This window comes from Ylistrum balloti, unplaced genomic scaffold, assembly GCF_031769215.1.
Source record: "Ylistrum balloti isolate Yb309-2 unplaced genomic scaffold, AGI_CSIRO_Ybal_v1 Utg369928, whole genome shotgun sequence".
NCBI classification, from domain to species: domain Eukaryota; kingdom Metazoa; phylum Mollusca; class Bivalvia; order Pectinida; family Pectinidae; genus Ylistrum; species Ylistrum balloti.
Window position 1 is genome coordinate 185656 of NW_026782042.1, and position 144179 is coordinate 329834.

The window sequence follows — 144179 nt, forward strand, 5'->3', positions numbered from 1 at the left end:
CGTACCTCTTTGAAGAAGAGTTACACGTTTAAAAAGAATGTAAATCGCAATTTTTGAAATGGTGATTTTTATCAGTGTAATCAATATATTTACAGTTTGGTCAAGGGGCGTTAGCCTGGCAAAATCAAGGGTGCAGTAGGATACTCGTAACTAATACGATACAGCCCACAAACGTCATTCCAGTCTAACCTCAATTATTCGGAATACGAATAATTCAGAATCTTGCAATCCTGGGAAAGAAATGTAATGACATTTGGAAATTCAAGTTTATCAATAACGAAACATTACCGAAAAGAAATATTTTCGGTACACGAAATTTCGATTCACAAATGCGAGGTTGACCACCGAAAAGAACTCGTCAAGCCCACTGGCCGGCTAAACTAATCTGATTGATGATGACGTCATTTCACATCAACGTCATAACAGAGCTGCCGACCAGAATACAATTGATGCCAGACTTGGTGAAGAGTAGTCCTAAGAAAATGACATTATTTACATAAAAAAAAACTCAAAATATGTAATACGTTGTGACATGAAAATAAGATATCACGTGTTCTTTGGCTACGAATTTTACAACGCGTTCTGATTAATGACGTCACAAACATAATCTCAATGTTTGTTACATTTTCAATTATTTTGATATAATACATATGTGGCAGTTAAACGCAAATTAAAACGAGATAACGAATCCTCTTTAATGAACAAAAAATACTTTTAGGAAATTATGGTATACAAAGTCCAATAAATTAAGCAAGCAACACATAAAGAAACACACAAACATATGACTAGTTAGTTCATTTTTTTTTACAAATCGCTAGCCTCACGCACATCGACGTAAAAACTATATACATGTGATTCATTTGCGCTACACTCGAATCCAACTTTCGGTTTTCCTATCAATTTCCGGTTTCTCTTTCAGTCGTTGTTTCTATTAGTTCAACCTTTCACTCAACATCTATAAAACACTCAAATTTTCAACGCAACAAAACACACTTCTTAGTTTTTTTTCATGATTAATGTGTCACTATTGCACAATCTTTACTAATACATACAGTTATGAATATATATCTACAATATTTACATATTTTTTTGTCTGGGAGTTGTCTGGGAGTTGTCTGGGGAGTTGTCTGGGAGGTGAGCGGCGACAGTCACGTCTACAGTCCAAGGATTTATAATAACTAATAAAACATAAAATCAATACCTTTAACGATTGTAGAATGATGTAAATTGTTTCATCTAACGATGGATTTAACATGGATCCCGCCGATGTAGGCTTCTAACAAAAAATGGGATGTAAGTACAAAATTTCCTCTATCTCCTATAGATTTCAACATCAGATCTACCAACTGTGTACTTTGTCAATGTAAAAATTCCCATGACATCCGGTAAGGTTACCAGAACTTATGATATAAAAGAAATAGAAACTGGCTAGAAATTTAAGTAAACGTTTGTATTTCTGTATGAAAGTATGAAATCAAACGATAATGGATATGCTGTAAAAAAAACATATGGGGCTCAGTGTTTGTTCTTATTCTGACGTGTTTTAATCCGTTATCAGTGACACGTGGTTTCTTGGATAAATACAGCTAAGAAAATCTACTTACTTCACAGTTCTAGACATATGACTTTGTGGATTACGAGTACCCACAAAGCATCAAAATGAAAATAAATCCCCACGAAAATTAACGATTTAGAAGTATCGAGCGACCGTTTTGCTTAACACGGCACGTGTCCCTATAACCCGTTTAGCGCGCGTATGTAAACAAGTTTTATATTATCTACTAAAATTTTTGAAATCAAAAAATAAATAAAACATAGTATATAATAGCACTTCGGTGTGGTAGTTTACTTTTTATCTTAAATAAATCTTATTGAATGTTCTTTTAATGAGAGGATTACATCACAACATCAAAATTACAACACAAAATGGTCAAATAATAACACTATGTATTGTAACAATGTATTTTTGCAGAACACAAACACGGTTGTTAATAATTTAAAAGGTCGTGGAAATACGCTATATAGTACTGAGGCCAGACACAGCGATACACAGAAATAGAGACCTCTGTGTCTAGATCCTTACCGATCAGCTATATAGTACTGAGGCCAGACACAGCGATACACAGAAATAGAGACCTCTGTGTCTAGATCCTTACCGATCAGCTATATAGTACTGAGGCCAGACACAGCGATACACAGAAATAGAGACCTCTGTGTCTAGATCCTTACCGATCAGCTATATAGTACTGAGGCCAGACACAGAGATACACAGAAATAGAGACATTACCTCTGTGTCTAGATCCTTACCGATCAGCGATATATTAATTTAATGCTATTTTTCAGAACTGTTTAGTACTGAGTCGGTAGGTCATTTACATACACGTAAATCGATGACGTTTTTATGACCTCTGACACATGTGTGTCTACCCGGGTTTCTTAGGAATATATAAAATGGCGACGTAGCTCTTGCAGATAAAATTTGGTAAACATGCACTCATACAACTTTATTTATCCTCATTGGAATCAGATGCGTCTTGTAGAGGCTGACTGGCCTCATTTGTAAGCATTGGGGTTGATTCGGATTCATCGTCATTTTCTTCTTCTTCCTCTTCTTCAATAATGACATTTGTGTCGTGATCTATTGCCTCCCCTTGCTGGTGGCTTTTTTCGACAGGTGGCGTGTCTGTTGGGCCAACATCAGCGCCACTATCAGAATCGTCTAGGCGTGGTAAGGAACCGTTGTGGTCATTGATCAGCCCCTCTCGACTCTTCCTCAGCAACCCAAGTATTTCCTCATCTTTCGCGCCGAATTCGTCATCTGTCGTCTCGTCAATGAACCTGATTCTGTCCATTTGAGCTACAATAGTGAAGATACGGACATTCAGAACACTCTAACGGTTTATTGTAAATCTAGATATGCCAGACTATATTGTATATATAGTAATAGTCACTATATAGTTATTTACTTTACATGTATTGACTATATGACAGCCCCCTTTTTTTAGAAAGGTTTCAACCCGTTGCATTGCCTAGGCGCTATAAGTTAATCACGCATGTAGGCAAGTCTCATAGACAATGGGAAACAAGTTGATGACAGCAGAAGTGTAAAATGTTAAATTTAAAGGATTATACCAACTACTGATAAAAAAACTTTACACATAAAGTCGTTTTCTGGTTTTAGATTATGATTATAATGCTTCACCCACCAAGAGGGGGCTCCGGATCCTTGCTCTTCTTCTTTTTATCAGGAACAGCATATAAATCTTCGACGTGTTTTGGAATGATGTGCTCTTGTTTTACTGGTCTTCCGCTGGGTCTATGATGACGAGCTGTTTCCTTGTCGATATCGTCGTAGATATCGCTATGCTCCTCGTCTCTGTACTCTATGGCGATAGGGACGGGCGAGTTACTATTCCAAGATCCGTTCTTATCTACTTTCTGTTAACGAACAATAACATTTCAAATGTACATCTATTGTATTGCCTGAAAATCAATGACGAAATAGACTGATAATGTTTCTGAATACACAAGAAAATTTTCTGAATACATACAGGTAGTTAGACCAACGGTCAACCTGTCAACTCGTACCAAAGGGATCTGGCACACACACATTCGCGTCTGATACGGATAAATGGGTTGGAAATCAACAGGAACGTATGACTTCATCACCAGGTGTTATTTTCATCAAACATGTCAAGTTTTATATCCGTTCAATCTCGGTTAAAATATACAGTTATTGTCATGTTTTCAGGCGAATGCGATGATTTATCAACTAGAGATAATGATATTAACCGAGGCCGGAACTGAGAACTGTTTCTATATATCATTACATCTAAACCTATTAGAGGGGTGATTAGAATAATCACCGAATAGAAAAAAATGATAGTCGTATAATAACTAAGTTGTAAGCTCATCACACAACAACTGACAAAAGTGACTGATATCAGAGGTTGGTGGAGATGTAAGCCATTTTTTCCTACCTTCATCACTTGGAACTTCTCTCGCGACCGACGGCAACGAACGCTGACAATGAATCCGAGGATGAAGAAAACGAAGGCGGCTGCAACCGCCACAGCGATCACAACACCAATAGTCACCTTACTGGCGTCTTCTGTCTGTAAATACACAAACCCGAAGTCAATAACCAAGTCATAGAAACAAAGGAGCCAGGGACAAGAAACAGAAACATAGGGACCAGGGAACATGGAGGTCTGGGAACGAGTCACAGAAACAAAGGGACATATGGTGGTCAGGGAGCGAGTTATAGAAACAACGAGGTCTGGGAACGAGTCACAGAAACAAAGGGACATATGGTGGTCAGGGAGCAAGTTATAGAAACAGTAAAGTTTGAGAACGAGTCATAGAAACAAAGGAGCCAGGGACATGTCACAGAGACATAGGGGCCAGGTAACGAGTCACAGAAACAAAGGGACCTCAGGAGGTCAGGGAGCGAGTAATAGAAATAACGAGGTATGGGAACGAGTCACAGAAACAAAGGGACATATGGTGGTCAGGGAGCAAGTTATAGAAACAGTAAAGTATGAGTCAAGAAAATATGAAAACAAAAAGACCTGGTAACATGGAGATAAGGAGACGACTCATAGAAACTAACATGAAGGTCAAGGAACGAGTTAGGCGAAGAGTAGCACAAACTCCATGGCCCAGGATAAAGTGACAGAAATACGGAGAAATAGGGCGTATGGAAATAGAAAAGGGAGGCTAAAGGGGAATGAATCATTGAAACACGACAAGGGAAGGACTAACACCAGCTAAGGGAAGAATTAAACACACACAATAATCAAAGAGAATGGGGTAATAATTAATTTTAACAACGATTCCTTTAACAATTATTATATAGAATGACTGATTGACAACTGATCGATTATATTTATTGATCAGTTCAATGTTTAAAGTATCGGTTAACTTCCAGAAAGTAAAGATTCCCGAGGTAATGAGTATAGATGTACAACCCCGAGGATTACCTTGGGTTGACTTTGGGCTCCGATCTTTTGTTCAGCTGTAGGGACAGGCTTGTCTAGATTATTCTCTACGTGATGGTGATGAACTGTAAGACAGAAAATAACTACGGTTGACTATCGAAACTCTGATCACAGTTGTCTGCTTCTGTGAAGTGTTTTATATTGATATCTCAATTAACTCCCTTTATTTAGAATTTCGATCAAAGCATAAATTGTAAAGGAGTCTGTGATAACCTCTCTGAATATTGAATCGACAGCGATAAAACCTCTCTGAACATTGAATCGACAGTGATAAAACCTCTCTGAATATTGAATCGAAAGTAATGACCTCTCTGAACATTGAATCGAAAGTAATAACCTCTCTGAATATTGAATCGAAAGTAATGACCTCTCTGAATATTGAATCGAAAGTAATAACCTCTCTGAATATTGAATTTACAGTAATAACCTCTCTGAATATTGAATCGACAGTGATAACCTCTCTGAATATTGAATTTACAGTGATAACCTCTCTGAATATTGAATTTACAGTAATAACCTCTCTGAATATTGAATCGACAGTGATAACCTCTCTGAATATTGAATTTACAGTAATAACCTCTCTGAATATTGAAACGACAGTGATGACCTCTTTGAATATTGAATAGATTCTTGACATGATTTCTTAATATTGAGTCGATAGTGATAGGATCTCTGAATATTGAATTGACTGCGATAACCTTTCAAGCTCATAACAGTATTGGAGGAGTTTGACAACATGATTCAGGACTGGGTTGGATGTTACAAGCTCTACCATAATCAAAACGAATGTGACATTAGCCCTCGGTATTCTGTTTACTCTATCATCTAGTCTGCGTGAAATCATAAAAGTCAAGATTAAAATCCTGTCTTTACTAGTCCTAGTTTATACGCCATTATTATAGAACAAACAGCGTAGGTACAGTGTACCTCTATAAAGCCGGTATTATTGTTTCCTAGTAGAAACAACACAACAAGCCATCTAGTGGTGAAATCCTGACCTACACATCGAACAAGGTGGTTAGTTTAATGTGAAACATCTCTTATAAAAGCCTCCTACATAATTTGATATTTAATAGTAAAGTAAATGTAATTTATCAAACGTTTAACTCTGGTTTCCTCGCCGTCAACTGTCAAGGTAATTGTGGGAAAGTATTTCCTGTGCGACCTTGACCTATGTTCAAAGTGTTCTGGTAGAAACTAGGTGTCGCTGTCTGTCTGCGCCTGTGCACTAGATGCACTTGTACCGTGGAAACGGGGACCATGTCTTGATACCATGAAACATTCACGTGTGAATTATCACAATGCACGTGCATCTCTTTTGTTTCCGGTTCAATGACAGTAATCTTATCTGCTTCATTAACCGTAATTGGTTCCGATTCACTTGCGAATTCGTGTATACGACCGATCTCTGCATTAGGAGTATATACATCTGACTTTGTGTTATTGAGACCGCTGTACTATAGTACTTGAACCTGTCTACAACAACATGTGGGTATAATAGAACACCACGGCAACACGATTCACAGATGTGTCAGGAGTACTCTTCTTTACATTAGTAACACTAACCAGCCAGCTACAATGTCGGGTGTGGTCGATTGTTTAGGTCATCATTACTACCACCAGAACTGAATCTCTCGGAGTCGCGAGTTTCAACCTCCGGCCTCGCCTTTCATAATACAGTTTGGTCCTGATCGAGCAAGACACACCCAGGCTTCAGCTGTTCTGAACCCCGAGGCCTCCTAGACTGAGCAATAATCCCACCTTACCCTTTCCTCTGTATGCACAACTTTACAAAAACCCATATTCCCACAATCCCAACCCCAATTCCCGTCCAACCCCAGTCAACCTAACCCCGCCATATTGAAATCAATATATAGCCCCAAATCCGATACAAATTCAGACAGATCGACCTTAAATTCAGCTATCCATAGTTTTATAGAAACCCTTCTTCCACCAATAATAACCCGACCCCTCCTTCCGAAGCCACGTAAATATAACGCTATAATAACCAATTTTCCTACACGACCACACAATTCTTACGTCACCACCCTTCCCAAACAAACAACACACTCTCTTTACGAGATCAACTTTCCCATTCTTACAACATATATTTTACGTGGTCACCCTTCACATATAAACAACAATCTCTTTTTCTAACCCTCCCTTCTTTCCCTACCAACAAGCTCTTATTTGGTAGCCACCCTTCCATATAAACCTCTCGGTTTTATTTCAAAGCCAGCTTTCCCACATAACCATACTGCCTATCGGTTGCCCCACTTCCCACATAACCATGCTCTCATTTCGTTGCCCCACTTCCCACATAACCATGCTCTCATTTCGTTGTCACTCTTCCAACATAACCATGCTCTCATTTCGTTGCCACCCTTCTCATTCTCATATAACCCATTTTCTCTCTTTTAACCCCCTCCATTCCCATACAAACCACATATTCTCCATTGGTAGCCATTTCCCCCATACTACAAAGTCTTGCTTCGAAGCCATCCTTCCCACATCACATTACTCCCTTTTGGTGGCCACTATTTCCAGATAACCATGCACTTATTTTGTAGCCATTTACATATAACCACGCTCTCCTTTCATAGCTACCCTAGTCACTATTACCATATCGCCCGATCTTCCCTTTCGCGACCACGTTCTACTCCATTCCCGAAAGTCCCTTGTTGACAAAGCACTCGACTAAATTTATTTCCTAACCCATTCATCAAGGTTATAGAAAGAACATCGTGGTTCATTAATACTGACTGGTTAACAGGTGTTATCGCAGACTTCTCCATGTAACTGCAATGACGGACAGGCACAGTTATTGCTTGCCTAGTACTTAAGGACATGACTTTACGAGCAATGGGAGTGGTGCTGGGTGGTTTAGATTGAGTCACTGCACGTTTGGTATATTTCGAAATTCTATTTATCGAACTTTTTAAGTCACATGGCAGAGAAAATTGAGCCTCTTATCAAAATTATTGACTTCAATAAGCCATTCAGTCGTTTGTATATATTCTCTATCTGTGGTGAATTCCCCATTAGTTATGCGGTTATACTCATTATGTTTATGTCGAAGCGAGAGAAAGAGACTGGTATATAATAGTTGATTAAACAAAAGACATCTAAAAATCGTTATATTTTACTCTCTTTATAATCTCTCGATGTCAGCTCCGTTTGACTTTTGATACTAGATTGAACATTGCGACATATGTATGTTTTTATCACAACTTGAATTTTTATCGTTATTTTTACGATGTGACATTCTAAGTTTACCTTACAGTATCACCTTCGGTCTTGTGAGAACGTCTCCTAAACCCGTGCAGTAATGTGACAAAGTAATTTTCCTAAAACCGTGCAGTAATGTGACAATGTCGTAGAGAACGTCTCCTAAACCCGTGCAGTAATGTGACAAAGTAATTTACCTCGGATATCTTTGTGTCGTGGAGAACGTCTCCTAAAACCGTGCAGTAATGTGACAATGTCGTAGAGAACGTCTCCTAAACCCGTGCAGTAATGTGACAAAGTAATTTACCTCGGATATCTTTGTGTCGTGGAGAACGTCTCCTAAAACCGTGCAGTAATGTGACAATGTCGTAGAGAACGTCTCCTAAAACCGTGCAGTAATGTGACAAAGTAATTTACCTCGGTTATCTTTGTGTCGTGGAGCAGCAGTATACAGAACTTCGTACGGATCAGCACTTCCTTTAGTTGGTGTCAACTCAACTTCCGTTTCCGGCTTGATAAAAATACCTTCACCGATACGTATTAATCCAGCAGTTGTGACTACATTCTGCTTCGTTGTCATTTGAGCTAAATTTGGTTTAGTCGATTTACTTGATGAGGTTGAAATGGTCGTTGTCATTGGAATGAATTCGTCGGAGCCGGCATCGTCTGGTAGTTCCGTATCTCGTGTGGTTGTGGTTTGTAACTTCTGAGTAATATTTTTACCTATGCCCTCATTTGTGGTATCTTTCTGTGGGGACAAAGTTGTCGTAGAATCGGTTTCAATGTTTGGTTCCTCCTGTGCACCAATATTCAATTCTACTTCATCTCCGCTTCCTTCGTTTTCATCACCCTTTATTATATGTGATGCATTTAATATTTCGTCTGTATTATCTAATACAGGAGCTTGAAATTCAGCACCTAGATAAATTTCCTCGCCTCCGTCGGCTGATCCTTCTGCTTCCGGTATAACAAGAGTCTCCCTGTGTTCCGGTTCCGGAGGCGAAAAAACACCGGTTCCTATACAGCGCTCCTGAAAGGAAGGCAATATTGAGTCCTTCACTGACAGACAAGATTCGCACACGGTGTCGGTATGTTTACTACATGGTGTGATCACAAAGTACCCATCACTACACGTTGAACACAGGTTGCATTTTTCTTGGAGATTGAGACTAGAGGTGAAACTGTCTTCAGGACATGCAGCACATACGGTGTCGTGTTTATCGTTACATTTTAGGATAGCAAAATATCCAGATTTACACTTCCGGCAGTTTTGTTGGGAGTCTTCTTTCGTTTCCGGTTCATTGTCGCACAGAACCACAACCTGAAATAGAAAGAAAATAGTTATGTTGATATGTGTGTTTGAAATCAGTACTCGAATCTAGATAGCATATAACTAGAACATACCCACATGTGCACAATATTTTTCATTTGAATAAAATGCGTGTTATTCTTTTTTATCTGAGGGATAGCGAAATAATTTCCATTTCTTTAATTAAGTCTTTACAGAAATTGTCAATTTGCAGGCTTGCCGTGTATATTTGACGCAACAAGCTTGTCTGTGTTCAATATACAGAACGGGAAATATATTCCTGAACAGGCAGTATGTGGGTTTTAAAAATGATATGAAATGATATTGGTATGACCCCGCAGTCGACGCTATCTCATGCTTCCGATATGCGTGTCAAAGTTTCTATCTTCAGAATATGCCAACACGATATTTATTTATCAAAATAAAACTTTATTTTTCTTAAACTTTGCCATTTCTAATTATCTTGCTTAAAAAACTGATTAAAGAAACATGCAATGGAAGATCGTAATGAGGCGAGATCGCGAAAACATATTCATGATATTAATGTATAAACCATTTACCATCTTTTTTTCTAGCTATGAAAAAATAAACACATCCTACTCGTTTTCTTTCATTGTCGTTTGTGATCGATGTTAGGTCGGTAATGCTGTATGATGATATAGTGCAAACTAGCAATATACGTCAAAACTATTTCGACGTTGCCGACAATAGCATCAAGAACCATAACTCTTTATGGCAAAATTAGACTAAAGGATGGATGTATGCTGTTATATGACGCTATTATGAAGTAAAATAGATAAGATTTCTATATTGGTCCTGTTATATCATTCAATCAGTACGCGATAAAACTGTAAATGCTGACGCACATTAAATACTAGTTGGTGAAGTATTGATGGTGAAGTCACGGTATAAGAGAGGCTGTTGGGTGTACGGTACAGGCACACATCTGTTCTGTGTTAAGGACACGTTGTTTTGATGTTTTCAATCATTTGATCATACAACCTAATATCTTGAGGGGATTTCAACAATCTTCAAGGCGGAAGTGACGCGCCGTATAGCATGATGTGACGTCATGATAACTAGATGGAGATGGCGTTATCACTTTTCTTTAACATTGCTCCAAGCAGAAAATGTGCGTTAGTTGAGTCATGAACAACTGAACACGTTGGGTTAGTCGCTTGGTATATATTCTTTGTCAATTGATAACAATTTTATCAACACATGTGTCACATGACGAACAGAGTTTGTTTCCTATAAAAAGTTCATATTTCCCAGAGAAGTTTAATTAAATCTGCAAAAGACAAATTGTTAAGATATTAATAATTTTCTCAAAAACAGTACAAGAGAGGTATGATAGACACAGTGATCGAGGTGTCCCAACACACTCTCTGATCTCAGAATTAACACAATCGTCACTATGGTATATGTTTTATCATTTCATTTTCAAAGTAATTAATTTTTTCTTGTCTTTTTTTTTATCTTAAACGTGTCTAAAAGTACAGTTCCCCTTGTATTCTAAAACCATATAAATTCTCTGGAAACAACATTTGTCATGTGAGGGTTAGGCTGACTCACAGTAGGTGCTGTGCTGTCCTCCACAATACTGGATTGTTAAAACATACGTATTGCGTCGACGTCAAATGTTCTGTGTTTATTTTGGTGTTCATTACATATGCTGCTCTAACAACCTGACTAAGGAACACGATATGAGGTAATTTACGTGTCTCTCAGTTTGCCTGTCACTTGTACATGGGCTTTTTAAATAAACCCGCTGACTTATACCTTTAGGACAGAGACAGAGACATGTATCAAAGGAAACCTCCATGACATGGGCCTCTATAACATTGACCCATAACAGATAACAGACAAGAACCAGTAGCAACCGATAACCTCTTAACCTATAGTTCTATAACAGACACCGGAACCTGTAACACACGTTGACCCCTTGACCTATACCTCTATAACAGACACCGGAACCTGTAACACACGTTGACCCCTTGACCTATACCTCTATAACAGATACCGGAACCTGTAACACACAATGACCCCTTGACCTCTACCTCTATAACAGACTCAGGAACCTGTAACACACGTTGACCCCTTGACCTATACCTCTATAACAGACTTCGGAACCTGTAACACACGTTGACCCCTTGACCTATACCTCTTTAACAGACACCGGAACCTGTAACACACATTGACCCATTGACCTATACCTCTATAACAGATTTCGGAACCTGTAACACACGTTGACCCATTGACCTATACCTCTATAACAGACTTCGGAACCTGTAACACACATTGACCCTTTGACCTATACCTCTCTAACAGACACCGGAACCTGTAACAGACGTTGACCCTTTGACCTATAGTTCTATAACAGACTCCGGAACCTGTAACAAACGTTGACCCCTTTGACCTATACCTCTATAACAGACACCGGAACCTGTAACACACGATGACCCCTTGGCCTATACCTCTTTAACAGACACCGGAACCTGTAACACACGTTGACCCATTGACCTATACCTCTATAACAAGCATACAGACCTGTAACCAACATAGAGTTTTAAATGATCGATGCATGCCCATATGCTTGATTTATAGGTCCCTTTAACAGACTGGAATCTGCAATTACAGATTTAAATTTTGATAGACACCTTCAATTATAGATATATGTACCGAGACCAAAAGTACAAAAGGTAGCAGTAATGATAGTAACGGATTTTTTCATGATTTACGTTCTGAAGGAAAAAAATGACAAACACAACGACATTCCATATATATCATATTAATATATATTTATATATAAAGATGATCAACATTTATGAGAGTTGATAAATGTGTGAATGATGTATGTATATTCTATACATGTGTACGTCCGTATATATATATTTCACGATAAACATCTCCCATATAGCCTTAAACCTTTTCTACCCACACAAACTATCAAGGCTTCAAATTCTTATGATTTACTACTATACTGCACGAGTGTCAACATTGGTAAATAAAGTCATTGCATGACTGTCGTATTCTGTTTAAAAATCTAGGCGCAAAAATTAAATCGCCTTGTAGTCCGTAGTTTCCCGTTACGTGCATGTTACTGACATTGAAAACGACCTTCATTTGCGCGAGACTATGACGTAAATATACCAGACGAGGCCGTCTCTCGATAATGTATTCAGAATTTATTTAAATTGAGGTAATTTGCATAATAATACAGACATTAGCTAATAATAATCAAATTGTCAGCGTGTCAGTGATATCTTAATCTTCTATATAAGATGAACAATTAAAACATATATATTTGTTGATGTTTCTCATTTTTTATTTCTGTAATATCACAATCTAAAACCTGTAAAAACAACTTAATTTTCAATTAAGTCAACTTTCTACTTCATTCAGTCTAGTCGTTGTCAGTGAATATAGCTGCGAACGGTGTATCGATGTTTGCCCCAGTATCATACTTTTAGATTTTATACTTAATGACTAATGAGTAACACTAATCAAATAGTCTGTTCTGATACTGTAGTATCGTCACTGTATAAACCACGTAGACATGTGATCTACGGCGCTAACACGATCGGGTTCCACTAGCTATGTACAAATTGGTCAGTTTAAGATACAAGACCGAATGCTTCACCAATTTGATGTTGCAATATGAAAAGATGGAGTTTATTTGTTTCCCTGGATTCGCATGCATTATCTAGTAATCAAAGACCATCTGAATCAGCATCAGATCTTAGCAATACAGGTGTACAATGTAGTATTTGTACAATGTAACAATGAGATAGCATTAAAGCAAAGAAAAAAAATTGAACTACTGACACAAACCAAAAGCAGCTTCGAGATTTCAAACAAAACTAAAATGACAAAAGAAAACGACTTCGGGATTTCGATGTTAACTGATACTGAATAAAAAGGACTTCGAGATATCAAAGTTAAACCCTTCCAACACGGTGGTCACAGACACCTAACACAGTCGCAGGGCACGTAATGTAATATTGATAAAGGGGCAAAAGGGGTTATACAGTAAAGGGGAATGGCTCTTCCCACAATTCAATGCTTTTATAACCGGACAGTCCAAAAAACCTGTGGACAAGAAAATTTTCCATTTCCATCGCTCAAATGAAAAAAAATGAGCAATTTACTTTAGTGAACTGTTACTATTATAAATGTCGAAAGAACAGTAGGAAAAGGTCAGAGCTATTTTGTCGTAATATGTACTGACAGTGACAGTAGTGTCGGGCATACCGCATAAATATTAGGGTCGGTATATCTAGATAGCTCTATGTTATATGCGCAGTAAAGGCTCGTAAAACTGTAACGTACGACTACAAATAGCTTTATTGCACGAGATCATTTGTCTTCCCTTGTATATGCTTAGTAATTAATACCGTTAAACATCATATAATTATTTTTAAAATATGAATTACACACTGTATTTCACAAACGGCACGGATTATTCAGCCATGTAGGCGATCTAAGGAAATTCAAATGCACGCACGTGCGGCAGTCTTCTTCCAGTATGATGAAAACGAGATGTCATGTGAAATAAGTTGGCACAGGCAGACAAATTTAATGCCAGTGTTTGTATGTATCAGAATGATCTATCGTGTTTGCCATTTTCATAATCTTTAACTAAAGTCCTAACAACTTTGAGTGTTATTTACTTATCTACGTACTGTAACATATCGCCCAATTTAGATATTTCTGGTCAATTTCAACATTACATTCATATGTTATATAGAACATGTAACCATAAAGTCCGAAAATATGGGGGCAAATCACTTACTCAGATTGATTTTTTTCTCTGTTTTTCAAATACATATTCCCCAATGTCTTCGTCAAAAAACTTAGATTGTTTCCTTTGAAAGTGGTTGCACACATATACACCAAACGATATATAAGTATCGATATCAATATGTTTCCTATTCAAAGTGACAAGTCATTTGGAATCCTATCCCTTCAAATTCCGTTAAATATACACCCAGAATGGGATAATGTATATCTTTATGGGCGTCCCCGGTGTTAAAAAAACCTGTTAAACTTTCTAATGTAAAATGTCATCTCCTTAACAAAAGAAATCAGTTACAGATGTATATGGCCACTGTGTTACTTCATAACTGACTTGGATGACCTTCAGATTACAAAGGACGTTTGGCGGTTAAATCGATCTCAGAGTATGCTTTTTTTCCCCTGTCCATCTCTCCTCTACAACTCAATGAAATAATGGCTATGATAAAACAAAATGAATTATTTTAAACAGGTTCCTGTGAACATACTGCTAGTTGCTTTTAGCAATGTGTAATGGCACATATCTGAATGGGATAGCGCGTGTTCGAATTAATTAGTTTCTGTATTTACAAATCATTAAACATTTTATTATCTTTTTTTTAAATTCCAACGAAGCTGTATGGACTCTTTCCTGAATGAAATGAAGAAATGAACTAGACTAAGGATATTTTACTGATCAAAATTAAAGCTAATTTCCGATAAAGGTGTTTAACTCGTCTGGTCATCGGTGGGCTCGCACGCACACGTATATTCCGTGTGTACCGTAGGCCACACACAAAAACGTTATTGGTTCGCTGACTGTTGAGGTTGGACAGTTTTAACTGACCGGAACAGCAATTGTTTTAATCAGTAAGATAGGAGTTCCTTAACAGGACATTGACTCTTCAGCACATATTGTATTGGTCGAGTCCGGAATCCGTAAATAACGGTATCACGTCTTGTAAATTAGTTTCAAAACATGCTTGCTCATGATGCCGAACCATTTAGGATATCATGCAAAGGCATGTGTAATGTGATAGAGTTTTGTTCGCGTCCGAAATCTTACAAAATACCACGAACATGTAGATTTAGTTTCAAAGAAGATATTCCACAAGAGCTGATTTGGAATGCGATACCGGATTTTCTAAAGTGGGGTCTTGACCAATTTTGATTTAGAACCAAATTCAACTTATCTTCAAAAACAAACTCATTTATAACCACTGATAGCATCACCGATCTGAGGGGTGAAGATGAGTTCGCCATCTCCTGTCAGCAAATTGACTCACAATGTAGGATAATTTACCACCATTAGGATACCTAACAGACAATGTGCTCGTGATAAACAGGTGCTACATGCACGAGGATAATGACCGGTACTGACCACGATGAAGATGATATCAGACTTGTCCATCGTAAAGGCAAACCACACGATAACGTGAATAGCTATAATATGTTAATGTGTTAAGGGGAGATACATTTGGTTAAATTATGTCTCAGTTGTTGGCATTAGTGTTGTAGCTTTTAGTTTTCCATGTACTGTGGTGAAGTGCCGTATTGTATTTTTGCGTGATCTTGTGACGATGATCGCACTTGAATTAAATAATACCAAGTCACACTTAACAAACAATTAGATAACACCATGTCACACTTAACAAACAATTAGATAACACCAAGTCACACTTAAAAACAATTAGATAACACCATGTCACACTTAACAAACAATTAGATAACACCAAGTCACACTTAACAAACAATTATATAACACCATGTCACACTTAACAAACAATTAGATAACACCATGTCACACTTAACAAACAATTAGATAACACCAAGTCACACTTAACAAACAATTAGATAACACCATGTCACACTTAACAAACAATTAGATAACACCATGTCACACTTAACAAACAATTAGATAACACCAAGTCACACTTAACAAACAATTAGATAACACCATGTCACACTTAACAAACAATTAGATAACACCAAGTCACACTTAACAAACAATTAGATAGCACCATGTCACACTTAACAAACAATTAGATAACACCAAGTCACACTTAACAAACAATTATATAACACCATGTCACACTTAACAAACAATTAGATAACACCATGTCACACTTAACAAACAAGTAGGTAACACCATGTCACACTTAACAAACAATTAGATAACACCAAGTCACACTTAACAAACAAGTAGATAACACCATGTCACACTTAACAAACAATTAGATTACACCAAGTCACACTTAACAGTAAATGGGTGACTGTACCAGTGTTCTGTGTAATTGGCCTGAGTTAGTGATCAAGTGCCTGATGTTCCAATGTTATATACTAATAGTCGGAAAAAATAAGAAAGCTTACTGCTACCTCGTGAATAAGTATCTTATTTGCTGAGATTATTTCCGACAAATGTAGAAGACCAAAATAGGTTTAAGTTAACAGAGCTTTACTTCACAATAATTGCGAAATATATTGCGTGCAGTCGTAATAAACAGATTCTATTTAGTCTGTTTGCTTTGAATAAAATTGATACTATTAAATTTTTTTCGTTTTGAAGAACATACAGATGGTATATGTACTTTACATATGACTAAATTAAAATGCCATTTTCCGACGTCAAAACAAATACGACGATCTTAATAAAACCTTGGTGCATGACTGGCAATTTTCCCCCTTAACATGTTTAAAAATGGACTTCGGCGTTTTGTTTGGTTAGTTTTTGGTAAGAGAAACGAGTTTATTACAAGGCTCGGTATAAAATTGATATCTTATTAAATGCAATAGTATACATAGGCAGAATGCTATCGTTTCCTCCTCTGACCGGATATGTTGGGTGATTAATTACACGTGCTGAAAACCAGCACAACTATATACAGACACATGTATCAAAAGTTGGTGGATGAAAGACAGATAACATTTAAACTAAGAATCATTTTTAACAGAGTTGTAGTAGTGTGCTATTATTAAAGTGTGAGATATAAGGTACAAGGTGAACGTTTCCACGTACCCTTGATCTCTCTATGTATTATAAGGTAAGTTCGTAATTCAACAATTTGCACCATTCAGCCTGTAGCACAACCAAACTCGGTCCCAAACCAAACCTTCAGGTGTCCTTTATCTCTCATTAAACAACCAAAATCCCACACGACAATCCACAACCTAAATAATCATGTCTCTACTTTCACTATGTACTTCGTTACATGGGATACTGTATCGAGTAAAACGAGAGATCTACTTTCTGATATCGTAGATTGAATGAGCCTTAATACCTCTCAAAACTTTGACGGAGTCAACTGTCCGAATAACAATCAATGACTCAATTGACTCATTTTCAAAACGAGTCAACATTCCACGCTGCTACTACAAAAGCCTTCATTTGTAAATTCCTCACGTGACAATTTCAATAATGCAACATATAAGATATATGATTTACATTACGTGACATCAATGCAGACTTGAATGGTTATAGAGTCAACTAAACAACACAATGGTTCAGTAAAAACAGCTGTACAAATGGAGTCAAACCAATGGCTCCTTTAATTACACTGCCGACATGCACTTACAGCGACGAAGCTGTGACTCATTGACTGAGTGACCACATTAACATCTGACACATACTAGGCCTCAAACTTTGGCTATATAAATCGTCTGCTATCACGTGACATAACGATGGCTGTGTAACATTTCCGTACGAACAGAACATCTGACATGACATCTCAGAGGACGCTAAAAGGAATCTAACAGTTTTGTAAATAACTTCCTGTGTTTAAGTGACATTGAAGTGAATAAATTACTACTTGTACATATTCTGATGTATTGGACGTGCAGCGGGATGTGCATGTCTATCTGTTGGATCTGTTCTGTGGGGAGTCAACCTGTCAAATAAAATGACAGTGCATGGAAGGGTGTGTGTTTGGGGGGGGGGGGGGGGGGGTGGGAGGAGTGGAGGGGGTGGCACTGATAGAACCCTGACGGCTGAGGGACAAGTGTAGATGACAAGGAAATGGAGAGGGAAGAGCATAGGGGGTCTGTAACAATGATTCTAGGGATTAGGGTTTGTATGGTATACTACCAGCAGGTCCCTGTGGGGAACATGACCGAATGATATATCCATAACGGCGTGTTGAAAAATAAAAACAGAAAAACAAAAATGAAATACTACCTTTTCCTTTAAAGCTATATGTTATGTTGATCAGCTTCTTATTTCATCGGCTCTAGACATCATTCTTTAATGATATAGGTATATCGTCCTAGTTTACGAGTTTCGTTTAATATAAAACAAGATTAACGTTTTCAAAACATTTCGGTATTTGAGAAATCATCAAATTCTGGTGAGGTGTACTTTAAACTTTTCTCTTTTCTTACTTACAAAGTTATAGCAACTTCGCGAGACTGATTAAGGTTGTATGCTATCAATGACGTATATCAGATTTATCTCCCTTACTTTGTTAACCATCATTCTCTAGAATTTCTGCCAAGATTATTGAATTTCTAGTGTTAAATTGTGTTACATGTAAGTGAAATCAAAGATGAGTATGGAACATATCCACAGGTGTTGCTACTGTTCTTGAACAATTAAAAACACGGAAAATCCCTACTTCTTTAAAAATACGAAGAAAAAAAGAAAAAAAGTTGAAAGCACCTTGTAAAATGTCAATGATCCCGAAGAAAAACGACATACATGGAAAAAGCTCCATCGCTTTTAATAATTATTATTTCATTAAAAGACACCACCTGCACTGTCACTGGAAAAAATATCACGATGTTTTAATTCATGTACATTGTGACGTTTTCAAATTCATCATATTTTTGCAAGTTTATTGTTTTGAAAATATTCTTTTAATGGAGGGCTAACCAGCACCATAATGGTTAAGGAGCGTACGTACATTTATCTACATCCATACACTCGAGAAGATCAACGGATGTTTGCGCGTAAAACCTTTAGAGCTAATTTCTCACCCCGCCGTGCTCTCGACAGTCTAAGCATGAGCTATTATATTATCAAGTTTTTACACCAAATTGTTTCCATATGTGAAGATACATGATAGTTAAAGAAACATCCGGGCTTTATACTCGTAAACTGTATTTGAAACACTTAACAAAGTATAACACAGGCAGATAGTTCGTTTACAAGTACACCTTATATAGAAAGATGTGTAATGCGAATATTGTCTATGTCAGTCCCAGTAATGTTCGGGGTAGACAGGTTACGTCGGACGGATCAACACACACTGTGGAGACTCCATTAGGAATACCAAGGATGTGCCTTGCTCACATATATGTATATTTCATTTTATCTATATATATTTTAACATGATTTAGTCTTGAGCTGTATTGAATTATGACAATGTTGTGGGTTTTCGGCAGTTCTTATCTAAAATTACCTCTGACAATAACAGTACAGTGGAGTGAAGAAAGAGTTCCTCAAACTCAATTTCTAAAAGTTTGATTTCGTTGTCGGTTTCCTTACATTTTAGGGTGCGTTCGTTACGTTACATAACTGACGCGTTCGGTCCTTGGTAACGTTTGTACTCGCGTCTAAAGCGCGACAGATAAATTAGCCTACCTGGCTGATCTTTTGACCTTCACTCATGTACTTGTGTTAACAATCTACCCACTCATGAGACAGTGATATACGACAAAATCAAATCTTTAAAATGAGGTTTTTTAAAGAACAGTCTGAACTAAGTTATAATTACGGCATCAAATGCTATGTCACCTGAAAGCAGGGCCACCCAGCCTACACATAGACCTATGTAAAAGAAAGCATTTCAAAAGACAATTGAATTGAAGTCATAATGAAATAAAGGAATACACAGTAGTATATGCCTATTGCGAACAACAAACGACAAGTAACCACGACAGAAAAAAAACGTTCGTGTGGTAATCCGGAAAACTACACCCGTAAATTCCTGACATTTAAATTACTGTAAATAATGTCAAGGCTTAAGTATCAACTTTGACTTAAATGCGAAAAACGTGTTTGGACGAAGAATCCCCATGTAAGATACCCTTGAATTGTATTATTAAGGTTGTCTTGTCTAAGGGCGATTTCCCGATTTACTGTTTGTGATAGTAGAGTTGACATTCTCAACTCAGAATACACGAGGAAGAGGTTGGCAATCGATAATCTATATAAAACTTATCTCCTTTAATACCAAAGGGCCACATAGCATATATCTATCATGTGTAGTCAGTCTTTGTGTCGACCTTATTATAGTTTTATCTGAAGGGTCCACAAAGGATATCTTACTTCACCTGGCTTAAAAATGGTTCGCTGAAGTTAAACACATTTACAGAGATGAAATTGTTTTATCCAACCCGTGATTCCTTTTCGTTTATAATTTGAAAGAATTTTGCAAAATTCAAGATGTGTCAATCCTTAGTAACGCGACTGCAACGCACGCTTTGAGAATTTTTACCTAGAGTTGTCGTTCCTAACACTTACTCGGACAGCCGTTTTAATGACTTTTAAAGTAACAAACAAACATCCAATATGAAGATTAACACTTTAAACACTTATTCTCTGCTAGTTTCGAGTGACTAAGCTATTTGTATAAATTACATAAAAATATCTATATGTTGTAAATACATGTATGTGCAAAGTCCCTGTGATGTAGTATGAATAATAATCAAAACCTTGTGTACTATGCACACGCACATTCGCATATCAGATTTTAAAAATGTGTCAGTATTGAATATTTAATAAACCAATGGTGACACGTAAAACAGCCCCGCTGTAAAGTTTCTGCTGACTTTAACAAAGGATATTATACAGCGTGATATATTCAATTCCAATGGGAAACGCAATAATAATATAAATCCATATCTGTTTGGTGTATAAATATATTACCTGGACCCGTACTAGGTAACACTAGCACCACCAACACACATACATAATAGGATCACTAGTTCACGAACAATACAGGCTTTCTTTTCGGATGTATACATAATATATACATATAATACAATTTAATAGGAGGAAACAATTACAAGGTCTAGCCTGACAAAGTTGTGTATTCAAAAGACTTGTCCTAAAACAGGTGTTTATTATGTCAACTGTTTTTCCCCTGTGTAGTTACTGTATTAACCGACATTGAGCTGATTAAAAATATTTTGTGAATTGGGATATTACACAACTGAATGTTGGTCAGAGGATAAATACAAAATATACATTTGATATATATATTTGCCTATTTCACTTATTTATCTTATTCTGGAATTTTTTATTACCATCATGTTTTTCTTGTATTTCCTTATTTAAACCCCTACCTGGTTGAGATGTATGAACTATAGACTGAACCAGGCCATGTTCTGAGTGGCCACCTTGATGACAGAAATACCGCCAAACTGAACGCTTATCTTACTATTAGCCGGAAGAGTGTAATACAATTACCTAAAATACTATTTTTAACTAAGTTCAATGTTTGGCAAATAACACATTATATCAGTTTTATCTCTATATTCGTAATCTGAGAAAAGTCCGCATCAAATGATATAACAGTTGGTGTCATTTTTCAAAGTTACATTTCAAAGCCAACAATGCCCATGTTTGTTAGATTTGCGTAGGTCGAAGGGATATATTTTACAGGGGGTAACTTACTGCGCCAAACAACAATAGCCCATTTCCGGGTAGTGATGTGTGACCAGATCCCCTAGGTTGACGGACACGTCGTAAATGGTTACAGATTTGTCAATGTCAATGATACACAAATATAGATAGGAAGTAGACAAGTTAGACAGCCCGTTAAGATTGACCCACTAACCTTATCTATACAGATATGATAATGCAAAAAGTGTCTGGTCAATTCGTCATTAAAAAAAAGTTATGGGCGAAACGACCTTTATTACATTGTATTCTTGAGACATCTCGCCTATTTTGAGGTCTCGCCTGAACTACATACTCCGTACATTATACGGGTACTGGACGGACCTTATAGTTTAAATGGATATCAGCCAATCCTCAAGCGATGAAACACAATAAACAGTTACAGACTTCAGACAAACTATAATTTTGTGAGGTGACTACCATACAGTACAAGCTAACTCAATGCGACCTATTCGCGTGGACCTCGCACCTGAAAACATGCAGTTGGAACAGACAGATCATATTATAAAGGAGACTAGCTGTTTACTATTTAAGTGCAGCGACCGTGTATAATCAACTGTAGTGGCTTTGAGAAAGACATGTTGTTAAAATGATCACGTTTCCATACATGTAATAAAATACTGTACCAACTCGGGTTCACATCGGCGTCTTTACAAACACAACACACCTTGGCAGACTCACCTGTGACACAATTTACCTACATGCAAAGTATCACTTACTCTTTAGGACATATGAATTGAAGACATGATATATTTTTCACTTTGGTGGCACAAAAAACACTGATGGACATCTGTCATCCGGTTGTATAACAAGTAGATTCAGATTATAATCCTCATGACAGATTTTTAACATGCAATTTGAAGGACAGATTGCTCTGACTTTAAGGTTAAGGCTTTATGCTACTTTTGTGTGTGATAGAGCCTTAAAGACACCTTATTCTGACCTTGAGGTTAAGGTAATATGCTACCTGAATGTGACATAGAACCTTACAGACACTTTGCTCTGCCCTTGAGGTTACGGTAATATGGTACCTAACTGTGACATACAGCCTTAAAGACACCTTATTCTGACCTTGAGGTTAAGGTAATATGCTACCTAATTGTGACATACAGCCTTAAAGACACCTTACTCTGACCTTGAGGTTACGGTAATATGCTACCTGAATGTAACATACAGCCTTAAAGACACCTTACTCTGACCTTGAGGTTAAGGTTATGTGTTTACTTATTGTGACAAGGAGCTTTAAGGACACTTGGATGTGATATGTCATTGACGGGAACAAGCTACATGAAATACATTATCAGATACTATAGTTTAAACTTGGAGAGATAGATGGTCCACGCTACATCTTACTATGACGTTTTGAAATAAGGACAGGCGATTGATTGTTCAGATGAGCTGGGTACTCAACGACATTTGTCATATCACTGTGACGAGGAGATAGGACATCCTGACATTCTGTGTGTACCTCCTTTTAAAACTGTTCATTTAGAAGATGGATCGTAAGTGAGCTTCATTAATTAATCTGTGACGCGTTATTCAGATGAAGAAGAATGACGTACATGTTTAACATCTAACTTGTACTTGAGAATTACTATGTATAATTATATGTAATTACCAACGAGTCCTTTTTACATACGTACATACTACAGGTATATAGTGCCTACATCCATTACGCGGGAATGATTGACACACGGAAATCTATACCTGGCAGACGACATCTTCAGTGACAGCTTTCGTACTTTGTTAAAGGATCGCTGTTTTATACAACATGTGAACCTGTGAATTAATGAACGGCAATAAAAAGACCTTGATGAACTTTATCGCCCTCACAAGTTCCGTGTTTGGGTGTTCATTGAAGACATATGATGGTGTCATGTAAAAGGTTTAACATTCATTAGAAGACCAACGTTTTATCTCTCATTTGGCCAAAAAACATGACGGAGAAAATTGTCAAAACCTTGCCGTTGATTTTGACGACTTTAAAAACAGACCCACGCCCCTCCTCTCCCCCCTCCTCTTGTTTGAGTTACTTAACATCCGCTTTACTTCCTAATATATCAGTTACCTTTTGTGTTTGTTTGTGACTAGGTGAAATGAAACATTAGTGTCGAGTTTCTAAAATCCCATATGAAAGGGAAACGAATGTAAGTTTATGTTTATCACAGAAACTTTTAAAAATGATTCATAATCATATATTTTCCTGTTACTGATGCAACACTTAAAGACACGAAATTCCAAATATGTATCGCTTTCTTTTGTCACGTCAAAATACATACAGATAACGTTATTTAAGGTAAGACGTCACAATTGAACCAATATAAAACTTGAGCCAACCACAGTTTCGCTGGTTGTTACCATCACAGTGACCATAACACAATGAATGCTATTACATTGATGACATAGCAGTCACGTGACACAGATATTAACTTCAGTAAGCTTAATTGTTATTAAAATCCGAAACAGAATACGCATGTTTGAGGATTATCAGCGAGCAATGTGATATGGTTCTAATGTATAAGTAATTACTAAAGTCGGCATCCTCGAATCAACTGAAACTGTGACCAGAAAAAAATGGGTTTTAGCGATGATAAAGGACTGTAGTCAATCTTAATCCGGAAGTACAACCTCAGGTAAAATCTAACTACCAACCCAATTCAGGTGACGGATACGTAGCAGCCTTATATACGCGATCGCTACCTGGGTACACAAACATGATGATCATTATGACACCACACGGTTTGTTTATTATTATGGTCCCATCCCATTTGGATCCAAGTGACCGCTCCGGGGGTGAAACTGTACCAGTGTGCAGACCACCCAGTAGTGTTAAGACCGGCCTAAAAGATTCAAAATCTCGAAACACATAAGTCGCCTCCATTCCCTGCTATTGTGGACGATTAAGATAAATAAGGCATTTTGAGAATTTAAATTATATCAACAATCTGTCAATTGTGGGTTGGACTGGCCAGAGATTAGATCAAACACAGCGCGATACTAACTGAATACGTGCCGGTCAAATTAAAGCATTACCAAAGAAATAGTCGTTAAATTCCATGTATTGTATGAAATAAGGTAGTAACTAACCGTGTGAAAAACGGTAACTCAAACCTGCCTTTGGGAACTGATTAGCGTGGCAGACTTTTTCGTTTAAATATTACTTAAACAAGCGCGTGTTCGACGTGTCTCCTCATAACTCTTTATAGTGTGTTTTGTTTGCCAAGCAGATGAAACATATTCAGTGAGCTAGTATGGCGAGATCTGAGGTCGTAAATTAGATTAAGGACGTTTCATTCACAAGTGTAGTTTTAAGTCAATAAATCTGCCACAAATTTAAAAAGAAATAACGTCCATTTCACAATTCAATCACTTGGAAAAAGGAGAATTATTTTAATATTAAGAAGTATTGCATCAGATATTGCATACATTTATCTATCTTACATATAAATATTTTACATTCAAAGGAGTTTTTTTATGAAATCTCCTGAATATATTCTAAGTATATAGTATATTAACATAAAGTGTATCTATGATTCTGGGTATATGTTATATCTACATAGCTCAAGTTAAGTATATGTCAATACATGTATTTTATTCGACCTGGTTACTAAGTTTTTCCGGAAAGCCTTACAGACTATTTGTTTTCCGTCTATAACCCACGCCATGATTTGATTCTCCCGGTTATTTTTCCGTCATTATGTTAGTTTAATAATGGTTATGCAATCCGTTACTACCAAACACTGTTGTTATATTTCGTTACGATATACCCATCTGTTTCAATCAGCACTTGCTACACCAGTCCTTGATACAGTTAACCCTAAATACAACTTTCCATCTTAGTCACTAACCTTTGATACAGCCATCTGTGATGCAACCATTCTTCATTAAAACGATACATTTTTTCAATAAATTGTAAGAATTTCCTGTTCAACAGTCCGTTGTTATATCTAAACTGTCTATATCAATATAGTGCTATAATAATTCGATAATGTTCGATATTTGTTAGTAAATACAGTCTTTTCGTCATAAATACCCCGGTTCTTAGTTTGAGAAGTTTACATTACTTCCGTAGGACGGTATTTTTCATGTTCTCCGTGTAAACGATTTTCTCAACATGTTGATAATCTGTTTCACAACTAACCGACCGACTTTAGGCTATATCAATTGCAATCTTCATTACAGTTATAAATTACATAATACCAAAACACAACCATTCCTCCATTCTACCAACAATCCACACAATGTGTATTGTTTAAACTAGGCACATACCCTTGTAGTTATGTCACCCGTTACAGACAGGCCTAGATTACATATCTACCCCTGATCGCCGGCGTTATCAGCTTTTCTAATCAGTAATAGCCGAGATATCTAACACTTATGAAATGAAATATGTACGTGTGTTTAATGATGATTTTGTATTTTCAACTTTTCTATTAGTTTTATTAGTATAAATTCATCCTAAGTCTTATCTACTTCCGGCGTGTCGATCATTTCAAAAGGTCTAGATTGTCTGTCAATACATAAATGTACACGAACTGCTGACAATTGATTTAAACCGCGTGCCATTAAGAATCCACCATGCCCATTGATATAATACGAAACAGCACATTTAAAGTACAAGCATGTCAGCTTCGTTCGACACCATTCAACTCAAATAATGGCACACCGTCGGGGAGGTGTGTCACATACCCGTGACGTCATATTTCCTTCCACGGTGGGCTGTGTTCAGTAGTGGTGCGGGATTGTGGATAAAGTTTACTATCATAAACGTGAGAATGTTCCACAACATTAGTATGTATTACATAAACAGACGTCTGTGTTGGATATGACAAGGGGTTTTCCATTCCCGAAAAAATTCCATTTTACGTAATGATCTGTGAACGCCGATATCAAATAAAGGAAGTACTCGTACTATTTTTATCTATTTCCATGCTTCTCGAATTAAATAAGTCAGTAAACGGGGCGAAATATTACCAACCGGAAAGTATGTTTTTCCATGAGGAAGTCCCAACGTAATGAAACCATCGAATTCCTTCAATCTCGTATTGGTTCAGCTGATGTATATCTGCGTGTACATTTGAACAAAATTCCCAGAAACTTTGGACTTACAAAACAGTATTTGACGATAACAAAAATTATTTCGGTAATGGTTTCAATGTCAGTATTTTGAGCAAAATATCAATAAATTTCATAATAGTTTCAGTTTTAATTATATAAATTTTATTCACCTTAAGCATACGGCCATTTCATAACACGTGTTGTCATAAATTGTAGTAGATCCTAACATTGTCACGCTGTATATCTCTGAATATGTAAATGTCATACAAGCTGATGATTGCGTCATACTTGATTTACTGGAATTGTGAACAATGTCAGAGACGCTGATGACTTGTTATCAAGCTTAACATTGATTATGTTATGTGGGGTTACTCTAGTAAAGGTCAAACCACGGAAGACAATACACAACCATAATTATGTCATACAGAATTATTGTGATTCTAAACAAAGTTGTACATTGTTAGATTCCCTGTGGTACTGAATTACCATTTTCAGTTACTATACAAAATATTTTTTTATCATTTTCAAACAATATCTTATATTACAGGAATTCACGTTTTAATTAATGAAGCTGTTCATGTTGTACATAAATCCAGATTTTTTTCTGAATAATGTTGTTATTCGAGGGAAAATCTTTTAACATCATATGTATTTTTGTAAGAAAATAAATCAATAAAAATTTATTTTGATTTTGAAAAAAAAAGAAATCAATTACTTTCAATAATTAAGTATATCTGAGAAAGTTACTACAGTGTTGGCGGACTTACCGTAACTAAGGACAGGCAGAGAACAAACAGTAACTTTTTGATGTATTCCATTAGTATTAAGATAGAGAAATCACACAGGTAAGTAGCTGTTATGTGCAGACGATATCTCTGCGCGACTGTATAACTGCTGGTCACAGACTGTGCTGATATAGAATTCGGTTCACTATACACATTAAAGTTCAACCCAGAGTTCACTTCCGGTAATAACGTCACAAAAACCCAAACGTCGTCCGATTTTTAAATTTAAATACCCTTTGTGTGAGGAAGGGTGCGGGTTTATACTAGAATAGGATATGGAGAGGGGGTGGACACGGGTGACCCGTTTTACAAGGGCCGCTATAAACAGCCAGCCAATATCGACTGACAACACCGATTAAAGGGGGATTTTTAAAAACCTCATTCACAGAGTTTGAATCATGCTATCCCGAAACATTATATTTAATCAATTTAAATCGCGAAGTGTCAAATATATCGTTTTGATGTGATTATTTGTCAATAGTAAAACTGAAGTTACTTAGTAAGGGCACATTGAGATTTTAAAGCACGCGATAGGACAGATTAAATATTTGTTTGTAATAAATTTTCGATGTTAAAAAAACATGGCTTTAGTTTATGTACATGAATGGAAATACTTTTTTCGCCGAACCCCACACATGTTTTTAACATGTAATATCAAGGAGTTAAGTCGATCAAGTCAGAATAAAGCTGGGTATTTTCTGTTTTTTGTAAAAAGCCTTAATGAAATGTGATGAAACTATTTACTGACGATCACCATCACTCACTGAAACATTCTAATTATTTTGCACAAATAAGATAACGATATAATTGAATGAAGAATTCTACTTAAAAGTATTACTGAAATGATATTAAGAAATGAATGTGAAAACTTTGGTAGTTTTCCGGATGTCTCTTTCCAGTATGTACAATGTTTGGATCGCTGATAACAGCTGGCGATCACTGTACATTATAAATAGGATTGCCTTGTATCGTATAAGTAGAGTTACAGGGGTTAACTATGGGTCGCGTGATATTTTTGGTGTTTAACGAAGTGTCATGGTAAATGAGATTCATGCTTGGTTTTTTTTACGTTAATTCCTCTTGGCATCTTAGAACTGAGGTTTAAACTGAAATTTTGTATCGACTACGATATATCCCCGATTTGAACTAGAGGATTTTAGAATAAACTCAATAATTTTCATCATCAGAATCCTACAAACATTATCATGCTATATAATTGTAATGTTTGGTCATTTTGACTTCAATATGAAATATTCACGTCTTAAATCCTATGGTTGTAATATGCACATTTATTGGATTTAACTGGGGTAAAATACCCGAAATGATTTTTTTACGAAGAAAATTAAGATTTTTTTCTTTTGTATTACTTCGTACAATATTATATATATATATATATCTTGATATTGTTCTTCGTGCGTTTATTTTCTGTACTTTAGGAGTTGGTGTATGTATACAATATACGCACGTAAACTCTGTGTCTATTGTTTACTTTGTATGTAATTGAAATGATTCTTGTATGTATATGTGTTTACTATATAACTGTTCTTTATATTATATCGTTCCATATGGAAAACGCTTACTTCACGCGTTTATATTCTTAACTATAGGAGTTGTTGTATGTATACAATATACGTACGTAAACTCTGTGTCTACTGTTTACTTTATATCAATTTAGATGTTTCTTATGTGTATATGTGTGTACAAACGCACAATTATTTTCTGCAATGTCAATGTATGTTCTTTTTGTATAACTCTTCACACTTGGAGGAAATAAAAGAAATAATAGTAAATCAAGAAGGGAAATCACAGTTCTGTCAGATATAAGAATCAACAACACAGACATTTAAATGTTTGACATTTAATTACATCTCAAAATTTATAGAAACACACACTTTGTATGTCTCCCATTTTTCGATCTAATATTGTTTTCTGAAGTGCGATATAAGTACGAATTTACAAGACTTATCCCGTCGTGGTGGCTTTAAGGAAATACATTTATAACAAAATACACTTCTAATTGAAAAGGACACAGATTATAAACGATAGGTATTCTCTTCTAGAAAGATTAGAAGCAATTTTTCGGAAATCTGGTGAAATAATGATTGACCTCATTATTTAATGCTTTCGAAGACGATAACGTTAGAAATCGGCGATTAGAAAATGAAAAATAAAATAAATGAATAAACTGAAAATTCAAAATATAATAAGATTAAATGACAGGTGATTCCAAAATGAAATGAAATTCTTTTTCAATTTCAGAAATTATGCAAAACGATACAGACATGAAGCCGGTGTCGTTTTTTGGTGGTTGGTGGAGTTAGGAGTGGGAGTAGGGGATACAGAGGGAGAGATTTGAATATTTATGGCTTGAAATATAAACCGTCATGCAACCGTCAAACCGTGAAGTTAGTGGACATGATCTCAAAATCGAGGCGACAACGCTGCAGGAGTGATCTCCCTTCAAGTCAAGCAGCCTTCAGTACATGTTATAAACATGACATAACAAGCATTTCAAGGTTTTTGCAACCGACTGTAAAACAATTGAATATAATAAAAAATATGACTTCGGTTAAATTAAGTGAATAGATTCAAAATTAGTTACAAGTCTTTAATGAGCACTTGTATATCACACCATTGTTACTAAAATGGTTAAAAAGGTTTTGAAAATGAAGGACTTAGCTTGGTTACACCTTTTCACCGCTACCATTTTGTCTCACCGCTACCGTTTTGTCTCACCGCCACCATTTTGTCTCACCGCTACCGTTCTGTCTCACCGCTACCGTTTTGTCTCACCGCCACCATTTTGTCTCACCGCTACCGTTTTGTCTCACCGCCAACGTTTTGTCTCACCGCCACCGTTTTGTCTCACCGCTACCGTTTTGTCTCACCGACACCATTTTGTCTCACCGCCACCATTTTGTCTCACCGCAACCATTTTGTTTCACCGCCACCATTTTGTCTCACCGCTACCATTTTGTCTCACCGCCACCATTTTGTCCCACCGCAACCATTTTGTTTCACCGCCACCATTTTGTCTCATCGCTACCATTTTGTCTCACCTTTGTCTCACCGCAACCATTTTGTCTCACCGCTTTGTCTCACCGCCACAATTTTGTCTCACCGCAACCATTTTGTCTCACCGCCACCATTTTGTCTCACCGCTTGTACACCCACAAAAATCGGTATCCAGATCCATGTTATAACTAGTTCTGAGTGTAAAAAGGTCAACATTTATATACAAGACACTTAGGCCCGATATAATTGTAGTAATAATAAACGGTTCATACTTACTGACACACAAATCTTACAAAAAGTTGACTCTTGGTTGACAAATCTACAGTTTTATTCATCAATGACATCCTTCTTTAAGTAATAAAATTTATATATAATTGTATACGTTCTAAAAGGGTATAGCGGGGACATTGGCAATTCATTTGATAGAGTTTAGGAGATTTTAATATCACTACTATAATCAGTTAGCACGATTACACATTATTAAATGCCAGCTTTATAATTTGATAATTGTGTTAATACTCTTATAAGTCAGATCAGTTGCTCCCTAACCTCCAGTCCCACTGTCTATGGATTATCTTCCTTACTCTATCACATGGTCTTAAGTTAGAGCTTTAATATAGCTCAAGACGAGTCAGTATACAACGAAAGAAATGAATCGCTCTATATTGTTACAATACCATGATTATACTTTAATATATAATTATATTTATCCCTGATCCATGTATACGCCTTTTTCTGTAGATACAAAAATTTCGACTCCTCCTAACCCACAATCCAGTCCTCCCCTAGTTATAAGCCCAATTTATGTTATGTACTGGTCCTCGGTCTTATTGAAGGATGCATTTAAACATGTGTGATTTATTTAAGAGGATCATGACGTTAAAGGGAAGTGACCCGGCATAATAGGTGAATTTGGTTAGGACAATCTTTTTTTGTATTAATGAAGCGGACGTTTTAAGTGGAGGAGAGGATTTAAAGAGGAAATCAGGCTAAAAGCAGATACCAAGGCCCCAGGATAAAGGCTTATTTAGCATTCTTGTTAACATCTACGTTTGTGTGTGTATAAATAAAGCGATGTGTGCATGCCACAAAAACATCATGTACAGCTCCCTTTTGAGAAAGGTGAAAAAGTTGATAATGAAATGACTGATGAAGTCACCTGTTCAACCACTGATTATTCTCCAGATATCCCGTTCTTTCGAACCATAGGACCCCTGATTAATTTTTAGCTGATTAAACAATGGTGATTACATAAATATGCAATCGCTGTTTTCAAGTGTCTCTTGTTAAGTTAAACCAGAAAAAAAGTATACAAACAATTAGTAATAACTTTCATTCATATCAAAAATACTCAGTGATGATGAGATGTAATAAGTGTGCCTTAAAAACAGTTTTAATTATCATAAATATCGCAATACCATCTAGGCTCTCGAATGTTAACAACAGGCTGAAAAAAAAACTGGTAACAAATAAAAACAAAAATAATGAAACTTTTGCATTGTTGTATATAGCTTTACTAGACAGCGTTATGGTGTTATGTCAAAAATGTAAGTATCATTGTCGAACATCGGAAATACCTTCATCAATAAATGACTGAAAATATAAGTTATCAACAAAAAATGCTTTTCGATTAAGTGGCCAGTAGGCAAACAAAGGGAGAGAACCTATCACACCTTCAAAACATCAGTTATCTCCCCTACCGGAAGACGTCGTCTGCTCTTCAGTTGGAGTGAATGCTCGGTGATTTTGGCAGAAAAGCCCACGGATAACATTGATAACCTTTGTTTTTTCATTCTTAATCACAGATGTAAGTATTGATTGATAAAAGATATTTTTCTGGTGAGAGAAAATTCAATGAGATTCGCGTTTGGTAGAGAGAACAAGATATTTATGTTCTGGGCAGATTTTAAAAATCGTGTTATTTGACTTTCTCTTTCAGAAGGACAAAACAATGGCAAATTGTATGAAACATACACTACTTGTCTTGAACTTAATTTGTTTGGTAAGTAGAACATAATTCGTCGTTTATAATCAAACTTGTCGAGATCAATGTGAAATCTTCACTCGATTATCATTGAATAATGTCCGTGCACAGTCGGTAAGCCTACTACTGTAACAGGTCAGGAGGTCGATTTACTTTTAAAGTTATTTTCTAGTTGTAATTAATGGTAACATTTGGTTGATGATATTTCCGTCACACATTTCTGTCTATTGTTTTGTTAATGCTTTGTAGCTGTATAATTTTCCAAAAGATACCAACATTTCGTTTTTAAAACTCTAGATATATAATTCCATACTGAATACCGTTCGAATCAGAACAAAAAACTAAGCGTGTTTGATGAAGAGCTGGTACACAAGACTACTGAGGATCAGCTAATATACGCCCCCTCCAAATCAAGAGAACAATTAGAAGCACTATTAATATAATTCGTTATATGTGAAGTAATGCCAAGAACTTTGAGAAATATGAGGGAATTAGATCATTCGATTCAAGTATTCGTGCTTCTAACAAAAACTATAATTTCTTACGGTTGTGTGCACCATTTACCTCTAATTTCCATAATAATGTCCTGTCTGATGATGTCAACCTAACTTATCAGTTGGCAGGACTAGCAGTGTTGGGACTCGGTTTTTGGGTGATGTTGGAAGGCTCCAAGTACATCGCCCTATTGGAGGCCAGTCTTTTGTCCAAAGCGTCTTACATGCTGATTGCTGTGGGTGGACTTGTGTCGCTGATATCAATGGTTGGTTGCTGGGGAGCCATCACTGAAAACAAATGTCTTCTGGGAACTGTAAGTATATTCTTGGGAAACTATCATATGATGTGAATCTATCAACTATTGAATGGGCAGAAATGAAAAGATCATAACGAAAGTGATACCTAAAATATAAAGAATGAATTATATAATAACAGATAATGAAATAAATAAGCCATTGAATTGTAAAATCATTCCTATCTTTGCTTCACTCTGCCTACCCTATGTCACTTACATAATATTCTGCACTGAACTACATTCACCTGTTTATCATCTCATACAATGGGGAAATAAAGATCATCTTATCTTCATATCTAAACAACCATTTCGTGTAATGTAACAATCACTTTATATGATGAAGATGTTTTCAATGAAAACTATTAGATAAGGCATTACGGTGTTCCGTGGTAATACACTGGGCTGTTGAGATCGATAACAGAACTAGTACAATGTATGTTGTAACATGACCGTTCTCTAACAATTATGTTGATCAAAGGGAGGTAATGCATACAATTATCGACAACGGAATTAAAGAATCCCTGCAAAAGTTCGTAAGTACTTGAGTACACATCTAGCCAATGTTTGTATTTATCGATATTAGTCTCAGTAGTCTCAGTACTTTAGTACACATCTAGCCAATGTCTATTTTTATCGATATTAGTCTCAGTACTTTAGTACACATCTATTATGTAGCCAAAAAGAAGAGAAAGGACAAGGGTTTTTGATAAATGTTATTGTTTAAATTATGTAAACAATTGATATGAAATGTAATAGATATTTATTCATCAACCAATTTTCAGATTTCATTCAGGATATTAGCCTTTTAATTATGTTAGTGTACATAAATATGTAATATACGGGTATATAGAGACAAAGAATGCAGACACTAAAACGTATGTAATTATTGGATTTGATGTAAAACATACTTATGAATTTGAAAATCAAAAATCTTTTATTGAGTAATATGATAACACAAAAATAATGATAAACTGTCTACATGTAGGTATAAGTTGAAGTTTTAGTAACAGGAAAGGGGTGGAGTAACTTTTGAATGGATCAGTTGTCTTAAAAACAAATACTTCATGATACTGGTCCATTCAGATTGTAACAGCGATAAGTAAAAACTGCTTGTAGCATTTAGTACAACAAAGACTTCAAGACCGTATTATACAAAAATGGTATGATATTGAAAATAGTGGCCTTGGTCAAGTGTACTCTATTTTTAAAGTTAACTTAGGATTTAAAAAGTATCTTTTGAAACTTAATCCTAAAAAAACACAAATATTATGTGTAAACTTCGCTCATCCAATCTTCATTGACCAGTAGAATCAGGTAGGTGGACAGGAATGCCCCGAGAAGATTGCAATTTATGTACTAAGGAAGTAGGTGATAAATTGCATCATCTATTTAAATGAAATAATCCAAATGTTTGTCAATTCCGATGGTGGTTCATTCCTAATGCTACTTTAAGAAACCCAAATTTACACAAAATGATGAGTATATCTAATGTAAAATTACTCAACAACGGTAGCTTCTGTATTGGAAGAATAGCTAAATTACTGTAAGGCCATCATGTAATATAGTTCCTGTTTTGTTATACATACGTACATACGTTTTAGCTGCAGTGTTACTGCCAAAGTATATGTAGTATCAAGTTTTGTTTTGACAATCAGAATTGTAGTTTCAATAAAGATATTTGTAACAGAGTTCATTATTTATTTCAATGCCTCCGCTAGAAATCGAACCCGGGACCCCTGGCTTAATAGTCTGACGCTCAACCAATCGAGCTTAAGAGAAGTTCTTTGTAGCCGAGTGGTATATTGCGGATAGTATTTTACCAGGTTAAATATTTATACAATGTAACTGCATTTTAACTACTAATGTATATTAAGCATCAATTATTGATGAGACAATCTGTATTGCAGTTTCTATAATGATATATATACAATGTAACTACATTGTTACTATCAATGTAGATTCGACCATCCTGCAATATTGGTCAAACTAAAAATTAATGACATTTTTAGTGCCACATATTTACAACTTACTTTCCGCGATATAGGGTGATATTTCAGATGAGAATAGCTCAAACTCTCGTTGTTTTTAAAAGAATTTAAGTTAACAGAAAATATTTGTCACAAAATTTATCGAGATTAATTTGAAAATTGAGATTTCTACTATACTCTGTATAGTTTTTTTTAGGAGTTTTGTTTTAGAAAAAATGGTATATAAAGACTGCAACGCTAATTTAACAATATTCCATAATATAATCATCGTACAGAAAATACCAATCTATACACTATAATTAGCACGTTTCTAGACAAACATAATAAGATATCAAAATAGATAAAAACATGCATTTTCTAGCATTTGAAACAACTAGAAAAAGTAGAAATACGTTTCTGATTTTACCTGACATAGCTGACTTTCAAGACTTTGTTCAAAGATTTAATTATGTTGGGGGGCTAGTTTCACATTTAGGGCATTGTATATCAATATATTGGACTTGCACAAAAATCACGTCCTTGTTGCTGGAAAATTAAGAGCATGAATCGACTGCTCATGATTGTTGCAACAACCAAACAAATGGATTACATAAGTGAATTGACTTATTGACTGCTATTTTTTAATGTAGGTCATAAATCTTGAGAAACAAAATGTACGAGTTCCATAATCAATTCTTAATCATTGTTCTTCTTTTCGATACTTTCAGATATAGTTAACGGTAGATGTTGATCCCTTCCGATCCGAATCTTTGATCAAGATTTTTCAGTTGTTAATCTTCAAATTTTAATTGCTATGGTAATAATTAATTGTTCTGTTCAAATGTATTTTCAAATTCTAGATCTTCTCGCAGTTTTATTTTTTTAACCAAAGCAAGGGTTGTCAAATGATTTCTTCGTATATTAACTGTAGTAATGTGTGAAATCATATAAGACATAGTCCTTTGAAATAACTGACCATATGCACTCAAATGATAAAATTTAATGTTTTTATTCAACAGAATTATTGAACTGAGTTGTAACACTCTGATTTTTATAATAATCATTGAAGGTGGTTATTTTTTGTTTGTGATTTTGAGCATGGATATTTATTCAATCACCAATTCAATTCAAGTCCGACATGTTATGTAACCTCTACGTAGGCTACAACAGATACCTTTATAACCATGACTGCATGGGTCTCCGAGTCCAAGTGTGACGAAATCACTCGTCCATGACTGACCCCATTTCTACCTGTAGGCTCTCGTGCATACGGCTCGACTAGCGCTAAGGGGACGTAACTTATGGTATCTCGTAAAAATAAATGTAGTTGCATTTGAACCAAATATGTTCAAAATCTTACCATATTTAAGTTTTTTTTCGTGAAAATATTGCTACGTAATTTGTTATGTTAAACATGAATACTTCTTGACAGGTTGGCTTTATGAGTTGTATTGAATTTCAAATGAAAATGTATAGGATGTATGCAAATGAGTGTATACCCACACAAACGACTTTATATACATATATAACAAATTCGCAAAAGGGTGGATGGTGGGATAGTGTCCCAGGTTTGGTTATAGGTTGACAACGTCCTTTTACGTCCAAAACAGATGGGGGTGAGTACCTGTTCCAGACTCGGTCTTACCCGGAGCAAGACCGTAAAGCTCCAAAATAGAAAGCAGACGGTGGGAGTGTCACTACTCCAAAAAAACCATTTACTGTCTTTAAATGGATGAAAAAGGTTATATAGTATAAAACTGCACATTACAGCAGCTTCGCCCTTATTTCTCTGGTCAGTGATATTAAGTTCCTGAAATTTTTAAGCACCAAAGGTGACTAACAATTGTCCCTTTTATTAAACTTCCAGTGTAGTTTCTATAAGCATCAATAATAAGTTTAAGACACAAACAAATCTCAATAGGACATAGAGTCGGACGATAAGAAATTATCCCACTAAAGATATGGCTATACTTCACACCAGTTCAGGTAAACTACAGGGGTTCTCCATTGGTTTGTGATGTTTTGATTCAACAGATATTGCTGAACTGAATTTGATTTTTATTATGATCATTGAAGGTGGTTATTTTTTGTTTGTGATTTTGAACATGGATATTTATGCTATCACGGATTTAAATTCAAAATGAGTCCGATATGTACCGTACTATTACGAACTATTAGATGTGTAACCTCTATTTAGGCTAAAACAGATACCTATATAACCATGACTGTACGGCTCTCCCGAGTACCTACTTAGTCCGTATTAGTACAGGGTGTAATTTGATAACAAATTACTCATCCATGACTGCCCCCATTCTACATGTGGGCTCTCGTGCCTACGACTCGATAAGCGCTGAGGGGACGTAACTCATGGTATCCCGTAGAAATAGGTGTATAGGATTCCTTGTCATCGTCCATAACATTACATGAGTACATCAGTCTGACACTATTTAACTCCTGTTTTCTTGTTTTACAGTACTTTACCTGCCTCCTTCTAATTACTCTTCTACAAGCTGCAGCTGCTGTTTTGGGTTTCATGTTTTTTGACAATGTAGGTATAAAAATTAAATTAGAACTTAAATCATGAATCAAAATTTGAAAAAAATTAGATTAAGAATTTCATATTCTAATCATAATTGTATTTTTATGATATACATGTTATTTCAGGAATATACATATTATTAATCTTATTGAATATCCATTGTATGTAGCAGACATCCTTATGTCATATGAAAATGAAAGGTACTCTAAATAACATAGATGCATGTTATGTTTGCATATGTGTGATATCAAAACTTGTCAAACAATACAATAAATGGCTGGACTGAGAGTGTACTTAGGTTTAGCATGCGTAACAAACGTGTTTAGTTATACTGCAAGTTGATAAAACTGGTCTCATAGCTGTTTAAAATCATAATTGGGAATAAACTTTAACCTAACTTCAAAGCTACACATATGCGCCGGTTGCTACTGATGGAATTTTTTCAGTTTGTGCTCAAATAGTTATCATTATAAATATCTATAACGTTTTTTCGCGGTAATGTTCTCTTTTCTGTAATATGAAGAAGCAAAATAGGTTGGATTTTATCCTATGACGATGCTGCCATGCATAGTCGTTACTGTTAGTTCTGCCTAAACTGAAACTGTCGGATTTTTGGAAAACGCAACCCAAACTCGTTGAAATATTACAGAACTAAGGACACATAGCACGTTGCAGCCACTCAGTACTCGGCGATTTCATTATCGTGATATCGAATTCAGTTTCTACATTTTTGTCTTCCTTTCTGCTTTGTCGGTCATTCTTATCTGCAAGAGTTACTTCCCTTCGTTTCGATCTTTCGGTATGATGTTTGATTATGACGCCAGAACTTCATGTCGTAACACATATAGACACGCCAAAAAGTATGTTCATACTGTTTACTCTGTCATGTTTCACAAAGTATTTCCATGTTAGTGGAGTCCAGATCATAAATTCAAAGGCCAGCGTGCAAAGTACGTGCTGTATGGATATGCGTGTGTATATGAAATTGCCTTACGCATTCTTGTACATTGGATATGTATTTTGAATATTTAATTATGTATATACATTACCTGTATACTGTATTGCATTAGTAGATAAAAGATTTTGTCGTGACAAGTCCGGTTTGACACTACATTCGCTATCTGCAGAGAGCGACAATGCACGTGACCACTTGGAGTATCGTGGGTGGTAGGGGTGGAGCCGATGGTCGGTTGGCATGTGTAGTAGCTAAAGCACACACCTTTCTCCTTAACTGTAGCCGGGTTTAGGTTTTCTTATTGCCCATGAAAATGCGTGGGGTCATCTTCCCAAACACGTGGGTATTGTGATGTCCTCACACAGTGATATCTCCATCACTTCCATCCTCAAAAGAGGATCGTAAATTAGTAAGTTCAATGAAACGAAGTTTAGATGTTTATGTCCTAGATTATATGAATCTACCTGGTTCTCTCTCTGTCCTTCCCCTCCCGTTGTATATCGGCCTGTAATCCGTTTCTATATCTGGTTCTCTCTCCTTCCCCTCCCGTTGTATATCGGCCTGTAATCCGTCTCTATATCTGGTTCTCTCTCTGTCCTTCCCCTCCCGTTGTATATCGGCCTGTAATCCATCTCTACATCTGGTTCTCTTTCTCCTTCCCCTCCCGTTGTATATCTGTAATCCGTCTCTATATCTGGTTCTCTCTGTCCTTCCCCTCCCGTTGTATATCGGCCTGTAATTCGTCTCTATATCTGGTTCTCTCTCTCCTTCCCCTCCCGTTGTATATCTGTAATCCGTCTCTATATCTGGTTCTCTCACCTTCCCCTCCCGTTGTATATCGGCCTGTAATCCGTCTCTATATCTGGTTCTCTCTCTGTCCTTCCCCTCCCGTTGTATATCGGCCTGTAATCCGTCTCTATATCTGGTTCTCTCTGTCCTTCCCCTCCCGTTGTATATCTGTAATCCGTCTCTATATCTGGTTCTCTCTGTCCTTCCCCTCCCGTTGTATATCGACCTGTAATCCGTCTCTATATCTGGTTCTCTCTCTCCTTCCCCTCCCGTTGTATATCTGTAATCCGTCTCTATATCTGGTTCTCTCTCTCCTTCCCCTCCCGTTGTATATCGACCTGTAATCCGTCTCTATATCTGGTTCTCTCTGCCCTTCCCCTCCCGTTGTATATCTTTCTGCAATCCGTCTCTATATCTGGTTCTCTCTCTCCTTCCCCTCCCGTTGTATATCTGTAATCCGTCTCTATATCTGGTTCTCTCACCTTCCCCTCCCGTTGTATATCGGCCTGTAATCCGTCTCTATATCTGGTTCTCTCTCTGTCCTTCCCCTCCCGTTGTATATCGGCCTGTAATTCATCTCTATATCTGGTTCTCTCACCTTCCCCTCCCGTTGTATATCTGCCTGTAATCCGTCTCTATATCTGGTTCTCTCTCTCCTTCCCCTCCCGTTGTATATCTGTAATCCGTCTCTATATCTGGTTCTCTCTCTCCTTCCCCTCCCGTTGTATATCTGTAATCCGTCTCTATATCTGGTTCTCTCTCCTTCCCCTCCCATTGTATATCTGCCTGTAATCCGTCTCTATATCTGGTTCTCTCACCTTCCCCTCCCGTTGTATATCTGCCTGTAATCCGTCTCTATATCTGGTTCTCTCTGTCCTTCCCCTCCCGTTGTATATCTGTAATCCGTCTCTATATCTGGTTCTCTCTGTCCTTCACCTCCCGTTGTATATCGACCTGTAATCCGTCTCTATATCTGGTTCTCTCTCTCCTTCCCCTCCCGTTGTATATCTGTAATCCGTCTCTATATCTGGTTCTCTCTCCTTCCCCTCCCGTTGTATATCGGCCTGTAATCCGTCTCTATATCTGGTTCTCTCTCTCCTTCCCCTCCCGTTGTATATCGGCCTGTAATTCGTCTCTATATCTGGTTCTCTCTGTCCTTCCCCTCCCGTTGTATATCTGCCTGTAATCCGTCTCTATATCTGGTTCTCTCTTTCCTTCCCCTCCCGTTGTAGATCGGCCTGTAATCCGTCTCTATATCTGGTTTTCTCTCCTTCCCTTCCCGTTGTATATCGGCCTGTAATCCGCCTCTATATCTGGTTCTCTCTTCTTTCCCTCCCGTTGTATATCGGCCTGTAATCCGTCTCTATATCTGGTTCTCTCTCTTCTTCCCCTTCCGTTGTATATCGGCCTGTAATCCGTCTCTATAGCTGGATCTCTCTGTCCTTCCCCTCCCGTTGTATATCGGCCTGTAATCCGTCTCTATATCTGGTTCTCTCTCTCCTTCCCCTCCCGTTGTATATCTGTAATCCGTCTCTATATCTGGTTCTCTCTGCCCTTCCCCTCCCGTTGTATATCTTTCTGCAATCCGTCTCTATATCTGGTTCTCTCTCTCCTTCCCCTCCCGTTGTATATCTGTAATCCGTCTCTGTATCTGGTCATGATTGTATAAACTAAGTTAAAGGATGTCGCTTTGTACACGTACCTCCATTAGCCCATCGATGTTATCTCTGAAAATAATGTTTTATGTTTTTACGTAACGTATTTATTCCTTGCTGTCTATTCAGGTACAAAGCTACCCAGACAAGTATGTTGGGGATGCGATTTTGAAGTCCTACAGCCTTGAAGGAAAGAATCTCGTTACACAAGCAATAGACACCGTACAGGAGGAGGTAATGTTCCTTTCAGAACGATGAACAAAACCCCCTCCATGTAACGTATAAGTGTTACACCGATTGAGAGCTATTGGATTACCCAACATGTAAGACGAAGGGGTTACAATGAAAAAGTTTCCAGTGCAAATATCTCATGATTTCTTAATTGATAGAAAAGGTCTGATTGTATTTAGGTCAGAAGTCACCATGCATATTGAGGTCAAAGGTCAACAAGGACTGTATAATGGTATATTGGGACTATAGATAGAAGAAAAAAATTCCTTCTCAGACACTGTAATTATTTCTATCCTCCAATTTTTTAATGCAGTTTTTTTGTATGGTAGATTGGATAAGTCTGCTGGACCTGGTCCGTGAATGCTATATACATGATGTAAATTTGTATGTAAAATTCCAAAGAAATCCCAGTCACTGTTTCACGTACAAATTATGTACGATAGGTATTACATAAGAGGACAGTGTATGACATACATAGAAGAGTTTAAACTTGACCTTTGATCTCTACATTGACAGTTTACTAAAAGCCAAGCAGAACATAGTTTTCCAGACTACATCTGGGCTGCTGTTAAGTATGAATATCAAACTCGGAAAATAGGCATAACATAAGAATATAATGTACTGAAGAGGGATCACTGTAACCTCTACATGACCTTTGACCTCACTCATAATTACCATTATCAAAATATTTTAAGAAGTAACGTGTGTGTTAACGGAAGAGCTCCATGAGGTTTCTCATTAACTAACGTAAATTTCATGCAAATCAATCACACGTTGTTATTATTCTCAGGATATCGAATTCACGATGTCGTGTTACTTAACAACTTGTCACATTTTTATAACTGTTACTAATGGTGTTACGTTTGAAATTGACCCAAACGTTCTTTAATGTCGAATAAAAGTAACTAAACGCAAACTTTTGCAATTAATCATTACAACAGCTTTATCAGAATTGATAAATTACTTTATTTGTACATAATTGATAAAGATTTATAAATTGAATATTTAACTAATCGCCACATACATTGTACTCCTCTCTAGGTTTCAGGTATACATTTGTATTTGGTTTTATGGAACATAAGTATCCATGAGGCGATACCTGTATAATTTATTGTCTCCAACACGGGTGATTAGTATGTTGGAAACTATCTCCAGCACTTTGTAAGACTAGACCATGAGATATAATTACATATAAGATAAATACTATTTTGTGTATGTTGTAGTTTGCATGCTGTGGATACAATAGCCCTTTGGACTGGAGACATTCTGAAACCTTCAACTCCACTGTAATGGCTGTTCCAGTCTCCTGCTGCAAAAACCAGAACGAACCGTTATGTAATGAGAATGTTCTTCCAACCAAGATCCACATGAAGGTAAACATTATAATATATATACTGTAGCTTTCCCAGTCTGTTAAGCTTTATAATGTTTCTGATAACTTCAAACAAAGTGAATGAAAGAAAGTGGATGGATGGGAGGTGATGAGTGACAGATTGTATGAATAAGTGAAGGATGAGGGAGGAGGGTGTGTGAATGGAAAAAGGCTAGCTATGGTTGCTTTAATCTGTGGATTAGTGTGGACTGGAGAAATTATAATAATAAACTTTAGTTATTTTATAACAATTGTGAAGCAAGTTTTACCAACTTAGCCGTGTTTGATCAATAACTAAAATGTAATGTTTTACCTGATTTATGTTAATTAATGTTTATGTTTCAGGGTTGTAAGACCAAGCTTGTGTCCTGGCTGGAAGCTAATGTACGGGTGATAGCAAGCGTGGCAATCTCTGTTGTTGTTATACAGGTAGGTAAAGACATCATCAATTAAGTGAAACACGTAATAACCCAAGGAACTCCTAGTTAATGGAAATTTTCACACCTGTTAAGTCGAGAGTAAAAAAGAGAAGGATGTTGCCCTCAATAATTCACGACTCATACCCCACCACAGAGGAATATTATATTTTCTCAAAGATAAATCATGATTTTTTCCCCCTTTTTCTTTGTTTTCAGTTGATGGCGATGATCTTTGCGTTGTGTGTCTGTAAGCAAGCCGGAGAGCTGGGACATAGTGTATAGTGTTTTCTAGTTTATTGATCTCTGTTCATATTTTCTATGTTTGATGGATGCCATTAAAACTTCACGATGTTAGTTTTGTTTCATTTGTACATTTAAACCGATCTGTTGTATTACATCTTATCAATACATTTTTGAACTAATAATAATTGTTAGCTCTGTCAATGTACATAAACTAATCAATTTATGCCGAATTTCTATAAGATATGACAAGATTGGTGCATACTTGACAAATACAATTTAAACTGAGTTCGAACAATTTGATTTTAACCGTTAAGACCTGGGAATACTTGTGAATGTTTGGCCAATTCATAGATCAACAAGTCAACAACCTTGTTGTTTACAGAGTAAACAGCTTTCAGTATTTCAAAAAAAGTGTTCAGTGATTGTTTCCCCTATGTACTTTTATCATCTGTATTTTACAAGTTGTCATATTTGTGTCAAGGTTCATAACAAACACTTGAAAGTCAATTTTTTTTACATACACTAGTGAAACATAACATTTTGGTAAGTAAGAAAATCGTTACTTTAAATCATGGAGACAACCAAGGCACCCTACTGTTTACTTGTATATAGTATAATTTCTTGAAGTTAGCACGACATAGAAACGATCACATTCTTGATTATGTGATGCACACGAAACAAAATCTTTATGAGTTATGTCAATTTATATAAACAATGAACATTAAAAACGTATTTCTGTTTCGATTGTGCAGTGTCCTTAGATATATTGTAGTATTCTTCTTTATTGTTTACTCTGAATAAAGTGTTTCTGTTTTGTCTGGTATTTAATTCTGTCATATATGGTTCAATAAGTGCCATCTGGTCCGACAAAATTTCAATCAAAGAGTGGGCATTTGTTAAAATCTTAAAGCTGCAACATGGGTGTGTTATTAGGTCACCTGAGACAAAAGTCTCTGGGTGACCTGTTGCGACCCCCTTTGTCCGGCGTCTTGCGTCGTAAACTTTGAACATTTTCGACTTCTGGAAAACTCCTGAACCGATTTTAACGAAAATGTATAAAAACTTTTCATGGCTTAAGACACACCAAAATTGTATATTATTTGGTCCCCAACCCCCAGGGGCCTGAGAGACAGGGCCAAAAAGGGTCAAATTGATTGAAACTTCAAAAATCTTCTCAAATCCCATGTATGTTAGAATCAAGTACTTTTTCGTGGATGGAAAGACCTGGAGATGCATTACCAAAATTGTAAATTTCATGACCCCAGGGTCACACATTTTCCCCAAGGGGTGGGGTTAAAATTGACTATAGTTTGAATAAGGAAATTAAATTTTTGATTATTATTTGTTTTATTTTCCATTGGAAATAGTAGACCAAACCACTTCTCATATCTCAGGTATTGTAGAGTCACGTATTCTTCATGGATGGAAAGTCCTTCAGATGCTTTACCAAAATTGTAAATTTCATAACAGGGTCTCACATTTCCCCTTGCGGAGGGGTTAACTTTGCTATTTTTTATATCAGAAAATTACATTTTTGAGCAAAATTGTTTTATTTTCTATACGAAATTGTTCAAACTTGGTTAGACTTTTTTATCAGTATAAGCTTACGGATTGATGAGATGCACATACTGACCTTGAGTGACCGCAAGGGGCTAATGGACAGGTCCAAAAATGGGTCAAATTGACTGAAATTTAGATGTTTTACTGGAAGATTTTAGTGGGGGGAAAAGGAAAATTAAAGTCTTGAGTGTAATTCCTTTTATTTCACACTTGGTTAGAAGTCTTAGCATCGGACAGCAGTTGATGTATACACAATTTACATTTACATTATGTTTTAGAGAACAGGTTGTAGATACTGCTGGTTGACGTTTGTAGACAATATTTTAGAGAGAGCATGTGGTAGACACTGGTTGGACTTTTGTACAATCTTTGAGACAATAGGAGGTAGACACTACTGTTGGACTTTTGTACAATTTTTAAGATATCAGGTGGTAGACACTGCTGGTGGACATTTGTACAATCATTGAGACAAAAGGTGGTAGACACTGCAGGTGGACTTTTGTACAATCTTTGAGACAGCAGGTGGTAGACACTGCTGGTGGACTTTTGTACAATCTTTTAGAGATCATATGGTAGACACTGATAATGGACTTTTGTACAATCTTTGAGACAGCAGGTGGTAGACACTGCTGGTGGACTTTTGTACAATCTTTTAGAGAGCAGGTGGTAGACACTCTGGTGGTAGACTGCTGGTTTTGTACAATCTTTTAGAGAGCAGGTGGTAGACACTGCTGGTGGACTTTTGTACAATCTTTTAGAGAGCAGGTGGTAGAGGTGGTAGACACAGGTGGTAGACACTGCTGGTGGACTTTTGTACAATCTTTGAGACAGCAGGTGGTAGACACTGCTGGTGGACTTTTGTACAATCTTTGAGACATCAGGTGGTAGACACTGCTGGTTGACTTTGGTAGACACAATCTTTTTACAAGAGAGCAGGTGGTAGACACTGCTGGTGGACTTTTGTACAAATAGACAGGTGGTAGATACTGCTGGTGGACTTTTGTACAATCTTTGACACAGCAGGTGGTAGACACTGCTGGTGGACTTTTGTACAATCTTTTAGAGAACAGGTGGTAGACACTGCTGGTGGACTTTTGTACAATCTTTGAGACAGCAGGTGGTAGACACTGCTGGTGGACTTTTGTACAATCGTTTAGAAAGCAGGTGGTAAACACTGCTGGTGGACTTTTGTACAATCTTTTAGAGAGCAGGTGGTAGATACTGCTGGTGGACTTGTTTTTGTACAATCTTTTAGAGAAGCAGGTGGTAGACACTGCTGGTGGACTTTTGTACAATCTTTGACACAGCAGGTGGTAGACACTGCTGGTGGACTTTTGTACAATCTTTTAGACAGCAGGTGGTAGACACTGCTGGTGACTTTGTACAATCTTTTAGAGAGCAGGTGGTAGACACTGCAGGTGGACTTTTGTACAATCTTTGAGATAGCAGGTGGTAAACACTGCTGGTGGACTTTTGTACAATCTTTGGAACAACAGGTGGTAGACACTGTTGGTGGACTTTTGTACAATCTTTGAGACAATAGGTGGTAGACACTGCTGGTGGACTTTTGTACAACCTTTTAGACAGCAGGTGGTAGATACTACTGGTTGACTTTTATGCAATCTTTTAGAGAGCAGGTGGTAGACACTGCTGGTGGACTTTTGTACAATCGTTTAGAAAGCAGGTGGTAAACACTGCTGGTGGACTTTTGTACAATCTTTTAGAGAGCAGGTGGTAGATACTGCTGGTGGACTTTTGTGCAATCTTTAAGACAGCAGGTGGTAGACACTGCTGGTGGACTTTTGTACAATATTTTAGAGAGCAGGTGGTAGACACTGCTGGTGGACTTTTGTACAATCTTTTAGAAAGCAGGTGGTAGACACTGATGGTGGACTTTTGTACAATCTTTTAGAGAGTAGGTGGTAGACACTGCTGGTGGACTTTTGTACAATCTTTTAGAGAGCAGGTGGTAGATACTGCTGGTGGACTTTTGTACAATCTTTTAGAGAACAGGTGGTAGACACTGATGATGGACTTTTGTACAATCTTTGAGACAGCAGGTGGTAGACACTGATGGTGGACTTTTGTACAATCTATTAGAGACAGGTGGTAGACACTGCTGGTGGACTTTTGTACAACCTTTTAGACAGCAGGTGGTAGATACTGCTGGTTGACTTTGTACAATCTTTTAGAGAACAGGTGGTAGACACTGCTTGTGGACTTTTGTACAATCGTTTAGAGATCATGTGGTAGACACTGCTGGTGGACTTTTGTACAATATTTTAGAGATCATGTGGTAGACACTGCTGTTGGACTTTTGTACAATCTTTTAGAGAGCAGGTGGTAGACACTGCTTGTGGACTTTTGTACAATCGTATAGAGAGCAGGTGGTAGACACTGCTGGTGGACTTTTGTACAATCTTTTAGAGAGCAGGTGGTAGATACTGCTGGTGGACTTTTGTGCAATCTTTAAGACAGCAGGTGGTAGACACTGCTGGTGGACTTTTGTACAATCTTTTAGAGAGCAGGTGGTAGACACTGCTGGTGGACTTTTGTACAATCTTTTAGAGAGCAGGTGGTTGACACTGCTGGTTGACGTTTGTACAATATTTTAGAGAACAGGTGGTAGACACTGCTGGTGGACTTTTGTATAATCTTTGAGACAGCAGGTGGTAGACACTGCTGGTGGATTTTTGTACAATCTTTTAGAGAACAGGTGGTAGATACTGCTGGTTGACTTTTGTACAATCTTTTAGAGAGCAGGTGGTAGACACTGCTGGTGGACTTTTGTACAATCTTTTAGACAGCAGGTGGTAGACACTGCTGGTGGACTTTTGTACAATCTTTTAGAGAACAGGTGGTAGATAATGCTGGTTGACGTTTGTAGAATCTATTAGAGACAGGTGGTAGACACTGCTGGTGGACTTTTGTACAACCTTTTAGAGAGCAGGTGGTAGACACTGCTTGTGGACTTTTAGAGAGCAGGTGGTAGACACTGCTGGTGGACTTTTAGGGTACAAATGGTAGACACTGCTTTGGACTTTTGTACAAGAGAGCAGGTGGTAGACACTGCTGGTGGACTTTTGTACAATCTTTTAGAGAGCAGGTGGTAGACACTGCTGGTGGACTTTTGTACAATCTTTGAGAGAAGCAGGTGGTAGACACTGCTGGTGGACTTTTGTACAACCTTTTAGACAGCAGGTGGTAGATACTGCTGGTTGACTTTGATGCAATCTTTGAGACAGCAGGTGGTAGACACTGCTGGTGGACTTTTGTACAATCTTTGAGACAGCAGGTGGTAGACACTGCTGGTGGATTTTTGTACAATCTTTTAGAGAACAGGTGGTAGATACTGCTGGTTGACGTTTGTACAATATTTTAGAGATCATGTGGTAGACACTGCTGGTGGACTTTTGTACAATCTTTGAGACAGCAGGTGGTAGACACTGCTGGTGGACTTTTGTATAATCTTTGAGACAGCAAGTGGTAGACACTGCTGGTGGATTTTTTGTACAATCTTTTAGAGAACAGGTGTTAGATAGCAGGTGGTAGATACTGCTGGTTGACTTTGATGCAATCTTTTAGAGAGCAGGTGGTAGACACTGATAATGGACTTTTGTACAATCTTTGAGACAGCAGGTGGTAGACACTGCTGGTGGACTTTTGTACAATCGTTTAGAGAGCAGGTGGTAGACACTGCTGGTGGACTTTTGTACAAGCTTTGAGACAGCAGGTGGTAGACACTGCTGGTGGACTTTTGTACAATCTTTGAGACAGCAGGTGGTAGACACTGCTGGTGGACTTTTGTACAATCTTTGAGACAGCAGGTGGTAGACACTGCTGGTGGACTTTTGTACAATCTTTTAGAGAACAGGTGGTAGATACTGCTGGTTGACGTTTGTACAATATTTTAGAGATCATGTGGTAGACACTGATGGTTGACTTTTGTACAATCTTTTAGAGAGCAGGTGGTAGACACTGATGGTGGACTTTTGTACAATCTATTAGAGAGCAAGTGGTAGACACTGATGGTTGACTTTTGTACAATCTTTTAGAGAGCAGGTGGTAGACACTGCTGGTGGACTTTTGTACAATCTTTTAGAAAGCAGGTGGTAGACACTGATGGTGGACTTTTGTACAATCTTTTAGAGAGTAGGTGGTAGACACTGCTGGTGGACTTTTGTACAATCTTTTAGAGAGCAGGTGGTAGACACTGCTGAGTGGACTTTTGTACAATCTTTTAAAGAACAGGTGGTATACACTGCTGGTGGACTTTTGTACAATCTTTTAGAGAGCAGGTGGTAGACACTGCTGGTGGACTTTTGTACAATCTTTGAGACAGCAGGTGGTAGACACTGCTGTTGGACTTTTATACAATCTTTTAGAAAGCAGGTGGTAAACACTGCTGGTGGACTTTTGTACAATCTTTGAGACAGCAGGTGGTAGACACTGCTGGTGGACTTTTGTACAATCTTTGAGACAGCAGGTGGTAGACACTGATAATGGACTTTTGTACAATCTTTGAGACAGCAGGTGGTAGACACTGCTGGTGGACTTTTGTACAATCGTTTAGAGAGCAGGTGGTAGACACTGATGGTGGACTTTTGTACAATCTTTTAGAGAGCAGGTGGTAGACACTGCTGGTGGACTTTTGTAGAATCTTTTAGAGAGCAGGTGGTAGACACTGCTGGTGGACTTTTGTACAATCTTTTAGAGAGCAGGTGGTAGACACTGCTGGTGGACTTTTGTACAATCTTTTAGACAGCAGGTGGTAGACACTGCTGGTGGACTTTTGTACAATCTTTTAGAGAGCAGGTGGTAGACACTGCTGGTGGACTTTTGTACAATCTTTTAGAGAGCAGGTGGTAGACACTGCTGGTGGACTTTTGTACAATCTTTTAGAGAGCAGGTGGTAGACACTGCTGGTGGACTTTTGTACAATCTTTTAGAGACAGTAGACACTGTGGTACTTTTGTACAATCTTTTAGAGACAGGTGGTAGACACTGCTGGTGGACTTTTGTACAATCTTTTAGAGAGCAGGTGGTAGACACTGCTGGTGGACTTTTGTAGAATCTTTTAGAGAGCAGGTGGTAGATACTGCTGTTGGACTTTTGTACAATCGTTTAGAGAGCAGGTGGTAGACACTGATGGTGGACTTTTGTACAATCTTTGAGACAGCAGGTGGTAGACACCGCTGGTGGATTTTTGTACAATCTTTTAGAGAGTAGGTGGTAGACACTGCTGGTGGACTTTTGTACAATCTTTTAGAGAGCAAGTGATAGACACTGCTGGTTGACTTTTGTACAATCTTTTAGAGAGCAAGTGGTAGACACTGATGGTTGACTTTTGTACAATCTTTTAGAGAGCAAGTGGTAGACACTGATGGTTGACTTTTGTACAATCTTTTAGAGAGCAGGTGGTAGACACTGATAATGGATTTTTGTACAATCTTTGAGACAGCAGGTGGTAGACACTGCTGTTGGACTTTTAGAGACAGGTTGGACTTTTGTACAATGCTGGTTTATCTTTAGAGACAGCAGGTGGTAGACACTGCTGGTGGACTTTTGTACAATCTTTTGCTGGTTGAGATATTTTAGAGCAGGTGGTAAACACTGCTGGTGGACTTTTGTACAATCTTTTAGAGAGCAGGTGGTAGATACTGCTGGTGGACTTTTGTGCAATCTTTAAGACAGCAGGTGGTAGACACTGCTGGTGGACTTTTGTACAATCTTTTAGAGAGCAGGTGGTAAACACTGCTGGTTGACGTTTGTACAATATTTTAGAGAACAGGTGGTAGACACTGCTGGTGGACTTTTGTATAATCTTTGAGACAGCAGGTGGTAGACACTGCTGGTGGACTTTTGTACAATCTTTTAGAGAGCAGGTGGTAGACACTGCTGGTGGACTTTTGTACAATCTTTTAGAGAACAGGTGGTAGACACTGATGATGGACTTTTGTACAATCTTTGAGACAGCAGGTGGTAGACACTGCTGGTGGACTTTTGTACAATCGTTTAGAGAGCAGGTGGTAGACACTGCTGGTGGACTTTTGTACAATCTTTTAACGAGCAGGTGGTAGACACTGCTGGTGGACTTTTGTACAATCTTTTAGAAAGCAGGTGGTAGACACTGCTGGTGGACTTTTGTACAATCTTTTAGAAAGCAGGTGGTAAACACTGCTGGTGGACTTTTGTACAATCTTTGAGACAGCAGGTGGTAGACACTGCTGGTGGACTTTTGTACAATCTTTGAGACAGCAGGTGGTAGACACTGCTGGTGGACTTTTGTACAATCATTGAGACAATAGGTGGTAGACACTGCAGGTGGACTTTTGTACATTCTTTGAGATAGCAGGTGGTAGACACTGCTGGTGGACTTTTGTACAATCTTTAAGATAGCAGATAGTAGACACTGCTGGTGGACTTTTGTACAATCTTTAAGCTAGCCGGTGGTAGACACTGCTGGTGGACATTTGTACAATCTTTAAGCTAGCAGGTGGTAGACACTGCTGGTGGACTTTTGTACAATCTTTAAGCTAGCAGGTGGAAGACACTGCTGATGGACTTTTGTACAATCTTTGAGACAGCAGGTGGTAGACACTGCTGGTGGACTTTTGTACAATCGTTTAGAGAGCAGGTGGTAGACACTGCTGGTGGACTTTTGTACAATCTTTTAACGAGCAGGTGGTAGACACTGCTGGTGGACTTTTGTACAATCTTTGAGACAGCAGGTGGTAGACACTGCTGGTGGATTTTTGTACAATCTTTTAGAGAACAGGTGGTAGATACTGCTGGTTGACGTTTGTAGAATATTTTAGAGATCATGTGGTAGACACTGATGGTGGACTTTTGTACAATCTATTAGAGAGCATGTGGTAGACACTGATAATGGACTTTTGTACAATCTTTGAGACAGCAGGTGGTAGACACTGCTGGTGGACTTTTGTACAATCTTTTAGAGAGCAGGTGGTTGACACTGCTGGTTGACGTTTGTACAATATTTTAGAGAACAGGTGGTAGACACTGCTGGTGGACTTTTGTACAATCTTTTGGTTGACTTTTGTACAATCTTTTAGAGAGCAAGTGGTAGACACTGCTGGTGGACTTTTGTACAATCTTTGAGACATCAGGTGGTAGACACTGATGGTGGACTTTTGTACAATCTATTAGAGACAGGTGGTAGACACTGCTGGTGGACTTTTGTACAACCTTTTAGACAGCAGGTGGTAGATACTGCTGGTTGACTTTGATGCAATCTTTTAGAGAGCAGGTGGTAGACACTGATAATGGACTTTTGTACAATCTTTGAGACAGCAGGTGGTAGACACTGCTGGTGGACTTTTGTACAATCTTAGAGAGCAGGTGGTAGACAGCAGGTGGTAGACACTGCTGGTGGACTTTTGTACAATCTTTTAGAGAGCAGGTGGTAGACAATCTTTTAGAGCAGGTGGTAGACACTGCTGGTGGACTTTTGTACAATCTTTAGAGCAGGTGGTAGACACTGCTGGTGGACTTTTGTACAATCGTTTAGAGAGCAGGTGGTAGACACTGCTGGTGGACTTTTGTACAATCGTTTAGAGAGCAGGTGGTAGACACTGCTGGTGGACTTTTGTACAATCTTTTAACGAGCAGGTGGTAGACACTGCTGGTGGACTTTTGTACAACTTTTAGAGAGCAGGTGGTAGACACTGCTGGTGGACTTTTGTACAATCGTTTAGAGAGCAGGTGGTAGACACTGCTGGTGGACTTTTGTACAATCTTTGAGACAGCAGGTGGTAGACACTGCTGTTGGACTTTTGTACAATCGTTTAGAAAGCAGGTGGCAGGTGGTAAACACTGCTGGTGGACTTTTGTACAATCTTTTAGAGAGCAGGTGGTAGATACTGCTGGTGGACTTTTGTACAATCTTTTAGAGAGCAGGTGGTAGACACTGGTGGACTTTTGTACAATCTATTAGAGACAGGTGGTAGACACTGCTGGTGGACTTTTGTACAATCTTTGAGACAGCAGGTGGTAGACACTGATGGTGGACTTTTGTACAATCTTTTAGAGAGTAGGTGGTAGACACTGCTGGTTGACTTTGTACAATCTTTTAGAGAACAGGTGGTAGACACTGCTTGTGGACTTTTGTACAATCTTTGAGACAGCAGGTGGTAGACACTGCTGGTGGACTTTTGTACAATCTTTTAGAGAACAGGTGGTAGATACTGCTGGTTGACGTTTGTACAATATTTTAGAGATCAGGTGTATTGCTTAATAGTTATGGTGCTATATTTCAGTTATAATATAAACTTATTTGTGTTGATCAAAGAAAATTACTTGGTCTCACATGTTAGCAATTCAATAATTAATTCTTTCATAGATTCTTCACGTTTATTGTTGGAAAATTTATTTAATGATTGTACAAAAGACGCACAAGGCAATTTCACCAACAGTTGATAACACATTTTAAATTTACATCTTGTTTAGAATTGGACACAACAGAGCCAAAAACTGCATTAAACTGCATAGTACAGTTGTTTCGCTCTTCTCGGTGATGTTAGATTTTGAAACATGGAGACGACTAAGTCGGAGATGATCGCAAAAAATGCCAACATTTTGATGTGACGGTGTCCTAAGCCCTACAATTTGATGCAATTTCGTAATTCTCAAATAAGATTATCTGATAATTTCCGAAGAACGTCAAATACTTGTATGAATTCTGAACTGTGTCATGGGTTATGGTGTCTACCGTCTTCTATCTGGAAGATTGTACAAAAGACATACAAAACACCTTTTGGTTCATCAATGTCGTTGCTGAGCACAAGATATGTGAAGAACATAAATTTGTCGATGAATCGATTAATCTGCCATCATAGAATAAATACTTTTCAGTTTTCCCTCGATATCCAATTTTTATATATAACACATCTTTAAGTGCAGTTCATAGTCGTGTATGGACGGGTATATAGATGTGTATGTAAATGCATACCTGCCTTGTGCATATTTGCTGTGCACCAGTCGCCGACAGGAGGCCATTGATGTTTAGGGTCAGTAGCTTTACATACCTGTAAAAGTACAGTGTTGCTGGGAGGAGAAGAAAACTGAAGTTCTTAGGTATATATCTGTAAATATCACGTCAAGTATGCTTTGGAATCGGTCAAAGAGGGCGGAAATAGTTTGTATAAGGATGCTTAAAAAGCTAAGATTTAATCTAAATACTAGCAAACGGAACGATCATAAAGTTGACTCAAAGATAGGTTTGAGTGTGGCAAGTCCTATTTATAGTTCTGGAAAGTGTTATCATAGGTAAGGAATTTTGGATTTACAATATCGATTAAAGATGAATCTAATCTCACAGAATAGAGAATTGAATTACTAGAGAACATTTTACATTTCTCCAAATTAGATAAAACATTTGATACGATGTGTGATAAATTATTCTTGTTTTTTTTTTCTTTACTTTTTTATTAATAAATTATTCTTTCGAAAATGTCGATTACATTTTGATATCAGCATTAATCCTAGATCTATTTATATATTGTAACAATGATAACAATATATTTTCTAGCTTGTAAGACCTTTATGACTTCTGATATCTGGTAGAATACAACATATTAACAGGTATATATGCTGTCTATATTGTATTGTTTTATATCATAATTGGTTGCATTAAGTCCTAGTTCCTCTTGGTACACAGGCTATATAATTCAAATTATTACAAATAAAACAACAGTAATAGACTGCAGTAGTAACAAACATTTAAAACCCTGCTGAAAGTACTCAGATATAATATCATCACAGTTGAAATTTGTGAAACGAATATCAATAAATATACGTTTGTTTTCTTTGTATCATACGCTCACCTCCAGCATTTGTAATGTGAATACGTGTGTCCACATTTGCATATAACCTGGTCACGTTAAGCAGGATTTACTGTATTTTTTCTTAGTCATTAGGGTGCATATGTAAATACACTTTTTAACACTTTTTTTTAACCTGTTGCCAAAATGGTATACTAGTGAATAAGGAAACGACAACAAGACGTGCAAGTGAATTAAATATTGATAAATCTGAGTGTTAAATATGCAAACAAAGCATTATCAGCCATTAATACGACAAAACCGTTGTGATGTAGACGTTGTAGTAGGATGGATGAGGAAAGATAAGTCACCTTAATCCTGTCAATGTACTGTCATCTTACCACTTAACAATGTGACACACTAATTCTGATTATTCTTGAAACTAAAATAACACAATCGTTTGTATATTCTGTTAAACATAAATATCAATATTAATATATCAGTAAAGTATTTTGTTTATAAGAAAATGACGAACAAACAACGTTCCTGATGTACCGTGACAACCTGAGGATAAATTGTGACCGCCTACCCTTGTATACATCTTATACTTACCGGTATACGTAGCAGATCGTTGGTCACCTGTATATCTGATTAATGGCCAGGACAGTATGCTACCTACCTGTAAGCCTTTTGGTGGTAATTATCTCAGAATTACTAATGCAGGATATGCCTGGAAGTGAAACAAGACCGTATAATGGACGTTTCCGGATCTAAGTTTTGATTCTAATTAATACACTGCATAATAAACAATGTGATTTCGTTCGATAGAACGTTCTCTCCGTCATCACACTAATGATTGGGATCTACCCTTGAATCAACTCGAATCCTTTCTGAATGGAGAAGATGGCTGAATGTTGTCCATTTCCTTGTGTCAAGGGATCTGTAATAGCATTCAACGTAATATTTTGGGTAAGTAAGGTAGAAAAAACAAGATACCAATCACAGCGAATCATCATGGAATTAAACAAATAATTACATTACTCCATGAAAATCACTTAAATGGATACACATTGGGTTGACTGATATTTATCAACCCATTACTTTGTTTGATGTTATTCAGTATTAGATCAATGCTTCGTGTTAATACTTTATTTATGCATGTTTTGTCTTTGTCTGATATTAAACATAAGATAACTGTTATTGGCTAACCATATTTTAAACTAAATTACAATGTGTCCTACAATATTTTACTAAAACAGAGTAATGAATGAAGACACAAGGTTTTCATTCATATCGCTTCTCTCTTTAGCTTTGTTGTCATTTCTTACAAATTATTCCATTTGCCCAAACAATACAAAGAAAACACCGATTGTCGACATAACCTTAACCCAAACTCGAATTCGATAAAATTTGGCCAAACTATGAACAAAAGATGTACGCAACTAAAAAAATAATCAATTAAATTAAAAAAAAAAAAATCCTTATTTGTAACAATTTCTAATGGAAATGTCTGTAATACTCGCTCTGGATAACATTTCTGCTATAAAAATGAAGATACGATATACACTTATGATCTTTCCCAAAACACATGAACAAAGTAAGACAATTCAAACACAAGTTCGGTAATATAAGACAAAACATGAACAAATTTACGAAAGATTTCTTAATTGTGTACAAACATGTGTGATATGGATGACAACATCTTCGTTGAATTAATTCATGTTTTTAAATCAGACGTTCGGAATACCCATAAGAATGATCTGAGCCCTTATTAGATGACTTCATATTTATTTTGTCATAGATATTTTTCATACAAAGCTGAATTTATCGAAAAATATTTTCAAAAATACTGTGGAATACTCATGGAACAAACCTTACATCTATTTTACTGACAATTAATCGGACAGTTTATATTAAAAAAAAAAAAAAAAAAAAAAAAAAAAAAAAAAAAAAAAAAAAACAAAAACAAAAACAAAAGCAAACAAACAAACAAAAGGAAACAAATCCTTTATTCAGATACATTCCTGGTGTCTTGCGGGTATATTAAAACACAATATCGACCTTTTCATTAGTACATACACTTCAGAATCTTTATCTACAGCACAACTAACATGGACGCCTTATCACTAAGCTGTATGACAAGCAAGTTCTAAATTGTCTCTATTCTGAGTTCCATTTACATGTATTAACATCTCAGATATAATGTTCCAGGTATTTCCTCAAGGCTCTCCTTGTAAATCTTTCGTTTTTCCATATCATTTTTAAACAATCATGCAACAAATTTACTTATGTAAACCTCCCTTGATGGCCTGGATTTAGGCTGCAAGGGTCTTTCTGTTGAAGGAAACTGGAATACATGTGGAAAACACGTCGTCGGACAGGCAACCATGTATATTTCCACGTCCGTTAAGGGAATATATTCTCTATTAAACAATGTACCATGTAGATCTTTATGACATATTAACTAATTATCCTTTGTTTTCTAAACAATATATTGTAGTTAACTGTCAATTTGTTTTATGTGATACCTGCAAATTATTGAACGAAAACCTGCTTTGGACATGAGAGTGATCATATATTATCTGGATGGATTAGAAGTGTAGATAAAACGCTATCCTTTGATATCACCTGTTCAAAGTTTCATCATTCACTTAACACAGGAAGTAAACCAAGGCGTATGCTATACTGCATAATTATAGTCACGTCTGCCGTCAGATGACTCTGCACAGTTTTCTGCAATTAGCTTTAATCCTTAATACTTGGCAACTGTTATCTGCAATGACTTAGGCAGGGAACAGGTAATGAAATTCATTTCAATATTACATTTTCACCTTGTCATTTACTTTCCTTAAAATGGTATATCTGACTAATATCTGTCGGTATTATTTATTAATGTTACTCGTTCCTTGCCTTTTTTAAAACCTTTTATGTTATGTATCCATGTGTCGTTTGTATACATTAATTTGTCCCATGTAATTTTCTCTCCGTTGTTCATTCTTCTGCATTTTGACATATTCTACACCGTCTATCCATTATCAGAAATATGCCTTTTTATTCCGTTTGCTCCTTGTAACAGTGTATTGTTTATCATGTGTACACTTTTTACTCTGTTTGACCTATACTTACATTGTATCCATTTGTCATATGTAACTTTTATTGTGTTTGGTCCATGCTTACATTGTATCTATTTGTCCTATGTAACTTTTATTGTGTTTGGTTCATACTTACATTGTATCCATTTGTCCTATCTAACTTTTATTGTGTTTGGTCCATGCTTACATTGTATCCATTTGTCCTATCTAAATTTTAGTCTGTTTGGTCCATGCTTTCAATGTATCCGTTTGTCCTATCTAACTTTTATTTTGTTTGGTCCATACTTACATTGTATCCATTTGTCCTATGTAACTTTTATTGTGTTTGGTCCATGCTTACATTGTATCCATTTGTCCTATCTAACTTTTATTGTGTTTGGTCCATGCTTTCAATGTATCCGTTTGTCCTATCTAACTTTTATTTTGTTTGGTCCATGCTTACATTGTATCCATGTGTCCTATCTAACTTTTAGTCTGTTTGATCCACGCTTACATTGTATCCATTTGTCCTATGTAACTTTTATTATGTTTGATCCACGCTTACATTGTATCCATTTGTCCTATGTAACTTTTATTATGTTTTGTCCATACTTACATTGTATCCATTTGTCCTATCTAACTTTTAGTCTGTTTGATCCACGCTTACATTGTATCCATTTGTCCTATGTAACTTTTATTATGTTTGATCCACGCTTACATTGTATCCGTTTGGCCTATGTAACTTTTATTGTGTTTGGCCCACGCTTACATAGTATCAGTTTGGTCTATGTAACTTTTATTGTGTTTGGTCCACGCTTACACGGTATCCATCCGTTTGTCGTTTTGTACAACATTAATTGATTTATTTGTGTTTTCCAATTATTCTACCTTTTCCCTCTAGGTCAGAGGCTTTCTGTCTGTCAGTTCTATGCATTGTGCTATACTATTTGTTACTTTTTTCATGCGTGATTTGTTTGATTTTTATTCTTTGTCAGTTTTCTGGACCAGCTGTTCTTGGATTAGCTATCTGGTTTTATCTGACGGTAAATATTTACAGTCCAGTCCTCGATATGACGTCATACAATACCCAATCGTACGTCATGATTGCAACAGGAGGTGCATGCATCGTTTGTGGCATATGTGGGTGCTTGGGAGGTGTAAATGAAAATAAATGGTTGATCTGTATTGTAAGTATGTATTTCAATCAGTACGTTCATTGTAACTTATAAGAAAACCATATCAGGTGTGTACGTATGTAAATTCAAATATCCAATTTATCAGACAGGAATTACGTAACCAAGCATGGTGTGTGTTCTATGTTCTGTGTTCTATTGCGATCCAGGTGTTAATATCACGTAATTAGACATTTTGCCACAATGATCATATCGAGAACATTCCCGCTGTTTATCAGTACAGCTTCTAAATTTCCCTTTTTAGGGATGTCGTGGTGGTGTGATGGAATTTCTTGACTAGGCATTTTGGTGCGGCAATTCGATGCTCGGACAGGGGACAAGTCAAACGTTGTCTTCCTTCGTTAATTGTATTACAATGTCCGAAATATCAATACATTAACACAATGCATATTATACAGTAATATTGTTGATCCGAAGGTTCCAGTTCTGAATTACCCATCGTAATTGTACCCGAGTTTGGTTTATATATATATAAAGTCCTTCACTGTGAAAATGATAATATATACATCCAAAAGGGACAATTTATTCAAGTTTTATAAATATCTTTCATGGAATTGTAGTTCTGTACTCCTTATGAACTATGCATGTCCTGATTTTGCCACAATATTTTGTAACTTATTGTAAGGAATTCTTCGGTTCAACAAACATTTATATGTAAATATAAAGGCACTTTGACATAACGGGCATACGCAAATCCAAAAATGTCAGCAAAAATGGATTCCAACGCGAAACGAGGGTCTCATACCAAACGGAGACACAGTGAATAATGCAAAAAAAAAAAAAAAAAAATCCTAGAATCACTGTTTGACAAGAATATGAGAGATGGAACGTATTGTATGCTACATATTTAGGTAAATCATAACCCCGAGAAAGATTTACATTACAGTGTCGACACTCTGTTCCTCCATCGGAAGGATTTGTTTACAATATTCTTTGTTCCCGTCAGAGGGCACGTCAGTTCGCGCTATACGACTAGACCGTGTACAATTGATCGTAATTACAAAAGATTAACATTTGGTACATCCACGACAGTTTCTTAGTTTCCTATGGAGGGAACTATCACGGTTAGGGAATGTCAAACCACTCACCTCGGATCGCAAAAACAACACATTTTCTTACCTGGTACATAATGAGAATTAGACATGTGATAAATATATTGTTTAGATGGAGAACTATACTATATAGAATTACGTATCTATGGCATGAGAAATGTATTGTTAAGTTGGAGAAATATATTTTATAGAATTACGTATCTATGACATGATAAATATATTGTTTAGTTGGAGAACTATACTATACAGTATTACGTAACTATGACATGATAAATATATTGTTTAGTTGGAGAACTATACTATACAGTATTACGTAACTATGACATGATAAATATATTGTTTAGTTGGAGAACTATACTATACAGTATTACGTAACTATGACATGATAAATATATTGTTTAGTTGGAGAACTATACTATACAGTATTACGTAACTATGACATGATAAATATATTGTTTAGTTGGAGAACTATACTATACAGTATTACGTATCTATGACATGATAAATATATTGTTTAGTTGGAGAACTATACTATACAGTATTACGTAACTATGACATGATAAATATATAGTTTTGTTGGAGAACTATACTATACAGTATTACGTATCTATGACATGATAAATATATTGTTTAGTTGGAGAACTATACTATACAGTATTACGTAACTATGACATGATAAATATATTGTTTAGTTGGAGAACTATACTATACAGTATTACGTAACTATGACATGATAAATATATTGTTTATTTGGATAACTATGATACATAGTGCTACGATATCTATGATATTGAATATACTGTTCTTTTTTAGTATAACTTTTCACTTGTTGTGATCTTTGGATGTCAACTATACACGTGCTTGGCTTCCTTTTATGTATATGACAAGGTGAGTCAGAAACGCTATTGACATATATATCTTTTGTCAGTGGCAATTACGCATAGTGTGTGATGAATGAGGCTATATAATTGCATAGAGACTAGCATACCTAAATTCCGAATGTGACTTGTAGTTTGGTAGACTAGTTCTGTGAAGGAGATATTCTGTCAGATCGTCCAGGCTAGGATAATAGGTACTTATCATGTAAGAGCAATATCTGTATTTTTAAAAATTCTATTTCAAATTAAATATTCATTTTTAAAACCGATGTTTATATTTCATCGTGTTAAATATAGAATGCAAAATTGATTTAGTTTTAGTAAAAACTCCGTGCCCTTTGTTATCAGCTTGATGCAGCTGTTATTATTCATAATATTTCAGATTTCTCACGTATATGGATGTTCTTATTATTTCTTTAAAATATGCACTCAGCATATGACAACTTATACATGTTCTAGATGACAAATTTGTAAAACCACACTAATATTTCATTTTGAATGAACTGTCAGACCTGTTTCAGTGAACACCTAAAACAATAGCGGTCTGCTTTCAAGTTTCCGTTTTAATACTTAGCGGTTTACTCTAGTGTCTCCAGCTTAATTTATGGTTACCGAAGTCGTGCACAATTTCACACAATCTGACATGTAATTTTTTTTCTTACAAAGTTAAGTATGAATTATTAAAAAGACACACAAGTGAAGCATTTACTACAAATATGAAGTTAGACACAATAGAGCAAAACTTTGAAGTAAACTGAATTTAACTGTATGATAGGGGGATTTTCTTTGAGCACAATGAGAAAAGAAACGTAAATTTATAAATCAATTAACTAAGATTGTCTAGTGTATATTCTGCACGAACGGTTAATGTCACTAATTCGCGAAATCAACTTGTTTTGATGTCTTTTTTTCTAACGACGACTGACGAACAAACTCGTTACACAAGGTTGATGAAATTAAGGTTTTAGAGTCATCATAGTGATCTCAGTGAGAATGACTCTATTTCATTGTGTGATATGGAGCCGGACGTGTTCTTTAGTTTGCTGGTTGGTTCCGTTGTTGTATACCCTGATCTCATTGGAGAACGTGACATTACGTTTTTGATTGATGGATATTTACATGACGGGTTTCGTGAATGAAGCAGACGACACTTACTCTTCTGGAACACCTAGTCTTATTCTCCACGTACATTTTCATGAATCTCCCTGTAAATTTTTCCATTGTTCATGTTTACCATAGTTCTATTGAATTTTAGTTTGGATTATAAATATGTGGACATTTTAATGTCAACTATTTCTGTACTCATAACATGGCATTAAGAGCATTGTAGATGTGCTACACCATAACATTGTTTCGTCTATCATTAAAGTCCATACATCAAAGCTGAGGTACATATTTTGATAAGGTGTGAAACAGCTCCATTATCAATACTGGATTACTCAGACCGTTATCTAAATGCCCGGATGTAGCTGGGTTTGGTCTTGGTCTCCTAACTTGTTAATAGTGTATGCTTATACTTTAAATAACACCATTTACGTCATATCAAACACTGTCGACTGCTTCCTTATCTGTGAAAAATGTCTTACCTCAAAACATCTATTCTGTTTATAAATCGTGTTGTTTTGCGGCGTCCCTGTACAGTATCGTCTTTATTACATTTGTAACATCTAATAATTGTTGACAATTACGCGTTACTGTTTAAATCCACTAGGATTTAACTTAATTCATCTAAAGTAATCATGAGTCCTTGTAAACGATCCTATTTGACTGCTGGCATGGACCTCAAAATAAATTTGGATGTTAAGGAAAGTATATTTACAAAGTCGTGTGATATTTCGTCATCATCAAAACTTCGACGTGGTAACCACTTATGACCTAGTAGCGCTGTTGATTTTTTCCTCATCAAAACCAATTTTACACTTCTAAACCTTGCCTGAAATAATCCTGAGATGGTCCTGACTTAGAGATGTTCTTTTTGGATCTTTCATAAATAAAATATTGCTATCATGGCCGTCACCTCGTAACAAAACCCATTATTAACGTACTCTCTAGTTCCACTGGTGCGATTGAGAGATACTTGGGTGGAGATGCTAGGAAAAGGAAAAGCATTTTTATTTTCTGAATAATATACATCTTTAACATTCGCTAAAGTTCTGCTGGTGGTGTTTCAGCTCTAACTGTCCTGACCAAGTGGTCGGTCTGAAATAATCCAATACAGCCCCCATAATAAGAAATCGTTTATAGATATCTGCTGCAGTTTCATGAGAGCGACTGTACCCACTACCACTACTTCTGTGACGTTTTAGATGTAAGGATATATATAATCAGATATATATATATATAGATTCTTGTAGTCATGTGACCATTTAGACCCACAGCCCTTAGTGATATGAACAATTTCGTATTTCCATTCATGATGTTGATTTCTAGTTGTCTTAAATCATACGGAATTTTCTGACTTGAAAAGTTTGATTTTACGATCTATTTTGTGAAATACTCATTACTCATATTCCATGACAGTTGATTTGTTTAAGAGGTTCTCGGCAGCGATACCTACACAAACTGTTGTTTTTATTTTGGAACATGTGCTATAATTCATTCATAAACATGAGACAGCAACACAATGCTGTCTTTCATCGGTGTATAACTAATTAGTCATAATAAGATTTTTAAAATCTCACTTTGAGATTTGATTGACATTTTGAAATTAAAAATAATTATCAATACTCTAATGGTTAAGAATGGTTAGCATGATTATAATGATAAATTGGTCTCAAGTTGAGAAATGCCCAATCAGTCAAATTGTTAATTAATTTTGTTTTTATTTCTATGAATATGTATGATTTTAATATGTCTGTCACACTACAATGAGACAAAATACAAGGTGACGTTAGGTATCTTGTATGATATATAGATACATAATGGAAGGACCAGTTATAGATATCATTTGTATGTGTTTCAAAAATGTAAAAAAAATATTCATTGTTATCATAACATTTATTTCTATCCTAATTCTATGTATAAAATCATTTAATTCTTATTCCCATGAAATAATTTTGCATTTATCACATTTAATTTATAAATATTTTTCTTTTTTCTGTGTCAACCTTTACTTTCGTTTCATGTATTTGTACGGTTATGTTTCAAGTATGCTCCTCGTTATTGAACATGAATTAAGGAATGGAATATTGTACAAAGACGTATGACTGAATACCAACTTTCAATAGAAATATAGAGTTAGATATAATAGAGCCCAACAATTAATTTAACTACATCATACAGCTGTTTCGTCCTTCTTTGACTGTTTCGTCCTTCTTTGACTCGTCAGTGATACTACATCATACAGCTGTTTCGTCCTTCTTTGACTCGTCAGTGATACTACATCATACAGCTGTTTCGTCCTTCTTTGACTCGTCAGTGATACTACATCATGCAGATGTTTCGTCCTTCTAGGATTTGTCAGTGATACTACATCATACAGCTGTTTCGTACTTCAAGGACTTGTCAGCGAAACTGAAAAATGTCAAAATCTAGATTGGAAAGTGCTTTGCCAAAAGAAGGAACTATTGTAAACTATTCTTTTACACATTGGGTATTGCGATAAAGCAGAAAACGCTGACTGTTCAGAAGCTTCCGGGGTTTTCCTCGTAGCATCTCGGTTATCCATGTGCTGTTTTATTTTGTTCTTATTTTACCGTTGTTTGTTATATTGTAGGTATTTGTTTTTGTTTTAACTGATCTCTGACATGTCACTTAAAAATCTTCGTGTCATACACCCTGTTCATTCAAGTTTTATTTGTCGGCGCACAGGTTTAAATGCTTAATGTCCCTAATATCTTTGACGAACACTAGAAGGACTACACAACAGATGGTTAGCTTTATTCATGTATATATATACTGTACCTTATAACTAATATGTCTAAAAGTGTTATTCACTTGAGTATCTTCCGAACAATTAGCTGAGTAATGGTGTTAGGTGTATGTTGTTGACATTATTACGACTTCTAACTTCATCATAATACATTAGGTAATTTGTCTTGTTGGATTTGTTTTGCTATCACTGTCCTTTTTTTAATTATACATCACTTTATCATGCCTGTTCTGTCATGTTATTCCAATATTTCTCATTTCATGCCGTGTTATGCCTCTTTGGACATATGTGTCATATCGTCTTGTCTTGTCGTTAATCACTTACATTTGTTACACATGAATCTTGTATTACTACGAATGCCATACTTGACTGATATCGACTGACTTGGTATATTTTACTGTTTATTGATGTTTCCTTTGTCATACGGTATATTTTTGTTACATTTTAATAATTTGTTTAATAAATATATTTTGTTGCAGGTCGACACAAAAGTTTCCAGTGATCTCAACTACAGTATTTATCATTTATATCACTATAAAGAACAGTCCACTGCAGCTATTGACCGAATTCAGCGAGAGGTATTAATTTCATTCTTTTTAAAAATGAATTGATGTTGCTAAGAATATGCTTTACTTAAGATGATCGTATCAGAAGTTGATTCCTTCCGCTATATTTTTAAACATACTAATCACATTTCTGGATATCTTATTTGAAGTAACTTAATTTTAAGTTTTTCGGGTGAGGTGAAAGAAAATAAATTTTATACATATTTATTTAATACAAGGTAATAGCGTAATAGGAACTATTGGAAATATTTTTGGAATTAGTTCATAAAACATACGGCCATTTTGTCATTAAAGTTTCTTCTGTGATCGTAGTGGCACAAATGCGGCAATGTAGAAAGAAACGTTAAATGAATATAGGACTGATCAAAATGCAACATCACACACACAAAATCAATAATTTTTCAGATTCTGTCGGTAGTTTTTCGGATTAAAATCACATAAAGGAATACATACTTCCCTAGTTCTGTTTTTTTAAAATTATAATTGGTTCGTATGACTACTAATAAATGATAATTTAAATTTTATTTTTTTAAATCTGCTGTAGCTGTACTGCTGTGGATATCGTGGTTATACAGATTGGCGGTCAGCCATGTATTACCGGGATGTCACCTTATCGGACGGTAGAGGGCGTGAAGAGCTGCCGATTTCCTGTTGCCGTGATGGTGTGGAGTCACTATGTAACGCAGTAGTGGACATACCAATAGATCTAAGTAGTATCTATACTAATGTGAGTAGTCACAACACTCTTAAGGGGATATCATAGACAAGCTACAAGCAATGTTGTTCAAAGAAGTTAATTTGTTTTCATAAGCGACCGAGAAACGATGTAACAGAGAACTATGCTCCATTCTTGTTATAAACTATAACACTATTTAACATATATAAGATATTTGACAGAGTTTAACAGATGTAACAGATCTAAGAGAGTTAACAGAGGTATAAGAGATATCACACATCGAAGCAGATAACACATTTCAATTGCTGGTGGTTATGATGAAAAATGATCATCTTATCTTTTTTATCTAGGGATGCAATACTGTGCTTCAAAACTGGCTTAAAACCAAGCTTTTGATATTTGGATGGGGTGCATTCGTACTTTCCTCATTTCAGGTATTTTATTTCCAGTTAATGGAGTCCTTAAAGTAATCATATCATTGTTGTAGATGCAATGCTGAATGTAAATCAGATTTAATTGGTTTTAAGGAACGTTAATTGCAATTATGATGCCAAAAAGTCCAACACTTTAGCAAACGATTATGGTTATAATCACTGCAGTAATGAATGCTCCATTGGTTAAATGAATGGTCAGATAATTATACTATTATTACAATATCCCTAATATTCCTTACTGTTTACCTGTTTTATTTCAGCTTCTAGGTATCGTCCTTTCCTGCTGCATGTACAAAGCCTTAAGAGACCTATACAAATAACTGACCTTTAACATGATCGGCCGAAACAGTTTAAATGTGTGGTGATGGACTTCATTCACAGCTTCCATGTTAATTTTGTTTATTTGGTTGAATAAGAAATATTTGTCTTCCTCAAATCTTGTTCATTTGGTCGTATTTGTGCAATTACATTTGGAGAAAGGGTCAATATGTGTTGACTTCATTTTGAAGGAAGAGCGAGTTCCAGAACGAACATTCTTCGGGATGGAAAGTTTAGGCAAACATGTTTATAGAAAAAATGGATCTTGACTCGTGTAATCGTAAAACAGCTGACCTAGACTGAATAACTTTGTTCTCTCTGGATATAATTCATAAGGAAGTAAGCTACTTGCGGGAAAATATGATACATGTTTTATGGTTGGGAAATTTCTTTTGTATGAATAAATTATGCATTTTTTATTTATTACTACTCTTTGAGTTGTATATGAACTTTAATGTAATATCTGATAAAATCATCATAATTGTTCTGTATTGTACTCAAATGTGTTAAAATATTTTTTTCTTCACCATGATTTAAATACAAAAACGACTCTTTTCATTCCACTCTAGTGACGTAATGACATTTTGTGTGTTTATTTTAATTGACGATCGGGTATTTCATACACATTTGATCTTCATTTTTATTATCCCGTGCTAAGGAATAAATACATGTAATATACATAACGGAGAATATAAGTTGATTGTGCATTATATATATGGTTCGTCACTCTTAAGCTGATCACTTTGTATGCGACCAAGCACGATGTTTTGTACAATGTATATGGCAAAACGATTACGTTTTTACATTGTATTTTACCAAATAAACCGCTTGTACTTTTGTATGTGACCAAACAAACTGCTTGTAAATTGTATGTGACAAAAGACTTATTTAGATTTGTATGAAATAAAAAACTGATTGTATATTGTATAATACACAAAAAAATATTTTGTATATGACAAAAATGATTGCAGATTGTATGTGACAAAAACTTATTTTAATTTTTATGCAACAAAAATAGATTGTACAATGTATGTGACGAAAAATCCTGATCATACATTTTATGTTTCAATAAAACTGAATGTATGTGACAAACTCTAATTGTACTTAGGATATGACAACAATAATTGAAGATTGTATGTGACAAAACAGATTGTACATGACAAAAACAGATTGTATATTGCATGTGACAAAAATAGATTGTGTATTGTATGTGACAAAAACATATTGTGTATTGTACGTGACAAAAACAGATTGTGTATTGTACGTGACAAAAACATATTGTATATTGTATGTGACATAAACAGAATGTACATTGCATGTGACAAAAACGGATTGTATATTGTATATGACAAAAACAGATTGTGTATTGTATGTGACATAAACAGAGTGTACATTGCATGTGACAAAAACAGATTGTATATTGTATGTGACAAAAACAGATTGTATATTGCATGTGACAAAACAGATTGTGTATTGTATGTGACAAAAACAGATTGTGTATTGTATGTGACAAAAACAGATTGTATATTATTTGTGACAAAAAACAGATTGTATGTGACAAAAATCCTGAAACCTGATTGTGTATTGTATACAACTAGACATGATTTTACATGTACCAACCTTATTACAATGGTTTTACTCTAGGTATTATTCATATAATAAATCCCGACCAGTAACATGGTTAATACTTTTGTAAATGAACTATTGAATCCATCAAAGATACGTCATACTCTGTTGTAGAAAGTATGTCTATGTCATATGAGGCGCATATAGATCACCCACCTTTTAGAGTAAAACCCTTTTTGGCGATGACAGTTATGAAAATATATTAATTTTCTTTTGTAGACGTAATATACTTTATGAAGTATTTACTATGAAATAAACAAAAGACATTTCATATAAGATATTAAAATTAAGATATAAAGATATTTTCTGCTCAGATGATAAAGTATTCCGTGAGGAAAAGAATTTTAAGTATGCAGCTGGTAACCTGGCGTGTGATAATAAGGTCCAAATTACAACAAGGACACTTTATGTGCTTTAAATGTCACGTATTTTAAAATGGCAAATCTAAAATGTTTATTTGTATCTAATCTTATAACACTTTTGTCAGTGTATTACAAAAATCATTAAGTTGACAAAACAGCTGAAGTTAATGACAATATAAAAATGTATTTATACCATTGCTAGTGATGAGACTTGTCTTGAATTGCAATTACATGTACATTTGTAGTTTTGGCCAATCGGAGCAGTGTATTATATGCACTGCATTGAAATTCACTGCCGTTTTTCTGCTTAGACACAAATGAAGCGTAGGTTCAGTAAGTTAATTTTCAGTCAAAATCCATTTTGGGGTTTCATTAATTTTGTATATGAAAACAGCTTTGTATGAGGAAAGAACACCACTGAAAGCGTCTCATTCATAACGGACATGCCTTATTGTCAAGTATAATTGCACAAGGAGATTGCCAAGTGCCCTCATGAGGACAAGGTAATTAACAAAACGAAACCAACAGGTACACTAACGAGCACCAAACATTTCCAACTTCATTTCGCAACAGAATATAGAATATTTCCCAATGAGATCATTATGGCAACCGTAAATATCCTCAGTTTTTTTCATTTGCATCTGTGGAAACAATGTATTGTGAGTTTGTCTCCCAGTAACCGACATAAAAATTGTGATATTGAGAACAAGTCCATGTAATTAAATCAACTTATCAACTGCGTCATGTAAACACCTTGGATAAGGAAGTTGCTTTCAACAATAGAAAAAAAGCAATAGAGAAACTACCACTCACAACGTACAGCTCGGTAAAAGGCTGTCTCTGTTTTAATTCTTGGTAGAAATAGATGGAGATTAACGACTGATGTAGAAAACACTGGCGCGTCCTTCATATCCAATTCGGATGGGTATTACTTGCTAGACATGGCCAATAAAATGCTTGTTTTCTAAGTACAAGATATCACATATGTGTGTGTGTATATATATAAGGGAACTTAAAAGACTTTGTAAGTTCTAAACAGTTTTGATCAGCCCTTCAAGATATTTAACCTCGTATGAAAACAAAATCAAGTCCGCCAAAAGAGAGGGCAAGGTTAGTTCCAATAGTATTCAAATAATTGTTGGAAGATCTTACAAAACTTTGCTAAGATATTGTCAATCAGAATTTCGATCCTTCAAGGACGCAATATTGGTAAATATGCATCAGTATAATCAAAAATCCTATATTTGTACCTTCATTTACCTTTGAAAAGAAAACGAAGGCTCTCCTTCAATTTAGAATGGAGTAAGATATTGTGATAGAAAAGAAATGTTTTATGAAGTATTCGGGATTTGTCAAAAGCTCTTTGGAGCTCTTTAAAATCTCTATATCATTAATTCCACTTCTCCTGTAAACAGCATCACAATTAATTTGATAGTTTTAAAATTGACGGTAAGAAGATTTGATACAGGTTTAATTGAGCAACTGTATGAGTCAGTACCAGATGATTTGTTTTGTTTTGTTTTTGTTTTTGTTTTGTTTTGTTTTGTTTTGTTTTTTTTTTGGGGGGGGGGGGGGGGGGGGGGGCTATTAAATACCATTTTATAGAACCATAAAGACTCTAATATCTACAGTGTGCTGTACACTGTAGCGATCAGGTCTCTCAAATAAAAACATTACATAATCAATACCAATGAGGTATATTTGTACAATATTGCTGATAATTACATATCATAATCTAGAAACCTCAAAAAGGATATTTATTCTGTAAATTGATGAAACATGTGTTAGCATATGACTTTGGCCTCTGTCTATAGTACAATTATTATATTTGAAAGTCTTCATCAGAACTATAGTTAAAAAACCAGCAAACAAAATACCGACATGTCAACACCATCTAAATTCAAATTCGAATAAAACTGAAACAAAATATGGCCAAAAGACAAATAAAAGGCAGATAACCCTTCCATTGTACGAGGAGAATGATACTAAGTGTTCCGGAAAGGTAAATGTCTGCAGATTTGATTGACTACAGTGTCATGCCAATCAACGTTTCACGTTCTGTGGGGGAAAAGGCGAACAATAACGGAACCGCCAGGCATACTAATATCATTAAACTATTTGGACTGTTTTAGTCGAATGCATGTTTTTCTTTTTTACGGATGACTTTATAACCCTTAATGGGCGGAATACTTAAGTGACCTTCAGTACGCTCATAACGTGTTATTCAAACGGAGGTAAGTGGGACGATTACTTTATACGGTTGCTTCAGAAGACTCTCTTAATAATGACAAAGATATGTACACGCTTCTAAATAAAGATCTAAATGCCATATTCATTTCCTTTGAAAATAATAAGGTGTTTTAATTTATATAATTCATACGTTTTAAAATTTCAATACGTACATCTGTATATGAAACATACACATAATTAAACTTAATCGTGTTTTCACTAATATCTTGATGACAGATAATTTATGTTCACGATACAGATTTAATTAGCATTTTACAGATATAATTTACCTTTAGATTGAGACAATAACTAATTACATCGACTGTAAGTAAAAGTAATTATAAATAAATGAAAATGAATTAAAATAGGATGAAATTATTTAAATATGCTTTTGTTCTTTTCAATTCAAAGCTGTATTACAGCAATCGAACGACGTAGAATTCAATAAAATTGGTATAAAAGAACTAGAATAATAAGGAAAAGAAACATATCTAAATATCGTTATACCTCAAACATAAGGATTTCAGAAAACAATGAAAATCTGAAGATTATATTACATCTCTTTATTTTCATATTACTTCCCCGAAGAAGCTTCGTGTGAGATACGTAATCAAACCATTAATCATGTCCATATCACACTCGACAAGTCGATATTGAAGAAAATACCAAATAACACTAAGGAATGGATATATGGATGTTTTATTATTACCATCAATTAATGTACACAAAACATGAATATCATGTTATTAAAACCTATAACCTTACTTTATAGTGTTTTACACTCAAGGTTTATATAATCATAATCACGCTGTTTGTTATAGTATTTCTAGTAGAAAACAGTGCTTTCTCGGTATGTTGTCTTATACACGTATTGTAATTTCTACCTACCGACAGAGCACTCTTCATCTAAAGTGAAAAAGTAATTACGTATACATAAGATTAAATCTACCTCAACAATTTTTTTCTCATAACTATTAACATATCGATCTTATTACTCACCCTAATTCATAGCATCAAAAATTACTTTCTATCGTTACATCTTGTTTTGTATGTATGTACAGTTTATCTATAACAAGGGAAGAAATAGTCCCCTTTCATTAGTTTTTTTCTCTTTTGTATATTTACCTTGATCTCTATTGTAAGGATGGGGATGAATTCCACGATTACCATGGAAACGAAATATCGATATCAATTTAATCGGAGAAAAATATGAAATATGAATTTATTGTCAAGAAAGAAAATAAGTTGAAAATATTTCATATATTATGAATTAAATACTTTGTTCACCGATTTATCGGAAGATGACTTCTTACATTTCTCATTTATAGAGGTAAGTTTTCATCATTACACATGTTATCTACGACCTGGATACCTTCACATTTAAAATGTATACCAATACTTGGAATGTTTATCGTTGTATATAAAATGCTTTAAGGTTCGTTAATATACGTTTTCCTCAGAAGAACTGCACATATTCCTGATAGTTTTGTAACTTGCGGGCAACTCTATTCTGATAAAGTGTCTCTTTTTTAAGTCATCATTAATTAATAAACTGAAAAACAGTTAACATTTGACGAGTTAAAATGGATTTTTTCTTAAGCTTCTCATACCGCCTCGATTACACAATGCCAGGGCCACACTTTATAGTCTTACCGTCTCACGTGTCTATTCACCAAAGCACTTTATTGTCTAAAATCTCTACTTGAGCACAAAATGTTCTTCACATTTCGTTGTTAACATAAATATATGTTTCTCACATCTTCTCTTTAACATAAACTGTATGCATATTCCTCACATCTCGTTGTAAATTCATTACATAATTTCCTCAAATTGTGATTTTCTAAACATGCAAAATATGCTCCTGAAGGTGTGTGTTAAGTATTAATGTTTCTGAAATCTCGTTATAAGCATACTCATCGCGTATTTCAGTAAAAGGTGTGATCCTCAATTTGCGTTGTAAGTATACAATTTATGTTCCTCATGTCGCGACGTTTAATATTTATTCCATAGAGTAGTACAAATGATAAAACCTCATCAGTCGAGAGTATAGTACGATTATTTCATCTCCGAATGGCGAGACAAATTGAAGTCCCGCTGCAATGCATTCGGTTGGTAGTCCAGTTAACAGTTGAACGGTTCTGAGATTCGCAGCTGGTTTTGTTGTTATCTGATTGTATAATTGACATGCGATAGTGTTTTGATAAAATGTTTTATGAGTTACCCAAGCTGTGTTCCAACCTGACTAATTTGATTACATTTAAAAGTAAGAGTTGGGCATTTCTTGCAGCCGTTCTCATCCTTGCTGGGAATGACGCATTGACCAATCTTTGCTTTTGGACAATTCCTTAGAACGGGGCACCTAACCTGCTGGGAAGGCCCGCTGCATTTAACGATTTCTGGACAGACTGGACACCTGCGACCACGAACTATGATGTTGCGCGGGACCGAGCAGTGTCCATCAGGTAATGTAGTTTTGCAAGATGCAACCTCTGGACAAGGACCCTTCCGTCTCTGGGATCGCTTGGGAGCGACGATATTCACACACGTTATCTCTTGACAACCATTGTTCAATTTTTTGCCACTGTAAGATCTCCGTTGGTAATCTCCACATTTTGGAGTTGGACAGTTTCGATTTTGGCTTAAACATCTGATGATTGGACACCCTCCATTTGGATTTATCTTTGTCTCCTTATAACGGCATTTCGGGGTGTAACAGCTCCTATTTTTCGAAGGTCCAGCCGAAAATGATGCCGCTGGTTTTAAATTCCGAAAAGCTGGCGAATTCTTTCGAACTCCAGGGGGCATTGGACTTCCAGGCTTTCTGGTCATTACTGCAGCTGTTAAAATAAATAACACATTTACATATGTTTTGGAATATTTACTATGAAACAAACAGCATTAATTTTTCATGGTTATACAAAATCCAGCGTTACTCTGATATCGCATGAATAAAAAAATCATTTTCATAATTGCAATATATTCTTAATGATATAAACAGGCCCAATCGCTTGTTTTCTGCCTTCTAATGTTCTGGTTGGTTTAGTTTTATGTTTTTCTTTTGTGACTATTTCGTTTTTTATATGCAAATACAAACTAATCTAATCATGTGTAAAACAATAATTTTCATTGGTCATTCTTACAGCATAAAACGTATCGACGTCATTTTGTAACGTCACTCTTGATTGGCCAATGCTGTGATGTACACAATATCAAGAGAAAAGAGTCCATGCGAATGAAAAAAAAATGCACTTTGTGATTAAATCACAAGGATTTTTATAAAATAATTTATGAATATATAATTATTTTATGCTATATATCCATAATACAAAACACGAAGTGTGGTATTGGCATAAGTTCTGGCTCAGCAACATAAAAAATAAACAAATTCATATTTAAAAGAATTAGAGTTACTGAAACATAACGATAAACAACAGATTTTTTACAGACGTTATAACTAAAAACGCTACCAAGAAACGATAACTAGAGGACATAATGCAGTTGTGCCTCTAACACTAATTAATTTATAAAAGAAGACTTAATAACATGCTTTAAAATGATGATATTCTTAAAAACCCACCTGATATAAATGTCCATAATGAAAAAACCACGAGCAACAGAAAAAATAAGTCCTTCATATTCGTGTCTATTCAAAATGAACGACTATGTAGAAGAGTTCGAGCACGCTCCGTACCTCCAACCGGCCGCTTGACGTGCTGGACGGAAGCTGTCTTGTTAATACATTAACAGTCAGATGTCTTCATAAAAGTGATGTACAGCTTTCAGGCTTCGCATACGTGTTTTTGTGTATAGTTGCCTACACATCTGACTAGAGCCTTTGTTTCCGTTATCCAGTTAAACGATGCTGTTATACATGTAAATGACTGTTAGTACTTCTAATTAAAACAGTAATATCGTGTTTTGTAATTAAGCTTTGAATTAATTAGTACAGCTCTTGTTTGGTAACACTTCCGGCATTATGCTAGTCTGCTGTGAAACACTCTTCCCCCATTCTGTTAATTTAAATATTATTTTGTAAATTAGTGTTTGTAAAATGTGGATATCAATTGACATTTAATTGATATTTTAACTTGTAGACTTGTTTTGTAGTAGGGAATAGCAGAAAAATGGTTTCTGCATTAGAATTAACACGTCAATGAAGCAGAAACCAAATCCTATATGTTTACTATCAGCCGAATCTGGCATGATGTTTAAAACGTTCATATGCCAAATTATTTCAACGATTTATGCAGAAATGTACAATCGTTTACCATATAGTGTTTTAATGTCAAGACTAAGTAATCATTTAGCATCATCAAATTACATATCCAGTACACATTGCTTATTTCCACCTGTTTCTAATTATTTTGACAGTCACACCATTATCATCGATTAAAGCAAAAGTATCTTAAATACCAAAAGGAATAGATCATAGAGTAGAAAGAAGAGTAGAGGAAAGTACTTGGCTCAGTTCAGTAAGTTAGTGGTTTCTACAGCCATATAAAGATAAGACATCTGTTTTAAAAACTTAACATTTGAAGTTGTAATTTACAGTCCTTGGCCAACTGTTTCCGATGTCTTACACCTCGCCATTCATTCTATTCACTGTTGATATAGAACTACATTATATTTATCAATAATATATTTTTTCATCCAATGAAGGTATTTCTGAACATTTGTCATTTCCGAACTCCAATGAACCAACCCAGCCATTGCATTTTGCCATATAAGCTACAGCACGTTGCATAATGATGTTTATTGCAGTGTATATAATTGATCGAAAAATATCGCTTTTGACTTTTCCTTACTTAAAGTACACAATACAAGTTAAATGCAGATTTGGAGCTGGAGGGCATAATTTCTAGTGGTAATAGTGACAGCTTGTATAGATAAGAACGATCAAAGCCTCATTTCTGGTAGCTTGTTTCGGTTTCGTTCTCCACTTCAAACTTATCAACATGCACTGTTATGTAACATGTTGTCAGCTATGAATTATGTTATTAGCATTTACATTGGTATTAATTACAGACAAATTATGAAATTTCATAACAGATGACATCCATAGCATTAATTAGCTACTACTAATCAATATGGTAATGTATGCATACAAAATACCACTTTTTGGATAATTGGATTGTCCCCAATTAAATCACAACACTGATACTGACCTCAGTTTGTAACTGATGTTACTGGTGGCGAAGGGCAAACGGAGTTATTTACATTGACTATATTCACTTACAATCATTTGACAGATTTCATCTTAATTAGCTTTGGAATTTTTCCTGATCATATTCTACTAAAGGTGCTCAACATGTTTTATCTTATAACATCAGAAAATAAAGACAGATGTTAACACCTAAATTATTTTCTCTGTATTATCTCTTGAAGTTTTCAATTAAAAGGTAACACTTAATCATTCGTTCTAGCGTGACAAACATAAATATTAAATTATCTTAAATTGCAGTTTTGCATAGAAAATCTTACCATTGGATATAGTGTTAACACATGGAGGAACATATATTTTGTAACTTGACATTACCTTAAATAAAGAAAATTCATTGGATACTCTAATATTTACATACACAATATGGAAAACTGTACACACATGATTTATACACTTACTTAAAATGTACATACTTTCACAGAAACGACATTTCATAACTAGGGGTCTCGAACGCAAATATGTGTTTTGAATTAAGTGTTTATGGGGCAAAGTGTATATCATTATACTAACATATACACTATGAAATTCACTAGATGTTTTCAAAATGAAATCTACATGTTATTTTTTACTTTGAGTGGAAAGGGTCTTGGATTTTTCACTTATGTTAGATCGTATTACTTCTCCTGTTACAGAGGAGATAACTTAGAAAATAAAGATGTCGATGAGCATGATTAAAACAGATAACAAGTTTGTAGCCATCACATACATACGTTGTTTGGCATGTTTGGATTGATAAATGCTATTTTATTTTCACACTGAATTCAACCAAACTAAAACCAAACCAAACTTTTTTAAGTGTGCTCATTCTTCTTCACTGACTGCTAACATTTATTTTTCAACTTATTACTTATCAAATAACTACAAAATCATCATTAACACAATATTGAATATAGACCATGATTGTTTATAAACACGAGGTCTAATTAAATGTCCTATAAATAGAAATGAAGCAATGAAAAGCCAAACGATATAGAACTTTCACACACTTTCATACAAGCTGAAGTGGTATTGTCGTATTGCGATTGTAAATTCTTAAATGTGTATCTCAAAAACAAAATACAAAAAGGACATATAACAAAGTTACTTTTAAATTAAAAATACGTCAACCTTTTGCTTATTCTTATCCATAAAATATAAAAATAAGGAATGCTGGAATCAAAATGCGCGTCCCAAAATTACAAATGTTACGCGTAGAACTGTGTATGTATGAAGAGTCATATACATTGTATGATGGTGAAAACTGAAAGTGATATTACTTAATCTGTGTATACGTATGCAAACCGGCATATAGAGGTTAGCGAAGTAATGATAAACGAACAGGGAGAAATGTGTGACAGATTTGTGAGGGAAAGCTGTCCACACATCACCAATCACCTGTCTATTGTAAAACAAAACATCTCCTGCTTAACACAGCGCTATCCTATTTCTATGGGACATAACATACACACGACTTTCTCAGGAACAGCTGTCCTTGGGTTAAGGCTGATATGATGCTTTTTATACAACACATGATAAATATATTTACGTAGGAAATATATAGGTATTTTATGCAATAAGGCTACTGTTCTGTCAAGATGTGCGTAATAAAATCTGTCTGTGTTAGAACGAAACGGAAAAAAGTAAGCGCATAGCCTTTATGTGAATGTGTCGTCTAAATCTTTCGGTTCGTCAAATATATAATGCAGAATCTATATATAGATTACAAGTTCATATGACTATAACATTACATCACCAAAACAATACACAGGCAGGTCATATAAAACTTTAGGGGCACAATATGATGGCTCAAATTGTTGCAACCTTTCCAAATATTTATTTAACATTTCTAAAAATGTATCAGACTATTGGAGATAGTGTTCTTATAAGATTCTTTAACGTTATGTCTTTAAACACTATTAGAATGTCGTGAAAGGCTTCTTCAAACTTTTGGGAGCATGTTCCTACTAAAACATTCATGTGTGTAATGAGTTATTAATTCAGTGTTTCATCTACTTACAACAACACACAATCATGACATAAGACGATATCTTCTAAATCCAAGGCTTATGTTCACGATAAATATTCTCACTTCACAATTTGTCAATTGAATATCTCCCATTCTATTTGAATTGAGTTGGCTTTGCTATTTTGACTGTTTATACATGACGAAACTAAAATGTCGATTTTCTGTCTTCTTTTTCATATTATCTGTCTTCTTTTTCATTGCATTGGAACCTTTCAGTTATTATTTTTCCAAAAATAATCTGAAATGTCCCGGTTACATCTAAAACAGAAATTTAAAAAAATCCTAATTTCATGGAAATAACAGACAGACAGACAGACAGACAGACAGACATGAAGTAGACATAAAACTTAGAAAGACTTAAAGTTTCGAAAGGGGCAGTAACCCTTGCCTTGGATACATTTTGTTATCGTCACTGAGAACTCTGGCTGACGGTTGCTCTTGACAATAAGGGAAATTGCAGAATTTCAAGTTAATGTTGGACAAGAATAGAGAAATTAATTTAACGTCGATTTGGCACACAATTATTGATTCTGGACTTTTGTATCCGATTCTCTTTCTATCCTTTGTTATATTTTAATCAGAGAACAAACACAACAATATTCATCAGAATTATCAGCAAAATCAATGAACAATTTCTATTAGCTGTGTCATTCTAATTTTGTTGATATAATGGAAAGATGCTAGAATCAATGAAAATGGCTCCAAAAACCGTCAAAATCAGATAAAGTTTTTATAATGATACTTCCCTAAAGACAGCATTGCAAGACTACATTAAGTTAACCGTTAAGTTATTGAAAGGAACATATCAAGCGTTAAAACAAACAAGGAAAATTCCTTGTTGCAAAGGGACAAAAATATTTTTAAACATAGAATTGGAAAATAATTAAGATGACAGTGCTTACTAATAAATTCTCTGATTCATTTTTGATATAATTGATATTATACATTTCGTAATGCCAGGCTGTCTCCAATGTCTATGACACAGGGTATATATCTACACGACAGATTGTGCAGGATCTCTCATCATGCTTAAATTCGCAGTTTCACTCTGGATTTCAATAACTGTTGGTGAGTACTTTTTTCCACAAAAAGAATGAAATCTAATTGGAATACAAACGAGATCGTTTTTAAAATTGAACATCAAAAATAACGAAAGGAATATAATGTTGTCACTTTCATGACTTAATTAATCTTACTGGAATATCCCCCTGAAGGAAGGCTATTATCAATATGTTATTTTAGAGCTCTGAATACTTAATCGACGAGGTAGATGTCAGTTGGAGTAAACTGAAATGTCATAAGATCAACAGAGTAAAGCAAAAGTGAAGGCTATCGGAAATCCTCGAGATCGGTATATCTTTAAAACAAGCAGGTCATTCCAGTTCGGTGATCTATTTAAAACTGACAACGGTCGGTGTCTGGATGGACGGTTTATTGGTATTAAAGGAAGGTTGTAAAGTTTTGACTTTGTACAAAATCCTTCATAAGATTATTGTTTGATACTCATTAGGAACCATTCATGCTTGGCAACTCAATCATTGGGACATGTGAGTGATTTTCCATAATCTAGTTTTGTGTCAGCAACTTCTTCAAATTCTCACTGTTTTTTACCGGTTATCTGTGGTCTCGTGTCGTGGATTTCACTGCACACAACATGCTTTTATAAACCGAAATTCTGTCGTCCTGATGACATACTGCTTGTTGAACCAAATGATTCTCGTGGTTTGAGTTTTTATTACGATTATCATTATTATTATCATGATGTACATTTTTTCGTGCTTCCAATAAAGATTTCGTAACTGAGAGCAAACATACTGTGTCACGATGCATCCGGGTCCGAATGTCGCTATTTCAACACAATTAAAAATAATCACAGTGTTATAGTTTATAGTATACATCAGAAGCTTGTAGTTCTTACCACTGATACCACGTCTCCCTAAAACTATGGTTTTTTTCAGAATAATTCTATTGTACACTTCTTTCTACAATAGGAATTGGGCAACAGGCAATGCCTTTATAAGCCCTCTCCTGATAGCATTAACAGTATGTACACATCAAAATATCGTATATAACAAACATGTAGTCACAAACATCCTAAGATATTTAAAGAGTACACATACAAAATAAGGTAACTAACAAAGACGGTGTGTATCACTGATATATCTGTGAGTTATTTCAACAATAAGTTCATTTGTAATTACATCAACATCTGAACAACCACATAAAAAATCTGAATAGTCAAAGGAATAGCATCATCTAAAGTAGAAATGGCGTTAAAGAAGGTAAGTATGTACAGAGGGCAATGGCGAAAGAAATGATCACAGTCTTCTATATGGAAACCACAATTACAGGCTGGACTATCACAGAGATGGGAATAAAATCAGTCAAAGTTAAGGCTACTAGCATTATTTCTTAGTTTGCACAAAATAATATCAAATTTTCTTTTACCATGATACCTAAAAGTAGAAATACAATGCTGTTGAACAGACATGTTATGATCATTTAGAAAATTTTTTTTTTCAACTGCATAATGGAAGTCATATTGGGGAACAGACAAGATGGATTATTCCATTCTGACAAAATTTTAGGAAAAACGCTATTGGCGTACAAATTTGATCTTTGTGGTGGGATATAAAAAATCCTGTTATGACGAAAGTGATGATTATCAGTATTGTAATTTGAGAATGGTTGAAGGTAATCAGAAACATGAGATGGACAATCATTATTAAATATCTTATAAAACAGAATATTTTGGTGCAGATGTCTTCTTTTAGAAAGCTCAATGGAACTGTGTGTTTTGGTGAATAGTTCTTATGTAACATTCTATATCTGTTTGTATGGTATATATTTAAATATCAGACTCTCCAATGTTTAAGGATGATGCTATATAGTTGTGACTTACCGTTTTTGTTTTTATTTGTAATATACATTGTTTGTTATATTTTGGAAGTTTATGTTGTTTTGTTCACTGGATCAGGATACACACAACTGAACACGTGTCCTCCTGATTCCGCCCACCATGTTCGTCCTGGTCACAGTACAGACTACTGCTACTGGCTTCTTCTCTCCGAACAATCAGCTAAGGACAGCAATATACTGTGTCAGGAGAAAGGAGGCATACTCGCAACAATACCGGACCAGGACGCTCAGCGATTCGTGGAGAAACTGGTTATTTCTATGGATGGGTACATAGACTTATGTGTCATATCGTTTTGAATAATCCCGAAGCTCGATATGTCAGTCATACCGAGTGGTACACATTTCTGAAAATGTTTTTGTAGGCGAATTAGGGTATTTGTGTTAATACAAATGAACGCAATTAATGTAATGGATATTTTTTCTGGCCGTAAAGAGATATGAAATATTTGTGATCAACAGAATTTTTTATGACGGTAGAAAAATGATGTAATATCATCTCAAAATAATACAACTGTTACTCTCAGTTAATCGGACAAAAAGCATTTCCAAACAAACAAGTGTGTTTTGAATACTTTAATTACAGGGATTTTGAAGCGTATATCGGTGTGAACGATATATCAGAAAACAATGTTTACCGTACATACGACGGACAGGAACAGGCCTACTTTAACTGGGCTGGGGAGCACCTGGACAATATAGAAGACTATCAATGTGTTATCATCTCCAGAAAGTCACATCTTAAATGGAATGATATTTTCTGCTACTTCAACAAACAAGCAATTTGTTCCAAAGCTCTCCAAAAATATACCAGCACTCCATCACCTGATGCTCGGGAGTCTGCCACTCAAAATCATGTTGTCGAAGAAATTGCCTCCGCTTCAAATAATGTTTATATCGACCTGGACCTTACTGCAGCTCGAGAAACACAACCCATGTCGTACGTAACGATCAGTGATTATAACAATAATATGGACCTTAATTCTCCCTCGTCAATGGTGTTGACTTCTACCGAAACGCTGAAGAATTCGGCACCAGGAAGTACCGGATATAACACATTCTCTAGTACAGCCGATAAGCATGACAACGTGTATCCACTCACAGGATCAAATACATCTGTGAATCAAAAATCACAAAAGACAGTGAAGCAAATATCAACCCCAATAGTGAATAACAAAAGGATTCAAAAGACAAAAGCACAGATGAATCTAGAGTCTCAAACACCAGTGACTTTAAAGTCCAACAGACAGATAATTCAAGGAACAAACACACAGGCGTCAGCCACACAGATGAATCTAGAGTCCCAAATACCAGTGACTTTAAAGTCCAACAGACAGATAATTCAAGGAACAAACACACAGGCGTCAGTCACACAGATGAATCTAGAATTAAACACACCACAGATAACCAAACAATTGATTTCAGGGTCACTCACACCAATGGTTACAAAAGCAGGCACATCAGTTGAAAGCACCCGATTGATTCTAGGATTAAAGAGACAGCAAACGACCACACAAATACCGAACACATTATACACACCAAAGAATAACAAGCAGGTGGTTCAAGGATCATACAAACTAGAGACACAAGCACAGGTGACACCAGGTTTAAACACACCAAACATCCAGTTGGTTCATGAATCAAACACACCACAGATAAACACACAGGCGATTCAAGAATCAAACGTTCCAGAGAGAAACACACAAGTAAGTCAAGGATTAAACACTACAAAGACAAACACACACGTAAGTCAAGGATTAAACACACCGCAGACCAACACACACGTAAATCAAGGTTTAAACACACCAGAGACTAACACACAGGTGATTAAAGGATCAAAAGTACCACAGACCAACACAAAGTTGATTCAAGAATCAGGAAAATCACAGACCAACACACAGGTGATTCAAGGATCAGGAACACCACAGACCAACACACAGGTGATTCAAGGATCAGGAACACCACAGACCAACACACAGGTGATTCAAGGATCAGGAACACCACAGACCAACACACAGGTGATTCAAGGATCAGGAACACCACAGACCAACACACAGGTGATTCAAGGATCAGGAACACCACAGACCAACACACAGGTGATTCAAGGATCAGGAACACCACAGACCAACACACAGGTGATTCAAGGATCAGGAACACCACAGACCAACACACAGGTGATTCAAGGATCAGGAACACCACAGACCAACACACAGGTGATTCAAGGATCAGGAACACCACAGACCAACACACAGGTGATTCAAGGATCAGGAACACCACAGACCAACACACAGGTGATTCAAGGATCAGGAACACCACAGACCAACACACAGGTGATTCAAGGATCAGGAACACCACAGACCAACACACAGGTGATTCAAGGATCAGGAACACCACAGACCAACACACAGGTGATTCAAGGATCAGGAACATCACAGACCAACACACAGGTGATTCAAGGATCAGGAACATCACAGACCAACACACAGGTGATTCAAGGATCAGGAACACCACAGACCAACACACAGGTGATTCAAGGATCAGGAACACCACAGACCAACACACAGGTGATTCAAGGATCAGGAACACCACAGACCAACACACAGGTGATTCAAGTATCAGGAACACCACAGACCAACACACAGGTGATTCAAGGATCAGGAACATCACAGACCAACACACAGGTGATTCAAGGATCAGGAACATCACAGACCAACACAAAGTTGATTCAAGAACCCAGCATTCCTGAGAGAAACACACAAGTCGGTCAAGAGTTAATCATACCAGTGACAAATACAAAAGATGTTCAAGGATTGAATACATCAAAGACAAATACTCAAGTGGTTCAAGGATCAAACACACAACAGACAAACACACCGTTTATTCAAGGATCAAACACACAACAGACAAACACGCAAGTGATTCAAGGATCAAACACACAACAGACAAACACTATGGTGATTCAAGGATCAAACACACAACAGACAAACACACCGGTGATTCAAGGATCAAACTCACAACAGACAAACACACCGTTTATTCAAGGATCAAACACACAACAGACAAACACACAAATGATTCAAGGATCAAACACACAACAGACAACCACACCGGTGATTCAAGGATCAAATACACAACAGACAAACACACCGGTGATTCAAGGATCAAACTCACAACAGACAAACACACCGTTTATTCAAGGATCAAACACACAACAGACAAACACGCAAGTGATTCAAGGATCAAACACACAACAGACAAACACACCGGTGATTCAAGGATCAAACACACAACAGACAAACACACCGGTGATTCAAGGATCAAACTCACAACAGACAAACACACCGGTGATTCAAGGATCAAACTCACACCAGACAAACACACCGTTTATTCAAGGATCAAACATACAACAGACAAACACACAAATGATTCAAGGATCAAACACACACCAGACAACCACACCGGTGATTCAAGGATCAAATACACAACAGACAAACACACAAATGATTCAAGGATCAAACACACAGCAGACAAACACACAAGTGATTCAAGGATCAAATACACAACAGACAAACACACAAATGATTCAAGGATCAAACACACCTGTTCCGCAATGGTCAGTTACTCGAGTGTCAATGACACCAATGAATGACGTTTTATCAAAACCAGTGAGTCATGATTGGAATGAACATGTGACTCCCGGACCAATGATATCATATTACCGCGCCGAAGAAACAAAAATACAAGAACGACCCGATAAAACGGATAATCAAAGGTCATTTACAGCTGTTAACCAAATGTTTGAAACGGAAGTACTTCAAAGGTCATACACGGCAGATAATCAAACGTCTGAGACGGAAGTGACTCAAAGGGCTGAGACGGTAGTGAGGCAAAATTCATCCAGGTTTGATAAAATTACACACCAAAGTACAGATACTTCTGTGAATCAATGGTTACATATACACCGGAATCGAACGACAGATACACCTGAGAATCAACAGTCTGATACACCTGTGAATCAACAGTCTGATACACCTGTGAATCAACAGTCTGATAAACCTGTGAATCAACAGTCTGATACACCTGTGAATCAACAGTCTGATACACCTGTAAATCAACCATCAGATACACCTGTACATCAAAGGTCTGATACACCTGTACATCAAAAGTCTGGTACACCTGAGAATCAACAGTCTGATACACCTGACAATCAACAGTCTGATACACCTGACAATCAACAGTCTGATACACCTGTACATCAAAGGTCTGATACACCTGACTATCAACAGTCTGATACACCTGTACATCAAAGGTCTGATACACCTGTGAATCAACAATTAGATACACCTGAGAATCAACAGTCTGATAAATCTGTGAATCAAGTGTCTGATACACCTGTGAATGAAAGGTCTGATACACCTGAGAATCAACAGTCTGATACACCTGTTAATCAACAGTCTGATACACCTGTACATCAAAGGTCTGATACACCTGAGAATCAACAGTCTGATACACCTGTACATCAAAGGTCTGATACACCTGTGAATCAACAGTCTGATACACCTGAGATTCAACAGTCTGATACACCTGTACATCAAAGGTCTGATACACCTGTGAATCAACAGTCTGATACACCTGAGAATCAACAGTCTGATACACCTGTAAATCAAAGGTCTGATACACCTGAGAATCAACAGTCTGATACACCTGAGAATCAACAGTCTGATACACCTGAGAATCAACAGTCTGATACACCTCCACATCAAAGGTCTGATACACCTGAGAATCAACAATCTGATACACCTGTGAATCAACAGTCTGATACACCTGTGAATCAAAGGTCTGATACACCTGTGAAGCAACAGTCTGATACACCTGAGAATCAACAGTCTGATGCACCTGTGATTCAACAGTCTGATGCACCTGTGAATCAACAGTCTGATACACCTGTGAATCAACAGTCTGATGCACCTGAGAATCAACAGTCTGATACACCTGTGAATCAACAGTCTGATGCACCTGTGAATCAACAATTACATACACCTGAGAATCAACAATCGGATACACCTGTGAATCAACAATTAGATACACCTGTGAATCAAAAGTCTGATACACCTGTGAATCAACAGTCTGATGCACCTGAGAATCAACAGTCTGATACACCTGTACATCAAAGGTCTGATACACCTGAGAATCAACAGTCTGATGCACCTGTGAATCAACAGTCTGATACACCTGAGAATCAACAGTCTGATACACCTATGAATCAACAGTCGGATACACCTGAGAATCAAGGGTCTGATACATCTGTACATCAAAGATCTGATACACCTGACAATCAACAGTCTGTTACACCTTTGAATCAACAGTCTGATACACCTGAGAATCAACAGTCTGATACACCTATGAATCAACAGTCGGATACACCTGAGAATCAAGGGACTGATACATCTGTACATCAAAGATCTGATACACCTGACAATCAACAGTCTGATACACCTTTGAATCAACAGTCTGATACACCTGAGAATCAACAGTCTGATAAACATGTGAATCAAGTGTCTGGTACACCTGTGAATCAAAGGTCTGATGCACCTGTGAATCAACAGTCTGATGCACCTGTGAATCAACAGTCTGATACACCTGAGAATCAACAATTAGATACACCTGTTAAACGATGGATAGATACACATGTGAACCAAAGTGCTTCTGTGAATGAAACGTCTGATACACTGGCGAGATCAGTACCAAATGAAGTCAGTCCACATTCTGCTGCAGATCGCCAGGAAGAAAATATATCTATTAATCTAACGAAGAAACTACCAGAGGAAGAAATTGGTGAGCTTGTCAGATCTGTGACAAGTAAGATGGACACCTCTTTCACAAGTGAGATGGACACATCTGTAACTGGTAAGTTGGACACATCATAGACAAGTAACATGGACACATCCGTGACATGATAGACAACTCCATGACAAGAAACATGGACAACTCCGTGATAAGTAACATGGACAACTCCATGACAAGTAACATGGGCACATCCGCGAAACGTAATTGGGATAAATCCCTGACCAGTAAGGTGGACATATCCCTGACCAGTAAGGTGGACACATCCCTGACCAGTAAGGTGGACATATCTGTCACCAGTAAGGTGGACACATCTGTCACCAGTAAGGTGGACACATCCCTAACCAGTAACATTGACACATCCCAGACCAGTAACATGGACACATCCCTGACCAGTAAGGTGGGCACATCCCTGACCAGTAAGGTGGACACATCTGTCACCAGTAAGGTGGACACATCCCTGACCAGTAACATTGACACATCCCTGACCAGTAACATGGACACATCCCTGACCAGTAAGGTGGGCACATCCCTGACCAGTAACATGGACACATTCCTGACCAGTAAGGTGGACTAATAGCGAGGGTATGTTTTTAACTTAAACATTTCCTGCATAATTGCCAAAATCAACATTTATGAAGTTCACTAGTTCACAGTTAATTAAGTATTCTTGCGAGGGCATGATTATATATTAAGCCATTAATATTTCTAAAATTTATCCTCACGAATTCCCAAAATACTTGCCCGTAACACAGGTACTATAAATGTACTATAGTGACAAAGGTTCTCACTTTCTTCAACAAGAACCGCCATATTGGGTTTCTGTCGCCTATGGTAAATATACACCGTTACCGGACATCACTCCTTAAACTGAGTCACTAATTATGATGAATAATTCATATTTCAAGGATGAAAAATCAAACGAATTTCAAACTTTCTTTTAAAATCTTTTCAATATTAAATAAAAACCAAACAATAGGGAAAAACTTGAGGGTAGCACTCAAATGTGAAATGGTAACGAATTAATTCAAAGTTGAAGATTTCAAAAATATTTAAACAGATTTAAAAGGAAAATTGTATTCAGATGAAGACAAAATGGGATAAGAAGAGAAATGTAGCTTTGTGTCATGATTTCACATGAGGTGTATTCTACTGAATGAATCACGGAGGTTGCTTTATAGTTGTCCTGATGTAATGTAAATAGAGGAGCGGGTATAATGATTTACACCAGTGCTTTCACACATCTTAGCAGGAATTATCTATGCAGAGAACATGCAGAAGGAAACAGCTATGATTGCAGGTTCACACGAGTTATTTCCCCTTTAACACACTTGCATAATGCTATCGGCCTCATGACAACATGAAGTGAAACACTGCAAAGAAAAGCTGACTCGGTTACTGAAAGAAAAGGTGAAAGAAAACTTTCGACACAGTTTGGTAAATATAAACTGTACCACAACCACAGATGTTATAGTATCCTTCCAGTGGGACATCGGAGCTTTGTCTTGGATAGAATTCAGTTCAAATTTTGTGGACTACTAAAAATACAACAAGGGCAACTGGTCAAATTGAGATCAGGTTCCAGGTTTGTTGACGACACGTGCCACGTGCATCTTGGTCAATCCAAGTAAGTAATGTCACGTTCTCAAATGACAACCAAACAATTTATACACCAACTGAACCAACAGGCAAACTAACGAGCATCAAACACATCTAAATGTATTTCTCAAAAATGTGAGATCATTACGGTGACCATAGAACTCCCCATAACCGTCATCAACAGCACGTGATAAGCTCTGAATGAGCCCTCTGCCGGCAAACCTTGTCAGTACATTTTCTCTATAGAAAGGAATTAAATAGAAATAAACATCATATGAAAATATAAGTGAAACATATATTATTGTGTTATGATAAACAAGTTCATGTTGTATCTGGACCTGTTATTGGTTAGGTAATTATTGTAAATTGTTGTTGAAACTGTATATTCAACCCTCTAACACAGCTTCCGAAAATTGTCCTTTCACTCCCTAATCAAAGTCGAGCGAAGGAAAAATGCACATTTTTATTTAAATGACTGAAAAATATTTTAATCAACATTTATGAAATCATAATAATCACAACACCTATCGACGTATTATTACTGTTATATTTTGCAGTTAGTGGCAAGTTCGTTCACAGGACTGGTGACAATGGCGAGGGACCCTCGGGAGCCCCTCTCAAGTCGGTAAGCGTTCGGAGTGCTATCGCCTGTGCCAGTGTTTGCCAGAGGTTAGCTGTGTGTCGATCCTTCTACTACAGCCGCGTCACTTCCGCTAAATGCGTTATCTTTGACGACAAAACATATGAATATACCCCATCTATAGCAGGTATGGAGTATTTTGTAAAGGCGGTGTAGGATGACCCAATCTATCACCGGACTTTAAAGACAGTTCATTTCGTTTATGGAGAATCGCCGATATGTTCCGAATGGCATTGAATGATGACGCAGAGAACTAGATAACCCGATCTGTCCCAGTGTCAATTACAGTACCCATGTTGCGACTATAAAATACAACCATTGTGTGAGTACATCATTAAGTTTTACAATCTTTAGTTATTTGTTTGAATGATGCTTTAATGAAAAAAACTGCTTCTAGAATATCGCATATATCCTTAAGTCTCTAACACAAAGACTTGTTTTTTCATACATCATTTTTCTCCCGATTCCATTATCGACAGCCAGAGTCACCCCAGTGCGACAAGTTCAAGGTTATTATCTATCTTTTGACATCATCTAAGTAACTAATGCCGACTGGAAGTGTGGGTTGATTCCTTCCATATGTGATATTTAATGGCGATGAAGATTGGAAATACTTAATTGCCATTCTTACTTACTAAATATATTCCCATGAGGGGAGCACCCCCCCCCTTCACGTCGCCAGAGAATCGACACACGTCGATTGGACTCTGCGAGGCGACGGGCAGAGTCAAGGCGAAACCTTCATCATCATCATCATTGCTAAATATAGTAACTTAATAATATAGTAGACAATGCTACATCATATACGTTAAACACGTGTCAGTAGCTGTAAAGTAAATGGAAAATAATATAGATGTATGTCTCCCGATTCTATATGGCTTCTATCCTCCCGATATGATATCTATATCCCGTCCAGACCAGCAACCCCTGATAAAGGCTGCCACAACGTACATGATTTACAATATAAAGTACAGATTTCCACTCACTGACATTTCATAACAAGTTTCGATACGATCCTCTGACAGCTGCAAAAGGACGATATTGCGTAAAGCTGTCTATTCGAATAAACAGTCAATTACAGCATCGTTTTTTTTTTTTTTTTTTACTTTATTTTTTTTATTAAAAATGATACACGGAGCATGTGCTATATCAACTGTTTCAGTCGTTTAACACAACATACTGTTTTTGTTTTGCTTTTTTGTTTGTTTTTGTTTTCATTCGTGTTTCGGTTTCTGTACTTTTATACCTCTATGTAATTTTATGTATAAAGAATTTTCATGACTTTTTATGTGTGCAAAAATCCCCAATATGTTCCTATGATTCTGGTTTGTGCTAAAACACTAGAAAATACCGAAATGTTGTCAAAGCGGTATTATAGACTCAGAAGCACTATCGATGAAGTGTAAAGAGAATAAGAGTCTTGATGACACCCGCCATGTTATTCCTGGTCAATTCAAGTAAGTTATGTCACGTTCCCAAATATTAACAGTAAAACCAGCAGACATACTCACAAACATCAAACATATCTCTCATGTCGAACAAGGCTCGAAATATCATATTTCCTTGTTGTTTTAATCACCATGTATCTCGCAAAACCCAGTGTTGTAAATACATCTGTCAATTGTCGAAATATTTCTAGGAAATGATGGTATTGGTAAATGTTTTAAACTTAATCCGATGTACTTATACCTGTATTTACCCAACCTGTATTCACTTATCCTTGTTTTATTTCAAATTGATATAACAAAAAGGGATGTCTTCGATAAGGTAGAATGGAAGAAAATGTCCTTTGGTGCAACTGAAAAAGAAAAGTCATGGCTAATGATAAACCAGACTTTTGTGAATGGCCAGTACAGATTAGTAGAATAATTTCACTTTCTCCGACTTGTTTGAGAACGACTTTGTAGGAAATCTATAACCAGTGTTTATTTTAAGCACTGAAAATCAGCATATGTGAGATAAGGAACCAATTTGCACTCTCAAGGTTATGAACCTAAGGACCAATGTCCGTGTTAATGGCACGTTAGCTATAATTAGTATGTATCTGGACACACGCTATATTTGGAAACGAAATCTACTTTAAAAATGAGCACTATTGACCGAAGATAACACTGGGTATGTAAATGTTTTGCCCGATAATGAATTCTCTTGCGGACGAAAAGCTCCCAGTGGTTTTTAAAACGTGCTCAAGGATAAACGATTGTGGTTATTAGTTATTTGAAGACTGAATCCCGTCTAACACCGCTTTATATTGTAAACACGCACCACTTAGGCACTAGGATTGCTTTTATCAGAATCAATACGATAAAACCAGTCTTGTCTCCAGGGCAACACAATGGATAAGACGGCGAATAGTTTCGTTAGAAATGCAAAGAAACGCTTGCGACGAGTTTGTTAACAACTACCTCATAATTTGTAACTATTTAAATCCTTGTTTAATTAAGGCAGGTTTGCCCAGGCTAACTGAAGATCCAGTACATCAGATTTAATATTGTGTAAGATGAATCAGCAACGAATTGTTTACATTGTCCTTTGACACGACATAACGGAAGACCAGCAGTGACTGTTAACAACGTATTTGATTGGTTTATAAAACGCGACGACAGGCATCTTAATCTTAAAAACGTTCATGAAAAAAAAATTAAACATTTTTATAACGGTTTTCAAAACAGAGAAATCTTTGTTACGTAACACTGTCTGTATACGACAACCTTTTGTTCAGTGAGATATGTTCTGCTTGAATAAAAAAAAATACAAACCACGAGAATGACAGAGAGACAGAAGAAGAGCAATGTTATTTGAGCTACGAGAGGCACTAATAACAATAATTCATCGCGCCACCATTACTGTTTGATACATCTTACTTGTACGTGCAGCAAACCTATTTGAAATTCCTTTTAACAAGCTTCAATTTCTCTGATTTTGATTTATAAGCGAGAATTCCTTTATTTGATAAATTTTCTCTATACATGGATTGAAACAATTAGAAGAGAGAATCATCTGGTTTTATGTTACTTCTAAGTATGTAACAAAATACCATATAATCAACACTTTTCTCGCGTCCAGTCGGGATGACATAAATATTCTGACAGCTACACCCTGCTCCCTTTTTGTGCCACTGACACCTCCGACCCAAATTCGGGTCTAAATATAGAGGTTCGCCTATTTTATTTTATCTCGGTCAGAGAGGAAAGGTTTGTTGTAAAAGCAATTTTATATATTTTGTCATTTCAAATACGATGTGTATGTGTTTGATGCATTTTCAAATATAAACACAATCATTTTTGGCGTGTACGATATTTAAATAGCTATGTTGAAATCGGCAAACTTCATCTTATATAGTGAAGTGAACAGTCAAAAGAGATATTAACGTTATTTATAAATTATGTACGAGACCTCCAAAAACGAATTCCTATCATATATTAAAGACGGGTTATTGATGGACTTACACTAAAACTTAAGTTATGCAGTGCATGCGTTTGCTATCAATATCGAAAGCAGGAAACTGTACCCCGCTGGACACGTGATATGTTTCTTTTCTCGTGACAGCTTGGAACACGTGCCGCGCTTGCCGAAACGTGACTCTGCAACCAGAAGTCAATCTAAATGTTAATTTTAAATTAGATGTAATTAGAAGTGATAACATTTAACTGATAGAAGCAGCAACAATGCCCATTAAATAGACGGAGTAATGAGCAGTGATAGACGCTACAGATGTACGTCTTCCCAACGCATTGTCAACAACAGAATTACAGCCGATAGCGCTGGGAACATATGTCGTCTATAGGATCGACGAAAGTTGAACAATTTGTTATTTTTTTTTTTTTGGCCCTCAGTAAGAAAGATTACATATCACTGTAGCATAGTAACGATTTGTACAAGGATGTAAAACAATGGATTGCAATGGGACCGGTAGATCAAAGGTCAATATCATATGACATAAAAAAAACTGAAATTAAGTGGATGGTGAAAAATGAAACAAAATACAACAGAATGCTTATGAGTACACGTCAAACATAAAATATTATCGTGGAAGCGTCAATATTTAAACACTATTGTAGACACTAGGAAAAAGGTCAATATTTAAACGCTGTTGTAGACAATGTAGAACAGACGTTAATATTTAAACACTGTTGTAGACAATGTAGAACAAATGTCAATATTTAAACACTATTGTAGACACTAGGAAAAAGGTCAATATTTAAACGCTGTTGTAGACAAGGTAGAACAGACGTTAATATTTAAACACTGTTGTAGACAATGTAGAACAAACGTCAATATTTAAACACTATTGTAGACACTAGGAAAAAGGTCAATATTTAAACGCTGTTGTAGACAATGTAGAATAAATATCAATATCTAAACGCTGTTGTAGACAATGTAGAACAAATACCAATATTTAAACGCTGTTGTAGACAATGTAGAATAAATATCAATATCTAAACGCTGTTGTAGACAATGTAGAACAAATGTCAATATTTAAACACTGTTGTAGACAATATAGAACAAACGTCAATATTTAAACACTAATGTAGACACTAGGAAAAAGGTCAATATTTAAACGCTGTTGTAGACAATGTAGAATAGACGTCAATATTTAAACACTGTGGTAGACAATGTTGAACAAACGTCAATATTTAAACGCTGTTGTAGACAATATAGAACAAACGTCAATATTTAAACACTGTTGTAGACAATATAGAACAAACGTCAATATTTAAACACTGTTGTAGACAATATAGAACAAATACCAATATTTGGGATAAGAGTTTAATGCTCTGGCAAATTGTAAGAAGATTAATTTATTTTTCATTGCATTTTTTACCCTACGTAACAGTATTTGTCAAACTCGAAAGGTCAGTAATTGCGGTAACTGGAGCTCTCTAGGAGCTTTTTGTTTGTTACGAATGCATTACTGTCATACAGGTAGAAAGGTAAGGATTCGATTCCATAACAACAAGTACTGTAATAAGGTAAATACATTAGATATTGTCATTCCACTTATCACTCATAATAGTTTATTTATATAAAAGGAACACTTTGATCGTAATAAAGCCCAGGGTTACAATCACAATAAAATAATAACAATAAATTAATTAATTAATAAAAAAAATAGTAAATAATCTAATGTTGGTTCTAGTCGAATAAATCTTTTTAATGATTAAACCCTTTCAGGGTGTCTTCCGTACCAGAAATGTTCTTTGAATAAGAAATGCTTCCTATTAAAATCTGAGCGAGCACGAGAATTTGTTCTCCTCCATATCGCCTAAAAGCAAGAATTGGAAGCTTCAATTTTCTCTCACAACTGTAAAGGATGATGAACTATACTAGAACAAAGTTTGACGGAAAACATTGCTGTCAAGAATTAACGCAGGATCACCAGTCAGTGGAAACGACAAGGCAAGTGACACAGGGCACAAGTGTTATGACATTAAGGCAGGTTTTACCGTCGGGTAGGACTTGGCCACGCCGGGACACCCAGTGGGAGGCCGTTATTGTGTGAAGTGTCAGACGACAAGAAATTGTAGGCCTTTTAGAGTAGTATTTTCAACATTGATGAAGATTGCTCAACAGAATAGATATAGCATTTACTTAAAATCTCTATCAACCTTTAATCGATGCTGGTATACATCAATTTCCGCCTGCTGAACAATTCCTACCAGTCGTGTCCTTCAAGGGTTTTACTTAATCGTTATTTCACTCTGTCCGGTCATTTCCTGCTCAGCGCTAACATAAAAACAATGACTTGCCAGTGTCACCTTCAAGCAAAGACGCGCGTGCGTGACGATGTTATGAAACAAGAGCGGCATACAGCTTGATCATAATGTTAAATCATCGTTCTAATGTAAGTAATGACGGAACATAGCAAATGTACCGAAAGCTGGTGGTTCCTTTATTACTACAACATAGGATAAATGTATATTCCAGTGTTGATAACTCATTAGAGATGTCAAAATTGTGTTGGTGTGTCATTAAGCTATATGGCGGTGCCAGCTAGAGAGCACTTTACTTAATGTACTGTCGACAAGTGTTCGGAAGTGACGTCTACCCGTCTCCCGCGGGTAACAAGCACCGACTCGCTTACTGTGTTACAATGCGTGACCTGTATGCTGAAGAAAAAAAGGTCCAGTCTGTGAAAATCTTGGAATCCAGTTGAAGCATACGTAAACGACAGTTTTTAAGAGATGGTAATTCGGTATGATTTGATTCTGTGGGCATGTGCTCTCCCGATCGGACGTGATATTTTACAATTCAAAAAAACGCAACAAAATACCAACATGTGAACAAACTATGAATAAAAGACAGATTTACACGTAAACTCCAGAAAAAAACCCACGAAAATAAGAAGAGCAATCCCTTGAATATCTAATCAACTGTGTCCTGCAAACATCAAACGTTTGGGATGCGTGGTGTTTCTATTCAGAAATGGAAAATTCTCAATGGGGATATTGAATGGGGAAATCATCACGCTTATCATACAGTTTGATGGAAAGATGTCCATATAGATAAGCAGCTGATGTCAAACAGTCTGTCGTGTCGTTGATTCTGGTGGGTATGATGGACATGGTCGACGAATCTCTTGTTACTTAAAGATAAGACATCAGCAATATCTCTGTAACTGAAAATTAAAGACTTTGCAAGGACGTTGTGACTTTTGTGACCCATTTTGACAAGCTTTTCGATAAATTCAGCATCGTATGAAAAAAAAACAAGTCATCCAACAGAGGGTCACAGATAGTTATGAAAGGTGTTCAAGTAATCTGTTGGACGATCTTAACATCAAACTCGATGATGTCGTCCTCTATATACATTTCTTCTTTGATTTGAACCTATGTTTTACAAAATCGTTTCAGTATAATTCACAACCATGTATTTATACCACTGTTCACCATTCTTGGAGAAGAAAGCTGCTCTCCTATCAAGAGAAAGAAGGCGTTCTTTCAATTTAGAATAGGTATTCTTCGTATATGTCCTTAGAAATGTTGAGGATGCTGAAGGTTGGTGAAAAGCTCATTGAAGTTCTTTAAAACTCGTATACCATTAATTCCACACACAGTATCACATTTCGGCTGTAACCCCAATTTGATAGTACTTCGAATGACAAATTTGGACAAAGTTTTGGTTTGCCTGCTAGACAGGCCAGCAATAAAAAGCTGTCATATCGATTCATTGGAAGTGTGGGAATCCAACATAAACGTAGCATGTCCGAATCTTTATGATTAATAGGGAAGACTAATAATGTATAGGTGTGATTCCTTCGTTATCAAGCAAGCCTAGTACTTTTTGTATACGGGAAATGTGATAATGTTTACAGACAAGGATTAAGTTATTGGACACCTTATCTGCAGGCACATTAAAAAACCTATCACGTGAATCTGGATGTATGAATTTAATATCACGATCAAGAAATATTGACATGTTTTTGTTTTCATTTTAGATTTAAAGCTACTAATTATCGTAAGAATGATGGACCACATGAATGAACCTTTTCTTAAAGCGAATCCAACGCAGTTCGTTTTCGTTTTGCCCACTTCGTAACACCAATAGAGGAAGCGAATATAACGTAGTTCGAACATGATAGACAGGGTAAAGTTTCCATTAAAATTGAGAAGTAGTAAATAAATTCAGAACGCAAGGGGACAATACCAGCGAAATCAGGATCACAACTAGCAACTTATCATACAACAAAACAATGTTAAAAACAGCATAAGCTTTCTGGAAAAACATATTCTTTGGTTCGAGACATATTGATATATTTTGTCATGGAATTCTTCACTCCATGATATATAGTTACACACTGTATACAATATATTTGAAGGTCATCGGTGAACAGAATAGAGTCCAGTGTACACATTACATCTGTACAAGTGTTGAAAACAATATCCTCTTTCATATCTCTATAAAATAACAAAAAACAGAATATACGAGGGATGATTGATTTAAGCGGTTAACATTTGGCTGACATATTGCATTATTTTTCGACATAATCTCCTTCAGTATCTATAACTTTTGTCAGTGATGTTTGAGAATCTCAACGCCCCTTTTAAAGAAGTCCTTTTCTTGAACATTCAGAAAGTCCTCCACTGCATGTATGACGTCATCATCTGATCGAAAGTGGGAACTGGAAATGGTCTTTTTCAATTCTGGAAACAGATGAAAGTCTGATGGAGCGAGATCAGGCGAATAAGACGGATGTTCAATCAATTCCAAGCCTCCGTCGTTAATGGCAGCCATGGCAAAGCAGGTTTTTGAGCCGAGTCATGATCCTGGTGGAATGATACACCTTTACTGAGTTTTAGCTTGAGTTAAATATTTTCTCTTAACTGCCTTAGAAGTGATACATAATATGTGCCATTGATTGTTTGTCCCTTTTGTAGAATAGCTTCTAACTGAATTCCATCAGCATCCCAGCAACCTGAGGCCATAACCTCTCCAGCTGATGGAACAGTCTTTGTCTTCTTTTGTAGGGGTGAACCAGGGTGCTTACTTTGTTTAGACAGTGTTTAGGCCTCTGGGGTGAAATAATATATCCACGATTAATCTATAGTCACATAACTTTGCAGAAAGTTTAGTCTTAAAGAATCAGATAAACAAGCGACAAAGTCCGCCTGCTTCTAATCAACTGTCAGAAGTCATGGTACCCAACGGGCTAAGAACTTTCACATTGTAAGATCTTTCGTAGAATGGAATGTACTCTTTCCTGTGAAATCCCAACTCTGCTGGCTACATAAAACCCTGTAACACGCTTGTCAGTCATAACATGGACTTTATTGACCATTTCTGGGATTGCAACAATGACAGGCGTTCCAGGACGGGCGTCATCCCCAAGGCTCTGCCTGCCACACTTGAATTCCGCCACCCACATTTCCATTGTATGGAGGGCCATCTTTCCTAAGTGTCGCTACTTATCATTATGGATATCCTTAAGTGTTTTCTGATGCAAATATTGAATTACTGCTCTTTCAGTGATTTTGCAAATTTTGTAACTTAACTGATAAACTTCTTCATTACAAGGCTCACAACTTATCAATTAGCACTCGTAGATGGTGCATGTTGTATATGGATAATTTAAGGCGTTATCTTATAGTTTTATCAGACTGGAATCTTATGTGAAATATTTTGTTGGACAGATCCCTGCTTCACCATACTGGAGAGGTTAGTGAATTGTATTATCCATGCAGCCTGAGTGTCATCTTATACCAAAGAGCATAGAAGAATTCGGTTTTTGGTTGCTTAGTTTAACGCTATGACAACAGACATGGGCAGATTGAATGTTTATTTTTGCATTGAAACGAGGGAATCAGCTATTATCTAAAGAATAAAAACATCAGAGGAAAATTCAGAATTCTACAAATCTAGACCACTAAGAACAAGCTTATTTGTGATTAGGAATGACAATTTATTGGAATTCATAAAATCATGACACATCATGAATCAGGACAATCTTCAGGCCTATTTTGGTATATTGTGTTAGTTGGACTAGGAATTTTTCTAACATCCCTTATATTTCGATGGAAGAAATCGCTGTAGCAGCATGACGTAATTGTAAGATGGCGTCAGAATCCGTAAAATGCCAGGGCCTATTTTCATGCTTAGTTCTACTGGAAACGCTTGTACTACACTCATACTTCGACTGATTCAATAGTTCTGGCGACACGACAAACATGCAAGACGACATGTGTTGATGGGGAATCTGAATGATACGCCTCGGGGGTAGCAAGAACACCTACAAGTAGCTAACAGACAGTATTCCGGACGGGCAGGTATTATCCGAACGTTAAACCGTATTGGTGAAACCCATGTAATAGATCAATGTTGTACTTCGTTAAAGTCTGCAACTATACATTAGCATGTCCATTTGCTTATTGCCAATAAAATAGAATAATTTTGAACAAATTATTTTTTTTTCTAATTTCATTATAGACATCCCCACCAGCCGAGATATTACTTTACTATCTCTATTGAAATAACTAATTTAATACAGTGTGCAGTCTGTGGGTGGGTGTTAGACAAGAATTATCGGTTAACTAGGTTCGTCTGAACGTGTAAGCTGATTGATGGAACGTGTTGGTGAATATGTTGTGTCGCACGGTCGTAGATAGGTGGCGCATAACTCCCTACGGCTCGACATACGACACGTGCCTTAATCACAATAACGCCTAGTATATATAAAGCCATATACTACTGAGACACAGAACCATCAGGACTTCGAGTTTATAGAAGGAAAGTAAATTGAATTAGTCTGATATCATGTCATACACCAATATCATTGCTGCGGAACATTGTCAAGTATAGTTACATTGCATATATCCCCACAGCAGGCCACAATAATTCACTGGTCAATTTACCTTTACAGTGCCAAAAAAGGACTCGCATTGCACGCATTTTTCTTTTCTAATTCCTCTTCGCAATGCACGTGGGTGATCCTTTTTTCAAACTTTCAAAGTATAAACATATCCTTAACAATTCTCTGGTTCATGTTACATTCACTATCTATAAGATGAAGCGTAACTCCTAATTTAAAGTAAAAATGGCATCGACATTACATCAAATGAAACCTAGATGAAATTACTGGGTGGTGGGGGTGCTGGGTAGAAGGTGAAGGGTTGGGGTGGTGGGGGTGCTGGGTAGGAGGTGAAATGTTGGGGTGGTGGGGGTGGTGGGTAGGAGGTGAAGGGTTGGGATGGTGGTGGGGGTGCTGGGTAGAATGTGAAGGGTTGAGGTGGTAGGGGTGGTGGGTAGAAGGTGAAGGGTTGGGGTGGTGGTGTTGGTGCTGGATAGGAGGTGAAGGTTTGGGGTGGTGGTGTTGGTGCTGGATAGGAGGTGAAGGGTCAGGGTGGTGGTGTGGGTGCTGGATAGGAGGTGAAGGGTTGGGGTGGTGGGGGTGCTGGGTAGAAGGTAAAGGGTTTGGATGGTGGTGTGGGTGCTGGATAGGAGGTGAAGGATAGGGGTGGGGTGGGGGTGCTGGATAGGAGGTGAAGGGTTGGGATGGTGGGGGTGCTGGGTAGAAGGTGAAGGGGTGGGATGGTGGTGGGGGTGCTGGATAGGAGGTGAAAGGTTGGGGTGGTGGGGGTGCTGGGTAAAAGGTGAAGGGATGGGTTGGTGGGGGTGCTGGATAGGAGGTGAAGAGTTGGGGTGAGGAGGGGGTGCTTGATCGGAGGTGAAGATTTGTGATGGTTTTGGGGGCGGGTGCTTGATAGGAAGTGAAGGGTAGGTGTGGTTGGTAGGGTGCTGGGTAGGAGGTAAAGGGTTGGGGTGGTGGTGGGGGTGCAGGGTAGGAGGTGAAGGGTTTGGGTGGTGTTTGAGGTACTGGGTAGAAGGTGAAGGGTTGGGGTTGTGGTGTTGGTGCTGGGCAGAAGGGAAGGGTTGGGGTGGTGGTGTTGGTGCTGGTTAGGAGGTGAACGGTCAGGGTGGTGGTGTGGGTGCTGGATAGGAGTTGAAGGGTTGGGGTGGTGGTGGGGAAGCTGGGTAGAAGGTGAAGGGTAGGGGTGGGGTCGGGATGCTGGATAGGAGGTGAAGGGTTGGGATGGTGGAGGTGCTGGGTAGAAGGTGAAGGGTTGGGATGGTGGTGGGGGTGCTGGATAGGAGGTGAAGGGTTGGGGTGGTGGGGGTGCTGGATAGGAGGTGAAGGGTTGGGGTAGTGGTGTTGGTGCTGGTTAGAAGGTGAAGGGTAGGGGTGGGGTCGGGATGCTGGATAGGAGGTGAAGGGTTGGGATGGTGGAGGTGCTGGGTAGAAGGTGAAGGGTTGGAATGGTGGTGGGGGTGCTGGATAGGAGGTGAAGGGTTGGGGTTGTGGGGGTGCTGGATAGGAGGTGAAGGGTTGGGGTAGTGGTGTTGGTGCTAGGTAGAAGGTGAAGGGTTGGGGTGGTGGTGTTGGTGCTGGGTAGAAGGTGAAGGGTCAGGGTGGTGGTGTTGGTGCTGGATAGGAGGTGAAGGGTCAGGGTGGTGGTGTGGGTGCTGGATAGGAGGTGGAGGGTTGGGGTGGTGATGTGGGTGCTGGATAGGAGTTGAAGGGTTGGGCTGAGGGGGGTATGCTTGATCGGAAGTGAAGATTTGTATTAGTTTTGGTGGGGGTGCTTAATAGGAGGGGAATTGTAGGTGTGGTTTTGGGTGATGAGTAGGAGGTGAAGGGTTGGGGTAGTGGTGTTGGTGCTGGATAGGAGGTGAAGGGTTGGGATGGTGAGGTTGCTGGGTAGAAGGTGAAGAGTTGGGGTGGTAGTGGGGCAGCTGGGTAGAAGGTGAAGGGTTGGGGTGGTGGTGGGGGTGCTGGGTAGAAGGTGAAGGGTTGGGATGGGGTTGTGGGTGCTGGATAGGAGGTAAAGAGTTGGGGTGGTGGTGTGGGTGCTGGATAGGAGGTGAAGGGTTGGGGTGGTGGTGGGAGAGCTGGATAGAAGGTGAAGTGTAGGGGTGGGGTGGGGGTGCTGGATAGGAGGTGAAGGGTTGGGATGGTGGGGGTGCTGGGTAGAAGGTGAAGGGTTGGGATGGTGGTGGGGGTGCTGGATAGGAGGTGAAGGGTTGGGGTGGTGGGGTGCTGGGTAAAAGGTGAAGGGATGGGGTGGTGGGGGTGCTGGATAGGAGGTGAAGAGTTGGGGTGAGGAGGGGGGTGCTTGATCGGAGGTGAAGATTTGTGATGGTTTTGGGGGCGGGTGCTTGATAGGAAGTGAAGGGTAGGTGTGGTTGTTAGGGTGCTGGGTAGGAGGTAAATGGTTGGGGTGGTGGTGGGGGTGCAGGGTAGGAGGTGAAGGGTTTGGGTGGTGTTTGAGGTGCGGGGTAGAAGGTGAAGGGTTGGGGTGGTGGTGTTGGTGCTGGGTAGAAGGGAAGGGTTGGGGTGGTGGTGTTGGTGCTGGATAGGAGGTGAAGGGTCAGGGTGGTGGTGTGGGTGCTGGATAGGAGTTGAAGGGTTGGGGTGAGCGGGGTGTGCTTTATCGGAAGTAAAGATTTGTGGTGGTTTTTGGGGCGGGTGCTTGATAGGCAGTGAAGGGTAGGTGTGGTTGTTAGGGTGCTGGGTAAGAGGTGAAGGGTTGGGGTAGTGGTGTTGGTGCTTGATAGGAGGTGAAGGGTTGGGATGGTGGGGGTGCTGGGTAGAAGGTAAAGGGTTGGGATGGTGGTGGGTGTGCTGGATAGGAGGTGAAGGGTTGGGGTGGTGGGGGTGCTGGATAGGAAGTGAAGGGTTGGGGTGGTGGTGGGGGTGCAGGGTAGGAGGTGAAGGGTTGGGGTGGTGTTTGAGGTGCTGGGTAGAAGGTGAATGGTTGGTTTGGTGGTGGGGGTGCTGGGTAGAAGTTGAAGGGTTGGTTTGGTGGTGTGGATGCTGGATAAGCGATGAAGAGTTGGGGTGGTGGGGGGATAGGAGGTGAAGGGTTGGAGTGGTGTTGTTGGTGCTTGGTAGAAGGTGAAGGGTTGGGGTGGTGGTGTGGGTGCTGGGTAGAAGGTGAAGGGTTGGGGTGGTGGTGTTGGTGCTAGGTAGAAGGTGAAGGGTTGGGGTGGTGGTGTTGGTGCTGGGTAGAAGGTGAAGGGTTGGGGTGGTGGTGTTGGTGCTGGATAGGAGGTGAAGGGTCAGGGTGGTGGTGTGGGTGCTGGATAGGAGTTGAAGGGTTGGGGTGGTGGTGGGGAGCTGGGTAGAAGGTGAAGGGTAGGGGTGGGGTGGAGGTGCTGGATAGGAGGTGAAGGGTTGGGATGGTGGGGGTGCTGGGTAGAAGGTAAAGGGTTGGGATGGTGGTGGGGGTGCTGGATAGGAGGTGAAGGGTTGGGGTGGTGGGGGTGCTGGATAGGAAGTGAAGGGTTGGGGTGGTGGTGGGGGTGCAGGGTAGGAGGTGAAGGGTTGGGATGGTGTTTGAGGTGCTGGGTAGAAGGTGAAGGGTTGGGGTGGTGGTGGGGGTGCAGGGTAGGAGGTGAAGGTTGGGGTGGTGGTGGGGGTGCTGGGTAGAAGGTGAAGGGTTTGGATGGGGGTGTGGGTGCTGGGTAGGAGGTGAAGGGTTGAAGTGCTGTTGTTGGTGCTGGGTAGAAGGTTAAGGGTTGGGGTGGTCGGAGTGCTGGATAGGAGGTGAAGGGTTGGGATAGTGGTGTTGGTTCTGGATAGGAGGTGAAGGGTTGGGGTGGTGGGGGTGCTGGATAGGAGGTAAAGGGTTGGGGTGATGGTGTGGGTGCTGGATAGGAGTTGAAGGGTTGGGGTGGTGGTGGGGGAGCTGGATAGAAGGTGAAGTGTAGGGGTGGGGTGGGGGTGCTGGATAGGAGGTGAAGGGTTGGGATGGTGGGGGTGCTGGGTAGAAGGTGAAGGGTTGGGATAGTGGTGGGGGTGCTGGATAGGAGGTGAAGGGTTGGGGTGGTGGGGGTGCTGGGTAAAAGGTGAAGGGATGGGGTGGTGGGGGTGCTGGATAGGAGGTGAAGAGTTGGGGTGAGGAGGGGGTGCTTGATCGGAGGTGAAGATTTGTGGTGGTTTTGGGGACGGGTGCTTGATAGGAAGTGAAGGGTAGGTGTGGTTGTTAGGGTGCTGGGTAGGAGGTAAAGGGTTGGGGTGGTGATGGGGGTGCAGGATAGGAGGTGAAGGGTTGGGATAGTGGTGTTGGTGCTGGATAGGAGGTGAAGGGTTGGGGTGGTGGGGGTGCTGGATAGGAGGTAAAGGGTTGGGATGATGGTGTGGGTGCTGGATAGGAGGTGAAGGGTTGGGGTGGTGGGGGGGGGGGGGGGAGCTGGATAGAAGGTGAAGTGTAGGGGTGGGGTGGGGGTGCTGGATAGGAGGTGAAGGGTTGGGGTGGTGGGGGTGCTGGGTAGAAGGTGAAGGGTTGGGGTGGTGGTGGGGGTGCTGGATAGGAGGTGAAGGGATGGGGTGGTGGGGGTGCTGGATAGGAGGTGAAGAGTTGGGGTGAGGAGGGGGGTGCTTGATCGGAGGTGAAGATTTGTGATGGTTTTGGGGGCGGGTGCTTGATAGGAAGTGAAGGGTAGGTGTGGTTGTTAGGGTGCTGGGTAGGAGGTAAATGGTTGGGGTGGTGGTGGGGGTGCAGGGTAGGAGGTGAAGGGTTTGGGTGGTGTTTGAGGTGCGGGGTAGAAGGTGAAGGGTTGGGGTGGTGGTGTTGGTGCTGGGTAGAAGGGAAGGGTTTGGGTGGTGGTGTTGGTGCTGGATAGGAGGTGAAGGGTCAGGGTGGTGGTGTGGGTGCTGGATAGGAGTTGAAGGGTTGGGGTGAGCGGGGTGTGCTTGATCGGAAGTAAAGATTTGTGGTGGTTTTGGGGGCGGGTGCTTGATAGGAAGTGAAGGGTAGGTGTGGTTGTTGGGGTGCTGGGTAAGAGGTGAAGGGTTGGGGTAGTGGTGTTGATGCTTGATAGGAGGTGAAGGGTTGGGGTGGTGGTGGGGGTGCAGGGTAGGAGGTGAAGGGTTTGGGTGGTGTTTGAGGTGCTGGGTAGAAGGTGAAGGGTTGGTTTGGGTGGTGTGGATGCTGGATAAGAGATGAAGAGTTGGGGTGGTGGGGGGGATAGGAGGTGAAGGGTTGGAGTGGTGTTGTTGGTGCTTGGTAGAAGGTGAAGGGTGGGGGTGGTGGTGTGGGTGCTGGGTAGAAGGTGAAGGGTTGGCGTGGTGGTGTGGGTGCTGGGTAGAAGGTGAAGGGTTGGGGTGGTGGTGTTGGTGCTAGGTAGAAGGTGAAGGGTTGGGGTGGTGGTGTTGGTGCTGGGTAGAAGGTGAAGGGTCAGGGTGGTGGTGTTTGTGCTGGATAGGAGGTGAAGGGTTGGGGTGGTGGTGGGGGTGCTGGGTAGAAGGTGAAGTGTTGGGGTGGTGGGGCTGCTGGATAGGAGGTGAAGGGTTGGGGTGGTGGTGGGGGTGCTGGGTAGAAGGTGAAGGGTTGGGGTGGTGCTGTTGGTGCAGGAGGTCAGATTGGGTTGTCTGTTGTTGCCAATATTTGGTTTATTGTTACTTTCCGTCCTATTAACAGCCAGAATTATTTAAGGCCGTGCCAGGTTTGGATGGTGGAGGTGAATTCCTCATAGATCTCGAACCCGCGACCCAGACGTGGAGGGCAAGAAATAAAGACGACCAGACGCCTAAACCCTCTGCTACTTTGTCATTTTATTGTTCTTTATCATTGTTCCTGGATCTAAACTCAATATATTCTCATTCAAACGTCTTCTTTTTTCGTTAGATAATGTTTTCATGACTTCCGTGCATTAAATAACCATTTTGCCTACATATTTTGGTTTAACAGCGATATTTTAAATCGTCTCTATAAAAATCCTTACAGTATGGCAGTTGTGATATAATTCGGTATTTTTTTTGTTTTCTTACAACTGCCAACAGCCCCGTGACTAGGACAGGCTTTCACAAACTTAAGACAAAAGATATGCAAGGGAAAATTTCCAATTCTACAACGGTTGGACGTCTCATGTAGACTTTACAACGGTTGGACGTCTCAAGTAGACTGTAGAACGGTTGGACGTCTCGTGTAGACTGTACAACGGTTGGACGTCTCGTGTAGACTGTACAACGGTTGGACGTCTCGTGTAGACTGTACAATGGCTGGACGTCTCTTGTGACTGTACAACTGTTGGACGTCTTGTAGTATGTACCAGTGCCATTCGTGTCTCGTGTCGTTTTTACCAGACTAGGTCTTCTCGTGTCGTTTTTACCAGACTAGGTCGTCTCGTGTCGTTTTTACCAGACTAGGTCGTCTCGTTTAGTTTGTACCTTTGTTGGTCGTGTCGTGTGTTTGGTGAGATCGATTTATAAAAATCATTTCGGCTTTATCTAACCACGTAATTAACATCCAGTCATCTCACTGGTCAATAGTCCTGGAACTGACGCCAAATTTTGCCTGGTTTTCACTGGTGTCTGTATCCTGATTTACTAAAAATACACGACAGTTAACTGTACACGGTTTTTGTCATAACCTTTTTGCACCCTCCACAGATATGGTGCCCGACCATTATTTCACAGTGTCGTTAGTAACCGATAATTATTTCCAAGATATCATTTATGGACTTTGTACTATAAAGTCTTTTTTTGTAAACTTACCAGTTATGTGTACAACAAGCAGTGCATCTTTACCTTCATCTTTAATAGTTTCATACCTCGTTAAGACAGCAGAACAAATTAGTCATTATCTGTGAGTTGTTTTTTTCCGTCTAGGTGTAACAGAAGACGAAACTTATAGAGCTCTTTGAACTTGTTCTCCTTTCAAAAGGAACGGATCCTTCCTACATCGACTTTGTTTATTGATTTTCAATACATGTATATTTATTAGAAAAGCGTCCCCTGAAAGGAAAATCGCCCGGTATTGTTTTGTCTACTGTCATCTTAACATTGTCATCCAGCCACTGTATCATCGTACTCCAACACATATGCATGTACAGGGCACAAAATTACGAACAAAATGAAAACAAAGTCGAGAGTCGTCTGATTATGCACATGACCGAAATACCAATACAGTAAGTGAATACATTAAAGAGAAGCTATAAAACCCTTTATCATACTTATTGCCATACAAATGCACAGTGACGACTCCAATTTTCGCAACACGGCACATTCACATGTTCATAAATCTTCAGTGATTGCAGACATCTGTCAAGCTTGACTGCCGACCGCTGGGGGATCGATGTGTAAGGCGATCCTGGATTGGACAGGAGAAGTAATTGTGAATGATTCTGTGGTTTACAGTTTCTAAATGGCAAATCATTTGTTGGTAGAAACAACGACCTGAAATACACATGTATTGTAAAATAAAACCTGACCAATATAACCAGTTCGATTTTACAATTTTCTCGTATTACTAACGGAAGTCGACATCGAGAATGAAGGTCACATGGGGGCTAGGTAATGTCTATAACAAATACAATGTCATTCGGAACAACTCACTTATTGCTGTTCAGTTATCGTGAAAAAATAGGGTAAGATAGTTATCTTTGTGTTTATAAACAACCGGAAGTAAAACTCGTTGTTCCGAGGTGATCACAGGGCGGCGTCTACCAAATGATATTTTATTCACTATTAGGAACCAACATATCTGAGAACAACGAAAGTTCTTATAAGTATACACAGTCTCCTTCATTAGAAACAAGGCCAGTGTAAAGCATACGTGTACGAGAAGAACATTTCCGGCTGTACATTAATTCAACATGTTTCCATCATGCAATGGATGCGATTTTGTTCATGCTTCTTGTCGTGTTCGCGTTTTATTTATTAAGCACGCTGAATCTCTGGTTTTGTATTTAGCCTTATAAAGACAGAAATGTTTTATACAACTACAAGTTATTTTTAATTTGAGTCAGATTTTATGATTTTATATTGATAGAGATCCTGGTCTCTGTGATACCAGGGAGAAGAACTTTGTACATCCTATAGTTTCTTTAGATATGTCGTCTTCAGTTGACATGTAGGTTGAACGAAGGAAAATCCTTACCAAATATGGCAAATATAGCCACATCCACTGCAGGTTGAATGAACTGGTATGAACCCATGAACAATTAATTCGGAGGCCCAGCAATAAGAGCTAGATAAAGAAAACCAGGTGTTCCGGAAGGGTAAGTGTCTTCTGTTTGATTGACGACACCTTTCATGTAAATCTAAGCAAAGGCTTGTCACATGAGAATTACCAGCCATAAGAACGAGCATTCAAATGATATCGTGGCGACAGGCATAAATCTCGAAACCTTTTGACATGAAATCGGGATATCGTGGACAGACCATTGAATATCGAATCATTTTCGATATGTAAACATCGATAGCTAAGAAAGCAGGAATATTGCTTTCAATAATGGAAAATTCAACACACTAACAGTCCTAACAAAATCAGATTTACTTAATATATCGCACGATTTCTGAAAAAAAATGTTACGTTTTATCAACAGTACTGAAAAAGTCAAGACGCAGATCTTCTCGAACCCTCCGCCTTAGTGCACTCTAGTTTATGGCGAGAGTTGAAATTCTGCACTAAAACGCTGGTTGAAGAAATTTGATATCCTTATCCTTCTACACGTGCTGAAGATATGAGATTGTAAGAATAGAGTCTGGCCAGAACAATCACCGGCGGCCATCAGTTCCATGAAGGAGGACCGAGACAGGCTAGAAACCATATCTATTACTATGAATAGGCCAAGTTAGAGACGGATCGATTGTTACTAACTAAACACGACCATATCAAAATTTATATTTGGTGATCATCATGATAGCGGTGGTACAAGTGTCCACCCTTTGCCTCATGGGAGATCATAACTGGTGCGTGAGTGACAAAGTTTAGTCTGGAGCGGAAGTGGTTTCAATTAGGGTTCCCCCTGGTATCGCCATAACTGGTCACGTGGTGACCGATTTTCTAGATGTCGGATCTGCGTTTCATCGAGTGACTTGAACAAAGGGCATTGTCCCGTAAATCAGAATGAAGTAGGTCATGGGAGACTTCACGATGGACTGCTATTTTTGCACAAAACTATGAACAAGTTTATACACTAGTAAAATACTCAAAACTGCTGATAACAATAAAACTTCTACCTGTCTTTGTGTAACATTGATGATGTCATTTGTCAGTTGATCGTCTGTTGCATGCGATAAATGATTTTTTTCTGATCATGTAATATTTGTTTGAAGATGAAGCCCCTAAACAACACTGAGACTGAAACAAGAAAACTTTCGGCAAATGAAAAACAAGAAATTCCTTATTTAGATAGTGTTCGGTAGACATAATTTTGTGGTTTATCAGTTCCATCCTTACTCACAATTAATATCACGTTCTTACTTTGCGAAACCGTCACTTTCTGTACGTCACAGCAGCTTTTCCTCAGTTGTGACATGTTTGAGGTAATCTAATTGTGTTTCATCTACCAGATCGACCCATTTGTCTTGTTTTTGTGTTATATTTTGCTAAGATATTCCGAATTACCTGACTTTCTGATGCCGTATGTTTTGCTTTCTTTAAGACAGACAGTAGAGATAAAACAAATGTCAAAAACGATACTAACAAGTAACAGAAGTTTGGTTTAAAGCTCAAACAATCTACTTGCACGAGAACAAAATATGAACAAAATATTACACCGATAACCTTGTAAAAAGTTAATAACGAGCATTTAACACACCTAACACGAGAACAACAAGGTATAATAACGACATTTAACACACCTACACGAGAACAACAAGGTAAATAACTTGTAACAGAACAACAAGGCAATTAACGAGCATTTAACATACCTAACACGACAACAACACGGTATAATAACGGACATTTAACACACCTAACACGAGAACAACAAGGTATAATAACGAACATTTAACACACCTAACACGAGAACAACAAGGTAAATAACGAACATTTAACACACCTAACACGACAACAACAAGGCAAATAACGGACATTTAACACACCTAACACGAGAACAACAAGGTATAATAACGGACATTTAACACACCTAACACGAGAACAACAAGGTATAATAACGGACATTTAACACACCTAACACGAGAACAACAAGGTATAATAACGGACATTTAACACACCTAACACGAGAACAACAAGGTATAATAACGGACATTTAACACACCTAACACGAGAACAACACGGTATAATAACGGACATTTAACACACCTAACACGAGAACAACACGGTATAATAACGAACATTTAACACACCTAACACGAGAACAACAAGGTATAATAACGAACATTTAACACACCTAACACGAGATCAACAAGGTATAATAACGAGCATTTAACACACCTAACACGAGAACAACAAGGTAAATGACGAATATTTAACACACCTAACACGAGAACAACAAGGCAAATAATGGACATTTAACACACCTAACACGAGAACAACAAGGTATCATAACGGACATTTAACACACCTAACACGAGAACAACAAGGTATAATAACGGACATTTAACACACCTAACACGAGAACAAAAAGGTATAATAACGAACATTTAACACACCTAACACACCTAACACGAGAACAACAACATTTAACACATAACGAATAATAACGAGCATTTAACACACCTAACACGACAACAACAAGGTAAATAACGAGCATTTAACACACCTAACACGAGATCAACAAGGAATAATAACGAGCATTTAACACACCTAACACGACAACAACAAGGTAAATAACGAGCATTTAACACACCTAACATGAGAAGAACAATGTAAATATCGAGCATTTAACACACCTAACACGAGAACAATAAGGTTAATAACGAGCATTTAACACACCTAACACGAGAACAACAAGGTATAATAAGAGACAATTTACACACCTAACACGAGAACAACAGGGTATAATAACGAGCATTTAACACACCTAACACGACAACAACAATGTAAATATCGAGCATTTAACACACCTAACAAGAGAAGAACAAGGTAAATAACGAGCATTTAACACACCTAACACGAGAACAACAAGGCAATTAACGAGCATTTAACACACCTAACACGAGAACAACAAGGCAATTAACGAGCATTTAACACACCTAACACGAGAACAACAAGGAATAATAACGAGCATTTAACACACCTAACACGAGAACAACAAGGTATAATAACGAGCATTTAACACACACACCTAACACGAGAACAACAAGGTATAATAACGAGCATTTAACACACCTAACACGAGAACAACAAGGCATATTAAGAGAGCAATTTAACACACCTAACACGAGAACAACACAATAACGGCATTTAACACACCTAACACGAGAACAACAAGGTATAATAACGAGCATTTAACACACCTAACACGAGAACAACAAGGTATAATAACGAGCATTTAACACACCTAACACGAGAACAACAAGGTATAATAACGAGCATTTAACACACCTAACACGAGAACAACAAGGTATAATAACGAGCATTTAACAAACGTAACACCGTAACACACCTAACACGAGAACAACAAGGTATAATAACGAACATTTAACACACCTAACACGAGAACAACAAGGTATAATAACGGACATTTAACACACCTAACACGAGAACAACAGGGTATAATAACGAGCATTTAACACACCTAACACGACAACAACACGGTATAATAACGAGCATTTAACACACCTAACACGAGAACAACAAGGTAAATAACGAGCATTTAACACACCTAACAAGGTATAATAACGACATTTAACACACGAACAACAAGGTATAATAACGAGCATTTAACACACCTAACACGAGAACAACAAGGTACACATAACGAACAACATTTAACACACCTAACACGAGAACAACAAGGAAATTAACGAGCATTTAACACACCTAACACGAGAACAACAAGGCAATTAACGAGCATTTAACACACCTAACACGAGATCAACCAGGTAGATAACGAGCATTTAACACACCTAACACGAGAACAACAAGGCAAATAACGGACATTTAACACACCTAACACGAGAACAACAAGGCAATTAACGAGCATTTAACACACCTAACACGAGATCAACAAGGTATATAACGAGCATTTAACACACCTAACACGAGAACAACAAGGTAAATAACGACCATTTAACACACCTAACACGAGAACAACAAGGTATAATAACGATCATTTAACACACCTAACACGAAAACAACAAGGTATAATAACGGACATTTAACACACCTAACACGAGAACAACAAGGTATAATAACGAACATTTAACACACCTAATACGAGATCAACAAGGTAAATAACGAGCATTTAACACACCTAACACGAGAACAACAAGGTAAATAACGAGCATTTAACACACCTAACACGAGAACAACAAGGTATAATAACGAGCATTTAACACACCTAACACGAGAACAACAAGGTAAATAACGAGCATTTAACACACCTAACACGACAACAACAAGGTATAATAACGAGCATTTAACACACCTAACACGAGAACAACAAGGTAAATAACGAGCATTTAACACACCTAACACGAGAACAACAAGGTAAATAACGAGCATTTAACACACCTAACACGAGAACAACAAGGTAAATAACGAGCATTTAACACACCTAACACGACAACAACAAGGTAAAATAACGAGCATTTAACACACCTAACACGAGAACAACAAGGTAAATAACGAGCATTTAACACACCTAACACGAGAACAACAAGGTAAATAACGAGCATTTAACACACCTAACAAGAGAACAACAAGGTAAATAACGAACATTTAACACACCTAACACGACAACAACAAGGTATAATAACGAGCATTTAACACACCTAACACGAGAACAACAAGGTATAATAACGAGCATTTAACACACCTAACACGAGAACAACAAGGTATAATAACGGACATTTAACACACCTAACACGAGAACAACAAGGTATAATAACGAACATTTAACACACCTAACACGAGAACAACAAGGTATAATAACGAGCATTTAACACACCTAACACGAGAACAACAAGGTATAATAACGAGCATTTAACACACCTAACACGAGAACAACAAGGTATAATAACGAACATTTAACACACCTAACACGAGAACAACAAGGCAATTAACGAGCATTTAACACACCTAACACGAGAACAACAAGGTATAATAACGAGCATTTAACACACCTAACACGACAACAACAAGGTATAATAACGAGCATTTAACACACCTAACACGACAACAACAAGGTATAATAACGAACATTTAACACACCTAACACGACAACAACAAGGTATAATAACGGACATTTAACACACCTAACACGAGAACAACAAGGTATAATATAATAACGAACATTTAACACACCTAACACGACAACAACAAGGTATAATAACGAGCATTTAACACACCTAACACGAGAACAACAAGGTATAATAACGAGCATTTAACACACCTAACACGAGAACAACAAGGTATAATAACGAACATTTAACACACCTAACACGACAACAACAAGGTATAATAACGAGCATTTAACACACCTAACACGACAACAACAAGGTATAATAACGAGCATTTAACACACCTAACACGAGAACAACAAGGTATAATAACGAGCATTTAACACACCTAACACGACAACAACAAGGTATAATAACGAGCATTTAACACACCTAACACGAGAACAACAAGGTATAATAACGGACATTTAATACACCTAACACGAGAACAACAAGGTATAATAACGAGCATTTAACACACCTAACACGAGAACAACAAGGTATAATAACGAGCATTTAACACACCTAACACGAGAACAACAAGGTAAATAACGAGCATTTAACACACCTAACACGAGAACAACAAGGCAAATAACGGACATTTAACACACCTAACACGAGAACAAAAAGGTATAATAACGAACATTTAACACACCTAACACGAGAACAACAAGGCAAATAACGGACATTTAACACACCTAACACGAGAACAACAAGGTAAATAACGAGCATTTAACACACCTAACACGAGAACAACAAGGTAAATAACGAGCATTTAACACACCTAACACGAGAACAACAAGGTATAATAACGAGCATTTAACACACCTAACACGAGAACAACAAGGTAAATAACGAGCATTTAACACACCTAACACGAGAACAACAAGGTAAATAACGAGCATTTAACACACCTAACACGAGAACAACAAGGTATAATAACGAGCATTTAACACACCTAACACGAGAACAACAAGGTAAATAACGAGCATTTAACACACCTAACACGACAACAACAAGGTATAATAACGAGCATTTAACACACCTAACACGAGAACAACAAGGTAAATAACGAGCATTTAACACACCTAACACGAGAACAACAAGGTATAATAACGAGCATTTAACACACCTAACACGAGAACAACAAGGTATAATAACGAGCATTTAACACACCTAACACGACAACAACAAGGTATAATAACGAGCATTTAACACACCTAACACGACAACAACAAGGTATAATAACGAGCATTTAACACACCTAACACGAGAACAACAAGGTATAATAACGAGCATTTAACACACCTAACACGAGAACAACAAGGTATAATAACGAGCATTTAACACACCTAACACGAGAACAACAAGGTATAATAACGAGCATTTAACACACCTAACACGAGAACAACAAGGTAAATAACGAGCATTTAACACACCTAACAAGAGAACAACAAGGTATAATAACGAGCATTTAAAACACCTAACACGAGAACAACAAGGTATAATAACGAGCATTTAACACACCTAACACGAGAACAACAAAATAACGAGCATTTAACACATACACACGACAACAACAAGGTATAATAACGAGCATTTAACACACCTAACACGAGAACAACACGGCATTTAACACACCTAACACGAGAACAACAAGGCAAATAACGGAGCATTTAACACACCTAACACGACAACAACAAGGTAAATAACGAGCATTTAACACACCTTAACATTTAACACACCTAACACGAGAACAACAAGGCAATTAACGAGCATTTAACACACCTAACACGAGATCAAGAAGGTATATAACGAGAATTTAACACACCTAACACGAGAACAACAAGGTATAATAACGAACATTTAACACACCTAATACGAGATCAACAAGGTAAATAACGAGCATTTAACACACCTAACACGAGATCAACAAGGAATAATAACGAGCATTTAACACACCTAACACGACAACAACAAGGTAAATAACGAGCATTTAACACACCTAACACGAGATCAACAAGGTAAATAACGAGAATTCAACACACCTAACACGAGAACAATAAGGTATAATAACGTTCATTGAACACACCTAACACGAGAACAAAAAGGTATAATAACGAACATTTCACACACCTAACACGAGAACAACAAGGCAAATAACGGACATTTAACACACCTAACACGAGAACAACAAGGTATAATAACGAGCATTTAACACACCTAACACGAGAACAACAAGGTAAATAACGAGCATTTAACACACCTAACACGAGAACAACAAGGTAAATAACGAGCATTTAACACACCTAACACGAGAACAACAAGGCAATTAACGAGCATTTAACACACCTAACACGAGAACAACAAGGTAAATAACGAGCATTTAACACACCTAACAAGAGAACAAAAAGGTAAATAACGAGCATTTAACACACCTAACACGAGAACAACAAGGTATAATAACGAGCATTTAACACACCTAACACGAGAACAACAAGGTAAATAACGAGCATTTAACACACCTAACACGACAACAACAAGGTAAATAACGAGCATTTAACACACCTAACACGAGAACAACAAGGTATAATAACGAGCATTTAACACACCTAACACGAGAACAACAAGGCAATTAACGAGCATTTAACACACCTAACACGAGATCAACAAGGTAAATAACGAGAATTCAACACACCTAACACGAGAACAACAAGGCAAATAACGAGAATTCAACACACCTAACACGAGAACAACAAGGCAAATAACGGACATTTAACACACCTAACACGAGAACAACAAGGTAAATAACGAGAATTCAACACACCTAACACGAGATCAACAAGGTTTAAGCATTTAACACACCTAACAAAGACAATTTAATAACGGCATTTAACACACCTGAACACAACACACCTAAATGACAAGATTTAACACAACAACATTGAAAATCAAGGTATAATGATGACCTCTTCCATTAATTGAATCTCGTATGAAATAAGAAAAAAATTTAACACACCTAACACGAGAACAACAAGTAACAACAAATAGACGGCACATTTAACACATAACATCATTTAACACATTAACACGACAAACAATGTATAATTGCATTTAACACACCTAACACGAAACAACAAGGTAAAAGCATTTAACACACCTAACAGTAAACATCTAATTCACAATCATGTATTTGAACCTCTGTTCAACTTTCTTGGAAAAGAACACGAAGAACGAAGAACGGAGGTGTTCCTTCTCATTGCTGATTAGAATGGGGTATAGTGTTATACAGAGTTGAAAAATCTAACAGAGAATTGTTTTTATAAGAGGATGTTGAGGATTGGTCAAAAACTCTTTATTGTCCGTTACGATTCATATCTAGATCTTGAGTAAAAGGTATCACAATAAGGTTTTACCCCTAATCTGATAGTACAAAGAATAGTAGTAATAACCTTCAACAAAGGTCGGTTCATAATACAGTAATAAAACACTGATGTAAAGTAACCTCATTAACAATAGGCGTTCTAAATGATTAAACGACTCGATCATGATTAGTCAATATTTCTTCTTTGGAATGATTATAAGATTCTTTCATTATGTATGTATGTAGGATAGGGATATTCCACCCTCGGGGTTACAAAATATAGTAAAACCCGCGACTCTTTTTCTCTCATATCTTTACCAGAATTTCGGGAAAAGGACAGTCGGTCGGCCATTATCTTCAATTTTTTCATTTTTTTAATCAGAGGTTTTTTTATAAAAAACGAACTGGATATTCTTAACGATGATACCCATATTTTGCAAACTTTCAGTTTGCTGTCAAATTTCAAACCATTTTTCGGTATATTACAGGATGAATATATCATTCGCAGATGAAAAAACCCAAAAATGATCTCTGTGTGATTATACAGTATGTGTAAGTAAACATCCGCGAAAAGAAATTGTTCCGTCAAATACTTCAAAGAAATCAACAAGGAACGGATTTTTATAATTCAACATATGGTTTTATCATCAAAATCACATATTTGATCATTTTAAGAAATATATCAATGTATCTTTTTATTGTTTTAACATTTTTTCAAAATACTGTGACGCTGATATGACGTCACCATAGTCAAAGGAATTCCATTCAAAATTCAAGACGTGACGTCACACGATCTCCTATTCCGAGTCGCTGTCAATCTCGATCACCATGATTCGACGACGTTTGGGTGGTGGAACATTTGTGGTGATATTTACGGTGATTTGGCAATTTTCAATGTGAGAACCAGCAAATAAGGATTCGATGCGAGTTTCAGATTGTTTCTGTGATACAGGATTGTAGGTGTTAACCATGTTTTCTTGTTGTGATGACGATGGTAAACACACTGTGACATCAGATGTAGGCCTAGTATTCTGTTGAAGTTGATGGAATGGTGGCAGAGGATGGTGTTCGGTTTGATGGAATTAATTCGGAGCTTTTTGTGTTTGACAACATATTGGAAATCATGTACTTCTGTCTGTCATTCAGTGTCCTGTAATTATTCAGCGACTGTGTGTTTTCATGACCCATGACATAAACCTGCAAGGTATCGGGTACATGGTTGTCGGTCATTTTTTGTACAAGGGATTTTCGGACGCTGTAAGAGTTGTCTCCCCTGAACACAGATTACTCCGCGCACGTGTTTGCCCATGTAAGATAGAATTTTCTTACATAGCTATCTTATATGGGCAAACTCTATCCAATATGGCGGGATATGAGAGAATATAATACTCTTTTCTATATGGGTATGTAGGATAGGGATATTCCACCCGAGGGGTCACAAAATGTGGTAAAACCCGAGGCTTGCCGAGGGTTTTGAACATTTTGTGATCAAGTTAATATACTTCACTATCCTACATACCCATATGAAAAGGTTTGCTTGTTTCACTCATTTCTAATCTCATATTATCAAATATCACACTCACCTCGCGGTAGCCATCACTGGACGCCGCCATTTTTCAGATTTCTATTTTTTTCCTTGGGCCATATACATAGAAAATATGCTGAAATAGATTCTCCGCGCGCGAGGCTTTTGCACACTATGTTTGCGCCTGTGTAATAAACGTCTATCATGACCATTTTATTGTAAACATCTGACACAGGTGGAAAGTGTTTAACTGTTTATTACACAGGCGCCTGTGTAATAAAGCCGCGCGCGCGGAGTCAAATAGTTTTTTCACGCGCAGAGACATGCGTCATCCGCTTCATCCACAAACACGCATAATATATTGTTTGCCTTATTAACAAAACTGTTTTATAAAATAAAACAACACTTTTCGTGTGATTGAAAGTGACAATATTTACTATTGCTGGCGCAAATGTGTATAATATATCATAAACACTTTTTCCATTCATAAATGTGTAACATTTGTAAGATTACTAAGTTATTAATAACTACTTCACTGTTCAAGATGTAAAAAGTGTTTATATATATTATACATTGAGCAATAGTAAATATTAAAAAGAAAAGTGTTGTTTTATTGCGTGTTTTAAGGCACTATATTTGAACGCGTACGCGTGTCTCTGGGTGATGTCACACATATTCGACCCACACGCTTGAAGAAAAAACAGTTAAACACTGACGTTGGATGTTTACTTTCAAATCACACGTGGACGACGGCAAACATAGTTTGCAAAATTCAGGGATGGTGATGTTCAGCATATTTTTTATAAAACAGGAAAAAAATAGAAATCTGAAAAATGGCGGCGTCCAGTGATGGCTACCGCGAGGTGAGTGCAAATATTTGATAATATGAGATTAGAAATGAGAGAAAAAATCTCTTTTCTATATGGGTATGTAGGATAGGGATATCCCACCCTCGGGATCACAAAATATGGTAAAAATCCCTCGGCAAGCCTCGGGTTTTACCACATTTTGTGACCCCTCGGGTGGAATATCCCTATCCTACATACCCATATAGAAAAGAGTCTTATAATCATGACCATGTTTATTGCCCTGGACAGGCCTATCTGACACAGGTGGAAATGAGAGAATACAAAATATTTAGGTAGGGTTTCCTATGTGACGTCGTGATTAAGCGAGCCTAGTTTTGTAGACCGGAAATGAAATTGCATTTACTTAATTTTTCCTAATTTACTGTAAATACAGCGAAATATATTTCCCTCACATTTTGTAAGTAGGGATAACATTTTGTAAGTAGGGATAACATTTTGTAAGTAGGGATAACATTTTGTAAGTAGGGATAACATTTTGTAAGTAGGGATAACATTTTGTAAGCAGGGATAACATTTTGTAAGTAGGGATAACATTTTGTAAGTAGGGATAACATTTTGTAAGTAGGGATAACATTTTGTAAGTAGGGATAACATTTTGTAAGTAGGGATAACATTTTGTAAGTAGGGATAACATTTTGTAAGCAGGGATAACATTTTGTAAGCAGGGATAACATTTTGTAAGCAGGGATAACATTTTGTAAGCAGGGATAACATTTTGTAAGTAGGGATAACATTTTGTAAGTAGGGATAACATTTTGTAAGCAGGGATAACATTTTGTAAGTAGGGATAACATTTTGTAAGCAGGGATAACATTTTGTAAGCAGGGATAACATTTTGTAAGCAGGGATAACATTTTGTAAGTAGGGATAACATTTTGTAAGTAGGGATAACATTTTGTAAGTAGGGATAACATTTTGTAAGCAGGGATAACAAATGAGTATCCGTTTTCTTTCTTTATGTAAATTAGAAGTCAAACTCCTTAGTATGGTGATATTTTACAATAAAATGACCAAGATAATATTATTGAATCAGAAAGATTTTTTGCCCGAATATGTTAAATAACTTCATAGTTTACAGAATGATATAGAACGTACTTCAACCATTTCAAATAAAATATATGTCAGTATATATTGAGTATATAGTATGTGAAAATCTCAATGAAATGTATTCACATTTTCTGTGCAAATATTGTTAATAAATACCATTATGTTCAATACAACAAAGATCAGACACATCTAAATAGCCCTTATTATTCCACCTGTATGTCAATAAAGACGTGTTCGAGATGGCAGGTGGTGGACACTGTTATTGGACTTTTTGGTTTTGTAAACCTTGTTCTCATTTGAGAAGGTGACATTACTTACTTGGATTGACCAAGTATTACATGGCGGGTGTCGTCGATGAAGTAGAAGACGCTTACTCTTCTAGAACATCTGGTCATATTATCCTTGTACTTTTTCAGGATTCTCCGTGAAGATCTTTCTTTTGATCATATTTTGCCCTAGTTTTATGGTTTTATGTTTTTGTAACCAGAATGAGACATTTTCGTTCTTTCTAATTGTGATACAGTTCTGAACATACATATTTACCTGGCGTTCTTCATAAATTATCAGATATATCTAAAGTAAAACGTTTATGAATTGTGAGCCTAGTGCTAGTTCTTTCAATCATGTTTTTTTCTTTAATTTTCTCGGCCACATTTCAAAATTCAAATATAGATCTATACCATCACTGACTTGGGAAGTCAAATATATGATGAAGTTTAATTAATTGTTTGACCCTACGGTATGTAACTCTAATTTTGTTTTGAATTGGGCTTGTATTTGTGTGTGTCTTCTGTACAATCACCCAACATGAGGAGAAATATTCGCTCAAAAGAGAAAAAATAGTCATAGAAAATCCACGTTCGCCGATGACGCATCTTCCCGAGATGACCGAATGAAGAACGTCACTTTCCGCAAAACCATTTCCCATCTCACAACAAGTTGTTACTGAAGAAAATGAAAATACGGAATCCTTATGAAATATCGATATGGCTCCATCATCAACAATGCACATCCATTTAACCAGATATCATTCAGTTTATACACAGTATATATTGTTTAGTTCAATGGAAATGTATCTGCATACTTCCGAAGCAAGTCCGACTGAGGGGTTCATAAATATGTATCACATTCCGGAATGATAATTAATCATGTTTATCATGAGTATACCACTATTAAGTAAAATTAATTAAAATACTGGCAAACTATGAATAAAAGAAAGATTTACACGGAGACTCATGAAAAAAAACATAGAAAATAAGACTAGGTGTTTCGGAAGAGTAAACGTCTTCTACTTCATCGACGAAACCCATCAATTCAAGTAAGTAATGTCAAAAGTGGACAACAACAAATAATTCCTCAAGAAATACCAGACACTGACGGAGAGCTACATCGCTTTTAATAAATCTGCTTTTATTACAAACGAATGAAAAGTAAAATAAAAGAATTCTTCAAAATCCGATAATTTTACACTTTTATGTCAATATTCATGTGACTTCACTTTTACATATTTTTTTTATTTATGAAGGACAGGGGGGAACTACATTTTGTTTGCATCATTACGGCTGTTCTCAGACTTGGTGACGTCATTCAAATGCGGATGGAAGATTCATAGAATGGCGCACTTTTTAACTGTTTATTGCTTAAATAAATATCGTGAATGCAATAATAATGATAGAGCTGCACTCCGAACGTCAACAGAACGATTCATTCTGTTGTATGCTGATTGCGGTTTGCATCTGATTAGTATTTCAGAGATTGAAAGCAATTCATACACAGCGATTCATTCTTGGTGAATTATTGATACAGGAAAATATTCATTCTATTGGAATCATTTTTAACTGTATGTGGTAACCGAATAAATTCGACAAGGAAGTTAAAATCGCACCTGATATGTACATAAACGTAATTTAAATACATACTTAACATACTTATTCCCTTCCTCAATATATAATTAAAAGCGAAAATGCGGAGTTTAATTTGCCAAGAGAGACCAACCTGATGACAAAGGAGGATTTACTAGCCCCCAGCTCTCGTATAATGCATTGTTTTCATCATTAACCGCTTTTCTAGATAGCTTTCGTACTCTTTGATACAATGAACTAGGGACTACTTTGCGTGGTCGAGCCAGACTGCTCATCGAGGAACGTAGCAACGTAAGTGATTCGTGTCGCTGTGGAATCGACATTTGTCAATTTCCTGTAACAATTATAAGTGAACGATTGTATGAAGTCTGACTGAGAAGCTACACTGAAATAAGAGATCCTACTTATTGGTTGATTATTATCGAACCCCCGGGGAATCCAATTTAACCAATGGATTACAGTAAAAACGCAGGAGAGCGTTTGAGTAATTGCGTTCGGGGTCATGGAAAAGATACAGAGGTGTAATCCAAACCGTTGATATTTGACCCTTAATTCAATCTATATTTAAATTGTGACAGACAAAATGGCAGTTCTTTATGGTCAAGTGTATGCAGTCAAACATCGTTTACCCGACGGTTGATGTCCTGTAGGACACATCAGTGACAATTGTCTATACCACGACCGACAATAAACATACCACAGTTGATTCTCTTTACGGTTTTAATTGTTTCACATTACCTATAATATATAGTCTGTGTGACTACCAATAACCATCGACAGTCTGTACAACTCACATTAAAAACCATATATAGTCTGTACGACCAACAATACCTACCATAAATAGTCTGTCCGACCCACAATGCCTACCATATATAGTCTGTGTGACTACCAATAACCATCGACAGTCTGTACAACTCACATTAAAAACCATAAATAGTATCTCCGACCCACAATACCTACCATATATAGTCTGTGTGACTACCAATAACCATCGACAGTCTGTACAACTCACATTAAAAACCATAAATAGTCTGTCCGACCCACAATGCCTACCATATATAGTCTGTGTGACTACCAATAACCATCGACAGTCTGTACAACTCACATTAAAAACCATATATAGTCTGTACGACCAACAATACCTACCATATATAGTCTGTGTGACTATCAATAACCATCGACAGTGCCTGTACCATATATAGTCTGTGTGACTACCAATAAAAACTCACATTAAAAACCATAAATAGTCTGTCCGACCCACAATGCCTACCATATATAGTCTGTGTGACTACCAATAACCATCGACAGTCTGTACAACTCACATTAAAAACCATAAATAGTCTGTCCGACCCACAATGCCTACCATATATAGTCTGTGTGACTACCAATAACCATCGACAGTCTGTACAACTCACATTAAAAACCATAAATAGTCTGTCCGACCCACAATACCTACCATATATAGTCTGTGTGACCCACAATACAATAACCATCACGACATATATAGTCTGTACAACCACATTAAAAACCATATATAGTCTGTACGACCCACAATACCTACCATATATAGTCTGTGTGACTACCAATAACAACCATCGACAGTCTGTACAACTCACATTAAAAACAATATATAGTCTGTGCGACCCACAATACCTACCATATATAGTCTGTGCGACCCACAATACCTACCATATATAGTCTGTACGACCAACAATACCTACCATATATAGTCTGTACGACCCACAATACCTACCATATATAGCATGTACGACCAACAATACCTACCATATATAGTCTGCGCGACCCACAATACCTACCATATATAGTATATACGACCAACAATACCTACCATATATAGTCTGTACGACCCACAATACCTACCATATATAGTTTGCGCGACCCACAATACCTACCATATATAGTCTGTGTGACTACCAATAACAACCATCGACAGTCTGTACAACTCACATTAAAAACCATATATAATCTGTACGACCAACAATACCTACCATATATAGTCTGTACGACCCACAATACCTACCATATATAGTATATACGACCAACAATACCTACCATATATAGTCTGTACGACCAACAATACCTACCATATATAGTCTGTGCAACTCACAATACCTACCATATATAGTTTGCGCGACCCACAATACCTACCATATATAGTCTGTGTGACTACCAATAACAACCATCGACAGTCTGTACAACTCACAATATCTACCATATATAGTCTGTACGACCCACAATACCTACCATATATAGTCTGTACGACCCACAATACCTACCATATATAGTCTGTACGACCCACAATACCTACCATATTTAGTCTGTACGACTCACAATACCTACCATATATAGTCTGTACGACCCACAATACCTACCATATATAGTCTGTACAACTCACAATACCTACCATATATAGTTTTTACGACCCACAATACCTACCATATATAGTTTTTACGACCCACAATGCCTACCATATATAGTCTGTACGACTCACAATACCTACCATATATAGTCTGTACGACCCACAATACCTACCATATATAGTCTGTACGACTCACAATACCTACCATATATAGTCTGTACGACCCACAATACCTACCATATATAGTCTGTACAACTCACAACACCTACCATATATAGTCTGTACGACTCACAATACCTACCATATATAGTCTGTACGACTCACAATACCTACCATATATAGTCTGTACAACTCACAATACCTACCATATATAGTCTGTACAACTCACAATACCTACCATATATAGTCTGTGCGACCTACAATACCTACCATATATAGTCTGTACGACCCACAATACCTACCATATATAGTCTGTACGACCCTCACTACCTACCATATATAGTCTGTACGACCCACGCCCGGTAAATACGTAAAGTGGTTGCTATACGTGTATATTTTGAGGTTTATCAACAGTAGCTGAGGAGATACCTGAGGTGACATCACCAGACTTGTTTTGACTGCAGATGTCCAGAATTACTTGTACAGCTGACATTTACATATCAGTCACAAATATCTTAAATGTAAGCAAACAATTATTGTTATTGATTTATCCTCAATACAATATTATATACTTCTGTATGATAAGCTCTTAATAAAGGGTTTCAAACGATACAGTTTGATGAAAATTATGGGGAAGTTTTTCAGTCGTTATAGTGATCTCATTAAAATATATTTCTTTGTGTGATATAAGGCTGGACGTGGTTGATGCTCGTTAGTTTGATTGTTAATTCCGTCGTTGTATCCCTTATTCCCAATTGATATAATCACCTTACTGTTTGGATTGACCAAGGTTTACATAGCGGGTGTCGTCGATGAAGCAGAAGAAGCTTACTCTTCCGGAACGCCTGATCTTTATTCTCCTGGTACTTTTTAATGGTCTCTGTGTAAATCTTTCTTTTATTCGAATTGTTATTTAATTTGAGTTTGAATTATGATTATGTTCATTTGTTGGCACTTTTTTTGCTGTTCAATATTTGTTTTGAACAAATGATGTCGATGTGTTTTCGAAATTGGAACAGACCTCCAACAATAATTATGACAATTCACAGTGAATATCAAAGCATCTCATTAATGACTATGAAAAAGGTTTTGCAAATTATAGATTTTTAAGTACATAGCCAATTTCAAATTCGTTAATTGACCTCAGTTGTCCTTTGTAAAGATATATGCTTCCAACTTGGTACCAAGGAAAGACTAAGAAAACGAGAGTCTCCACAACCATGTCAGCGATCAACAATACCAAAACGAGGCCATGTTTGTTGTCTTGTCTTGTGAGTATATGAGTGAATAATACATTTATATTGTTCAGAAACAAAGTTGTTTACCTCATTTTTGACACCTGTTTGTCCTGTATTTACGCGTTAATGGATTGTCTGTTCTTTATCGATTAGTCGGCCCACCTAATGACATGTGACTCAACGTGGGTTTCATTATAACAAAAAAAGGATTAAAATCGCGTGTTTCATCGTATTATTTTAAAGAAATCTATCAATAAAGCATTGCAGATGTTATGCAGTTCCAAGTTCCCAGGCACAACAAGCATCGGTACTAGAATATCAAACTCAATTACAGATATTAATTAATAGGATTTCCATTTCTAATGAGCCAGATCAATAGAATGTCGCATATTACGAAAGCAAAGGCCCATTCACTTGGAGGACCCACTTGTGGACAAACAAACAGGTTCACATCAGAACGAGTTCCGCAGATGTCAACACGAACACAATCAAGTATACCCGCCCCTTGGGATCCGCTAATATTTAGACTTCCATTATCAGAGTTTTGCATGCATGTGTGTATTTGCCTTAGTGCAGAGTCATAAGGTTGTGGAGGTGTAAGAGCGAAAATGGGTTGAACGCGGTCAAACCCATCACAAATAACACGAGGTCACTCAATACCTACTTAAAATGAGAGTTGTCGACATACTTAACATTTTCTGGATTGTTAAATGGAACAATTGTAGAGTGATGTAATGGTAATGAATTTCTGTACTTTATCAATGATTTAAACGGCCATTACGGAAACGTCTGCTTATCTGGAAGTCAGACAATCTCTAAAACCAACTTCCGAATGCTGTACATGATGTAGACACTATTGTCTATGTGGCTGAACACTAGACAATGTTAGATAACAGTAGCACAGCCTATTCTAACCGGAACATAAATACTGGAATGTCATATCTTGTTAATAGTGTTACGATCAGGGGGTTATGACAATTAATGTTGCTTTCGGTCATTCAGTCACTCACCAAGGAAAGAAAAACAAAATTATTTTAAAACTTTTTCAACAATCATTTTTAATGTACTGGTTAAATTTTCTTTGGAAGTTATTTGTAATGCTTTGAAATCTATGTAATTTTGTATTTATGATGAAGCTTTGTTATTAAACGTGGACAACTGAACAAGGTTTGAAAAAAAGATTTAAAGATCTTACAGTTGAAATAGTTCATCTTATCTGAAATCCGTTAAACTTTTATTTGGTATAACTTAATGGTCGACCCCGCCTGGTGTACATTATATCTGTTCTGATTATCGTCAATATGACACACGCCGATGTGCCCATGTTAAGACTTTTCAGTTTGGTGTTTTATTTTTGGATCCAGTATCCGCCTACGTTTTCTACATACATGTATATAGATGAACCCTCATATTGATACAAGTAAAATTATGGCGATATTTCTAAAATTGTTCTTATCTAACTGTGTCTTGGAGGGTTTAACATTCACCTCTGGTTTTAATTTAGTGTCTCTGGATTCACGTTTCTGTCAATTTTTCTTTATATCAATGTACAATTAACGTTTCGCCCTGCGTCACGATGATAATCGATTTTACCAACGTGACCAACGCAGATTTGTAAATGAAAGAAAACATTCTCGTAATGAAGAACGTGATATGTTTTGTTTTTGAACTCAACTGGAAGAGATATTGCACGAAATCTCACAAGCCGTCACGAGCAATGAGACTTGTTCACATCATATTCTGTAAGGACATGCTGTACACTGAAATACAAATCATGAGACGTATAGATGTACTTAGAGTGATCTCCCCCTGATAACAGAACGGAAGTGACATTTTTGTCTGATCATTACAGCTTACAAACCCTGTCCGATCACTACGCGTCCTTCACCTTTCAACATTACAGAACATACGTGTCGGTTATAAAAATTAAAAGAATTATTAAATTGTTATAAAAATCATGTTCGTATTTTCTCTCCAAGCGGCCAATTTTCATGCTTGAATGGTTATCTTTTTTTATAATTCTTTTTTTATTTTTCATTCATTTTTGCCAATTAAAACAATAACAGATAAATGACAAGTCATACATGCAACATCATACAGACACACTTACTCTGACACTTGCACACCGTACTCATTATCCTGTTATAGGCCTCATCATCATCATCATCATCATCATCATCATCCTCACAGTCAGGCAGGCCTCAATCATCACCCTGTAGACATCACCATCGTCATGCATAATACAAAAATTCACTGTACACTGAAAACTTACTGGAAACCTTCACAAAAATCATACCTGTAAATATTCTCACATAAAGGTATGCATATGCCAACATACAAACACATGCACATACACCCTCAGATGCAGATACACATGCATGCACATACACACACACACCCTCACACACACACACACACACACACAGACAGAGAGAGAGAGAGAGAGAGAGAGAGAGAGAGAGAGAGAGAGAGAGAGAGAGAGAGAAAGAGGGAGGGTGGGCTTGGAGGTTGGGAAAAGAGGATGTAGTGGGGTGATAGGGGGTTTGAGATGGATGGGAGGATTATAATAAACAATACAATAGAGCCAAAAGAATTCTCATGATAAATTTTAGTTACAATGTGGTGATGTCAAGGCCATTGGGACAAGGCTTGAATTAACTAATATATTATAATTCCAAAAGAGGTAACCATTTTTTCCAAGTTTTCTGAAAATTTACTTTAAAAGTATCTATTTTACTATAAGAGATATGTTGTTGTATATAAAAATGTTCCTTGATATTATTTAGGAGAGCATTTAAACTAAGAGATTTGTACAGACATCTGGACTTATAGACATAATGTTTAATAAGAATTAGAATTTCATTATCTACCGGATGAGTATTAGGATTGGTAATTCCAAATAAGTATGTTTCTTTATTTACCCCAAAAGGAATCAGTAGAATATCTAGCAATGCCTCAAATCTTTCTAACAGATTCTGTACTTCTATGCACTCCCATAAACAATGAACTATTGTCTCCCTTTCCATATTACATTGATTACATAATGGACTAGGAAATAAATTTATTTTGAAAAGAAAAGTATTTGTTACCAAGATATGATGTATAATTTTTAGCTGGAACCACTGTAATTTTGCACTCTTTGTAATATCAAAAGGAATTCGGAGGAAGTATTTCCATTTCTGGTCATCAAAGTCAAATTCTTCCCCCCATTTTTTAATACCAGTAGGTGTTGTCGCTGGTTTAATAATGGTGTTGTAAAAATCTTTAGATCCTTTTTTACTTTTGAAGAAAATTTCAAGCAGAAGAGGTATGAAAGGCTGAGAGAGTCCCTGTGGTTGAAAATCATGTTTCCTTAAAACTGTTTAATAGCAGTGATCAAGCCATGATACTCTAAATAGTTAGTTTTAATTGGGAACTTTTGACAAAACTCATTGAAGGAGAAGAAAGACAAATCTTCTGAATTTTTAACCAGGTCATTAATAGTATAAATACCAGAATTAAACCATAGTGGATAAAAAATGTAATTATTTCCAACTTTAATATCATTATTATACCATAAAGGTGTTTTCAAAATTGAGTATAGTACTTCATGGACAAACAATTGTTCATTTTAACCCAACATTTAAACACATCTTTCCAAAATTTATTGCCACAATTTATATTGCATAAATGAACATACTCTCTTCCACAGCTAAACAATTTCTTTATATTAATTATAGAATTCAGCAGAACTTTCCATTTTCCTGAGGATTGAGTGATTCTACTAATCCATCCTAGGTTAAGGGAGTCTATAAAACTGCCTACATCTATCATTGTTAGCCCCCCATCTATGTAGTTTTGAATTAAAACATCTTATTTTATTCTATGTGATTTTCCATTCCAAAGAAATTAAAAAATGGCTGAGTTTAGTTTGGCAAGAAACGTATCTGTAGGATTAGGCAGAGTAATTAATAAAAAATTGAATTGGGAAATTAAGAGCGATTTTATAATATTAATTTTACCAATTGGATTAAAATTCCGTTTTTGCCACATATTAATAAGTGATTTCAGTTTAACTAATTTTTTGTCATAGTTCATCCTAGTAATTTCAGTTAAGTCAACCGAGAAATCAATGCCTAAAAAAGTGAATTTGAATGGTTATCTTAGCCAATACTGATTTCTGTTCGATCTATGACCAAACAAGTTCTTACATTTTGATGTTTCCAAACAATGTCTATATTTATGTACATGTATTTAGAGATTAAAACTTCAACGTCTGTATACAGCGAATACGTTTACTACATTTCAGCAGCTTACCCACCTAATGTACAACAAAGTTACACGGTTATATATGGAATCTGAGAATACTCCGCAGAGTTACCATGAAATCAGGAGTTTAGCAGAAAGTGACATTATATACACAAGAGAAAATGTGAACAGAGGAAAAAACCAAACATCGATTTGCTTGATTAACGTACTGTAAACCCCGACTCCCCTACTTCACCATTGTTGGCCCCTAACCGGCTGTCAAATGAAACGAAGGGAAGTAACTCAGGTCTGAATGTTATTTCATTGACTGTAAAATAGAAAGAGCGTGTCACGTGAAACGTTATTAATACTGAATCGGCATTGTAAAGCTTGGTACGACTGGATACGACGTAATTCACTTTTTAAAGAGATGAAGTAGAAGTGGAAATACTTATACGATATTGCCTGATTGTTTGATGTGTGAGTTAGTACCATTACGATGTCCGGTTGTTGTTGAGAGTCCTCTACTAGACTAAAGCATGTTGATATACAATATAATGTTTTACACTTGTTACAAAATCAAACTCATTGTAAAAAGGTGTGTTCACTTAACCAAATTTTGTATGTTATGTTATGATATCAATACTTCTTACATTTTGCACAATTTTAATAATGATAGAACAACAAATAAAAAAAAACCCCGATAAAAACAAAACAAAACAAAAAATACCACACTTCAGAATTGTTACAACTCACCATCAAATGCGAAAAGAACTGATTCTAATTACTGATAGTACAACATGCCCACCGTATTGAATAAAGGAAAAGTGTTGCTGTTGCAAAGAAGCAAGTTTACTAAATGTAATCCGGCGTGTCGTGTACTACTAACTCGTATCTGGTGCCACAAGGCATTCCATGATGATTCATATCTATTTAATTACATGTATTGATGTGATTGAATTCAGTTACCTTTGAAACGAATGCGATATCATCTTTTCGAAGAGTGAATATCACAGACGGGTTTTTTTTTTTTTTTTTTTTTGTTTTTGTTTTTTGTTTTTGTTTGTTTGTTTGAATTTTGAGTTGAGCAGGTTAAAATTTATTTGAAAAAGTTTATGTATAAAAAGCATGTGCAGATATGTCTCGACAAGGCTATATTGTTATATACGGCTTACTGTATAAAATCTATATTTTAGAACGTGGTGTTCGGATGATTGATCACGTGCATATTTTGTTGTTGGAATATAACGTAGGCAATCTTGTTATTTATTTATTAATTATAAAATTTATCAGCAATTAAAAGTAAAAGCCGGTGTGGTTAAGAAAAAAACAGCCTGCTTGAGCATTGCTATATATACGTTATTTTAAAATGACATTTCCCCTTCATTGGTCCTGTGATTAATATCTATGATCGTAGTAACAGCCGATACATTCGTTCTTTTATAAAAGTTAACTGTATGATATTAATCCTGATAAACGATTTGGTCGGAACGCTTTATTTGGTATTAAGAACAAGTGGAAATAATCATGTGATATTCAAGCTGAATGAGAAACTGGAATGTAACACAATGAAGTGTAGTAACAAAAGACATGGACTTGTTCACTTTAAACATGATGAATGAGAAGTGGAATAGGCCAAGAATTGTTGACTGTTTCTTATGAAGTATGAACTAGCACGAGTGGCTGCTAAGGACTTGCTATTGGCGTTGAATTTGTCCATACAGTATGTATACATTACTTGGAATGCATATAAATTCGGACCTGTTCCTTAATCTAAGTTTCCTTTGAGAACTCCTCAACGAATTTTAATCCGCTACAACAGCTGGACTCAATAAAACTACCAAATTTAGTCTGTTTCATTTGTCCATGAATTTGACCAGATAAACATTGGTCTGGACACAGATTCTTTACGGGAAAGAGAGAAGTCTGACACACATATTTGATTCTAAACTTCAAATAAATGTAATCAAGTTTGCTCCAGATATGATATGAATTGATAAATATTAATAACATATCTTGCAATTAATGAATAAATCAAAATGTTTACATAACGGTAACTTTTAACAGAACAGATTTCTTTGCCATCTTTTGATATCTTCAAATGTTCTGAAAGCTACTAACTATTTTCAAACACTCCACTGCCTGGAAATGGAAAGCTCCAACGAGACCAAGAGCGTCCAGTGCGCAACTTTGATACAGAACTCTTTCTTTACTAGGGACTTAATGCCATGGATACAAAGACTGCTGAGTTCGAGGCGAAGCTGGAGACGACCATAAAACGCAGTATAATTGCTTGAATCTATTGACAAAATAGATAACAATACAATCTTGTTGTTTTGTATTTCTCTAATATGTCGCATAATCGTATTTTGCCTGAGTAATGCTGTTTGATCTTTGAAATGTTAGACTGCATATTTAACGCAATCCATTAGATTTGCACAAGTTCTAGTAACCTGAATTTTTTCCAAATATTGAAAAAACAACCTTAGCTGAAATATAAGCATTAACTCATCTTTGAGTTCGGGTTGAGTTGATCTTGAAACAAATTCAACTTGAAGTGTTCATCAAATTTGTCTGATGCATGCAACTTACGTCGAAAATGAAATAACAGTATGTAGGTTTGTGTTTAAGGTAATCAAGATAGTTTACAGTGTAACAACGGACTCAGATAGATAGAAGTCCGCGGTGAAGATCGACGTTCAGACGGAAAGTTAAATCTAAAAAGACACGTTAAGAACGGTAAAAACACGTATACATACACGTGTGTACCCTGACTTGATTAAGATATTTTAAACGACTCGTTTTTATAAAAAAAAGTAGATGGAAATTAACCACTGTTCATTAGTTTTCCTTTTTACTGGCTAGGAGTATCAGTATATCTATAATTAATTCTCCGGCAGCCATGGGACTATACATCATATTATACTTTTGTCGTGCCACTAAATCACTGAATCAGGCTCACGGCACTTAAACGTTTTATAAATTCTATAGACAAATCATCATTTTAAAAAATCCAAATTCTTATTATTAGGGAGTTACAGGATAAGGCATTACCTCTTGGACCTCTTGTAAACTCGTTGACAATTAAACTTGTAATTTATTACAGCTGGAGTGTTTGAACCCACCGATATCAAATGATACCACTCAGTTGGAGGACTTCTCTAAGTAATTAACAGAACAAACTCATTGTGAATATCAATGAATTAAGTCTCATTTAATCACATAAAGAGATAAACTATCATACCGTGTACATATACCTCAGGGCATCATTGTACAAAACTTCATCATTTCACAAAAATACGGTGTTTTTATAGTTATCACTGGGTATAAAATAAACTTAATAAGTCGTGGAATCAAAGCTGACCACCTTTGTACTTAACTAGGAAAAAAATACAGCTGCGTACATGTTGACCCCGAGGTTAGAAAACTTTTACATCTGATCAAGGAGAAGCGGAAAAGGCAATAAAATATTGGCTGTTCCGTGTGATGTTTGATCCTGCGCTATATCCGGTGTTTATAACCCGTCACTGGTCCACACGTCATGAAGGACTTCCTGTGTAACACGTTGGTAAAGCATCACTTAACTTACCATGATCGTCTTGTTATAAAATGGTCACCTTTCCCGAATGCATGCTATTATTTCATGTTGTTATTTAGATAGATCATCAATTTCGAAGAAATATTTGTGTGTCAAATGTGCATTAAGAAGTCGTTGGTATTTTAAGTAATTAATGCATGCTAGAAATTTTATAAAATTAAAAAAAATGTAATTATCAGAAGAGCTCATAAAAACTGCTGTCATGGTTGACTGCAAAACTTTGTTTCAGTTTGTTTTACTCGAGATAAACGTATGTTAGATTCATTTTCAAATTCAACATAAGTAGTGTAGGGTATGATCACCATTTGCGAGGTCAAAAATGTTTTGGTGTCGTTACTTGAAACTCGAGGCTAATTCGAGGAGAAAAATGTTGTTCCATTCATCGTTCAAGGCTTGAGCCAGCTCCTGCAAGTTTGACAGCTGATTTTGCCGTCCTCTCAGACGTTACCCAAGAACATGAAGTGACTACGATGACCAATCTAACACCATCACGTTATTCTGATACAGCAAAACTTTGTTGACGAGACTGGTGTGAGCGTATGCGTTATAGTGATGGGATATGGTGCCAACGCCATAGGATATTATGTATGGCAAAACCACTTGTCTTAATATTTTCGTCTCGATATCGAATGCCGGTTAAAAGGTAATTTACCACACAACGTCTGGTACGATTTTCCCGCAAATAACGCCCCAAACTATGACACTTCCGCCGTCATAGTAGTCCCGTTGTGCGGCGCAGCAATTCGCTAAACGTCCCTTTCGTCGCCTCCCAACTCCTTTCGTCACCGTGTTGCAGAGAAAATTAGGACTAGCCTGAAAACATATGATTGTTCCATCTCGTAAGGCCCTACCACGGTGAACACGGAACCGGTTATGGCGATTATTACGGTGACGTAACAGTGTGATCAGTGTATGGACGCAGTGTTTTCAATCCGAATGCTTTCAACATGTGCTGGACTTTTTGGGCAGACAAACGACGCGCACAAAGTGTACTGTCGTCTTTATGGCGGTACGAATCAATTGCGCAAGTGTATTAATAGTATACCACGGTCATCCCTAGAGGTCATTTTGCGGGGGTCGGCCGCTTCGGGCACGATCGGATATTGACCCAGTTTCACTCAAACGACTTAACAACTGGTAAATTGTCTTCCAGTCTGGGTCATGCATACAACTCTGCATTTGTTGCAGCCGCAGCATAAAATATCAAGATTTGATTATTTAAGAAACAGGTGGCAGATTTGATTTTTGATGAACATACAAGTTAGTCGCAGAAAACCATATGAAGCTCTGTCGTTATTATGGACTTTCACGCTTGAATGATTTCGGTCACCCCTTGGATTTTTGTAATGTAAATAATTGTCTTTGTATTTTTACAAATTGGAATTTCATTTTATTATCGTGTAAAATAAATAATGTTTTACAAGCAAGTAGGAATTAATGTGCCATTACTATCATGTCATTATCACTCGCTGTATGTGTGTGTATTTAAAGGATATATTACTTATTCAAAGTGAATTAAGATTTTACAAATAAGATAAAGCAGTCCTAAAGTCATGGGAACTATCTTATGACAAAGGAGAATGAAGTGGTTATTGTATATGGTTAGCACTTTTTAAAACTTATTTACAAAACTTGATAAACTCCTTTTTACCCTCAATTTTTCCTGAAATTTTGTTTTATCATTGTTTTTAATACTACATTAAATTCATACTGTATGTAAAACAAATGAACTGTTTTAATGACATATTTTAGTATCAATTTAATTAATATGGTCCGTACTTTAGATGAAATATATTCTCCGTGGAAAAGTCCGACCAGATTTCAATTTTGTGACACTTAGACTACATTCATTGTCTGATCTTATACATTTTCTGTGTTAGTATGTCCTTCACTGATAAACGTACTTAACAGTAGTTACAGGCCGAGAACTTATCCTAGCTGTACACCATGGTATTTTAGTTATTTATTTCCCTTTCGGGGAAAGAGAAGGGACATTGACTATATGTTCTTGCTATCTCTCCGTCCATCTCTCCGTCCTTCTCTCCCGCCATCTCTCAGCTCATCTCTCCCGCCATCTCTCCATCCATCTCTCCGTCCATCTCTCCTTCCATATCTCCGTCCATCTCTCCCGCCATCTCTCCATCCATCTCTCCGTCCATCTCTCCATCCATCTCACCCGCCATCTCTCCGTCCATATCTCCCGCCATCTCTCCCGCCATCTCTCCATCCATCTCTCCGTCCATCTCTTCGTCCATCTCTCCCGCCATCTCTCCGTCCATCTCTCCGTCCTTCTCTCCCGCCATCTCTCAGCTCATCTCTCCCGCCATCTCTCCATCCATCTCTCCGTCCATCTCTCCATCCATATCTCCGTCCATCTCTTCCACCATCTCTCCTTCCATATCTCCGTCCATCTCTCCCGCCATCTCTCCATCCATCTCTCCGTCCATCTCTTCGTCCATCTCTCCCGCCATCTCTCCGTCCATCTCTCCCACCATCTCTCCTTCCATATCTCCGTCCATCTCTCCTTCTATATCCCAGTCCATCTCTCCCGCCATCTCTCCATCCATCTCTCCGTCCATCTCTCCGTCCATCTCTCCTTCCATCTCTCCGTCCATTTCTCCCGCCATCTCTCCGTCCATCTCTCCGCCCATCTTTAAGTCCATCTTTCCCGCCATATCTCCGTCCATCTCTCCGTCCATCTCACCCGCCATCTCTCCGTCCATCTCTCCCACCATCTCTCCTTCCATCTCTTCTTCCATCTCTCCCGCCATCTCTCCGCAATCTCTCCTTCCATCTATCCCTCCGTCTCTCCATCCATCTCTCCGTCATCTCTCCGTCCATCTCTCCGTCCATATCTCCGTCCACCTCTCCGCCTATCTCTCCGTCCATCTCTCCGTCCATATCTCCTTCCATCTCTCCGCCCGTCTCTCCGTCCATCTCTCCCACTTTCTCTCCTTCCGTTTATACTTTAAAGATTATGTCCGCGTCTACAAAGCTATCTGCTATTTTTTACTGTCGTCATTCACCACAACGCTGGTCCACTTGTTCCTGACATTTGTTGGATTATATGATTGATGAAAGTTTTCCTTTTCATTTTGTGTGTCATACAGTTCGACGTTATAAAGATATTTAAAAAAAAAAAAAAAGACCAAACATCAACTGTTGATTCTGTAAAAAGTCCAAGGTCACTGGTCTCGCCTGACCTACTTGTGTTAACGCGGAAGGAAAGCTGGAAGCTGAACGTCATACATCACATCCCGCGCGCGCACTGGTCACCCATTGTTTGCTGTTGAGCTGTGTGTATTGTGATCATACATACCGTGGACATGTTTTATTTCTATTTACAATCATTGTTAGATACTTCAGGGAGGTAGTACCTGTGTCCCATCAATCACAGGATACAACTGTATTAGTTAATGGTATGGTAACATTATACTGAAACATACATGTATAACATGGTTTTAATGAATTATAGATGAATAGAGAAGGAGAGGGGGATGGAGGAGGGGGGTGGGGATGGAGGAGGGGGGGGGGGAAGGGAAAAGGTATCATACTTGTTACTATGTGAACTCACAATACATAAGAGATTTCTGTTGAAACAAGTTATATGTGATCTGAAATGTCCACAGTTGTATTTCGGTAACCCCCTCTTTTTCAACTTTTGGATTTTTAAAAGTTAAATAAACGATAATACTAAGTTCACGTAATATTCGATTTTTTTTTAGTTTTATATATAATTACGTATATTTTGGGTTTGATATATACATATATAACTAATCATTTGTTTACAAAAACATAACAAACCGTATGTTTAAACAAAAGCGGTTCTTTTTATATACGCCACCTATACACCATATTTACCTCATATGGCAAACCCTAATTCAACGTTATTGAATCAACATGAATATATCGTACAACTATCTAAGATAGAGTTGGTCCTGTTGATTGTTCTCTCGTTTTAATATAGTACCACTGACCGTCAAACATATGCGGACACACACCGTGCAATGTTCGTTATAGTCCCTCCTGACAATCAATGGTTTAATTGGACACTACGATTTGTACTTAGTATGACCTCTGTTCTATCAACAGACAATGCTATTTGTTGTTATTGTACACTGATGCTATTGTGTTTTCGTGTCCTTAATCTCATTCTGTCCTTGCTCATCCGCTGTAACCGCCGCTAAGTAACATCAATCATTTGAGTAGGAAGTAACCTTCTAACTACAAACTGCTCGTTTATTTTGTCTGAAGTAAACAAACAGCATCTGAATCTATCATTGTCTACATTATTTCGCAGTTAAACCTCCTTTCTGGAGGCTGACGTATGCTTCAGACATAATTAACATATGTATTACCGAATAATGATATATTTAAACATGTATGTTTGTCAAGTTAATATTCTTTATGCAGAACAGTAGATTTATCAAACCAATATTTCAACAGAAACAGGAGAACATCACAATAACAGAAACAGGAGAACATCACAATAACAGAAACAGAACTACAAATGTAAAGGTGAGAACACCATAACAACAGAAACAGTAGAACATGACAAATGTAAACAACAGCGGAACAGCAAATGTCTCCGATATAAAAAAAACAGAAACTGAGAAATCACAACAACAGAAACAGGAGAACATACATCACAACAATGTAAACAGGAGAACATCACAACAACAGAAACAGGAGAACATCACAACAACAGAAACAGGAGAACATCACAACAACAGAAACAGGAGAACATCACAACAACAGAAACAGGAGAACATCACAACAACAGAAACAGGAGAACATCACAACAACAGAAACAGGAGAACATCACAACAACAGAAACAGTAGAACGAACTACAAATGTAAAGGTGAGAACATCACAACAACAGAAACAGGAGAACATCACAACAACAGAAACAGGAGAACATCACAACAACAGAAACAGGAGAACATCACAACAACAGAAACGGGAGAACATCACAACAACAGAAACAGGAGAACATCACAACAACAGAAACAGGAGAACATCACAACAAATACAAATGTAAAGGGAGAACATCACAACAACAGAAACATGAGAACATCACAACAACAGAAACATGAGAACATCACAACAACAGAAACAGGAGAACATCACAACAACAGAAACAGGAGAACATCACAACAACAGAAACAAGTAGAACTACAAATGTAAAGGTGAGAAAATCACAACAACAGAAACAGGAGAGCATCACAACAACAGAAACAGGAGAACTACAAATGTAAAGGTGAGAACATCACAACAACAGAAACAGGAGAACATCACAACAACAGAAACAGGAGAACTACAAATGTAAAGGTGAGAACATCACAACAACAGAAACAGGAGAACTACAAATGTAAAGGTGAGAAAATCACAACAACAGAAACAGGAGAACATCACAACAACAGAAACAGGAGAACATCACAACAACAGAAACAGGAGAACTACAAATGTAAAGGTGAGAACATCACAACAACAGAAACAGGAGAACATCACAACAACAGAAACAGGAGAACATCACAACAACAGAAACAGGAGAACTACAAATGTAAAGGTGAGATCATCACAACAACAGAAACAGGAGAACATCACAACAACAGAAATGTAAATGAACATCACAACAACAGAAACAGGAGAACATCACAACAACAGAAACAGAACTACAAATGTAAAGGTGAGAACATCACAACAACAGAAACAGGAGAACATCACAACAACAGAAACAGGAAAACATCACAACAACAGAAACAGGAGAACATCACAACAACAGAAACAGGAGAACATCACAACAACAGAAACAGGAGAACATCACAACAACAGAAACAGAACTACAAATGTAAAGGTGAGAACATCACAACAACAGAAACAGGAGAACATCACAACAACAGAAACAAGAGAACATCACAACAACAGAAACAGGAGAAACACAAAAACAGAAACAGGAGAACATCACAACAACAGAAACAGGAGAACATCACAACAACAGAAACAGGAGAACATCACAACAACAGAAACAGGAGAACATCACAACAACAGAAACAGGAGAACATCACAACAACAGAAACAGGAGAACATCACAACAACAGAAACAGGAGAACATCACAACAACAGAAACAGGAGAACATCACAACAACAGAAACAGGAGAACATCACAACAACAGAAACAAGAGAACATCACAACAACAGAAACAGGAGAACATCACAACAACAGAAACAGGAGAACATCACAACAACAGAAACAGGAGAACATCACAACAACAGAAACAGGAGAACATCACAACAACAGAAACAGGATAACATCACAACAACAGAAACAGGAGAACATCACAACAACAGAAACAGGAGAACATCACACAACAACAGGAGAAACAGAACTGGAAACTACAAATGTAAAGGTGAGAACATCACAACAACAGAAACAGGAGAACATCACAACAACAGAAACAGGAGAACATCACAACAACAGAAACAGGAGAACATCACAACAACAGAAACAGGAGAACATCACAACAACAGAAACAGGAGAACTACAAATGTAAAGGTGAGAACATCACAACAACAGAAACAGGAGAACATCACAGGAGAACATCACAACAACAGAAACAGGAGAACATCACAACAACAGAAACAGGAGAACATCACAACAACAGAAACAGGAGAACATCACAATAACAGAAACAGGAGAACATCACAATAACAGAAACAGGAGAACATCACAATAACAGAAACAGGAGAACATCACAACAACAGAAACAGGAGAACATCACAACAACAGAAACAGGAGAACATCACAACAACAGAAACAGGAGAACATCACAACAACAGAAACAGAAGAACTACAAATGTAAAGGTGAGAACATCACAACAACAGAAACAGGAGAACATCACAACAACAGAAACAGGAGAACATCACAACAACAGAGAACATCACAACAACAGAAACAGAACTACAAATGTAAAGGTGAGAACATCACAACAACAGAAACAGGAGAACTACAAATGTAAAGGTGAGAACATCACAACAACAGAAACAGGAGAACTACAAATGTAAAGGTGAGAACATCACAACAACAGAAACAGGAGAACATCACAACAACAGAAACAGAAGAACTACAAATGTAAAGGTGAGAACATCACAACAACAGAAACAGGAGAACATCACAACAACAGAAACAGGAGAACTACAAATGTAAAGGTGAGAACATCACAACAACAGAAACAGGAGAACATCACAACAACAGAAACAGGAGAACATCACAACAACAGAAACTGGAAACTACAAATGTAAAGGTGAGAACATCACAACAACAGAAACAGAACTACAAATGTAAAGTTGAGAACATCACAACAACAGAAACAGAAGAACATCACAACAACAGAAACAGAAGAACTACAAATGTGAAGGTGAGAAAATCACAACAACAGAAACAAGAGAACTACAAATGTAAAGTTGAGAACATCACAACAACAGAAACAGGAGAACATCACAACAACAGAAACAGAAGAACTACAAATGTAAAGGTGAGAAAATCACAACAACAGAAACAGGAGAACATCACAACAACAGAAACAGGAGAACGAACTACAAATGTAAAGGTGAGAACATCACAACAACAGAAACAGGAGAACTACAAATGTAAAACATCACAACAACAGAAAACAGGAGAACATCACAACAACAGAATTTTGAGAACATCACAACAACAGAAACAGATATTACAAATGAAACAGGAGAACATCACAACAACAGAAACAGGAGAACATCACAACAACGAACAGAAACAGTTGTTATATTGTGTATATATAAATCAGAACAACAGAAACAGGAGGAGAAACAAATGAAAGGTGAGAACATCACAACAACAGAAACGATTTACAAATGTAAAGGTGAGAACATCACAACAATAAAAAACAACTGAAAAGGTGAGAACATCACAACAACAGAAACAGAACTACAAATGTAAAGTTGAGAACATCACAACAACAACAGAAACAAAGTAAAGGTGAGAACATCACAACAACAGAAACAGGAGAACATCACAACAACAGAAACGAGGAGTTATATATGCACAACAACAGAAATGAGAAATTACAACAACAGAAACAGAGAACAACTGAAATAAAGAAAAATTATAGAAACGAGAATTACAAATGTAAAAGAACATCACAACAACATTACTGTTATCTGTCAGCTGTCGGAATCTTTCAATTGGATTTAGGGGAATCTGTAAATTCTATATTGAATGATTTTCGATAAGTTAAGCCTATAAGTCTATAACAAGTTTAAGTGTAAATGAGAATGGGGTTAGATCAACATTCGATTTTAAAACATTGTCAAAACGCAAATTTATTGGGGCTTTTTCTAATAGCATAGTTATGGAAATATATTGCTGATATTTATAAAACCAAATTAAGTAACCTAAATACAAATTAAGAACTATGTCGTGTCGAAAAGTCAAAGAAAATATGCTGACAGTTTCATCATGCGTCAGTCAAATGATTTTTAGCGGAACAGACTTTGGTTATTTTTGTCAGCAAACTTGATAGCTAAGAGGCGATAGACAGCACTGGGAAAAAAGGTCTTAAAATATTTTCATTAACGATTAGTATTGATGGTGTGTGCAACTATGATTCACCCCTTGCCTTTAATTATACACTCTTAAAACAGCAAAGAAACACGAATGGTGTCATTAAGGTCGAGTGAGCATTGTCTGACATCATCACGACTAATCATTCTAAAATTAATTATAGAAATGTGCACAGAGATCAAGATTATTTTTATGTTATCGGGCAGCAGCTGGCTGACATCAAACATTCATGGCTAGTTAATACAATTGCTTTAGTCATGTTTTGTGTGTAAAATATTAACATCTAGACAGTCTTAACTTTATTATAGTTTTATATCGATGACATCATTTCATTATCAGTTGAGGACATCACAATATTTATTTTTACATAAATATTATTGACTCGGTAAAGATGTGGGTTTTTTCCGACATTCATGTCGACAAGAAAGGCATTTGGTTATATCTATATTATATGAAGTACGTCCGTGTAAGCTTATATGGATTTAAATATGGACACCATTTGTTTGAATTTAAATCAGTCAAAATGTTGACAAATGTCCGATAAATAAGTGGGTTTTCTTTCTATTTGGATTCGGACGTTTTAGTAATCAACTTTGCTTTACTTTGATAGACTGGCCCTCTGGAGCGATCTAAAGGTTTGTCTATTACAATGGTCTATTGACATCGATATTGATGTCACTGCGTTCATAGCCCAGTGAATGTACTTCTGTACCATTCCTCCGTCATGTTTGAATTTATTGCTAAACTATCTATACTTACAAACAGATCTGATAATATAAATACGAAATTGTAGCACCGATCATAAGAGAGAGTTAGAGAAAACTTTCCTACCTATGTCGTATACCTGTAATAATAATAATGATCATAAATTCTTTTATTTAAACAGGATAGTATATTTAGACTTGCGTCTAGTTTACAATATGGCCCTGTAAAACACATATTTACATCAGCACATTACAGACGAATACAGAACATTAACATGTTGACATGACAATACATGATATACATAATGTATTAAATAAGATACCTCAGTAAGTATGGATAAGAACAGTTCATCATTCGGTTACATAAAAACTAAATATCAAATTAAATATCAAAAGTTTTCTGTGCATAATAGGTATGATTTATGAAATAATTAAATACACAAAATTAATACAGTACCATCACAGATAAGCCTTGAATTGACGAATACATTTCATGAAGTTGGATTAAAATAGTTTTTTAGGTACAGTTTTTTAAAAGACAAAACATTTGTTGCATTCCTGATGTCTTCACTAAGATTATTCCATATTTAAAAGAACGTTTGTAAAAAGTAGTACCCAGTATGTTGTTTCTTAATATACAATTAAAATCCATCTTATATAAGGAAAGTATATAAAAATAATCATTGACAATGATTGTACAACATTTGGTCATCGGGAAAATTTTTTTCTTCGTGTTATCAAAAGAAAAAAAAAGGAAAATGAAAAAAGAAGTAGTAATTTTCATTTTAAAAGATATGTGATATTTCAAAACTCCAATATAAGCGACTAATGTTCTAGATGAAGTCAAATCGATACAATGCCCTGAATTTCTCTCTCCAACCCATCATAGGTGTAATATTAGTTATGACATTCTGTCAGCTACAGCCTGTGGTTGGCATTGAATGATACATGCTAGCAATAGGGCAAATGAATCACATTTGTCACCAACCGAGAGGCTAATGATAACACACAACAGGTCTGATTCCTAGTGTTATTTTTGGTCCAAAATCAATTGAAGAACTACTCAAGGCACATGTCACTGATTTTATTGAGGTAAAAACAACATAAAATGCAATAGTTATGTATCCGCTTAGATTGAAGCGCTGTTAATTTGAGTGCTAAATGATATTCCGGATACATACTCCCACAAACTACAAAGGGAATGTCAACACTTCTAAGATCATGTTGTCTGTTTGGCAGCTAAAAGAGAGAAAACGAGAGCTTTCATTGAAGACGATAATAAGAATAAGACATCCCTTCATCCATCTTTAACGAAGTGAAAATCCAAGAAAAAATGTTAATCATTATCCGAGACAAGTTGCTGACATTTAGTCCGTATTCAACTAGGTTAGCTT

At 37.0% G+C, this 144179-nt stretch overlaps 7 protein-coding genes across 7 annotated transcripts; 3 read left to right on the forward strand and 4 right to left on the reverse strand.

Annotated features, from left to right (window-relative positions):
* Nucleotides 1-2338: 2338 nt before the first annotated feature.
* On the reverse strand, nt 2339-27825 carry LOC132547032 (uncharacterized). Its single transcript, XM_060210780.1, has 6 exons — nt 27757-27825; nt 8646-9549; nt 4983-5065; nt 3981-4115; nt 3207-3438; nt 2339-2857 (listed from the first exon to the last, which is right to left on the reverse strand). Exons 1-6 carry the CDS (start codon nt 27805-27807, stop codon nt 2505-2507), a joined length of 1758 nt encoding a protein of 585 aa, XP_060066763.1. The 5' UTR covers nt 27808-27825; the 3' UTR covers nt 2339-2504.
* Nucleotides 27826-32740: 4915 nt separating this feature from the next.
* On the forward strand, nt 32741-43772 carry LOC132547037 (CD151 antigen-like). The gene is made up of 7 exons (XM_060210786.1): nt 32741-32791; nt 33390-33581; nt 38004-38078; nt 41598-41702; nt 42923-43072; nt 43417-43500; nt 43707-43772. The coding sequence occupies exons 1-7, from the start codon at nt 32741-32743 to the stop codon at nt 43770-43772; spliced, it is 723 nt and encodes a 240-aa protein (XP_060066769.1).
* Nucleotides 43773-55978: 12206 nt separating this feature from the next.
* On the forward strand, nt 55979-67136 carry LOC132547016 (CD151 antigen-like). The gene is made up of 7 exons (XM_060210749.1): nt 55979-56044; nt 59142-59333; nt 61205-61279; nt 65620-65718; nt 66251-66433; nt 66733-66816; nt 67077-67136. Exons 1-7 carry the CDS (start codon nt 55979-55981, stop codon nt 67134-67136), a joined length of 759 nt encoding a protein of 252 aa, XP_060066732.1.
* Nucleotides 67137-73568: 6432 nt separating this feature from the next.
* LOC132547038 (uncharacterized) lies at nt 73569-74986 on the reverse strand. Its single transcript, XM_060210787.1, has 2 exons — nt 74929-74986; nt 73569-74188 (listed from the first exon to the last, which is right to left on the reverse strand). The coding sequence occupies exons 1-2, from the start codon at nt 74984-74986 to the stop codon at nt 73569-73571; spliced, it is 678 nt and encodes a 225-aa protein (XP_060066770.1).
* Nucleotides 74987-80844: 5858 nt separating this feature from the next.
* LOC132547039 (mucin-2-like) lies at nt 80845-87420 on the forward strand. Its single transcript, XM_060210788.1, has 4 exons — nt 80845-80859; nt 81166-81271; nt 81555-81762; nt 82080-87420. The coding sequence occupies exons 1-4, from the start codon at nt 80845-80847 to the stop codon at nt 87418-87420; spliced, it is 5670 nt and encodes a 1889-aa protein (XP_060066771.1).
* A 12699-nt stretch (nt 87421-100119) lies between these two features.
* LOC132547040 (uncharacterized) lies at nt 100120-109337 on the reverse strand. The gene is given in 6 exon segments (XM_060210789.1): nt 100120-101456; nt 101613-102579; nt 102620-102846; nt 102957-103492; nt 103608-104688; nt 109283-109337. Coding segments are annotated over 6 exon segments (4203 nt in total).
* A 26446-nt stretch (nt 109338-135783) lies between these two features.
* Nucleotides 135784-136248, reverse strand: LOC132547041 (RNA polymerase-associated protein LEO1-like). Its single transcript, XM_060210790.1, has one exon. The coding sequence runs from the start codon at nt 136246-136248 to the stop codon at nt 135784-135786; it is 465 nt and encodes a 154-aa protein (XP_060066773.1).
* Nucleotides 136249-144179: the final 7931 nt, after the last annotated feature.

Bases quoted from the DNA above. Each gene is read 5' to 3' on its own strand.
- LOC132547032 (XM_060210780.1), bottom strand. From the start codon at position 27,807: ATGGAATACATCAAAAAGTTACTGTTTGTTCTCTGCCTGTCCTTAGTT. The intron at 9,550-27,756 runs GTAAGTCCGCCA...TTTCTATTTCAG, and splicing joins TCTGCCTGTCCTTAGTTACG to GTTGTGGTTCTGTGCGACAA. The intron at 3,439-3,980 runs GTAGGAAAAAAT...GTTCGTTAACAG, and splicing joins AGAAGTTCCAAGTGATGAAG to AAAGTAGATAAGAACGGATC.
- LOC132547037 (XM_060210786.1), top strand. From the start codon at position 32,741: ATGGCAAATTGTATGAAACATACACTACTTGTCTTGAACTTAATTTGT. The intron at 33,582-38,003 runs GTAAGTATATTC...CTTGTTTTACAG, and splicing joins ACAAATGTCTTCTGGGAACT to TACTTTACCTGCCTCCTTCT. The intron at 43,501-43,706 runs GTAGGTAAAGAC...CTTTGTTTTCAG, and splicing joins TCTCTGTTGTTGTTATACAG to TTGATGGCGATGATCTTTGC.
- LOC132547016 (XM_060210749.1), top strand. From the start codon at position 55,979: ATGGCTGAATGTTGTCCATTTCCTTGTGTCAAGGGATCTGTAATAGCA. The intron at 65,719-66,250 runs GTATTAATTTCA...AATCTGCTGTAG, and splicing joins TTGACCGAATTCAGCGAGAG to CTGTACTGCTGTGGATATCG. The intron at 66,434-66,732 runs GTGAGTAGTCAC...TTTTTTATCTAG, and splicing joins TAAGTAGTATCTATACTAAT to GGATGCAATACTGTGCTTCA.
- LOC132547038 (XM_060210787.1), bottom strand. From the start codon at position 74,986: ATGAAGGACTTATTTTTTCTGTTGCTCGTGGTTTTTTCATTATGGACA. The intron at 74,189-74,928 runs GTGGGTTTTTAA...TTATTTTAACAG, and splicing joins ATTATGGACATTTATATCAG to CTGCAGTAATGACCAGAAAG.
- LOC132547039 (XM_060210788.1), top strand. The intron at 81,272-81,554 runs GTAATCAGAAAC...TCACTGGATCAG, and splicing joins TAATTTGAGAATGGTTGAAG to GATACACACAACTGAACACG. The intron at 81,763-82,079 runs GTACATAGACTT...CTTTAATTACAG, and splicing joins CTGGTTATTTCTATGGATGG to GGATTTTGAAGCGTATATCG.
- LOC132547041 (XM_060210790.1), bottom strand. From the start codon at position 136,248: ATGGCGGGAGAGATGGAAGAAGAGATGGAAGGAGAGATGGTGGGAGAG.